Genomic DNA, 144,179 nt, shown 5'->3' with positions numbered 1-144,179 from the left:
TTGTGTTGTACATTACACCCTCTGTACTTATTTATCTTATAACTGGAAGTTTGTACCTTCTGCCCACCTTCATCCAGTTTTTCACCTCCCATCTTTGGCAAACACAAATCTAATCTCTTTTTCTGTGAGTTTGGGTTTTTTTGGTTTTTTGGATTTCACATATAAGTGAGATCATACAGTATTTGTCTTTCTCTGTCTGACTTATTCCACTCAGCATAATGCCCTTAAGGTCATCCATGTTGCAGTATTATCATTTCTTTAGTCAAGTAACTCACAATGTTAATATTTACTTAACTTTTCTGATCCTGAGTTACCTCATTAGTAAAATGGGGATCAAAATGTTTATTTCTCAGTTATAAAGCTGAAAGGGGTATTATATGTAAAGAATGTAGCTTAGTACATAGATATTTAGTACTTGCCAAGTACTTAGTACATAGGCACTGAGGAACTGGTAGCTATTATATTATTACATACTGTAGTTTTGTATGTCTTATCTACCTGTTTCTACTTTGTGAAATATTCTCTTCCTCTTCTCTAGTCTCCCTATCTCCGCATTCCTAAATCCTTCCTATCCTTGAATGTTCTGAAGATGTATTCCTTTGAAACTACCTTTGATTCCCTGCAAACTGGGGGTATAAAATTCACATGATGATTAATATATATGTCTTTCCACCTTGTTTATTTGTGTGTGTATCTTTGCTTCCATAATAGAACATTGTTTGCTTGAGGACAGGAACTCTGTCATTCATTATAGTGCCTTCCCCACACCCCAGTGCTGTGCTTTTAGTCAATGAATATTTGTTAATTTAAAAAATTTTTTTCATTAAAGGGCTCATTTTTTTGGATGTATGAAGTCTCTGAGAACTATGGTACTACATTTGCCAAATATGGTACATTCATGTAGTGAAATATTATGCAGTTGTTTAAAAGAATCAAGTAGATTTTTCCATTTACTGACATGAAAAGATGACCATGACATTCTATTGAGTATTTAAAAAGAAAAAAGGCAAGTATAAGAACTCTACTGAAAAGTATGTATGGGTGTATCTGTATATTCCTTTAAAATAAAAAAAAAGAATGTTTTAAAACTGTATACCTGTTAACAATATTTGTCTTTGTAGTATGGTGTTTATGTAGTTTGTTTGTAGTTGTTTGTAGTAGGCAGGGAATGTAATTACAGAGACCCTTGACTTTCAGATTTTTTCTTTCTGTGTGTGTGGCAAAAAAGAAAAAACACAATATACATAACATTAAATTTACCATCTTAACCATTGTTAAGCGTCAGTTCTATAGTGTTAAGTATGTTCATGTTATTTTGCAACAGATCTCTAGAACTTTTTCATCTTGCAAAACTGAAACTCTATACCCATTAAACACTAATTCCTCTTTTATCCTTCACCCTACCTAAAGCTATGGGCCACCACCTTTCTGCTTTTTGTTTCTATGATTTTGATGACTTTAGATGCTTAATATAAGTGGAATCATACAGTGTGTGTGTGTGTGTGTGTGAGAGAGAGAGAGAGAGAGAGAGACTGATGACTTTGCTTAGCATAATGTCCTCCAGGTCCATTGATGTTGCAACATGGGACAGGATTTCCTTATTTTTAAAGGCTGCATGATATTCCACTGTATGTAAATACCACATTTTCTTTATCCATTCATCTGTCAGTGGACACTTGGGTTGTTTCCACCTCTTGGCTATTGTGAATAATGCTGCAATGAACATGGGTGTATAAATATCTCTTCAAGATCCTGCTTTGAATTCTTTTGTATATATACCCAGAAGTGGGATTGCTTAATCATATAGCAATTCTATTTTTATTTTTTTAAGGAAACTCCATAATGTTTTCCATAATGGCCACACCATTTTACATTTCCCCAACAGTGCACAAGGGTTCCAATTTCTCTGCATCCTTGACAATATTTGTTATTTCTGTTCTTTTGATAATGGCCATCCTAATGGGTGTGGGTGATATCTCATTGTGATTTTGATTTGTATTTTTATGACTGATTATTGATATTGAGCATCTTTTCATATGCTTGTTGGTCATCTGTATATCTTCTTTGGAGGATTATCATTTCAAGTCCTTTGCCCACTTTTTAGTCAAATTATCTGCTTTTTGTTGTTGAGTTACAGAAGTTCCTTATATATTCTGGATATTAGCCCTTTATCAGATATGTGATTTGCAAATATTTTCTCCCATTCTGTAGGTTGCCTTTTCACTCTTGATTATTTCCTTTGGTGTGCAGAATTTTTAAGTTTGATATAGTCCCATTTGTCTATTTTTGCTTTTGTTGCCTGTGCTTTTGATGTTATGTCCAAGAAATCATTGCCAAATCTAATGTCCTGAAGCTTTTCCCCTAGTTTTCTTATAGGAGTTACAGTTTTAGACCTTATGGTTTAGGTCTTTCATCCATTTTGAGTTAATTTTTAATATGGTATAAGGTAAGCTTCCAAATCACTTTTGGCTTGTGGATATCCAGTTTTCCCAACACTGTTGTTGCAGAGACTCTCCTTTTCCTTTTTTCAGTCTTGTACAAATTGTCTGGCCATATACGTGAGGGTTTATTTCTGGGCTCTCTATTCTGATCCATTGGTCTATATATCTGTTTTTATGTCTGTACCCTTGATTGTCTGTAACTTGATTGGTCATCTCATATATTCCTCATAACAACCATGTGAGCTGGGTGTTATTATCCCTATGTTACATAAAAGGTAATTGAGTTCCAGAGAGGTTAAGAAAATGTCCCAAGGTCAAATAGCCAATAAGTGTCAGAAGCAGAATCAAAGCTCAGTCATTTTTAAGGGTATTATTTTATGAATAGTTCTTTATTCTTAACCATAGCTGATATACTGTGGGGCTATTGTGATCACCAATATGAAAATTGGCATTACTATGATTTAACTAGAAGAATATCTGAGTCTATTCGACGGCTTACTTCTGGGCAATGGATTTGCAAGATGAATTAATTGGGCCAAGGCACAGCAGAGCCATTCAGAATAAATACTGAACCCTGGGATCCAAATGATCATGCAGTGATACCAGTGAACTCCTGAAGCAAAAGCTTAACCATTTAATGAATCTATTCATTTCATTCCTGGACCTACTCATTCGTTTCTTCTCCACATGGCATTTCCCTCACAACAGTTCTTATAACAACTTTTTAGTTAGAACGACATGCTGTCATTATACATAGCATTTACTGTGTGAAGCTGTTGTGCTTGCTTCACATGGACAACTTGTTGCTACAGAGTAATTCATTTAAAGTCATTATAGGAGAAGGGACCACTTGGGTGCTGTGTCTTCTTAGAAATGACTTTAGCTCAGTCAAATATGGAGGGGAAAAAGTAGTCAAATCCCTCTAGTTCTGTGCCTTTGTTAAGCATCTCAACTTTTTCATTTATTCAGCAAACACTTATGCAGCTACTATGTGCATACACTACACTAGGTGTAGGGGATACCAGAGGTAGAAACAAAACAAAACAAAACAACCCACCTATCTTCACGAGACCCCAGTCTCATGGGAAGATGGGAAAATAAATGGATGATTTTAATATTGAATACATTGTAATAGAGATATGCATGTGCCCTATGGAAGCCTGTGAGGGAAGAGCTTAACTCGAGAGAAGATCAAGAAGGTTTCCCACAGACACCTTCTTATAATAATACTTTAACTAAATCTACAGAAGTGTGAGCAAGCGTGGATCATAGTTCAGTACAATTGGAACATGAAAAGGGGTCGTGGGAGATTTCTGATTTCATGGTTGAAAGCATTCTAGGTATAGGAAACCATAATTAAGATTCAGGATCTTAAAAAGCCAAAAGCAAGTTTACAATCAAATATAATAACATTGCTTAAAGTAAGGGAATATTATAGGCTCAATTCTTGGATTCTTCTAAGACTTTTAATGACTTAAGTGAACTAGTACTTCTGGCCTTTAGATTAGGCTAGAAAGTGAGCTTTGAAGTCCTGAGGTACTGAGGGGGCTTGTGCAGGGGAATGAAGCCTACAGTGAGCCTTTACACCTGAGATAGAGAAAGAGCCCGCACAGTAAAGAGCTCATCACCTCCTGCTTCTTAAAATGGCTGAAAAATTTTTGCTGCCTACTGAGTCCTGAATATTACCAGAGATAGTCATCTCCTTTAGCAGTCAATTTAATCAAACCCAAGCAGTAGCCAAGTTAATTCTACTATGTTATGCCATCAAAGAGCCAGGTTTTGATCTCCAAATGGTGGATTTTTCCCCTTACTTGCATATCCCACTCACCCCAGTCTCCTCCAGTTCTTAATGAATTACTCAAAAATAATTTTCAAGTATAGTTATTATTAATGTCTCGGTCTAATATGTTTATAATTCAATAGACATTAGACCATTTAGAGCATAAATTAGATTTGATTTAATTACATTGACCAAATTCTCTAATATTTATTTAATTAGATAACCCAGAAAAAAAAGAATTAAATAATCTCTAATTAACATGATAAATGAAAAATTTGAAATAATGGATTAAGTTATATATGTCTGGTATTAATATACAAAATTTATTCTTGAATTCCTTCATATATTCAATATTAAAATGAAAAAAACTTATTTTCAGAGTTTATCCAAATTTCAAGTTAGTTTCTATCAACTGTGTGAGTCTTTCAACAACTCCCTTAGGTTTTTCTTTCTGAAAAATAGCAAAATAATACATTGGAGCTTAATATTTCCTGCAGATTGGAAGGTGTTACTATACATACGTTTTGGAGTCCCACGTTTGAACATAAAAAGAAGAAATGTTTCTCTCTCTTTACATAACTCCATCCTTGGCCCCCATACTTATGCACAGACCACAAACTGACAAAAGTTGTATATCCCAAAACTGGATAAAGAAGAAAGAAGAAGCTTACCTAGAAGTCATGATTCCTTGCTTCTTAGGGTCGCTGAAAATTACCTCATGTCTAAGCACATTCATAGCATCAGATGCTTCACCCAATGGCCAGAAACCATGTAAGCAAGGCATGGTTGCCAGCATTAGTAAGGATTTCTTGAATCTGGACCCAAAGTGGGTTGAAGAGTACAGAAGTGTAGGCACAAGGGCCCTCTTGGCCTCAGAAGTAAAAATTCATAGCCAGTGTGTCATCCTTCCTCCTCCCCCAGCTGTATTAGAGTCTTGTTTGCCAAGTGTTTTTCTCATCTGTTTATAGACACTGCTGTATATGTGTATTGAAAGGTGTGGCTGATTTGGACTTGAATAAACTTTTTCTTGGAATCTTTTAATTGTATGATATAACACCATGAACAACTTCTTTGTTATATGAAAGAAAAGCATGATAACACACTGGTGGCCCCAAATGGAGATTGGCTGCTATTGCAAATTGTTGGGAGAGCAGAAACAAACAAATGTTATATAGATTAAAATATTGTTTTGATTGGCACAGTATAAAATGCTCATGGGGATGAGGACATCTTTAGCAACAAATGAACTGAACATTGACTCTAAAAGGAAAGTGGATATCATATTAATACAGGTAGAATATCAACCATAAACCTTGGTAGAACAGTGGTCCCAACAAAAACCCCAAATGTAGAGTTTTTAAATATATATGTATTCACAAGCAGTATTGGAAAACTTTTGTATCCATTTCTCAGCATCTCAATACTGGGAATATGTAATGTATTTTGGCATAGATTCAAAGAATAGCAATAAAAATATGTGAGACAGATTAATTTAGAAGACATCTAAAGGATTAAATGGAGGTTGGTTATGAAACGGATTGACAAAGAATACCCTGCCCTTATTTCAGTTCTCCTTGTTCCATGAAGGAGGTGAACTGGCCAACCATTTAAATGACTACTTTGTGCCTGGGATATAGCTCATCCCAAATAGCTTTTGCATTGCTAACTCACAAAAGAGAAAAAGAAGAAGGATTCCTCAAGGGTTTCTAGGGGCTGTGGACTAGTTTGAATACACCGTGCTCTCTGTACTTAGTATCCAGCAGAGTTCAGAACACAAATAGGCACTTAATAAATAATGTTGACTTGAATGCATTAACTAGGTTTTTTACTGTAGTTTAAAATCAATCTCTTTTGGGACAAATATCAAATTATCTTTCTTTAAATGTTTCTAATGTTATACTATTTAAATCACAGTGTAAAAGTAAATAATCATAATTTTATTTATTTATTTATGCCTGTGTTGGGTCTTCATTGCTGCACGTGGGCTTTCTCTAGTTGTGGCGAGCGGGGGGCTACTCTTTGTTGTGGTGCGCAGGCTTCTCATTGTGGTGGCTTCTCGTTGCAGAGCACAGGCTCTAGGCACGCGGGCTTCAGTAATTGTGGCACGTGGGCTCAGTAGTTGTGGCACACGGGCTTAGTTGCTCCGCCGCATGTGGGATCTTCCCGGACCAGGGCTTGAACCCCTGTCCCCTGCATTGGCAGGCAGATTCTTAACCACTGCACCACGAGGGAAGTCCACTAATCATAATTTATTAAATGTATGCTATTCAAAAAAAACTTGCTCACTGAAAAGCAAGCTCAGAGGCACCCTTAAACCAACCCTTGCCCTAGATACTAAATTTCACTACATCCGGTAAGAACAGATGAGCCGATATATTCTATTTATAGTTGATTCATATCCTTTTCCATCATTGAATGGGTTCCAGGAGATAAGTGGGATGTTGTCACTTTGTGCAGTAACATTTTATCATTCTCTAATTCATTAGAAGTGCTGATGGGTAATTTCTTCCTCATATTTCTACAAAGCCTGAGTTGCAAGATTTTAAGCTCAATGGTAAAAACACAGCTACATATTATCACCCTTGACATTTGCAGACTGAAGAGAATTCTTTTTTCCACTTGGTTTCTGGCTTCACTCACTGACTCAATAAACAGGACTTATTTATTGGAGAAAGATTTAAAGACCAAACCCAGCATGGTGAAAATGGCAAGAGAATAGATTTTGGAGTAACACAGCCCTAGTCACAAATCCTGACTATTCCCCTTAATAGCTAGATGACCTTGACCTTCTAACATTCCTCATTTGTAAAATGTGGAGAAAAAGATTTGTCCTGGGGACGCTGAGTTTTTGAAGAATAAAATGCATGTGAAGCACTTAGCACAAAGCCTGACAGTTTATAACTGTCAGCTCCTTCCCCTCTCTTTTCTCTTCATGTTGTACAACATAATAATGACTCCAGAAGAAAAGATCCAGCAATACATTTCTCCATCCTTTATTTAGACAAATTAAAGTTTTCCTTCTGCTAATACTCATTATACAATTCTACCAATTAAAATATGAACAATAAATTATGATTAAAATATAATAATGATGATGATATTTTTTACGTACAACACCTTCCAAGTTATTTGCCACATTTTGTAATAAGCTCTAAAGGGCATGGTTGCCTCATATAACAGCTCAGGAGTAGGGCTATCATTAAGCCAGGCTTGATCTAGATGCTCAAAGGATGTCATCAAGAACCTGGTTTTGAAGTTTTTACATAATATACAGGCTAGGTCCTCCCCTAGTGGCCCTGATGATGCGGGAGAGGGAAATTCTTTGAGAGAGATACTGGAGAAGGCAAGAGGGGACGAGCAGAGACATTGAGCAGGTTGCCGGGTGGAAGGACACTCCAGGCAGAGGGAAATCAAATGCAAAATTAATGGCGAAAGGCGTGTATTTGGTATATCTGGAGAAAGAGCAAGGAAGCTAGTGTGCTGAAGCAGAGTGAACTACAGAGTGGTAAGCGATGAAATCAGAGAAGCAGCAAGCAGCCAATTAATCTAGGGCCTCCCAGGCCATTGCACAGATATTGGCTTTTGCTCTGAGTAAGATGCACAGCCATTGGAGGATTTAGAATAAAGGAATGGCACGATCTGACCTACATTTTAAAAGGTTCACTCTGGTTGCTGTGTTGAACTAGGCCAAAGGGAAATAAGAGAAAGCCCGGGAGACAGATCAGCAAATTTTCAATAGAGCAGGTAGAAGATAATAGTACCTTGGACAAGGATATAGTGATGAAATACTGGGAAAGTTTGAATTCTGAATATATTTTGAAGGTAGAACCCCCCGGATTTTCTCATAGTCTAAATGGGGAATATGATAGGAAGCAAGGAGTTAAAGATGTTAGGAAGGTCTACAGGAGCGAGAACTTAAGGGAGAAAAATGGGAAATTTGGTTTTAAACATGTGATGTTTGTGATGCCTAATAGACAGCCAGCATGTTTTTAGCTGATTATATAAAGTACTTACTGTGTTCTAGACAGTTTTAAGTGCCTGTGTGCATTAACTCATTTAATCCTCATTACAACCCCATGAATTGGTGTGTTTTTTTTTGTCTTTTTTAGGCATCCTCGGTTATCAATAGTATTTAAAGCCATGAGTCTGGATGAGACCACCAAGAAAGTAAGTGTAGATACAGCAAAGAAGACCAAAGACTGAGCTCAGTACACTCCAATGTTTAGCATTTAGAGATATGAGGGGAAACCAGCGAAGGAGATTAAGGAAGAGTGGCCCACAGGGGAGAAGGGGGACATTAAAAATGGACGTCCCAGGAACCAAGTGAAGTCAGTCTATTGAAAAAGATGAAATTACCACTGTGTCTACAGCTGCTCATATTTCAGGTAACATGAGGACTGAGAATTGACCACATTTCAGTGGAATAGTGAGGGCAAAACCTTGGTGGGAATAGATCCAAGAGAGATGGGAAGAGGGGAAATAGAGACAGCTAGCGAGTACAGGCAACTCTTTGGAGGAGTTTTTCTCTAAAGGGAGCAGAGAAATAAGGTGGCAGCTGGAAGCAAATGTAGGTCCAGGAAGGTTTTTTTATTTTGTTTTTGTTTTGTTTTGATTTTAAATTGACTTTATTTTTAGAGCAGTTTTAGTGCACAGCAAAATTGAGCAGAGGATAGAGAGGTTTCCCACATGTCTACTGAGCATACATGTATATACAGCCTCGCCCACCATCAAAGTCCCACACAAGAGTGCTGTATTTGTTACAATTGATGAACCTGTATTGACACATCAGTATCACCCAAAGTCCATAGTTTACGTTAGGGTTCACTCTTGGTGTTTTACATTCTTTGGGTTTTGACATATGTATAATAGGTATCCACCACTATAGTATTATACCTAGTAGTTTCACTGCCCTAAAAATCCTGTGTTCCACCTATTCATCCCTCCCTCCCCCAAACCCTAGCACCACTGATCCTTTTACCTTCTCCATAGTTTTGCCTTCTCCAGAACCAAATTCTCTAAAACTCTTCAGTGCTCTGCCTATTCATATCCTCACCCCCACCCCACCCTTGCAACAACTGATCTTTTTATGGTCTCTATAGTTTTGCCTATTCTAGAATGGCATATAGTTAGAATCATACAATATGTAGCCTCTTCAGATTGGCTTCTTTCACTTAGTAATATGCATTTAAGATTCCTCCATGTCTTTTCACGGCTTGATAATTTATTTCTTTTTAGCACTGAATATAGTCAGTTGTCTGAATGTACCACAGTTTATTTATCCATTCACTTACTGAAGGACATCTTGGTTGCTTCCATGTTTTGGCAACTATGAATCAAGCTGCTGTAAACATCTTTATGTGCAAGGTTTTGTGTGGATACAACTCTTCAATTCATTTGAGTAAATACCAAGGAATGCAATTGTTGGATCTTATGGTGAGACATGTTTAGTTTTGACAGAAATTGCCAAACTGTCTGCCAAAGTGGCTGTACCATATTGCATTCCCACCAGCAATGACAGTTCCTATTGCTCCACATCTTCACTAGCATTTGCTGTTGTTAGTGTTTTGGATTTTGGCCCCAACTAATAGGTGTATAGTGGTATCTCATTGTTATTTTAATTTGCACTTCTCTAATGACATATGACATATGATGTTGAGCATCTTTTTATATGCTTATTTGCCATCTGTATGTATTCTTTGATAGAGTATCTGTTCAGGTCTTTGGCTCATTTTTCAATGCAGTTGTTGATTTTCTTATTGTTGAGTTTTAAGAGTTCTTTGTATATTTTGGAAAACCGTCCTTTATAGATATGTCTTTTGGAAATATTTTCTCCCACTCTAAGGCTTGTCTTCTCATTTTCTTGACATTGTCTTTTGCAGAGCAGAAGTTTTTAATTTTAATGAACTCTACCTTATAATTCTTTCTTTCATGGATCATGCCTTTGGTGTTACATCTAAAAAGTAATTGCATATCAGAGGTCATCTAGGTTTTCTGCTATGTTATCTTCTAGGAGTTTTATAATTTTTGTATTTTACATTTCTATATGATACATTTTGAATTAATTTTTGTGAAGGGCATAATTATCCTTAAAATGTTCATGGGATATTTTGTGATGTCCCTTCTTTCAATTCTTTCTTTCTTCTCCTCCTAGTATTCCCATTATGTGTATGTTACCCCTTTTATCATTGTCCCACAGTTCTTGGATATTCTGTTCTGGGTTTTTTTTTGTCTTTTTTTAAAGTCTTCTGTTTCCTTTTCAGTTTGGGAGATTTCTATTAACATATGCTCAAGCACAGAGATCCTTTTCTGAGCTGTGTCCTGTCTACCCATAAGCCCATCAAAGGCACTCCTCATTTCCATTACAGCTTTTTTATCTCTAGTATTTCCTTTTTATTCTTTCTTAGAATTTCCATCTCTCTGCTTACATTGTCCATCTGTTCTTGCATGCTGTCTACTTTATTTGTTAGAGCCCTTAATTAGCATATTAATCATAGTTGTTTTAAATTCCTGGTCTGATTATTCCAACATCCCTGCAATATCTGAGTCTAGTTCTAGTGCTTGCTGTCTCTTCAAACTGCATGTTTTGCCTTTATAACCAGACATAATATATTGGTTAAAAGGCACTGTGGTAAATAGACCTTTAGTAATGTGGTAGTAAGGTGTGGGGGAAGGGAAAGTGTTCTCAGGTCTCAGTCTTTCAGAGAGCCTGTGCCTCTGAACTGTGAACTTCACGAGTGTGTCTCAGTGTTTTCCCCCAGGTGGGACAGAATGGCTAGAGGGAGATGGAGTTAGCTACTTCCCTTCTCTCACATGGAAGGCTAAAAGGAATTGGGATTGGGTATTTCCTTTCTCCCACGTGGAAAGCTAGAATGGGCTAGACTTGGGTATTTCCCTTCTGATAAAATCTCAGTAGTTTAGGCTCTGTAAAATAGTTTCTCTTATGGGCAGGACTTGTTAAGAAAAAAATGCTCTTACGTATTTCAAAATGATTTCTTTTCTCCTCCTCCTTCCAGAAACCCAAGCAAATTTTCCTCTGATATTCACTGCAAGAACCAGGTCAAGCTCCTGGAGATAAAACACAAAATTGTGGGGACCTGCTGATGACTGGGTCCCCCTGGAGTTTTTAACTCTCAGGCTTGTGCACACTGAGCCTCCAGCAATTTGTCAATTACAGTTCAGGTTTTCATATCCCAGCACCGGTTCTCATGAAGGTTTCTGCGCCAGTAAGTTGTGATTCTCTGTATTTACCTGTCTCTCCAGTTTGGGAGGTAGTGGTTTGCCCATGACCTCACTTCTCTGATGGAGCTAAGAAAAATTGTTGATTTTTCGATTTGTTCAGCTTTTTACTTGCTGTCAAGACAGAATGACAATTGCCAAGCTCCTTACAGGCCAGATCAGAAACCAGAAGTCTGTTTTTGTTTTTAAGATAGGAATATTACAGAATATGTGTCTACTGATGGGAAATGACTTATGGGGGTAGGAAAACTGATGATACAGAAGAGAGGGTATATTTGAAAGAGAGAGATCCTGGAGAAGGTGAGGGGATGGGATCCAGTGCTCAATAAGGAGCTACTGGATTTAGATAAGCACACAGACATTCATCCATGGTGAAAGGTCAGGCAGAGTACATGGGGCCCAATGCAAGTAGGTCAGTAGATGTGGTGTGGGGAGTATGTGGAAGTTCTCTTCTGACTGCTTCCATTTTCTCAATGAAATGGGAAACAAGTCATTACAGAGTGAAGACTGGAGAAGTGGCAACAAAAGTTTGAAAAGAGCTAAGAGGTAAAGTAATTAAGAAATGAACTGACTGGGAAAGTAGAGTAGGCTTTCAGGGCTGTGCCAAAGCATGAATCTGAAGGGAGAATAATCAGCATGGTCATTAGTCTTCAGCTATGTTCAGCTTTTTTTTTTTTTTTCCTGGGGTAGATATATTTATTTTGGTAATATACATTAAGCGGCGCTAATTACACAATAACTATAAGGTAACTAACGTGAAACCACAGAACTGTAACTTTGCCACAGCTGCGTGGACTTGGGCCTTTATGGCTGAGCACATTTTCAAAAAACTGGATTGCCACCCAGAGCTATGCCAATGAAATCTGTTAAAATGAGTAAAGCTCTCAAGTGGTGGCTCACCAGAGTACCTTGCAGCTGACAGATGATGGGCAGGACATGTTAGTTATAAAGTAGTTACAGCCTAATTCACAAAAGTTACCAACTGTTTGTCTTTCAGAAAGAAGCAAGAAGTTAGGAAATTCCTTGAATTAGCGCCTATAGCACCTAGTGTGTCAGGTGGGAGTGCAGAGGAGGGCTGTTAGAGCAGTGTCAGAAGGACCCTGGTGGGTCAGGCAGGGAAGTACAGAGTTGAATTTAACCAGAGAGGAGTTTGGCAGCAGTGCATGAAGGCGAAGAGTATACACTCTGGAGTCAGACTGATTAGATTTAAATCATGGTTCGGCCACTTGGAAGCTAGGTGGTCTTGAACAAACTGCTTACTCTCGCTGTGCTTCAGATTCCTCACCTGTAAAATGAGTATAGTCTGTTTCCCATTTACAGAGAAACTAGGAGCATTTAGAGGAGATCTTTTACATGCTTCCACCACCCTGTCTCTCAACCTACCTGCATCTGGGCCCACGTACTCTGCCGTATACTCAGAGGGTGTTGTTGAGTGAATAGATGGACAGTTCTAAGCACTGAAAGAAGAGGAGGCAAGGGGAAGGGTGGGGAGGAGAGGGGAAGGGCACAGAGAAAACACAACAGAAGTACTTTATTATCTTCTAAGAGGGTAAGATGGAGGAATAAAGTAGCAAGAAAGCTGAGGATATATACAACTGAATGATTAAAGTGATGAGTGACGACTGAGGTACTGAAATCTTGCTAGTTTAGATCTCAACAAAAGTGCAGGAAACTCCAGTTAGCTTTAGGGAAACCCCTTCATCCAAAAGAACATTCTGGAATTTGATTTGAGCCTAAATGAAAGTGAGGCAGACTTGAAACACATGATCTCTCATAGAGTTCAATAATGAAAGGAGAAACGTGCCAAGAAAATGACAAATTCTTAATGCAAATCAGAGAAATTCTGCAGCTTTGTTGAAAATGGTCTTTCTTTTTTCTGCTGTAATTACTTTAGTGGTGTAGGATTGACTATAATCCCTGCTCAAAAGCAGCCTTAGAGCAGTTTTTATACTACCAGTTTCAGGAATCTAGAGTTACATGGCGGCTTGCCTCATATCTTAAGTATTTCATGTTCATTGGCCACAAAATGACTTCCATATTCTCATTTGTTGAAGAAAAAGCAGTCTTGGTAGTTGTCCTTATAGAGTTCCACCAGTTTCTTTATTTTCTGTTAATTCAATGACTATATCATGTTTGTCGTGAGGACCTTTGTTTCCTAATATATCATAAGGGAGTCTAGTGGAGAAGAAAGAAGAGAACCATTTTAGGAGGTAGCAAGGCATTGGGTGCTCATACAGATGAGCAAGTGATGTTTAGTGCTTAAGAGTGGCCTCTGAAGACAGACTGCCCAGGATCAGCACCCACCTCTCTTCACTACTATCAGCTGTACATTCTTGGAGATTTCCCTTGGTGTTCTCATTTGTAAAATGGGCATCACAATAGAGTTAGGTGTGAAGATAAACTAATATATAAAATGTTCAGAATAGTATTTGATGCAATATGCACTCAATAGATATTATATATTTCAATTAAATAAATTACACAGGAATGGACTGTAGTTTTCTGTAATTTTCTTCTTAAGTCCCATGCCTTGGGATTGAGCATGTCCAAACCGCATTTGAATACTCCCATCGTTTTTTTGTTTTTTGTTTTCTTTTCTCAAATAACCCCGAGCTTGTCCCTAGCAAAAAAAAAAAATGTCTGCTATCTTAAAGATATATATATATATATATATATATGGAAGAAAAAGGTGAAGCAGAGATTTTCAGGTAGGATCATGAGTTCATATATTCTACCATATACTCATTGGGTTATTGTTGAGTTAGAGTTGAGTTCATATGTGTAAAGTGCTTAAAACAATGCCTAGCTCAAGTGTTTTTTTATCTGCTAGGAGAGAAAGAGGAGGAAGAGAGTAGCAAGGACTCTGAGGGAGAACTAGCTCCAGTGATCCAAATCAATTCTAAATCCTGTCTGTTTTCCCTTAACTACCTTGGGGATACATCCCCTTACTGCCAACTTCCCTGAACACACTGTGCCCCCTGCTGCAGGACCCTGTAGGTGCTAGTTGTTTCTGCCTGGCATGCTCTTACCACAGGCAACCCACCCCTCTTTCACTTTGTCACCCCTCTTCCTCCTTCAGATCTCTGCTCAGGTGTTGGTTCTTCCTGAGAGAAGTGGGTTTTTTTGACTTCGCAGTTAGGTCTTCAGTCCTTTGTTATAAAGAGACTTATCTTCAGCTGTAATCACGCTTGTGATCATTTGGTTAGTCTGTCTACTTGTGGTTAGCAATCTGTAAAAATCTACTGAACAGTGACTGACCGCTGCTCCCATTCTCACACTTTGAAAGTTTTCTCCTTCTTCCTAATTCCTTCACTGTTCATTCTTGGACAGTGACTTAAAGAAATAGCCAGAGGAGAAAGGGGCTGGGGGCTATATCATCTTGTGGCTACATAATTGGGGCAAAGGCAAAAAAAGCATAAAGTTCATTAAAAAGTGTAGAATACAAGAGTTGGGAGTATTCGTAGAGATTTTCTAGTCCAACTTCTTTGGTATTGACAACATAGGGTTAAAACCCTAAAGTCAAGGACTTTAGCCAGTTATCTTCCAGACCACAGCTTCATACACAAATAAAAAATATGTTTTGAACTATAAGAGCTTAAATGTGACTCATCAACATCTGCTTTCTTTAAGTATTTTTTTCCTCAGAGACTAAAAACCGCTTACAAGGATAGAAAAAATTCCCCCAACTTAACACATGGCAAAAGAGAAGTCTTTTATGCCATTTTTCTTTTTTAATTCCCTTGTTTTCCATCTGAAATGACTTTATCACAGGACTCTTTCGTGAGGAATGTTTGAAAGGATTTATTGAATCATAACTGTGGAACTGCTTATTTAAGTTTGCTTTAATTAAGGAAATAATCAAAGTAGCATCTACTTTCAGTGGAAAGTTATCACATTTTGATATTGACCTAGCAAGTAACCCAAATGTTAGAGGACTCTAGCCTAAGGGGAGAAAAAAAAATATCAAGGTTTGTTTTGAGAGTATTTCCCTTTTCGTCTTTCTCTTTTCTTCCTTCCTGAGAAAGAGAAAAGTTGTCTTGAAGCTACCTCCTTGCTACCCGAATCCTTCCATAAAATTTCTTCAAGCACATGAGCCATGCACTGTTTCAAACATTCTTTACTTTCCCTGTACATCTCATTCCCTCTGATAAAAATAAATGGCGGGCTTCCCTGGTGGCGCAGTGGTTGAGCGTCAGCCTGCCGATACAGGAGACACGGGTTCGTGCCCCGGTCCGGGAAGATCCCACATGCCGCGGAGCGGCTAGGCCCGTGAGCCATGGCCGCTGAGCCTGCGCGTCCGGAGCCTGTGCTCCGCAACACGGGAGGCCACAACAGTGAGAGACCCGCGTACTGCAAAAATAAGGCAAAATTTAATCAGAGAGCACAATTATTGTTAATAGGCTAATATCCTGTCTCAACAAGATAATAACATCCTTCACACAGTTAAAATCCAAGTTCCCAGAAAGTCCCTTGGGAATGACTCAGGTGGGAAAATTCAGACATGGCATCAGACTCATGGATTGAAATATATTTGAGCAGTTGAGCCTTTCTCTCCTTATCATTTAAATGACACTGTGTAGACAGCTTCCTGTACTTGACTTTGGGCAGGGTTGACCTGGAGATTAAACAACTGCATAGTTACTGCCAGTAGAACAACCTAAGAACCTTAAGAGTACAAAAAATTTGTGCAAATTAAAAGTTGCTTCCTACAATAGACACCTTAAACAAAGCTAAAAGACAAAAGATAGACATAAATGGCAATCAAAGGATTGTTATATAGTATCTAGACTATATGAGGAATTTCTATAAGTGAAGAAAATATGAACAACCTAATAGAAAAGCAAGCAAAAGTTGTAAACAGGAAACTCATAGAAAATTTAGTGCAAATAATCCAAACATTTGAGAAGCTAGTCAACTTCATTTGTAACCAAGAAAATGCACACTGAAAAAGCAATGTGATAAGTTTTTCATCTGCCAGATTAACAAATATTTAAAAGTTTAATCTTATCAAACTTTGGATAGGAAGTAAGGAAATTTTTTTTTGTACTACTAATTAGTGTGTAAAGTGGTAATGGCATTTGTAAGATTCTGCAACACTTAAATGTTGCCGTCTGTGGAAACAATTTGACATCTCCCTATTCATCCTACAAAATACTTCACATATGCATAATGAGGCATCTACAAGCATGCTCATTGCAGCATCATTTGTGCAACAAAATGTTAAATGGTATTTCTCTGTTGTCTTATTCCCCAAACTGAAATCAATAGGTGCTAGCCCTCTCACACTGTAGAGAGATCCACTAAGGATCCGTCAAACTCAGTGCCTAACGGTACCTGAAGCTTCAGCCATGATATTGGGGCCATGTTGAGAAATAGTCCAAGGGGACAAGCCAACAAGCAGAGAAAGCATCTGGGTCTTTCAAGATATCATTAAGCCAATGGCACTAAACTTTGGAGCAGTTCTACCTGGGGATTTGTTGTTTTGAGGTAGTCAGTATTGTTGAAGGCATTTTTAGTTAGGCTTTCTAACAGTCCTTACCCAATCATCCACTAACCTCTAAAACCTGATACAGTATCTTTTTCACTGACTTTAGTATTCCATCCACAGTCTTCCTCTCCACTTTAAGCTCTGTCATCCTCGCAAGGATAGACACTAAGGTATGATTCATGAAAATACTGAAAGCTAACACTAAATATTAATAAGAGTATGTTCTGAGCCCTTATCAGATGTCAGATGTGAGATACTTTACATATATTATCCCATTTAGTCCTCCCAACAATTCTAAAAGTTGGGAAGCAATATGACCTCCATTTTACAGATGAGAAAAGAGATTTGGAAAGGTTTAGTAACTTGCACGGGGTCACCCAACTGAAGAGTGATAGAGCTGGGGCTTAGAACCCAGACCACTCTGACTGACCCACTGGATCGTATTCCTACACAACCTTTCCTCACTGCTTTCTGGACTTTGGAAGCTGAGCTCCACTCCACGAGGTGACCCCCCTGACACGGCCCCTCTAGACTTCATCTCACTTGGTGTTGCTCCACTTCTAAGATCTTAAAACCCCTGAGAATCTACATTCTAATCTCAACTTCAATTCCTTCCATATCTTCATGATCACCTAACCTGTTTTTAATCCTAGTGGTATCCATATGTGTCTTGAACTCTCTCTTTTCTTCAATATATTCTCTCTGTTCTGGGTTCATTTGTTATGTCAGGTATATACCAAGCCATGTTAGTAACTTACTGTTAATTACCACATGGCATCTCTTGCCATTTTTATGTTCCCTCATTTCTGCCTCAGCATTATCAAGTTTAATATAATGCAAAATATGCTTCCCTACCTTCCTCCTGAAGATTGATCATTTCTAGGGAAAGTCAATAGATTGGGTCTACAGGATATCATTAAACCAATGGCACTAAACTAATTATCTAATTTCAGCTGAGCTCTCTACTGCCCCAGAAATTATTGAATTCAGCTACAGTCAGCTCTGCACAGCAGCCTTTCCATACGGCTTTCCTTGTCCTTCAGTTCCCACCCACTTCTGGCAATCTCTCAGAATACTGTAGTCACTTTCTTGTTTACCAGTAAGATCCAAGATAGCTGATGGAGACCTCTTGAAATTCCATTTGCTCCATCTTAGTATCTCTTGGTAATTTTAATCTGCCTACTCCTTTGCTTTACTCTGGCCTCCAAGAGAGGCTCATGTCTCTGCTTTTATAAAGTTCAACCTAGCCTCTATTCCCATTCTTCCCTGTTTCCTCTGGGTCCCTATTGCACCAAGGACCTCTCTTTTTTTTTTTTTTTGCGGTACGCGGGCCTCTCACTGTTGTGGCCTCTCCCGTTGTGGAGCACAGGCTCCGGACGCACAGGCTCAGCGGCCATGGCTCACCGGGCCAGCCACTCCGTGGCATGTGGGATCCTCCCGGACCGGGGCATGAACCCGCGTCCCCTGCATCGGCAGGCGGACTCTCAACCACTGCGCCACCAGGGAAGCCCTGGATTCTACTCTTGATTCTCTTTCTAAAACTGTTCTCTCAAGGTCACCAATTACCCCATAATTGGCAAAGCCTACAGTTTTTCTCAAGCTTTTATGTACCATTTAGCAATGTTGAACATCCCTGTCCTTCCTGCAGTGTCCTCCTTTCTTGGGACTGTGACGGCTGTCATTCTACTTCTGCATCACTCATCTTATGAATCCCTTCCTGGCCTCTCTTCCTCCTCCCATCTTCAATGAGCAAACACCTGGTAAGGTTCATCAGGCCTCCTTATTCCCTATACTCCCTCAACGTTCTCAATTATTATCTCTATGCATGTATTCTAAAATCCATACCTTAAGGCCCCAAACCCTAAGTTCCCAATAAACAGAGCAAAGTGCCCTCTAGATATCTTCAATTTATATTTTAAAACATCCATCTATCTATCTATTTTCTAAGTAAATTACATATTGAGAAAATTCTTTAAAGAACCCACAATTAATAGAGAAGTAACAACCAAATATCTACCTAATGCAATGTAGTTGTAGTAGTAGCAATGTAATTATAATAATAATACCTAACATTTAGAATCTTGACTGTATGCTGAATACATTCAAGAACTTGTTGAATCTTCACAAGAGCTCTGTCTGGGAGCTACAAGTGCTATCCTCTTAAGAAGTTCTATGCATAGATCATCTCATAAGTCTTTACAACAACCATAGTTGTTGTAGTTATTCTTATTATCCCCCATTTTAAAGATGAGCAAACGAAGGTTTAAAAAGATTAATCACACAGCTAGTAAATGACAGAGCCAGTATTTGGACCTGACTCTGTATGGGTGATGATGATGGTGATCGCTATCGTTTCTTAGCACCAACTACATGTTAGGACCTGTGCAAGGTAGGTACATATGTTATCTAACTTTGGAAGTCTATGACATAGGTTTTCCTTTTGCGATGTTAGGAAACTAAGGCTGAGAAGGATTAAGGTAAAAGCCCTGGGTTACAGGGCTAATACATTGTAAAATTGGTGTAGTACATTCAAGGTGGCAACAAATTCTTTGCAGAATTGGAGGTGGAGTCTATTTCCCTACCAATTGAAGGACAGAATGGAGCCAGAAGTGACTAGAGTTATTCACTTGAATGTCCTAGTAACATCTCAAACTTAGTATCTAAGTCTGAGCTCATTGTTTTATCCTTCTAACACAAATCGTTTTTTATTTGCTTTAATCAGATAAGTCAAGACTTAGAATCATACAAATAGGGAATTGAATCTCAATTCCATCTCAGTTATTCCCATTCCCTTATCTCTGAATTGAAACTGCCTTATGTATCACTGCCTGATTCATCTTCTTTAAAAGCAACTCTAAAGTGAGTACCTTGTTCAAAAATTTTCCATGTGTTTCCACAGTATGGTCAAAGCCTGTCCAGCCTCTTCCCCAACTTACTTATACTCTAAGTTTCAGCCAGAATGAATTACTTGTTGTTTCTCCACAGATACCTCCTTGCCACCCTCCCTCTCCTGACACACATATTCATGCTTTTCTGCCTTTATGGTATTGCTGTGTGTTTAAAATGCTCTCTCCCTCCCCCATTAAATCTGTCAAAGTAATAACCACATTAAATACTATCTCTTCCATGAGTTTTTTTTTTCCTGATGCCTCCAGAAGGAAGTGATTTCTCCCTCCTTTGAATTGCCCACAAAATTTGCTTTTCTTTTTTATTTTATGTATTTATTTATTTATTTTGGGCTGCATTGAGTCTTCGCTGCTGCATGCGAGCTTTCTCTAATTGTGGCAAGTGGGGGCTACTCTTCGTTGCCGTGCGCGGGCTTCTCATTGCAGTGGCTTCTCGTTGCGGATCACGGTCTCTAGGCTTGTGGGCTTCAGTAGTTGTGGCACATGGGCTCAGTAGTTGTGGTGCACGGGCTTAGTTGCTCCGTGGCATGTGGGATCTTCCTGGACCAGGGATCAAACCCGTGTTCCCTGCCATTGGCAGGCGATTCTTAACCACTGCACCACCAGGGAAGTCCCCACAATTTGCTTTTCTTATTTTAATTATTCATCCTGTGTTATAGTTACTTATGAAAAGTTATCATTCTTTTTACTGGATTTCAAGCTCCCCAAGGAAAAGAAGTTACCTTAGACATTAATGTATCACCTACAGAAACCTCTGCGAACCTTACACATAGTAGGTTTTGAGAATTTGGGGACCCAATAAATAAAATATTATTCTCCCTCTGAGTCAAAACCAACTGAGAAAAAGACATCCTAGTCATATGGTGGAGAAATATAAGCTTTGTTACTGCTAAAAAGTAGATTGGAAAATAGGTCCAAATAATGGATATCATAGCTCTAAAATAGTACAGTTATCATCTACCTTGTCATGGAAGACCTAGACAAACTCAAATCTTCCCCACAGGGCCAGGCCTGACTGTTGGTGGAGAGCCACACCAGAATGTATCTGGTCGACACAATGACAGATCCACTGACCACACAGCCCAGGTCCTTCTCCCAAACCCTCTAGGGTGAGAAGTGAGTGACAAGGCAGAAACCTGAGGTATTTGGCAGTTGAAGTCCCTCCACATGACAACTTGAGGATTGGCCTTGATGAAATGATGAAAACTGAAAGGACAGTCTATCTTCAACTAACACCCAACCAGATTAACCAGATTTATGGAATAAGGAATAGAAGAAAAATGATTTAATATAGAGAAACTTAGAGAGGTACATGAAAGTAATAATAATGAGAGGGCTGGGGGGCAATATATGCTGAATTTTACAATGAGTTAGGACATTGTTCCAAGCCTCTAGAAAGAATGTACTAATATTCCTCTAGAAAGAATGTACTAATGTTATCTCCCCTCTACAGACAAAGAAACTGGGATATAGAGAGGTTTAAAAATTCGTCCAAGCTCACACATCCAGTAAGTGGTAAAGCTGGGATTCAAACACAGTCTCCCTCTAGAACCCAACTGTTTATAAGCCGAGAAATATTAACAACGCCTTTCATGTTGCTGTGCTACCTAAACCTCCCCAGCTCATACGCCACTTCCCTACCCCCAGCAATTCCAATAACTCGAAGTTTCTCTTTGTCACAGTTAGGTTATCATTGGTTTGGGAGTCTGCAAATGAAGAATGTCTGTTATTGTGTGATCAGACCGTTAAACGGTTACATCAATAAAGAAACCCCAGATTGGTTTCCAGAATCTAGATGCCCTTCAAGTAGCAAAAGGCATCCTCCAGTCATTCTATTTTTTTACTGCCCTGGTTTTCCATTGTAAAATGTGTCTTTAAGTGATAAAATCTCTTGTCTGGAGATGCCTCCTCTTTACCCTCACTCCCATTCTCCAGCACATGAATGTGTTGGGTTTTTAGAAGTTCAGTTTACTACTAAGATACTTCGCTTAACTAAGAACACGTGATAGAGACTGTATGGCATGTAGGCATTAGCCCGGGAATGAAAAATTCCTTGCTGATTACATGCAGACCTGACAGGCTAGACTGATTGTCTCTTGGGACTTGCTGAGTTAGCACTACTCAAGAGCAATGTGCTATGAAAAGAAGTAGGTATCCACAGCTCCCAGTTATTGAGGTCAGTTGCCTCCTATGCTGCAACCAGTATGAAACTCCAGAAAGACACTGGCACACAAGCCTAACACCAGATAACAAACTGTGCCCAGCATTACTACAAGCAGGGATGTGACTGCCTCCACTTGAGAAGTCCCAGAATACCCTAGGATGCCTGAGTAGGATGGGGTAGGGAGGGGAATCAGGATAAGGTGAAGAGAGCAACACACCTGGACTGATTTTTTTTTTTTTCAGTACGCGGGCCTCTCACTGCTGTGGCCTCTCCCATTGCGGAGCACAGGCTCTGGACGCACAGGCTCAGCGGCCATGGCTCACGGGCCCAGCCGCTCCACGGCATGTGGGATCTTCCCGGACCGGGGCACGAACCCGTGTCCCCTGCATCGGCAGGCGGACTCTCAACCACTGTGCCACCAGGGAAGCCCCTGGACTGATTTTTATAGTGCCACAGTCATTGCATTGCCTTTTGATGGCTGCTTTAATGAAAAGCAAGGTTTAAATTATCTTTGGAACGTAGACAAAAGCTGGGTAGAAACTGATATGCCCCACTGTCTTTGAACAGCCCTTCCTAAACCATAGTCGAGGCCTTGGACACCCCTTAGGAAGAGTGACAGTTTCACTTAGCTGCTTAGGGAATGTCTCAGTATCTGCCCCCGACCTTCCATGCTTTATCCCACTGGCTTTGTTTTCGCATATACAGTGTCATTAGTATTCAATAATATTTATTGAGCAAGGAAGGAAATAAAATAACACAGTCCCTACCTTCGTGAAATCTGTAGTCTAGACTAGAGGGGAATACACATTCCTGTGTAAAGCACTTAGAAAGTCCTTACCTCATAGTCAGTGCTACACTGATATTTATTATTATTATTATTTCCTATTGCTTCTTGCCTATTCAAGCTTCAGAGAATTCAGCTTCTCTGCTTATTCCTCTTAGATTTATATCTTGTTTGGACTCTGATTTTTTTTTTTATTTTTTTTTTTTGGGGTACACGGGCCTCTCACTGTTGTGGCCTCTCCCGTTGCGGAGCACAGGCTCCGGACGCGCAGGCTCAGCAGCCATGGCTCACGGGCCCAGCCGCTCCGCGGCATGTGGGATCCTCCCGGACCGGGGCACGAACCCGTGTCCCCTGCATCGGCAGGCGGACTCTCAACCACTGCGCCACCAGGAAAGCCCCTGGACTCTGATTTTGCTTCCTGGCATTGTCTTGTATCACCCTGACCTCCATGTTTCCCAGACAATTGGTCAATTTCCATATGTCCCTCCATCTCTATCTCTCTGTCTCTCAAATACACACACAGGCTCCTGCCAGAGGATCAGAGCTCAAGTTCAGTGCCTCAGATTTAAATGGATACTTCTCAACCTTTAAATTGATGACTTTACACCTTAGTTCTAATTGAAAGGGAAAAAAATTCTCTGTCCTTCTCTGGAAAAAATTGTCTGTGCCCAAAAGAATAATAGTATGGGCCTATCTGCTAAAAAACAGACTGGTAAATGATTAAAATTAATTACTAGAAATTTTGTTTCTATTTAAAATGGGAGTGGTGAATGAGCAATTGTTCTGTTGAAGGATTGTATACATTTTTCCAGTCAGCAGGATGTTGTTCAAATGTGTTTCTAAAGAACACGAGTTACAATGATTTCACACTTGCCAAAAAGAATTATAATTCCTGTTTTGAAGCCAGTGGAAGCTCAAACTCTTCTGACTGTTTCAGATCTGACTGGAAACAGAGCCCTTAAGTGAATGAATCAGTAAATAAATCATTTATTAATACTGACATTATGTGGGGCAATCAGCTAGACCCCTGCCTTCTAGCAGCTTGTGGGGTAACGGGGAGACAAATGCGTTGATATGAACAACATCATTGACACTAAAAAGTAGTTTGAATTATATCCAATGAGTAGGATCGCTCAGTACTGCTAAGACTCTCTAAACTGGAGTGTGGAACAATTACTAGTGCCCTTTAGCCTCTAAGGAAGTTTCACACTTAATGCCAAAGCAAGGGTATGATTCTCAGGGTTCCCACTGTGTATAATACAGTAGCATTTCAACAGTGCCTACAACACATGGCAAGAGAAAATAATGGGTAGTGTAGTAAACATTTTTTTCTGGCTATGCACATCTATTTACCCTACTTCTGGTAACAGCCCACAATTTATGTTTGGGGATTGACCTCCCCTCCCCGTTCAGTCCATGTGGTTCCTGTGCAGATAATTCCACTTTCAACTCTGGAGGGTGTTACGTGACCCATACTTGGCCTGAGCCAAGTTACTAATTCACAAGCAGGTCAATCATGCTAATGAGACTCCAGGACTTTTGTTGGAGCCATCAAGGTGGCAGACTTCTTTCCTGCTGGACTCCAACCAGAAGCGTTGTGAGACCGGGGCTGCTGCAGCTCTCTTGTCACCAAGGGGAGACTTAGAATGGAGCATGACCATGTCACACATGAATCTTCATATGGAGATTAAAAAGACAGACGCCAAGAGCTTCCTTCTCCTGGGTTTTTCAGTTATGCAAGCCAGTAAACTCCTTTCTTAGTTAGTTTGTGTTTGAGAATATTGTGTTTTGGTTTTACCTAATGCAACTGGCAAGTGTGGTTTATTTTCTCTTAGGCAAACAGTGGCTGATTCAGGAGCTAGTCCTTAAGGAAACTCCCTTTGTCTCAAATCCACTGAGTCAGTGCTGTTTCTTCTCCAGAACCCATGACTCACATGGCTGCAGCCAAGGTCGTTGCTCCCCCTGAGAGGAAATTTCAAGTCAGATTTTCTTTACCACCCACCTGACCTTGGAAGTTCCCCAAGAGCCAGTATAGGTGGGATTCTATCACCTTCTCCCACCTTCCCACCTCATGGTACTGCCCCTTACTTGTTGTGGGACCTTGGAAAACCCTCTCTTTGCCTCCCCCTTCTCCTCTCTCACTGCCACCCCTGCTGGAGTCCTTCCTCTCAGCACTGATAGTTGAGGAACTGTCTTACCTCCCCATGGAAAATGTGAGCATCATCTCCTAACATTCTGTTCTGTGGACAAGTAGTAATTGTTAACATATGTTGAATGCACATTAGAGACCATGACTGCTAAAAGTTTTACATAATCCTTTCAACAACCCTGACCTGTCAGTTTATTATTCCCACTTTACAGGTCGGCAAGTGGCGGCATAGATCAGTTAAATAAATTTTGCAAGGTCACACAACCAGTAAGCATAAAATGGGAAGGAATATCACATCCTCTTGCTGTGCTTTTCTGGACTCCACCCAGATACTGGTAATTCATGTACGTCACAGGACTGGAAGGGGATGTGGAAGAAGGAGCCCAGGGTCAGACAGAGACAAGATGATTCAATTAAGTAGAGATAAAGTAAAAGCATATATGTAAGATCTTTCTGGGGTGGAAAAGAACAGAATAATAATGGAAATAACATTTCAATAATAATGGAATAACTTCCAATTTGTAATTGTTCATAGTAAAGACTATTCTGGAAAGATGTGATGCCTCACAAATTCATGTATCTTTTATCTTTGAAAGGCACCTTTCTGGAAACCTTATCTTGTTATGTGATCTGTCAACATTCTTTTCCTATCACTGTGTCCTTACATATTTATTCCAACTCAGCAAATGTTTGTTGCTTGTTTATTACATACCAGGCACCACACCAGGCATGGGGATACAATCTCTGGCAAAAAAGGGTTAGTGTGCCTGAGTTAATGGAGCTACACTGTCAATCTATATATTATACAAATAGGTGTAAGCTTACGAAAGAGAGACAGATGGTCACATCTACGAGAGCCTAGGATAGGAGATGTGCCCAGTGAAGGAGGCCAAGCAAAAGAGAAAGAAAAAAATAAAAGATATATATTTGGAGGACATTTGTTCAGGCTCTTAGTCCTCACGTTGGTTTCAGTTGAGACACTCCCATTCATTATTTTCTTTCTTATCCTTAACTTCTTTTTTTTTTTTGGTACGTGGGCCTCTCACTATTGTGGCCTCTCCTGTTGCGGAGCACAGGCTCCGGACGCGCAGGCTTAGCGGCCATGGCTCACGGGCCCAGCCGCTCCGCAGGATGTGGGATCTTCCCAGACCGGGGCACGAACCCGTGTCCCCTGCATCGGCAGGCAGACTCTCAACCACTGTGCCACCAGGGAAGCCCATCTTATCCTTAACTTCTTAACATTTTTACATCCTCTGCACTGAATGTCCACACTTTCCCACAACCCCACACTCACAGTGCCTGCCTTTCCATACCCTTTCCCAAGCTCCAAGTCTCCAACCTTGGTCCCAATCAAAATGTATGTCTTTATGTCTTTGTCCCATTCCCCAAGGCTTTTTCTGTTTTAAAATCATGTGGTTATGTTTTAAAATCATTGTACAGATGTGGCAAAGGCTGCCAACTGCCTGGCCAATGTTTGCTGGTGTCTTCTTCTTTAATATTAGAATTTTTACTTTATTTGATTTATTAATGTGCCTACCTGAAAATACTGTATTTCTCAACCTCCCTTGAAGCTAGGTGTGGCCATACGACTAAGTTCTAGCAAAGGAGATATAAGCAGAAAGGTTACATGAAAGCTCCCAGAAGACTTCCTGAAAAGGCAGCAAGTGTAGGCTGTTTTGCCTCTCCTTCTTTCCTATCTCTTTCTCTTTTTTAGCTGGCTAGATTATTGATACAGTAAGTAAAATTTTTGAAAAAACACACTCCTATTACTCTTTCTGTGTCTCTCAACTCTCAATGCTCTACTTAGGAACACTTAACACTTGTAACACCAGATGTGTGGGGTTTCCACATGCCGATCGGTTCTGTGACACCAGCTGTGTGTTCTAAAATATAACTCAGTTCTGACACTACCTGGAGATAGCGTCACATCCCACAGGTTAAGGGTTCAGTCCCACAGACTGCCACTCCCACACCCCCACTGATGCCAGTCGCAAGCCCAGGTTGTCATCTGTGCTTCTGACAGACAGCTATAAATCAGAGGTTCCCACAACCCCCTCCATGCGTTCAATTAATTTTCTAGAGTGACTCACAGAACTCAGACAAACAGTATACTACTAAATTATCAGTTTATTATAAAAGGAAACACTGCAGGAACAGCCAGATGGAAGAGATGCACAGGACAGGTATGTGGGAAGGGGCGAAGAGCTTCCATGCCTTCTCTGGAAAGGCCACTCTCCCAGCACCTAGTCAGGGTTGGTTACCCTGGCAACCAGCTCCCATCGTTATGGGTTTTCCAAAGTCACCTCGTTAATATAAACTCTGATGTAGTTGAAAGGTGCTTGTTATGAATAACCAAAGATACCTTTATCTCTCTGATCACTTAGGAAATTCCAAAGGTTTAGGAGCTCTGTGCCAGAAACCAGGAAGAAGACCAAATATATATATTTCTTATTATGAATCACAATATCACATGGTGGCTGGAGCTTGAGCAGCTATTTTGATCCTTGAGGTGATCTTGGAATGGAAGTTGCTAGGAGATATCCAACAAGAAAAAAAGGAGACTGAATTTTTGAGGGTGTTTTGGATCAGGGTTGCTGTAATGACCTTAGGCTGTGTAGCTCCCTAAGGAAAAAAACTCTGATCATGTTTAAGCCACTGTTGTTATGCACATCTGTTACACTTCTAGGAATACTCCTTAAAAGAGGACATATCGTTAGCATGCAGCTTTTTTGCTCTTCTTCACTTCTACTTCTTGCCTGGAACGTGGACACCAGAGCCAAAGCATTGACAGCTATTTTAGCCAACTCTGAAGATGATAAATAGAAAGAGACAGGGTGCCCGATGACTGGAACTGCCTTGCCAGCTCTGGACTTATTTTCTGTGAGAGGAATACAAAATTCTCTCTTGCTTGAGCACTAGTATTTCAGTTCTTTAGTACTTTAGCAGCTGAATACAATTTATAACATAAAATCTGCAATTCTATAAAGTATCTCCTGTATCCACCTAACACAGCAAAAGCTTTCGTTTCCTTTTTTTTTTATGTCTATTTTTTTTAACTGGGGTATAGTTGCTTATGTTGTGTTAGTTTCTGCTGTACAGCAAAGTGAATCAGCTATGTGTATACATATATCCCCTCTTTTTTGGATTTCCTTCCCATTTAGGTCACCACAGAGCATTAAGTAGAGTTCCCTGTGCTATACAGCAAGTTCTCATCAGTTATCTATTTTATGCATAGTAGTGTATATATGTCAATCCCAATCTCCCAATTCATCCCACCCACCTTTACCCCCTTGGTGTCCATATGTTTGTTCCCTATGTCTGTGTCTCTATTTCTTCCTTGCAAACAGGCTCATCTGTACCATTTTTCTAGATTCCACATGTATGCGTTAATATACGATATTTGTTTTTCTTTTTCTGACTTACTTCACTCTGTATGGCAGTCTCTAGGTCCATCCACATCTCCACAACTGACCCAGTTTTGTTCCTTTTTATGGCTGAGTAATATTCCATTGTATATATGTACCACATCTTCTTTATCCATTCATCTGTTGATGGCCATTTAGGTTGTTTCCATGTCCTGGCTATTGTAAATAGTGCTGCAATGAACATTGGGGTGCACGTGTCTTTTTGAATAATGGTTAAAAGCTTTCTTTTTTGTGGTTTTACAACTTTATTTTATAATCAGCTGTTAGCCCTCATCCACATTGGCTGTAGATCTTTGACAGTAGTGATAGGTACGTAGATAACCAACATATAGAGCTTGCTTGTTTGGTGAATCTTCATCCTCGTTACACTTTCTGGACAACCACACATGGAAACAGTATGGGACATTCCTATTCCTTTGGCCCAGACAGCTTTGTTGAGCCTGGTGTGAAAGTGCACATCTGGAGTTCCCATCTCCTTCATGGCAAATTTCCAGATCTCTCTGAGTGCCTGAGGGCCCCACTTCTTGAAACCCACTTCGTGGATGAGCTGGTGAATGTCAAGGATGTATCTTCTGGTCTCTACCCCCTTGATGGCAGAACCATTCTTCTTTGCCTGAGCCATTCTCCGGGCCCAGGTTGGAAAGGAAGAGAGTGAGGTATTGTGGGAGAGGGAAAACATTTTTAAGTTATTGAAAACTCTTTGTGATTATTGTTGTTAATGCCAGCATCATAGTTCATTGCATAGGTGCAGCATGATTTAAATATACAGGGCCCCATTTTCAGATGTTCACAACTTTTTCTTTCATTTACTTGCCATTCTAATCCATACTTAGAAAAGTATCCTACATTCAAGTATGATTATTACACATGTCATAACCTACCAATACTCACAGTTTTCATGTTTTCAGTTTTGTCACACCAGGCTATTTCATGAAGAAAGTTAAATTGGGTCTGAATAAATGTAGGGCACTGAGAGGCGCCCTCTCCACCTGCTAAGGGATGAGAACTTGGGTACCCTATTAAAAGCAACTGCATTCTACTCCAACAGCCACTCAGTGCACCTCTCTGTGATCTACTACCTGGGTGCTATTTCAAACCTTTTGCTCTAGTATTCCTGATTCCAGACTTTTGCTTGATGACTAGATTTTGTCTATTTGCCAGATCTCTTCTGATGACACCTCATTTGCACTATCTGCCTGGATTTTCATTTTCCTTTAGACGCTGTATCTCTGTCTGCTGCATTTCCTACAGCCTGGGTGCCAGTCTCAGCCCACTCCTGTGTCCAGCATGGGCCATTCCAGGTATAACATCAGGTAATCTCCCTGAGAACTCCTGTAGTATGTTTTACTTACTTGGATGAATTTTGTTCAAGTGTCTCCCATACTTGAATTTTCCAGACTCTCAGGCCTTTGACACCAAGCATGATATTTGGGGGATAGTTTCACTGTTTTCCTATTGGCTGCAGAGCCATATTCTACTTGTTCTGGTTGCTCAAAACTACTTTCCAGGGGCTGGCCTCTTTTCACACTCTGCTTTGCCTTGTTTCCAGATGACATTTCTAGAATATTTGGACTCTGTGTCCTATTTGACCATCATTTATGCTCTGTACTTTGAAAGCTTCTTTCCATTCCCCTAAACTATGACTTTGATTTGGACTTTGCATACCTGAGCTTCATGAGACTGAATTTGCAATATCCAAATTTAGCCTATGATATTTGACCCTTTATCCTGGAAACTGAAAACCTGTCCTAGTTTACCACCAATCTTGCTAGCTTTTTACTAATTCCCCTCCTTCCCTTAGGATTAGCTTCCTTGCTGTCAATTTGCCACCTTTACGGAGGAGAGGTATATTGGTAGACCCCAACCCCTGGGTCTCTCTGGTTTGCTAGGAGCCAACCATGACAACCAAAGCTGCTGTTGCATCTAGCAGGGAGAGAATCACCAAGGTAATTTGGTGATTTGCAGTAGTCCTGTCAAATTGTTGCTGTCATGAAGTGTCAACGGTCATGTCAGAGATCAATCCCAGGTGAATCCTGACAATACCAGTGATAGCATTCAGCCAATAAAGGTTTACATTATTCAGATTCTGCTACAGTCGGCTCTCTTCTTCTCCTCCCTAACTATTCCACCAATCCTGACAAACAGGCGCTTTGTAGATGATTACCCCAAACTGAACAACAATGACAACTGAGAGTTTGCTCAGGTTTATTGCTCTAGAGGACTGTCCATAACCAGATTACGGAAACACTGTTACTCTGTGCCATATCCAGGTCAAGGAGCTAGATTTTTTTATATCAGACTTCTCTTATGAAGTTTGTTGTATTGGACATTTAACAAATACTTCATTGTCTTCCGGTAATACAGTCTCCAGTGTAAGGACCTATAAAGGTTATTGTTAATAAAAACTTATCATTTTGCCCTTCTTGTAGATTAGCATTATTTTGCAGGTATTTTCTCTGCATTCCCAGGATCTCAATGCAGCTATACTCATATTGTTCCTTCCCCACTTTTTGTTATGTCTCATGAAAGCCATCTCATGCATAAAGTGCTTAAAATGTCAGCAAACACAAAGAAGAATAGAATGTGAGAGTTATGTGGTTGATGCCATATGCTAAACTGTAGTGAAATGAACGTGCTATATCTGTCTTTCTAACTAATCCTGATTACAGGGCAAATTGTGTCTCCTCTCTTCCAAATATGCTAGAACCTCTGAAAAGGTGTTTATTAAAATCTGAATTATGCACCTAGGGGTTTAAGTGATCTTACACAGCTAACAAGGACTGGCCTTGCGTTTTCTGCTTTTTGTGTTTTGAGTGTGTGATTTGATTTTACTTTTTGTCAGGGAACCAGACCTGGGAGAGTTAAGGGCACTAGCTTAAGCTGGGCCATCAGCGTGAAGCTGATCACACAGATAAGCAGCTCTGGAAGAATGTCTGAAGTTAGTCATCAACTAGAGAAGGCAGTTTGGTCACCCTTTCAGGCCATAATTACATTCTATTCCAGTGACCAGTGGTAATTAATTGTACTTTGTGCCCAGTGTAAAAATAGACACATACAGGAGAAAGCGCAGTGTCTGGTAAATGCCACGGGCATTCTTGGAATTCAGAATAGTTTCTTTAAATGGTGCAAAGGAAGTGGAAGCCTCGATTTCTTCCAGAATGATATCAAGTTGTAACAGGCAGCTGACCTGTAATAGTGCCCTCCCCCCCACCCCCAAATGAGCCTTTAAGTTAAGTAACCTTTCGTAACAAAAACAGAAGCTTTACAAAATAAAGCATTAACATGGCTTATATTCTCTCAAAAAACATGTGAGTTGTACAGGCTACACAAAGCTTCACCTAGATAAGCACTTTGGAAGAAAGGCAAATAAATGTGCAGACCATTTCAGATACATTGAAGAAAGCTAGAATAAAAGAGCTAGAAGAAACAACTTAATTTGATCTTTTATTTCTTGATGGAGAAACTGAATTCAAGGAAGATATTAGGACCTGCATAAGGTGAGTGGCAGAGGTTGGATCCAACCGGGAGCCTCTGAAAGTGAATCAAGAGCTCTTTCTACAATATAATACACCCTCATAGCATGGAATGAGGAATAATTAATTTTTCCATAGTCTGGAACTCTAGAATCTAGAGCCTAGGGGAATTCAAAAGCAGTTAACATTGTTTTCTTTAGGGTTAGACTTTTCATTTCTTCCTTAATTCAGACATTTTCATGCAGCTAATGGAAATAAGACTGCAGAGTCTTTTTGGTTTTTTTCTTGTTGTTTTGTTTAAAGTATTCTAGACTTTAGCCATCACAGTACTAATGCCATGATTTTTGACATATCTGCATATCAACTCTACTACGTACTTTTTTTTTTTTTTTTTTGCGGTACGCGGGCCTCTCACTGCTGTGGCCTCTCCTGCCGCGGAGCACAGGCTCCGGACGTGCAGGCCCAGTGGCCATGGCTCACGGGCCCAGCCGCTCCGCGGCATGTGGGATCCTCCCGGACTGGGGCACCAACCCGTGTCCCCTGCATCGGCAGGCGGACTCCCAACCACTGCGCCACCAGGGAAGCCCCCTACGTACTTTTTTATAACAGTATTTAAATTTTATTTTAAGAGGATATATATCCCTACCATAAATGGAAAACAAAAGGAAAGAAAACAGAATCACTTGCCATAAGTAGAAGGCAACATTAGAAATGAATACAAAGCAATGTTACTAAATTCTCAGTAGATACTGTTGTCTCCCCTAGTCCAAGGCCTGCCTTCTTTGTTAATAAAGGAAGATTAATGCAAATTAGCACCAACCTGAGACTTAACTTTTGTTACAATCAGAAAGACTGAAAGAAAATTGAAAAGTGAGTAAAATTCTTACTGTGATTCACTTAGCTAACACTTCAAATAACCTCTTTAACCATTGGTTTAGTTTGGAGAAAACTACTACAGTGAATTCATTTACTACCATTAATACTTAAAATTAAGGTCCTTTAGGATTCTATTATTCCCTGCAAGTATCACATAAGAGGCAGTATCACATAGTGGAGTCCCTGGATATATTTAAATACATGGTAGCTAAGGTATATGCAGGGTTTCACCTCTAATTTGATTTGTTTGGCTTCATATCCTGGCTTTACTACCAATTATCTATGTGACCATGGACAAGTCATTGTTCTCTAAGCTTCAGTTTCTTTATCTTTAAAATTGGAGTAGTGATAGTATTTGTTGGGGTGGTTACAAAGCTTTAAAGGTCTAATGCATATAAAAACACATAGTGAGTGCTTAATAAATGTTAGCTTAGTTATTATTATATTGTACAGTGCAATGCTATACTGTGGGCTCCCTAAGAAAATGTATATAAGCCTTTCATGGCAGGAAGAGTAAATTACCATAATTTAGAACAAATACATTTTTAGGTAGCTACTTTGTATGCAGGACAGATCAGGTTAATTTCCTCCTATTCATGGGAGACTTCTGCTGCCTAAGAGCCACTTTCCACCTTTCCCTCCCCAGGCAAAAGTTCTCTGAAAGGGCACACCAAGAACCCACAGTTAAATGTTTGCACAGCAATTTGCCACCCACTTGATAACTGTCTTGTTGTACTTCTTCTGAGCCAACTTTTCATCTTGGCAAATGGGCCCACCCAGGGTCATGGGCATGTGTGGGCTTCTTAAGGTTGTTTCCCAGGGCATGGTGATGACTGCTGGAGCTGGTGAGGGATGCAGGTCAATTAAAGGTCTGTTCACAGATTCTAGAATGTTTGGGCCCAAGGGAAGGAATGGAGCAGAGAAGTGATGGAGGGTGTAAGCTAGGCATGAACAAGAGAAAAGAATACATGATGAATCAAGTGGACCAAAAAAAACCAACAACAACAACAAAAAGCAAAAACAAAAACAAAAAAACCCACCAGGATAAAGTTTTAAAAAGAAAAAAAAAAAATCTTTCAGTAAAAAATTCCGTGTAAGGTACAAGAAACCCAAAAACATTCTTGGAGCTAAACAATACTGCAGAAAAGATCGTGATTTAAGGAAGATGGCATAAAAATTGATGACACTAAAATGACATAATTAGAAGAAAAAAGAGGAGGGTGTTTGGTTAAGAAGCAAGGCTTTTTATAGACATTTCCCACAGCTAACTTTATGTCAGCACCTGTCTGTTTTGTGTAAACATGTGTTATATCCATGCTATATTCTTAGCAGTAGCTTTGAAGGCATGCTTTTATTTTTGTTGACATCTTTGTGTGAAAAACAACAAGAACTTAAAGATTTGATTTTCTTCCCTAAGTCACATTTCCTGACTCTAGCCAAGCCTCACAAAGAGTAATGGACTATAAATTCCAGTTTTTTCCAAGCCAGACTGACTCTGAGGTGGTGGCTGTTTGGTTTCCATTAGAAACATTAAGAGAAATAAATTATTTTGGACTCATGGGAAAATGTGTGTTACAGATATAAAATTTCCAAATTTGGAAAATATTTGGTGATCTAATAGTTAAAATAATAAAATCTGTTGCTCTCCTCGGTTACTTAGAAAGCGTAATTGAAAGTGGACACATTGAAAAGACTGTGGTGACAATCCTTCCACACATCAGTCTCTCAAGATTACAGTTAATGTGTAATAAAGCACCATGTCAATTTAAAACAAAAAAAACTTTGCCTCCCAGGTAGTTGATGATAAACATTAACCAACATCAAAGTGGATGCATCAAAGACAGTGGTTCTCAACACTGGCTGCACACTGGAAGCAACTGAGGAGCTTTAAAAAATACTGACACGTGGCTCCCACCAGCCACAATTCGGATTTAACTTGGATGGGATACAGTTTGGGCATCAAGAGTTTTAAAATCTCCTCAGCTGATTCTAATGTGCAGCAATGTTTGAGAAACACTGAAAACTTTGCCACTGTGGGCCCAGGGACCAGCAGCATTGCTATCATCTGGGAGCTTGTTAGAAATGCAGAACATCAGGCCCACCTCAGGCTGCTGAACTAGAATCTGAATTTTGCCAAGATCCCCACGTGACCTAAATGTACATTAAAGTCTGAGAATCAATGCTCGAAGGAATTCTTGTCTTTGATAATTTTTTGCTTTCTATAATGTTAGACAGTAATTACATGATTAATAAAAGATGAAAGAAAAATGGTTCAACTTTTCTTCTCAAAAACTCAGGAAACAGACTTTCATATCTCTGACATTCTGCAGATAATAAAATGTGGATGATATGAAGTAAGATCCATGTTTGTAGGGTTGCCAGATAAAATATAGGATGCCTAGTTAAACGTGAATTTCAGATAAGCAATGTTTGTTTTTCAAGGGAAAGTGGGTTACGAATATTGCATGGAATATACATATACTAAAAAAAGTATTCATTGTTTATCTGAATTCCAAATTTAACCGGGCATCCTGTATTTTTGTTTGCTAAATCTGGTAACCCTACATATATTCCCAGGAGCGTTTCTTTGCTCTCTAGGCTCTCAGTAATAAAGGGGAAATGATACCATAAATGGCCAAGTGGCTGTCTAGACTGATTGACTGTAATGTTGTTTCTCATCCCGCCCAGACAGCCAGGACTGTGACATCCCTAAACTGGACTGATGACTCACCCAACTGGGAGAGTAATGGGAAATTTACTTGCTGATTCAGGAAGACATAAAACTTGGCAAACTTTTCCTTCAGCCTAAACCAAAAGAAAAAGATTTCCAAAGCAAATGTTAAATACAGTACAATATATAAAACACTTTAACTTGAGGCAGCAGCAAATTCAAGGACTTGTAATAGCATGTTTTCCATTAGTTGACTAAAAGATATTTTCATGGTTTGTTCCACCATTGCACTCAGAGTTTGGTATTTTTCTTTAGAATTACTGCTACTTAAGCGCCCTCAGAGGCCACTCTCCAAGAATACATGTTAGATCCGTTTTCTCAATACTGCATGTAGTTTTCAAATAAAGTAGCACATTTTTGAGCAGAGATGGGGGTGTGGATTTGATGGTTACCCTCCCTTTGTCACTGACTCACAACAGGCTTTGCAACTATAGGCAAAGCTGATATCTCAGTCCTTCCTCCTGGAATGATTATTTAGTTTTACACTCTGTACCTAATTTCTCAGGTTGTCTTTAATCCTTCTCTATTCTGTCCTACAATTTTACTATTTTAAATTAAGACCACTTGTTATCAAAATCACTGAAAGACTAGCTTTGGTAGAAGAGGAAACTAAATTTACGTTAGCCAATTCTGACCTTTTGATTTTTAATTTGGAAAATTTTTGATCAGAAAAGTCTGAATAAAATAGCTGTGAAAAGTATGCAATATTAATGATTTTAAAAAAATAATTCCATAGTTGATTTTGAGTAGGTTGAAAACGTGAGTGTAGATACCAACACTTTTTTTTGACAATCCTAGTTTCAGGACCTGAAAGCAAATCAACTTTTTTCTAGCAAATGCAGGCAGAAACTTTCATTTAAAAGCAAAGCCCACGAATAACATATTCTAGAAGTTTCAATCTCTGCAGACATGATGATGAAGGCTGAAAGTATTAAGTACCTCATATGTACTTAGCAATACACTACGGTGTGTTGGGGAGTATAGCTATAAATGCTTTGCAACTCTTCTGTCAAAAAATGAAATCAATTTCCCATGCTTTGAACCTGGTCTGGCCTTGTAACTTGCTTTGACTAATAGAAGTGGCAGAAATGATGTGCCAGGAAAGCCTAGGCCTCAGGAGAGCTTGCAGCTTCCACTTGTGCCCTCTTGGAACACTGCCTTGAGAATGCCATGTAAAGAAGCCACCCCTAGTTTGAGGAGCCACAGGAAAAGAGAACTGAGGCACCCCACTGACAGCCAGCGCCAACTGACAAATATGTGAGTGAGGCCATTTTGGACCTTCCAGGCTAGAATGATGTTGCATGAGTGAGCCCAGGAGAAACTGCTGGTCAACGCACATAGAATCACGAGAAGTAATAAGTCATTGCTTTAATCCACTATGTTTGGGGGGTAGGGGGAGGATTGCTACTTAACAGTAAGTAACTAAAACTCCCAAAGGAAATTGTTAAAAAGGCACATCCCAGGTCTCCTTTCCAGAAATTCTGATTCAGTAGGCCTGGCTTGGGATTCTGATCACACTTTTCACACGAGGACCCCATGGAGGCGATCCTCAGACCAGCCTTTGAGAGAATGTCCTAGTGAGATTTTCTTCAGCACAGAGCGGGCCTGAGGCAGGTGGCCTCATAATTGTGCATCAGCCCTGCAAATGGTGCTCTTGCATTTGTGCAGTGCACATTTACATCAACACATGCAATGGCCAGGTACAGATAGAAACTTTTTTTTAATGTTTGCATAAAAAGATATACTGTATATATGTGGCTATATATACATAGATTTGTTATATATATATAACATAAAATAGAAATCAAAAATGTTATTTTTAAGCTTCCCCATTTGCCTAATATGGATTGATTGAGGAGGGGGTTGAATAGGGAAGCAGTAATAGCACAGATCTCCTGGGGGAACAAAAATTTAGTGGGAGTTTTTTTTTTTTTTTTTTTTTTTTTTGCGGTACACAGGCCTCCCAATGCCGTGGCCTCTCCCGTTGCGGAGCACAGGCTCCGGACACGCAGACTCAGTGGCCATGGCTCACGGGCCCAGCCGCTCCGCAGCATGTGGGATCTTCCCGGACCGGGGCACGAACCCGTGTCCCCTGCACCGGCAGGTGGACTCTCAACCACTGCGCCACCAGGGAAGCCCAAGTGGGAGATTTTTGAATGAAATTGATATGGGCTAAAGTCTTGAAGTAAAAGAGGGTAGGTATTTTTTAAAAAGCAGCACAATTGAGGCAGAAAGAGAAAAAGAGTGCAGGTTTCTTAGAGCGTCGTGAAAGGAGGAGGCAGGAGAATAGGAAAGACAGATGCTCAGGGAGGTTTATCGGAGTGAGGGAGCAAGACCAACTGCAGGTGAATATCCTGAAGCTGCTCTAGAAAGACAAAGGCAAATCTGCTAGATAGAAACAGCTGAGTCTTTTACTTATGTGTACGTGCCGCGATGGGTGCATCATGAACCCGAGCAGGTGTGAGTCTTTAAAGCCTTAGCTTTATTCGGTTGTGCTGGATGATGGTGATCCTCGGAGCGTCTGGGTCCTGCTTTTATCCGTCTCATACATGTGATTTCTGCTAACGTGCCATTGGAAGAAAGGGTTCCACTGCCAGGAAACATTTGAAAACCGAGGAGTTAAAGCACGAAGGCAATGTTATTTAATTGAAGAGAAAGATGATCAGACCAGTGATATTTTAGTTTCTGACATCACTGCTTCTCAGTGGCAGATATAGTCAAATTCAGTCTTCTTATGATTCTCTTTTGTTCTCAGGAGGTGATGGGAACCCATAAAATCTTCAACAACTGCCATGTCCCCGGGTCCTGTGGTGAGTTCAACCTGCATTTTCTTTGCCACAGTGAAAGTGAAATAACTTGTGGTGAAAACCCCAATTTCTTGTATAGTAACATAACTTCTCCTCAGAAGTCTCCCTTTTTAGGAGCTGTTTGTGAAACTTAAGTGGCTGAAATAGAGTAAGAAAAAAATCATAGATACGTACAGAAAGTTGTCATTGAAGATCCTCCCTGCCTTTTTACGGGCTTGAAGGCTCCTGACACTCACCAAATTATGATTTTTTTCCCCCTTTCTCTTGGGAAAAAAGTAGAATTAGCTGTCACTCTTAGGAAATCACATAAACATACGTGTGTGTTTGCCTAGAACATAAATTATACATATTGTAATAAGGAAAATATATAGTATTTGTGTAATTACAGTGAGAATCTTTTTGTTTATAAAGTATGATAACTTTCAACTTAACACATCTGCATTTATCAGGATTGGCTAGGATATATTTCAGTATCAAATTAACTCAGAAATCTCAGTGACTTAACCCAGCAAAAGCTTGTATTTCACTCTATTGCATGAGACACATTTAGTAAAAATATGATACAAACATCAGGTTTTTTATTTCTTTCTATATACCAAGATAGCATGAGTAGAAAATAACACAAATTATGCTTTCTAGCCAATAAAATGCCTATGAAAATAATGGTAAGTTTTTCTGTCAAGGCTAAAACAAATTGTCTCTAAATATAGTAGCAACCAATGTGTGGTGAGGACAAGAAACAATTTTCAAGCCATCATAGCCACAAAACTAAGATTAACTGAGGAAATGACTTGTTAGATTGACATAGTTTTCACAGTGTCTAAAGACAAATTTGTCATTTATCATATAAAGAAAAAGTTTTAAACCAGCATTGCCTTTGACCACCACAAAAATATTACGCCAATGATCAAGTAATTTTCACATGTAGTTTAAAACTAACAAAACCAGATTTATATAACAATAAGGACTGGGGGAATATTTAAATTTTATAATTGAGATAACTGATTAATATTGGAATTAAAAATTGGGGGCACATGTGGGGATATTTTCCCATATATAAATACTAAGATTTATATGGGACAAACTCCTTGAGGACAAGACTTGTTACTTATCAATCCACAGTGGGCAGATGTATTTATATGCTTGGTTGTATCCCTTTCTTTGCAGAACTACCCTTCCTCCATCCTGAATCATTAGGAACACCCTATCTACTACAGTGCTGTGCCACATCCTTGCTACAGGAGTGATTACGTGACCCAGGCATGGCCGATCCTAATATCTCACTCCTCTGAACACAGTGATTGGTTCAGGGGTAAGTAATTATTATAAACAGAGCCAATAAGAATCATTGCCTGGAGTTGATATACCAGTTTGAGAAGTAGGCAGTATTTTTAGCTAGGATGGGATTGCTAAACTATGACACATAGTCTGAGATCGTGGGTAACTATCTTCCCTCATCAACTGGGGAGCCTGAAGCAGTAGGAGAGGAGAAGACTAAAACAAAGAAGGAAGTAGAGCTGGAAAAGGAAGAGGCAGAAAAAAGGGAGGATGGGGTGCGGGGAAAACACCACATTCCCTGGGAATTGTGTTGTGTTTCCAGCCAGAACCGACCCTGAGCTTCCTGTTATGTGAACCAATCCATTTTCTTTCTGCTTTGGGTCATGTGAGCTGGGTTATTGTCACTTGCAATTGAAATGGTCCTGACAAACACTTCATTTTTAGAAGCCCTGTATGATCTGCCATGTGGCCATGGTATTTTACATACAGTGCTGAGTCAGTAAAGGTTTTAACTCAGTGAAAGCATAGATGAATCTATCTTCCGGCATCATTGAAAGGTGTGGTAGGTGCCATCACATAATTTTGTGAAAATAATTATTGTTGTCTACTTGCTTCTTTAACTCAACTTCAAGAAAAGAAATTATTTTCTTCTTTAAAGTTCCATTTCCTTGGTGTAACATTGGATCCTCACAGTGTAACTGAATTCTTTTTTTTTTTTAATTTTTATTGGAGTATAGTTGATTTACAATGTTGTGTTAGTTTCAGGCGTATGGCAAAGTGCATCAGTTATACATATACATATATCTTGAATTCTTAATTAATGTACCCATGGGAAATAGCATAAGTATGGTCGGTCTCTCTCTCTCTATATATATATGTGTGTGTATGTATATATATATATATATATATATATCAAGCTATTTTCAATCACTTTTAAAATCTGTACAGTTTTCATTTTTATATGATTCCCGCCCCCAGATGTCTGCGTCTGTCATGCCATTTTCTAGTGCTCATGAACTTTTCCAATTGGCGACCACATTGTAAGTGGTTGTGAGATTCTCATACATGTTTATAAAATCTTATTTAACCCATATTGTTTATGGCTATAATTTAATGGAAGGATAAATTCTCAAGAGTTTTGTCTTCTAGTCGCCGTAACACCTTTTATTAATTTTACGACCATGGCCAAGTCTTTTCTGAAACTACTTTATAGTAATATACAGTTATATAGCATATGTAGTTATATGAAAAAGAGAAAATTTTACTTCAAAATGTGGAAGTAGAATCCTTTTTTAGGGTAAGAAGTTTTTTATACTTACTTTTTTATTTGAAATTTTGAGTCTGGCAATATAAGTCCCAAACATCTGAAAAATTAGGGCAAAACAGAGAAGACTGAACTGCTCCGAATGAAAAAATGAGGGAGATTTAGACATGGCCTTGACCCAGAGTGAAGAAATGGGGGTTTGGGAATGAGGCGAAGAGAAGGAAGAGGGCCTGGTGGAGGTGGGTGCGAACATGATGGGAGGTTGGGAATCTGAGAAAGGGACACAGGTAGGAAGAAGCCACAGTAGGAATGCTGATGTCTTTAAAGAACAGGGTTATTTAATGTTCACCTGTAACACAGCCCCTTCCACTATTACCCTCCAACTTTCTACAGAATTCTGCTACATGTAACTACCTTGCATTTAGGTTGCTTTGTGGAATCAATGTAAAAGGGACTGTGTTCCGTGTTTGCGTGTATATGCAGGGTTGAATGAACAGACCAGATGCAGGACTGAGGTACAAGTGAGACTGAGAACTCCATATAGGCTGAAGCTCCTTTGAGAATCCTGGGAAACATTGGGAAAGAGGCTGGCAATAGTAGGAATTACTTATAGCTCACCAGATGCACATCTCACGTGTGCAAGTAATATCATTTTACTTTAAAATCGACTTGAATCTGATTCAGAACGCTTATTTCTCCTGCATGACACCATCAATTCCTGTGGCTTTGCCCCATCCAAGCAGAGAGATCTCTGGTGAATCTGGAAGTTCCAGCATTTAGGTACGGTCTCCACAGCCTGCTACCTAGACATCATATTTGAAGATGAGAGAGGTGTCCCAGAAGGGAAGGGTTATTGAAGGTAGTAAGAGGAAAATCAAGAAGGTTGGAGGGCTTCCCTGGTGGCTCAGTGGTTGAGAGTAGTCTGCCAGGGGATGCAGGTTCGTGCCCCGGTCTGGGAAGATCCCACTTGCTGTGGAGCGGCTGGGTCTGTGAGCCATGGCCGCTGAGCCTGCATGTCCAGAGCCTGTACTCCGCAACGGGAGAGGCCACAGCAGTGAGAGGCCTGCATACCACAAAAAAAAAAAAAAAAAAAAGGTTGGAAATATTAATGCCAGAGCAGATCCAGGTTTTTTTTTTTCACTGCATTTGGCACATTGTAGTTCTGCAATGACTAAATTAATGCCTTGGTTAATTCCAGGTATTAGAAAGAGGGAAATTTCGGTGCAGAATGGAGACGAATACTGAGAAGAAATAAAGTTTAACTGCTCATTTTTGCAGCTATGGCGATATAAAGTTGGAAGGGAGTTTAGAATCCATCAAATTCAATTCTTTCACCTCCATGAATACCATCTATAACTATACTATCCAATTCAGGAGCCATTAGCCCCATGTGACTATTAAAATTAAATAAAATTTGAAATTTAACTTCTCAGTCATACTAGCCACATTTCAAGCGTTCAGTAGTCACATGTGGCTAATGTAAGTATTTGAGGCAGTAGAGGTACAGAATATTTCCATAATTGCAGAAAGGTCGAATATTTCCATAATTGCAGAAAGGTCTATTATATCCCTATCAAATGATCATCCAGCCTTAGCTTAAATTCTTTTTACGAATGTCATTCACTATTGCATTTTGGGTCAGACGTAATTGTTAGGTTGTCCTTGAAGTTTTCTTCCATATATTTATCCTAGATATTTTACACGTATGAAAATATTTATTCTCTATAGGAAGCATTTTATTACAATAACTTCAAAATTTTTGTTAATGCTAAGAATATTCTGAACTGAAATAGAATAACTAACCTGAAATATTTAGAATAAAAAAGTTAACTCAGTTTCTTAAAGAATCTCATTTCTGCTTAAAGAGTAGCATTGTTGTAACTATCTCCATAATAGTAGTTTATTTTTTCGAAACTCAAAAGAAAAACTAACTACGGAAATGCCTTTATGCTTCACAAAAATGCTGAACATGTACCAAAGCTTTTATTTAATTCTTTTATGTTTCTATGAGCTAAACCTAATACAATTATGTGATTAAGAGCTCTGCATCTAACTCCTTTCTGAATGCAATCATTTCCTATTAAATCCAGATATTTAACATTTCATGAAAATCCCCTGGCACATTTCCGTAATGACTGAAAGGTGGAAATCTTTAATTAGTCTTCAAGTTTTTAGAGGAAGTATGAGTGGAGAGTTTAGAAAAACCCTAAATGACTCATTTAAAAGGAACAAAATAGGTGAGGGCACCAGCCTATCTAAAAGAGTATTGCTCACAAGAACTTAATTCATACTTGTTTTATTAATACCAACAGTTGAATGAGCTTCCACAGGGCATACAAAACTCTACGAGGCACTAAAAAAGTGAACCAACCCTGCTTTCTGTAAATAATAATAACCTTGTATCATCAAGAAAGCTGTCAATGCTTTTGTTTTAGTTACTTTAAAAAGTAGGAAGAGTGGTCAATATATCTAGAACAATTTCTGTCAAAATAGGGTAAGAATCCAAATGTTTGGTACTCAAAATTTAAATCTGTTGTTTGAGGAATTAAGGTGGGTATATCAGTTAGGATTAGGTTAATCACAGTATAACTGAAAACCCTTGTAATATCTATTTAAACAAAGATAGAGGCATATTTTTTCTCTCACGTAATACAGAGGTTTACTCTCTAAGACAGAAATGATGGGTCTGTGGTTATCAGAAACCCAGACTTTCTGCTGTAATTCTTAAATCATGACCTTCATTACCAAATATACCTCCTCTTGTTTGCAGTGAGGCTGCTGCAGCTCCAACCAGCACACCCATGTCCCAGGCATCAGCTGTAAAGAAACTGTAGAGGAAAAAGGGCTCCTGATAGTTAAGCTAGCCCTCTTGTAAGAGGTTTCCTAGTAGCCCCACATGACAACTTCTACTGACATCTTCTGGTCATCTATAAGGGAGGTGGGAAATGCAGGTTTTTTTGTCTTTGTTTTTCCCAGTTAGACACATTATTGCCATCACACAACATAGGAGTATTACCAAAGGGGACAATGAATATTTGGTAGGTAGATAGTGGTCTCTGCTGGAGCAGGTGGTTTATCCCTTCCCTGTGCTATACTTCCATTGTTGGATAGGTCACACTTTATCCAATTATTTATATAGGAGACAGTTGTGTTGCAGTAAAGAGCATGGACTGTGACTAGACTGATCCTGTGTCCCAGTTTGCCCTAGATAGTTCTGGTACATAGCTGTTGAACCACTATAATTATTATCACTATCCCCATTACTCTCTAAAAAGTGTCCCTGTTGGACAATAAATTATATGATTACTTTAGCTATAACTGACTGGCTGAAACACCTCTAACACTTCCTAGCTCTGTGACCTTAGCAAATTACATAACTCCTCTAAACTCTGTGTCTTAGTTATCTATTGCTGAGTAACAAATGTATTGGCTCAAAGCAGCAAATATTTATTATCTCACAGTTTCTGTGGGTTAGTAATTATACCACAGCTTAGATGGATAGTTTCTGGCTCAGGGTCTCTCTTCAGGTTAGATGTTGGCAGGGGCTGCTAGCATCTGAAGGACTTGACTGGGAAGAAGCAGCCACTTTGAAGGTTACTCACGCACATGGCTGTTGGGAAGAGGCCTCAGGTTCTCACCATGTGGTCTTCTCCATAGGGTAACTTGTAAGTTCCCACCACAAGGCATCTGGCTTCCCATCTGGAAGAGCAAAAGGACACCCTTTATGACCTAGTCAACAAAGTTGCGTGGTCACTTTTTTTTTTATCCTATTCATTGAAAACAATTCACAAGATTCAGACCACACTCAAGGATGGGGTATTAGGCTCCACCTCCTGAAGGGAAACATACTTTAACATCGCCACACTTGTTTTCCTCTGTAAAATGGGCTAAAATTACCCACATGCAGTAATCGTATTGTTATGAAGAGGTGTAATCCATATAAAACATTTTAATACAGCACTTGGCAAGTTGTGAAATATGTCCCTTAATTGTTAGCTAATTTTATTTACTTGAGTAGTTGCCTAATGAAACTGTAGATTCCTGGCAGGGGGGGTTCATGTCTGTTTTGTTTTGGTAATTCAAACTCCAATTGCAGTGTTGGGCATATAGAGGGCACTTAATAGTAAATATTTGATGAATAAATGAATGATTCACTAGTCTTTAATAAGACTAGTTAAGTGGAATGTTTCTGAAAGTGGAAAGAAAATGCAATAGTCATGTGAATGAATTTATGTTTTATTTGTGTTAAAAATCAGATTTTCACAGCTGTTTATATAATAGAACATGAAAAAGTGCATACTAATGTAGTGTATACTGTTACATAATTTTAATATTATTCACTAATATAAAATGCTATTGTAGTGGGAGTTCCCTGGCAGTCCAGTGGTTAAGACTTGGTGTTTTCACTGCCGTGGGCCCGGGTTCGATCCCTGGTCAGGGAACTAAGATCCCACAAGCTGTGTGGTGTGGCCAAAAAAAAAACATTAAAAAGTTAAAAACAGAAAATGCTATTGTAGGATTACCTTCTTATGTTTTTGATATTAAAGTGTCTTCTTCAAAATTGTGTTATGTAGACATATGTCTAGCTATGTCTTTTAGCGACATGGAGATGATTTTTTTTGGTTTTTTTGGAGATAATTTTTAATAAGAAAATAACAATCATTTAGATGACATTATTAAAAAATAGTAGGATTAAATCATGTATCTAAGGAAAGGAATTTCAGGACCTATACATACATATGTATTATACAAATACCGTGTTTTGTCATTAATGACACATCTTCTTGCCATTTTTTCCAAGAAATAAACATATGCATGACTCTGTAGAGTTTATTTTTTAAAGATCTTCTGATTATGAGTGTTTAAATTTATTATAAATCTGATGGAAAAAAGAATTAGAGGTTTTGGGAATTCCCCGGCAGGCCCTGATTCAATCCCTGGTCGGGGAACCATAATCCCACAAGCTGCATGGCACAGCCCAAAAAAAAAAAAAAAAAAGGAATTAGAGGTTTTGGTTTATAATCTCCAGTAAAAGTTAGGGTACATTTATACTAAATGATTAGTAGGAGGAAAGCATTAGCAATCATCTATCAAGGGCCAAAAACATTTAAACTTATACCATGATTCCTTCTATGACTCATGGCATTAAAAAAAACAGTGATTTATAAAAAATTCTATGGTTTTTATGTATTATTTTTTAAAAATATGTTTGCTAATTCTGAATATACTACAAACACTTTGCTCTCTATATCTAAGCCTCTAATTTGACTTTCCAATGATTGAAGAGTAGCAGACAGCATTACCCTCTTCCACACATGGATTTTTTTTCTTGTATTATATGTGCTGTACTGAGAAGTGTGATCTATTTCTTAGCACACATCAGAGTACACATCAACACTTTAAGCCTTTAAAAAAAAATTAAATCCCCTTAAGTAGTTATAATGTAAGAGGAGTCTGTAATATTTAATTAGTTTAAATGGAATAATATGCATGATCTTCCTTTTACATTTTTACATGTTGATCATTTGAAGGGAAATTCTGAAAACCATCAGGCGTGTCCTTGGAGTAAAGAATGCCTATCATGAAAGTAAAGTGGTTTTTCACAAAGAGATGCAGAGAACCCCAAGAGTGCACAGGATGTTTCTTGCTATTCATGATTAATTTTTATATCCTTCATAAACTCCATATCCTAATCCCAAATTGCAACAAGGAATGGAAAACAGCTACCCTTCTAGATGAAGTTAGTAGCTTAATCCCATTTCCTTGCTACTTACAAAATGAATCTATTAGATATCCTTGGACTTTCCTACTTCTTGAAAAGTACATCATTCATTCATTTATGCAAGACTATTTATTGAGTTGTTACCTTCGTGTGTTCAATTTAAGGTCACAATTCCTTTTTTCCTCACACTTTCATTCATTTATCCTTCAACAAATACTTCTTGGTTTCTTGCTATTCAAAAAGAACTGTGCTGGGCACTGGGCATTTAATGATGGGTAAGATCAACACAGTCATTGCAATTTTATTTGTCAAGTATACCTCAATAAAGCTGGGGGGAAAAGATCAACATGTCCGCTTCTCCCATGGAATTTACAGACAAAATTCATCAACAGGTTCTTTGTGATTTTTTGAAATATAAATTCAGCACTGTATTCAATGTTATGGAAGAATATATAAATTATGAAAACATAGCTATTTTTAAGGAACTGATAATTTCACTAGGAAGAATCTAAGATACCTGAATATATCAAGAATTAATATTAAATAGAATTATATTCAAATACTGTCAAAAACACCAGGAAATTAACACAGGAATAATTAAATGCTAAGTTGTGAGTGGATTAGACTTGGAAATACAAGCCATTTTAAAGAAAAGGGAGACAATGAAGCCATGTAAATCTCCCTGGAGAAGTCTTGCCCTGAATGCTGAAGTTTGGGTGGAATTGCGATAGGAGAGCAGGTGAAAGAATGATATTCCAGGGTAAGAAAAAAGAACCTCAGGAACAGAGGCACAGAGGAAGGGGTGAGTGCGGCATATTTATAAGACTGGAGGAGATCTGCACAGGTGCTTACCGACCGTACTGGTACTGAAGCTTCCTGCCCAAAGTGCTCTGCTCCCTACAGGCACAGAACAAGAGCTTGTTCTGTTCACAGGCATGAAAGTTACCTGTTTTGTGATTTCGATTTTGGTGCTTTGAATCTCAACTTTCTAGGATATCTTCTATCATAGGTTATTCAAACCCTGAAAGTTGTTTGAGAAAGGACTCTTAAGGCAATAGAACCAGGAAAAAGATGCTCAATAAATATGCATTTTCAGGAGGAAATATGGCTGGATATTTTAAATCTAAGTTTGAATCTAATAGAAACCATATGTTTTATGTATAGTTTCTTAATCCATTCACTAACTTTCTCTTCACACTTGAGATTATGTAGTGATGTCATTATTTTCAATTTTGGCATTCATACATGTACATTCTTAGGATTTTTATACAAAAGTAATCAATATGGTCTTTTCAGTTTGACCTTTAAGTCCCATGATATTAAAGAGAAAAGATGAAAATTTAAAAACCAGATTGTATGAGATGAATAAACTAAATGCATGTTGGAGAGAAAAGAAATATATAGATGGTGAAATGTTACCTATTAATCAGGACAGATCTTAATCTTTTGACAATACATGTTTTCTTTGGCTTACCAACATACTCAGTGCTGAGTGGAAAAAATCCAAAGAAGTTTCCTGGATAGTAAATATTTCTATTAAGCAATAGTCCATTAAAGTTAAATCCATTAAAAACAAAAGAGTTTAGAGAAGAGCTGCATTTTTGTTTTTGAAACTTTGAAAGATTAGTTATGCATGTCTTGTTCTTTAAACAAGGGAATGAAGATATTTCCACATTTTTCCCAGCATTTATCTCAGACTTCTCAAGTTTGTAACTAACTTTTCCTAGTACGTGGAAAAAGTGTTCTAAATGCCACAAATAATTGATTTCCTACTGTTATGAAAATATAAATATATTACTTATAGATGAGGATGAAAAACAATTCTCCTCCTTGATATTCATGGATGTGAGCCAATTTCTCCTTAGTGGACATCATTATTCTGCCTAGTGTGGGGGAAGGAGATATGAATGAGACCAGATGACTTTGTTCCATGGGGGCTGTCAACAACCACCCTAGTTACTCTGGGGAGGTCACTGAGGCCCCAGGTTCTCAGGGGTGGGGAGGACCTTGGAGATCATCACCAGTGCCCTTCCTTGACCACAAAGATATGGAGGTCAGAAGATGTGAAGAGATTAGAAGATGGAATATACATACGAAATTGTCTCTTCTCTTTCATATTAACATCACAAAAAATTCACTTACAACTATTTTCTTCATAATAAAACTTTAGTAGGTTAAGACGATTTCTAGTCTTTACTACCATTGTTCAGTTACTCTTTTATAATTTCTTCTTAGACAAACCTTGCCAAGTTAGTGATGAATACAACCAATAATAAAGTTCGATTAAAATATTTTATTGGTAAACATGCTACAGCATGGATTAAGGGTAAAGATAATTTAAGTAAACTTTCAGATCACTTTGAATATATTACTCTTTTATCTTTGTTATCCTTGTATTGTTATATTATGTATCTTTATACCATAAGAGGCAACTTAGTGCTAATGGGTGTGAGCTTGGAGTCTGACCATCATGCATTCCAAATCTGCCTCTGCCACACTACCTTTGTGACCTTGGAAAAATTATTCGATCTAGTAGAGAATCAGTTTCTTCGTCTTTAAATTGAGCATATTAATAGAAACTACCTAACAAATGACTTAATATATACACAAAACACTTAGCACAGTTCCCAGTACACAATGAATATACTTAATAAAAATGTTAGTTATTATTGTCTCTGAACAATGGAATTAATTCCATTGCTGTGCTCAGTGTTGAGCTCAGAGGATACAAAAGCAAAAGGCATGGTTCCTGATAGAAGGCTTCCTAGAGGACATGATGATGCCTGATACACATCTTGAAAGGAGAGTAAGAAATAGCCAGGTAGAGGGCATTGTGTAGGTTTGTATGTCGCAGAAGGATGAAGGCTGATTGAGGAGGAGGGCTAATGTTTTCTAGGAAGATAGAGACCTGTGAACAAAGATGGCATTCTGGGGACACCGTAAATAATTAATTTAATATGTAATTGATTTAATATGGCTAAAAGTACTTTGTGAGGTGGGGAGTGGTAAGGGCATGACTGTGAGTAAGATCATGCTGGGGATGTGTCAGATGAGAAATGCAGTGAATCAAACACAGACACCAGGACAACCCTAACACTGAAGGAGCAGATTAGGAAACAAAGCCCAGAAAGGAGACAAGTTTTCTGCCTTCCTTCTCTTCTCTTCCACACACCCAAGGGCTGGCGGGGATCTTTTGTGATACAGAGAGGAAAAGGCAGCTCTCTGTAGGGTACATAGAAGTAGAAATATAATGCTGTACCCATGAAAGTTATATAATGTAATAAACCAATGTTATCTCAATAAAAATAAATATAAAAAAGAAAGGCAGTACTGGGGGTGATGTGGCCAAGTAAATCTCCCTAATAAATAGCTGGGAGAGGAGAGGCAAGCGAGAGTTGGACAAAAAAGCAATGCAACAAACACTGTAGGGTCTGTTGGGTTTAGTGGATTAAGGGCTGTAGAGAAATGGAGAGTGGAAAAAGGGGATTTCAAAAGGGTTTCTGTGGATTATGAACTGAATCCTCCTTGATGTCAGCTGAAAAATAAAAATTTGAAATTCCTCTTAAATTATTTTATGGTAACTGGACTGAACTCCTTTGATAAGAAAACTGAGGCACATAATGATTGGAGTCATTTGCCTAGGGTCACAAAACTAATTGAACTCAGGCATTTGAATTTATAGAAATCAGTAGAATCAAGATTTTAATCATAGGATAAAGCAGTAGGGGGTAAAATTCAAAGTCAAAATCCTTTTACTATTTTATTTTCTCTGTAAAAAAGTGATTATACTTAATGTCAATATATTATATAGTTGTCTTAAATTGGAAAATTGTTATAATGTAGTTTAAAGAGTGCCATGGGAATGGGGGAGGGGCATAGGTTTTCATCTGTAGCATAAAATACACTCTTTCCCTCTCCTATACATACAGTACCCAGCACATTGTGGATTCTGAATAAGCGCTGGCTGAATTGATATGTACTGTAATAAACTCCCTCAATTTGCAAGGTGCTGGATAGATGACCGCTCAAGCCTGACTACTCTGTTACAAAAATGCCTGCATTTACAACCCTGGGTGCCTTAAGATACTGGCTTATCCTGGTTCACAGTCTCCTCATAGAAATGTGGTCCTCATTCACTCAAGTTTCAGGGGGCACATGCATGTTGCCATGGCTTTGGCTTTTTCCTTTTCCTGGTTTTCTCATTTCTTCCCTCCACACCTCTGGTCTGTTGGACCTCTGTCCTGGATCAGATGTTGAGGAGTGAGAGAGCTTACTGGGTCCAGTCAGCGTTCAAACACTCTTCTGCCCTCCCTATCTGGGTGGATTTCCAAGGGGATTGGTTCTCAGGCTTTTAAGGCATAAATGACCCTTTGGGTTTGTGTGTACATACCTGTGGCCTCTCTGTGTACCACAGAACATGGTGAGGAGAAAGGTACATTTGTATTTATGTGTAAGTATTTGTGTAGGATTGCCTGTCTCACATGGTAATTTCCTTTAGGCAAGTGCTGGACCATATCTTGTAAAACATGCCTGAGGTTTTGCTGCATATCTTTTAGTCACATTTAAAAGTCAAAATATATGATGCAATGAAGTACTATATATTCAAATTAGAGACTTCAATTTACATACATATCCCTTCACAGGATTAAACTCAATTAATGTGCATTGTAATTGAGTGTTAATAGTTACATTCGAAATTACTGTTCTAATACTTGTAAGTTTTTAAGATCCAAAAAGTGCTATTTATACTGTTTTGTTCACCAAATTCTTTAGCACGTGATACAGAATATGGGGAAGTCACTTCTCTGGGCAAAGTTTACTCATCATTTCATCTCCATTCATTCATTCATTCAACATTTTAATGATTGCTTACTGTCTGCCTGGCAAGGTGCTAGGACTTGTGAATATAAAGGAGAAGGTCAAGGTTCCTTCCTCAGTCCCGCTGGCGGGGGCCTGGATGGAAAACACCAGCAGCAAGCAAGCCCCAAGGGACCCCAAGGTGCATATTCCTTCTTCCAACTCTAAAATCGTATTTCTACCCAAATGTCCTAAATCAACCAGTTAGTTATCCGAATCATGCGACTTCCCCTATTAAACTAGGAATAAGGTTTCGACTAATCTGATGTGATTTAAAACGATTTCTGCTGATTCTTTGCCTTGCCCATCCTTTCGTGGACGGCTGAAGTTCAGCTTTAATACAACTTGCCTGGAAGAGGCTGTGCTAGCATTCTGAAAGTTTATAATTAAGTTCAGTGTTTGCGTGTGGGCTCGAGTGGGGAGGAAAACGACCATAATTATAGAGTTTCGGTTGTGAGTGCCTGCGAGGCTTTTAAGTAGCAGAAACACGAGAAACGGATAAAGCTTTCCTCACTTTTAAATAAAAGTCGCACAGGAGTTGCCGGCGGCATTCGGGTGCCCTTGGCGCTCTGTTGGACGCGGGCGGGTTGGGACGCTTAAGCATCTCCCCCCACCCCGCCACCTCCCTCCTCCCGGTCCTGGGTCTGAGGCCCTAGTCCAGGAGTGCTCCCAGAGGGCTCTGAGCGTCTGGGGCCTCGGTACAGGAGCTCTGTTCTCGGGACAGGAGACGACAGCGCGCGCGGAAGTGCGCTCGACTTGTCCCAGGCCGAGGCCGACTCTCTTCCCCCACTTCCTCCTGCGCGTTGGCTCAGCCTCCGGGGCGGTTCCTCCTCCTGCTCTGCCTCCTCCCACTGGCCGCGGCAGCGCTCTGGCTGGGGGTGCGGCGCCCAGACCAGCAGTCCCGAGCCCGAGGCGCGGCGGTGAGCGGCCGAGCGAGAGGGAGGCGAGGGGCCGCCCGCGCTGCTATCCCCGCCCCGCGCGCCCTGCGCCCCACTTCCCGGGCGGCCGCTCGGGAGCTCAGCCCTCCTGCTTCCCCCGGCGCTGTCCGGGACTCGCCGGGAAGCGAGCAGCTGGCAAGTTTCGGCGCGCGCAGGCGGCGGGCCGCGGGCACCGTGCGCTCCGGGCGGGGTGGCCGCGTCTCCGGGCTCGGCGCCCCGCGCGCACTTCGGCGATGGCTTCCCTGCCGCGGCGGCGGCTGCGCCTTCGCCCCCGCCGCCTCCTTCTCCTTCTCCCCGGATTCCTGCTGCCTCTTTGCGGCGCCTTCAATCTAGATGTGGACAGTCCTGCGGAGTACTCTGGCCCCGAGGGAAGTTACTTCGGCTTCGCGGTTGATTTCTTCGTACCCAGCGCGTCTTCGTAAGTGGCCGCACTTGGAAGGGGAGTCGGCCCCCTCCCCCATCGCGCGCACCCACCCTGCGATTTCCCACAGGGAGAGATCTCTGCAAGAGATCCCGGCGCCTTTCTATCCGTTTCCTCTAACCCTCCCTCCCCCCACTGGGCGATTTAGGTTCTGGGTGGATGAAATGCTTGGGGGAGGTGAACCCGCGCACCTCCCACCACCCAGTTCCCCCTTCTCCTCTCCTCAGAGGGAGCGCTTTGAAGCAGACCTGTGCTTGAAATTAGGGGAAAGTCGGAAATCAACAAAGGCTGGTATGGCTGGACACCGCGCCGCCTTTGCCGGTGTCCGGGACTTGGTCAATTTAATTTCCGAACTTCTTTTTCTCCCGTACTAGATAGCCTTCCCTGGAGTCTTTTTGTTTTTTGGCTTCACAGACTTAAACACCCGTGTTTTTCGCTCTTCCTAAACAAGCCCTTCCCAATTCTTTACTCCTCTCGGTCTGATTCTGTTTCTCCTCATCTCCTTTTCCAGACATTCTGATGACTAAAATGACCATTCTGTCGTAGTAAATTCATTGTGTCTTATCTCTGAGACTGTCAAACCTTTGCACATTTGAGGGTGAACAGATGAATTGGATGTGTCATCTGTTCTTTTTATAGTGATTCATTATTTAGGTCATTGTTCAGAAAGAACAAGCATGTTTGCTGAGTTTTCACTCACTAAAGGTCATTTGAATACTGTAGTATTTAAGAATTCAGTTATGTTTCAAATTGCCAGCGTTTCGCGTTGCACAGGATTTGGAACAGTTATTGTCATTATTGGATTAAAAGTTGTCTCTGACCTTACCGAACGCTGACGTCATTCTCACCACCCCACCCCCTTTTTTAGCGTTAGAAATACTGATTTAATGTGTTCCCTGGATGTCTTCTGATGTTTAAATCTTGTTTCCAAGAGGGAGAACTGTTCTTAGAGTTCTTTCTAAGCTCTTAGAAATTGTAACAACGTATTTTTGTTCTTAATTTTTTTCTATAAAGTATGGTTTTTTTGGGGGAAGAGGGAGGATAATTGTAATGGTCATTACTTTTTAGTACTATTTTTCCTATTCATACATGCCTAATTTGAGGATGATCTAAATATTTTTCCATGACTCTTACAACATTCGTCAGGATGTATGCTTTTATAGTGCAGAGGATTTTAGTTGCTTCCAAGGGTGCTGTTTTGGATTTAATTTCTACAGAAATTCTAATAATTTTGAAAATATATATTGTCTTTTGTCAAGAGTTGGTACTTAGAGTAGCCAGAGTTAGCACTTAAATACTTACAAATTGATGGAGTGGTTTGCAAATGTTGCTCTTGATTCGGTGGCAACCCTCTGAGTTCTGTAGTGTAAAGACACATGACAAAATGATAAACTTTAAGTGTTTTTACTATGGAAAATGCAGTAATACTGAACTGTTAGCATATTTCCTATTTTTGGTTGCGAGGCTGGATGGCTAATTGGTGATTAGTCATTGTAGTTGTTGAATATACTATGACCTCACAGGTTTGTTTACATGACCTCCCACGTGGGCCTTTAATGGTAAGGTAAAATTGAACTTGGTTTGGTTTCATATAACATTTTGAAACTTTCTTCAGTGACTTTGTTACTGATAGACTAGTGAGGTCTAGGTATAGCCTAAGATAAAAAATATAAATCAACTTTGAGATTAAAAAACCCCAAAATATATGTAAACAAAGGTTTCTACTTCTGAGCTTTTCAGGTTTAACAAAGATTAATGCAAACTTATGCTTAATTTTGTAAAAGGGTACTTTTAAAGTTAACACGCATTGGAATCCAGGGTGCATGAGGATGCCATTTACAATATTACCAGCTGCATTTATTGTTGTTATTTGGTGTGATAATAAACTTCTAAAGGGAAAAAAAATTCACATAATAGAAAAGTGCTAATTAAAGTTTCCTTTCTTCTAAAGGAAGAGTGCTAGTATTAATGAGGAAGCAAGGGTAATGAGGTCTCCTGCTGCTTCCGGTTTCTATAGGTGTCTAAATACCTCTGGCAAGCTATAGAACTGTTTTCTGTCTCATTTTTCTTGTTTCTTGTTACAGAAAATTGTTATTGAATTATCTCCATATTGTTGTGAAAACTAATGAATCAATGTTAATTAAAAAGAAGGAAAAAGAAAGTACTAAGCAAAAACATTAAGGTGACTCCACAATAAAATTCCTCCAGAAATGAGTCTTAGGTTTGAAGTGAAAAGTCACAAAAATTATGATTTGAAAAATATAGAAAACAAACTTATGGTTACCAAAGAGGAAAGGTGGGGGAGGATAAATTAGGATTTGGAGATTAGAAGATACAAACTACTATATATAAAATAAATAAACAACAAGGATTTACTGTATAGCACAGGAAACTATATTCAATATCCTGTAATAAACTATAATGGAAAAGAATATGAAAAAGAACATATATATTATATGAATATGTGTGTATAACTGAATCACTTTGCTGTACACCAGAAACTAACACAACACTGTAAATTAGCTATACTTAAAAAAGGAAAAAAATTGTGAAAAATAAAACATTAGCACTTCCTATTATTTTTCCTGTATGAATTAATTTATGGTGACTATATTGCCAAACTTAACGTAAAATTTAAATACTGTATACAGGCCAAGAAGTAAAGGCATGTTTTTCTTGTGGAGAATAATTGGAGAAATTAAAAATTACACCCTAGGCTTAGTTATAATAATGATATCTTACATTGCTTGACCTATTTTATAATTTACAAAGCACTTTTACTTGTGATATCTCATTTTACTCTACACCATAGACCACCAGGGGAAATAGGGAAGCAGATAAATTCACTCTTACAGAACAGGAAACTGAAGCCGGAAGAGTTTGCAGCCTTTAGCTGTTTGAGTGGGATGGTGTGGGGTAAGGGAAAAGATGGGAACAAAACGCAGAGGAAATGAAATTCAAATTACATTTAATTTTTTGTATTCAAATTTTAAAATTTTAAGAAGAAAATGAATAATTTTCTTACTTTTAAGATATGTTATACAGTTCTCATTTTACATATATATTTATTTTAAAATAATACTATAGTGAGCAACACCGGATTACAAGACTTGCTTTTTCCCCTGTTAAACACTGTTGGAGCCTTGTTTACAGTTACTTCATGTCCTATGACCCCATAGACAAGGTGTGGGTGAGTGTGCCCTGGTCGCAGAAGGTCCCACAGAACATACAATGGTTCTCAATCCTAACTTCCTATTTGCAACACTTGGAGAGCTTTTAAAACCATACTGCTGCCCTGGCTTCATCTTCGATCTAAAAGCAGAGCTCTAACTTTATATTCAACAGCCTGTGGATCATTTCTTCTTGAGTAGAAAGAATTTTACAAAAAATGAACTCTTTTTCACCAAGTGATGTCAGTTGTACCTCTGTTTCTGTTAATGGTACCATCATTTTCTCTGTCGCCCTGCAAATAATTTCATATTCCTCCCTCTCATTTTCTATTTTTCTTTGTCTCTCCTACTGGACACCCCTAATATTAGTCAGTGATTAGTCACCAGGCAGAAGATCCTAGAAATTCTTCCTTGTTAATGTTTCTTTTTTTTATTATTATTAATTTATTTATTATTTATTTTTGGCTGCATTGGGGCTTTGTTGCTGGGTGCGGCTTTCTCTAGTTGCAGCGAGCGGGGGCTACTCTTCCTTGCGGTGCGCGGGCTTCTCATTGCAGGCTTCAGTAGTTGTGGCTTGTGGGCTCTAGAGGGCAGGCTCAGTAGTTGTGGCGCACGGGCTTAGTTGATCTGCGGCATGTGGGATCTTCCGGACCAGGGCTCGAACCTGTGTCCCCTGCACTGGCAGGCAAATTCTTAACCACTGTGCCACCAGGGAAGCCCTTGTTAATGTTTCTTGCATCCACCTCTGCTTTCCACTTGTAGTTTGGCCAGTCGTTACAAGCGTGGTCTGTGGCACTCAGGTCATCACCCCTCTGCCCATCATTTAGCTCTCAGACCTGCAAAACGTCTTACATGTTTCTAATAGTTTTATCTTTCTGAAGCATCTTTTGATCCTGGTATTCTGCTGCTAAAATTTCCTCGAAAATGTTCTCATGTCCAGAGATAAAGTCCAAACTGCTTAAACTGAATGAAGGCCCCTTTCAGTCTGTCCCAGTCTGCATCTACTTTTAAAAGCTTATGTCCCGTTTCTCTCTTCACCTTTGTAACCATCTTCACAACCCTTTACAAAGCGACACCAGCTTATTTTACTGTGGCTCTGGCTATATTGGTTCTTCTTTCTTTTTTTAAAAAATTTATTTATTTATTTTTGCCTGCGTTGGGTCTTCTTTGCTACGCGCGGGCTTTCTCAAGTTGTGGAGAGCGGGGGCTTCTCTTAGTTGCGGTGCCGGGCTTCTCATTTTGGTGGCTTCTCTTGTTGTGGAGCACAGGGTCAAGGCGCACGGGCTTCAGTAGTTGTGGCTCGTGGGCTCAGTAGTTGTGGCGCACAGGCTTAGTTGCTCCGTGGCATGTGGGTTCTTCCCGGACCAGGGACCAGGGCTCGAACCTGTGTCCCCTGCATTGGCATGCGGATTCTTAACCACCGCACCACCAGGGAAGCCCCTGGTTCTTTTTTCTTATCATAAATAATATATATGCATAGATTCTATCATCATTATATATTTAGAAGGCAAATCCTATGTTGATTTCTCCTGCTTAAGGCCCAAGGTTTATAGGATATTATAGAAGAGAAAGGAAAATGTATAGGATTTATAGTTAATGCATCTGTTTTACATCACATAAATGTTGACTGTAGCTTTTTTTTTTTTTTTAGTGAAAGGTAAATGAGACTGGAATTATAGCTCTTAAGTAACATTCAGTAACACGTTTCTTTCTATATACGTATATGATAATTTTTCAGAAGTTCCTTTTGGTGAAGCCTCACTGGTCAGCCAGAGTCAGCCAAAATATATTAACCATGCTTTATCTTCGAAAAGTCAGTGCTGAAAGCAGCCAAATAACTTAGTTCATTTGGAGAGTTTAAAAAATGTACTTGTCATTGTTTGGCTGGTTGTCTCTCCTTGGTAGTCAAGGTCATGTTCCCTGAAGCAGCTGCCCTTAAAGTACACTTTGGATTGAAAGTGCATCCGAAGGGCATCCTCCTGGTTGGCTTCTCGAATCCTCTCGTCTCTCCCATCCTCTTCCCCTTCCTCTCCCTCTCCGTTACTACCTCCCCTTTCTTCTCTCCTTCTCCCTCCCTTGCCCTTGCTCCGCTACCTCTCCTCCCTCCATCGTTCTGTCCCTCCCTCTCTCCCTTCTCCCCCACTTTCCCTCCCTCCCTCTTTCTTCTTCTCTTACCCCTCTTCCCCCAAACACACATTGCTACTCTTTATCTTTCAGAATTTCTTGGCATGATATTAATGGCTTGCTCATATATGTAAACCTTAATTTTAAAGTCATTTAATGAAAATGATTCGAGTCATTTAAAAAGAATGGTGAGGGGCTTCCCTGGTGGCGCAGTGGTTGAGAGTCCGCCTGCTGATGCAAGGGACACGGGTTCGTGCCCCGGTCCGGGAAGATCCCACGCGCCGCTGAGCGGCTGGGCCCGTGAGCCATGGCCACTGAGCCTGCGCGTCCAGAGCCTGTGCTCCGCAACGGGAGAGGCCACAGCAGTGAGAGGCCCTAGTACCGCAAAAATAAATAAATAAATAAATAATAAAAAGAATGGTGAGGATGGGGATCCTGATACTGTTCTTGGGCAAACTTTTTGGAAGGGAGATGGATTCTGTCAGGAGGAAGTTGCAAGCATATGAAACTAAGTTGCTCAGCTTCAGATTTTTGCTGCTTACCAGAGAAATCTCTGTCAGCCTCAGCTAACTCTGTGTATCTTCCCCAACTCTCCACCATTGTCAGGAAATGTTGCAAGCCAACTATTACCTATCCTTTTTTTTTTCTCTCTTGAGAGCTTGCGTTTGGGTTAATTAATGGCCCTTGAAAACAGATTTTAACTTTTATTCCTACTTTATTAAGGAGTATTTTATTGTTTTTAGTTCTGCTGTCATCATCTTGTATTTTTATGATGCGTTCACATTTTCTAAGTTTACTTTTATCTAAACTATCCACATTCAGGAATTTTCTTTTTTAAGTAATTATAGTGGGCGTTGTTATTTCCATTCAATAGAACAGGAAACTGAGGCTCAGAGATTTAAAGTGACTTTCTCAATTGATTTATATGGTGACTGGAACCTTTAGCCCCAAACTGCCCATTAGACAATGCTGCTTATATTGTGAAATTTTTTGTGGTCTGTCACTTCTTTTACTTTAATTAAGCTGTTGTAGACATTCATTAGACATTCCTAGATGAACTTCAAGTCGTAACGATTTAATATTTTTGTAAGGCGTTTCATTAACAGGCTGTTTTTTGTTATTGTGGCAGAAAGACACAAGACATAAAATTCACCCTCCCGACACATTAACAGGCTTTTGTTTTCTGTAATATGTGTTGCTTTTATAGTCCTTAATTTTCTCATATAGCATCTTTCACCATTCGGTACCCTTTAATCTCTACAAATACTTAATTTTTCTCTCCACACCTCCCTCTTAGGACTTAACATTTGTCTAAGGCAGTCTTACTGTCTTTATCTCTCCATTTTTCTCTTTTAAAACTTTCTATAACACTCTTAAAAGGAACTTAAATATCATGTTGACACTTTGCACAAAGAACTTTATTTCTCAGCTTTTTCCCCTCATTAACCTAGCACTTAGAAACTGAGAATGCTCACACATTCCTTTTATATTATTCTACCATTTCTGTGGCATTTCACCAATGTGCAAGACTGCACATGAAGGTATGCTTAGGAAAACTTGATGAACACCCATATTAGTACATCTAATTACCATCATTTCATGCCTATAATGTGCAAATGGTCTGATGAAAAGCAGCAGTCTTGTTCCTGATCCTATCCAAGGAACTAGAGCTCTGTGCTGCCAATAGTGAGTGCAGTTTCCATTCAGAACTCTCCTCGACGCCCTTTTTTCTGTCTTTGCTGAAGTCTGTGTCCCCTAATAACTTTCCAGCCCTCTCTGTCTTTAGTGCCAAGTAAAGAAAGTATCTGAAATCCAAAATTAAGAAGAGAAACGTTACAGAAAGAAATTATTTTGAGGATAATTTAAATAATCAGATGTTTATTAGAGGATGATTTCTGCATTCTACAGGGGTTGGTGATAGTGGAGATGGCTTTTTATGTATGGCTGTTTTGATTGAGACTTATAACTATCAAATTTACTTGCTACTCAGTTGTCAATTTAAAAAGCTTTTCTTGAGTGCTTGTTATGTGGCAGCACAAAGATGACGGAGGGTCCCCTCCATTCAAGGAAGCAGTTTATCATAAGGTAGGAAGAAGTGCTTTGATAAAAAAGTATTAAAGATTCTGTAGTGTGCCATGTGAGGACAGTCCAGAAATGAGTTTGCTTGTAGGTTTCTAGGCAAATTCTGAGAATCAGCTCCTGCCCTGATCTCCTGGAACTGGCCATTATCCACAATATGAAAATCATACACATACCTGTGCTCGTATTACCCTTATTAGGGCTATTGCAGGAATGAGCCTATGCCTCTTCAGATGTAGACCTGAAAAGTATACTTATCTGAAATATTTTTTTTTGCCTATCATGTACTAAAACATCGTTTAATCCAGATGGGGAGGGGCAGTTTTGTGATTTTGTGGCCAAATTTTTGACCTGTTGAAAAAGGTAAATTTCATATATGTGTGTGTGTGTATAATTTAGCTGTTAACCAGCTCTGCTGTAGAAAAGGAGGGCATAATGATACTTAGCTGCTCTCTTATTCATGGGGGCTGAGGGCTATCTTAGTCAGCTTTATAATATTTCTTGCTGAATGAAAACTAAGTTGGCTGTGAGGAGAAAGAGCCAGCATTGGTGTTTTACTGATGCCAACTATGACTGCATAAAGCTTTATTAAACAGGGTGTGGTTTGGTTGGGAGTTTTGTCTTTATCTTGAGTATGGAGTTTTAAGATAAGTGTACGAAAACAGGGTTCCAGCATTTCATGCAGCCATCTTTTGACTGGTCTAAATATGATTTAGCAGATACATCCAGAAGAAATGAAATTGATAAATAAAAGTTAAAATGAAAGCATTCCATATTTAAGATGTAGGTTTGTTCATAACTTCACAAAAAAGTGAAAAGCAATTATGAGTATTTTCTTTGCCAGAAGAATGTAAGTGGCTTAGTGTTTAACAAGGAAGTGAAATGATAATGGTGACAGCATTTATTGAGGGCCTTCTTTGTCTATCTGTATCCTGTTTTCTTCTCCTATATTTCAGTTAGCTTCTTCTCAGCCTCTTTTACTCTATCCTCTTTCTCTGACTTAAATGTTGTTGCTTCCTCTCTTTCCACTTCTCTCTGAAGCCTCTCCCTGTGTGAACCCATCCGTTCCAAGTTGACATTCTCAACACGTTATCTCTAAGGGCAGAACTCTCCTCAGAGCAACAGACCACCAATTAGGTGTCTCACAGGTATTTCAAGCTAACATGTTAGGAACTGAACTCTTGGTTTTCCTGTAAGTACTTAGTCTGCCTTCTGCTTCCCTACTCTCTGGGCTTTTCTAGCACAGTAAGTGGTTCTCCCATCCCTGCACTCCAGAAAGAAACCTAGGTGACGTGCTTTATTCTAATCTTCCCTTGCTACCACATTCAAGCCTCCAGCTGTTCCCGTTCATTCTACTCCAGATATTTCCCAAATCTGCCCGTCCATCTCCTTCTCCATCTGTCCTCCCAGCCTAGTTTACCGTCACCTCCTCCCTCAGGTGCTCAAAGTCTCTCGCTTTTCTGGTTTCATTTTTGCCCCCCCTCCCCCTTAATACTTTCCCCATAAGGTGCCACATTTCATTTTCTTTATTAGATTATGTCATTCCCTTGCTTTAAAAAACATTCAGAAGCTTCACGTGGACCTTATGATAAAATCCAAAAGTTTTACCTGGCTAAAGGACCTTGTGTGATTTAGCTCTTGCCAAGCTCCGCAGTTTTATCTTGTGCCATTCCCAGCTTGCTCTCCTTTAGCCACACCTCTTTCCTTGTAACTCTTGGAGACTAAGCTCTTTCCTGCCTTGAGTCTTTGTACCTCTGCCTGGGGCCCTCCCATCCACCTCTCCGTCCCACTCACTTAGCCCCTCACTCCCAACACACAGACACTCCTTGGCGACCTTCTTCTAATCCCGTACATCTCAATTTACTTAGAGGTAAATCCCTTTGCTGCTTTATCTGAAAGAGGTCTCTTCTCCCTGTTCTTTAAAGACAACTTCCTTAGACATCCCTTTATCCAAAGGAAGTGTCTCCCCTCCATTCCTTAGAGGTAACTTCCCTTAATCTAAAGAAGGTCTCTTCTCCTTGTTCCCAAATAATACCTCTCAGCCAATTGTTGGTTCTTTCGTAGCACTTGTAACAGTGACTAATTTTCTTGGCAAGTTTCTGGATTTCTTCCCAAAGGGAATGTAAGCTCCACTGAGAGCAGGAACCAAGATTGTCTTATTCATCCTCGTTTCTCTAGTGTCCATATCTGTGCCTTAGTAGAGGAGACACTCAATCCATATTTTTTTTCTGAATGAATAGAAACAACTAAAGAAAAGATCTCTTTTACTTAAAAATCTGACTCCTGATTATTTTGTCTTTTGCTAATTTTATCCTGTTAAGAAATTGAATAGTGCTTCTATTCTTTGACCAGGAATTGATTAGATTAATCCAGTGAAAAAAGACATTCGTTAGTCACTATTAAAAAAAAATTGAAGTATGTAGTTTTAGAACAAGATAAGTTTTCCCAATGGAAAAATGATAATATTTAAAATTACCATACTTTAGAACCATTTATTTAGAATCATTTTTTTTTTTGTTCATTATTCAGGATATGGAAAGTGTACAGAAAATCACACACAAAAAAAACAAAAATCAAGAGAAATGTCCGTGTCTCTAGCCAGCATACATTTTAAACAAATTAATTGAGCTATAATTGACATATAATAAACTGTACCTATTCAAAGTGTACAGTTTGGCCAGCATAAATTTTTAAATGACATATAACCCTGAAGTTGCCTTATAATGTGTTACTAGGATGAGTAAACTATATTGAATAATGTATGTATGTAAAAGAGCACCAAGTGAATAATGAAGGTGGATTATGCTCTCAGTGAGTGTTTTTTAAAGAATATTTGTGGATAAAATCAAGAGAATGATTGCTCTTCCTAAGTCATAAGATATTATTTATGCTTTTGCCACTTAAAGTCTTTGTCTTGCCTTTTCTATTTTAGCAGGATGTTTCTTCTGGTGGGAGCTCCCAAAGCAAACACTACCCAGCCTGGGATCGTGGAAGGGGGGCAAGTCCTCAAGTGTGACTGGTCTTCTCACCGTGGGTGCCAGCCAATTGAATTTGATGCGACAGGTAAGTGTTGATGCCGTGGTCCCTTTTCTTAATTTCTGTTATTTGATATTTTCCACCTACCTTTGCCTTTCCCCATTTGAATAGAATTTTATTTTTTTAATAAACTTATTTATTTATTTATTTTTGGCTGTGTTGGGTCTTCGTTGTGGTGCGGTGCGCGGGCTTCTCATTGCAGTGGCTTCTCTTGTTGTGGAGCACAGGCTCTAGGCTTGTGGGCTTCAGTAGTTGTGGCACGTGGGCTCAGTAGTTGTGGCTCACGGGCTCTAGAGCACAGGCTCAGTAGTTGTGGCGCACGGGCTTAGTCGCTCCGCAGCATGTGGGATCTTCCCAGACCAGGGCTCGAACCCGTGTCCCCTGCATTGGCAGGCAGATTGTTAACCACTGCACCACCAGGGAAGTCCCTCCCCATTTGATATGTTTCAAAATATGATTTAATTTTTGAAAGTACTTGCTTTAGCTTAAATGTAACAATTTAGTGAAATAATATGTATAAGCACTTCAGATCCCCAGAGAAAGTTATATAAAGACAAATGACTTATTATATGATTTTTTTGTACAGTTTTGTGGCATATAAAAGCCTTAAAAATATATTGTGTTTCCACACTGCTTTGGATGTCTTCAACTTCCCTGATAATGTCAATCTGCAGAAGTCTGGGGAAAATCTGTTAAAATGTTTTTGCACCTCTTCTGAGAAAGGCTTTTGTCCTTTCTCTTGTCAGCAAAATTGACTCACTGACTCCTTAATCGTGAAATAATCTAAAGTCTTGGGTTGTGCTGTCAAAACCAGTTGAGGAATATTTTGTATTCAAGTAGATTTGGCTGACTTAAAAAACAAATTCTTATCCAAAATTTATTGGGAAAATAATATGCTATGGTTCTGATAACATTAAATTTTTATCTAACAGAGACAAATTCAAGTGTCAGATTGTGGTGGTAAGGAGGAAAATAGCATAAGGAAGATGACAAATAAGAAATAAGTTATACATTTACATCAGTAAAATAAAATATACATAATCCTGTATACATTTGTATTGATATATTTATCCACATATGTGAAAATTTAGAGACTCCTCAAAGAAATAGTGTGACATTCTTCTGGTATAATAGTTCTGCAAAATTTTTTACCAGTTTTGATTTGCTGGCTTTGACAAAATATTTTAAGATAAGCCTGAAGAAAATTAATATTTTTTTCCATATTGTTATTTCCTGCTGGTTCTAAAACATATTCATTCTGGGAATTATAATACCAGTGAAACAGAAATCATGTTGTGGACTGTTACATTTGATATCATGACCAGTACCAAAATGAGTGTCGTTAAGCCAGTTCTTCATAGGGATTGGGTCACATGTTTGCTTTTTTCCATTTGAAACTATCTACATTAAACTTTGTTGTTTTTTCCATATATGACTGGCATTTGGAAAACCCCAAGAGTATGTAAATAGGCTCAGTTTTACCACAAATGGAGAAATATACCTGGGATTCAGGATATTATGGGTCAGGGCATTTATATCTTCTAACAACATGTGAACACTAATAAAAAAATGTTGAACTGTTCAGATATATTTCTGTATTCAACACCACAGGTTTTGTGCAGTGCCAGATAATTTATTACTGGTCTTTTTTGAAATTTGGCTTTAGTATTATTTTTATTGAAAAAATTTCAGACAGTCCAAGAGGGTAGACAGTGAAAAACTAGGACTTGCTCACATTAGCCTGCTTAGAGGCAATCACTTTAAATAGTTTCTTTGATCTTCCTAGAATTTTCTTATTCCTATATATCTGTATATCCTTAAAAAAAAACAACTCACAAATAGGAATATACTAAATATTACTATTAGCTACCTGACTCAGCCCCCCGCCCCTCCCTGCCCAATATAATCTCTCGTAGACATATATAGATTTACCTCATTCTTTGAAAACCACTGATAGTATTCTGTTTTATAGTATATATAGCCTAAATTATTTAACTCATATTTCCTGTTGATGGACATTTAGATTGTTTCTGTTTTTTTTTGTAATTTTAAACACTGCTATAGTGAAAATCTTATACACAGGTATTTGTGCAAGTGTGTGAATATGTATGATAAAGTCCTAGCAGGATTTTTAGATCAAAGTATATGTATTGTTTTAATACTACAAAGCTACAGTAATCAAAACAGTGTGGTATTGGTACAAAAACAGACATGGATCAATGGAACAGAATAGAGAGCCCAGAAATAAACCCACACACCTACAGTCAATTAATCTTCGACAAAGGTGGCAAGAATGTAAAATGGGAAAAAGACAGTCTCTTCAGCAAGTCGTGCTGAGAAAGTTGGACAGCTGCATGTAAATCAATGAAGTTAAAACACACCCTCAAACCATGCACAAAAATAAACTCAAAATGGCTTAAAGACTTAAACATAAGACATGACACCATAAAACCCCTAGAAGAGAGCATAGGCAAAACATTCTCTTACGTAAATCGTACCAGTGTTTTCTTAGGTCAGTCTCCCAAGGCAATATAGATAAAAACAAAAATAAACAAATGGGACGTAATCAAACTTACAAGCTTTTGCATAGCAAAGGAAACCATAAAAAAAACAAAAAGACAACCTATGGAATGGGAGAGAATATTTGCAAATGATGTGACGACAAGGGCCTAATCTCCAAAATATACAAACGGCTCATACAGCTCAACAACAACAATAAAAACAACCCAATTGAAAAATGGACAGAAGACCTTAATAGACATTTCTCCAGAGAAGATATACAGATGGCCAGTGGGCACATGAAAAGATGCTCAGTATTACTAATTATTAGAGAAATGCAAATCAAAACTGCAATGAGGTACCACCTCACACTGATCAGATTGGCCATCATTAAAAAGTCTACAAATAACAAATGGTGGAGAGGCTGTGGAGAAAAGGGAAACCTCCTACACTGATGGTGGGAATGTAAGTTGGTGCAGCCACTATGGAAAGCAGTGTGGAGGTTCCTCAGAAAACTAAAAATTGAATTACCATATGATCCAGCAATCCCACTCCTGGGCATATACCTGGACAAAACTTTAATTCAAAAAGATACAACCCCCCACGTGCATAGCAGTACTATTCTCAATAGCCAAAACATGGAAACAACCTAAATGTCCATCAACAGATGAATGGATAAAGAAGATGTGGTACATATATGCAATGGAATACTACTCAGCCATGAAAAAGAATGAAATAATAACATTTGCAGCAACATGGATGCAACTAGAGATTATGATACTAAGTGAAGTAAGTCAGAAGGAGAAAGACCAACACCATATGATGTCACTTTTAGGTGGAATTTAAAATATGGCACAAATGAACCTATCTACAAAACAGAAACAGACTCATAGACATAGAGAACAGACTTGTGGTTGCCGAGGGGGCTGGGGGAGGGAAGGACTGGGAGTGTGGGATTAGCAGGTGTAAACTGTTATATATAGGATGTATAAACAACAAGGCCCTACTGTATAACACAGGGAACTGTATTCGTTATCCTGTGATAAACCATAATGGGAAAGAATATAAAAAAAGGAATGTCTACATGTGTAGAACTGAGTCACTTTGCTGTATAGTAGAGATTGGCACAACATTGTAAATCAGCTATACTTCAATGAAAAAAAAGTATATGTATTGTTTTGATAGAAATTGCAAATTATTTTTCACAGAAGTTTACACCCCTCCAGTGTTTTCTGACATCCATGCCAATACCATTTATCACCATATTTTTTAACTTTGTCAATTTTATATTATATATCATATCATTATTCTATGTATTATATATGTATAATTTATATATGTAATATATTATTATATTATTTTATATTAATTTGTATTCCTTTAATTAACAGTAAGACTAATCACCTTTGCATTTGTCTGTAAGCCATAGTATTCCTTTTCCTCTGAGCCACTTTTAATATATTTGCACATATTTTCTGTTGATTAGTGGATTAAAAAAAATGAATCTCAGTTGATGGCACTCCATCCTTTTGGTTAGTTAGGCCAAAATTTGGAGTCATGCTTGACATAAAATCTCAGCAAGTCATAGTCTAACTGCTTCTTTGTCCTTCTGCTGCTAACATCCTAGTTCAAGCCACAATTGTCTTTCACCTGGACTGTTGCCCTGGGCTCCTGAATTAGTAAAGGAAAGAGATGGCACACTTAAATTGGGATAGTTTGAGGAGCTTTTAGTAAGGGGACTATTTACAAAGTAAGTGGGCACTAGTTAAAATTTGGCCTCTAAGCCTGAAGGGAGAAAGGGAAGGGAGCAGTTACCAGAATCCAGGCAGTGGGGCGAGCCACGTGAGGGAACTGTGGCTTTTGTCAGAGGACAGTAGCCAGCCCAAGGTGACTGGAAAGAACACGGGAATAAAACCCTGGCCTCACTCTCCTTCCTCCCTTTCATCTCTGTGCGTGCTCCCCACTGGCTGAATCCAAGTGGGAGCCAGTGTGCCCGGCTGCCCATGAGTTCACACTGGTCAGCGTCGTGGGCAAAGAGCAGGGTGGGGAACGGTGGAGAGGAGACCTGGAGGGGCAGAGGGAAGAGAGCCGGCACCCCCCTCGCAGTTCTCCCCGATTCTGCCCTGGGTACCCCCTGCTGTTTGTTCTCTAGAGCAGCGAGAGTGATTCTTTTAAAATATTCAGATTATGACACTCCCGTTCAGATTCCACTAATGTCTCCCCATCTGTCCTGCAGTAGCCGAGAGGACTGAGTATTCCAGCCCACCATTTCTATCTTTACCTTCATCTTCTAGTGTTCTCCCCTTCTTCATGCTCTTCCAGCCTCACTGGAGCTCCTTGCAATGGCTTGTGAACAGTAGGCACATTTCCACCTCACCTTCCCCTGGACTGTTCCCGCTGCCTGGAGCATTGATGTACACTGGAGGCAGTGTACATTGGGTGCCCCTCCACCACCTCCTGTGGGAATTGCTCAAGTGTTATCTTCTTAGTAATGCTCTGACCAGCTTATTTAAAATGCCAGTTCCCCTTTTCCCACTTTGTGCTTCCATCCACTTTTCAGCTTTATTTTTTTCCTTAGTACTCACATTGCTATAGAAGTTATTTATTTTTAGTTAATGCCTCTTTCTTTCAATTAGGATATGTATTCCACCGGGATAGTTTTTATCTGTTTTGTTCACTGCTGAAATCCCAGGGCCTAGAACAATGCCTGGTGCCTGGCACAAGTGGTACCCAATAAATTGAATAGATGGATGAATGAATCATAAGAGCTTTTTCTATAGTGAGGAAATAACTAAAGTCCTTTCATTATATGTTTACAAATACGGATTTTTTGTTCTATTCTCTTTTTGTCCTTGCTTATGATATTTCTCTTAATCATTTTGTATAACCTCTGAGACTTCTCTTATGAAAAGAATATACAAATTGACTGCATTTTTTACATTGGAATTTTTATCCAAATAGTGTTTGAATTTAAGAAAAAAGGAGAATATAGTTTTCAATAATCTAGTCATGAGCATGTACATATATCTGGACACAGCACCATTAGACTGTGTCTTGACTGTGGAAGAAATGCTTACAACTTACAGAATCCACCTGAACTTTTCTCACACCTCTGTCCCATCTGAGCCCAAACACATAAACATCTCTGCCCCACTGATGCCTTTTATCTTCTCCGTTATCTCGAGGGAGAATAGTGGCTTTTCCCTCTTTCTCTCCCTCGCCCCTGTCTTGTGTTGGGAGACAGTAGCTGAGTGGATAAATGTGGTTTCTGAAGGCAAACTGCCTGGGACTCAAGCCCCAGCCCTGTAGTTTACAGCGGTTTAACTTGCACAAGTTACTAACAGGTTACTACCCTCTCCCTGACTGAGGCATCAACCCTGCTCCATAGGAATGCATTAAATGGAATGAGTTGATTTACATGTGTTAAGACATGTAAAGTGCTTAGTGTAGGGACTGGGCACACTATCATGGCTCACTTAGTATAAGCTGGGGTTTTTTTTGTTTTGTTTCTTGTTTTTTTTTTGCGGTACGCGGACCTCTCACTGCTGCAGCCTCTCCCATTGCGGAGCACAGGCTCCGGATGCGCAGGCCCAGCGGCCATGGCCCATGGGCCCAGCCACTCCGCGGCATATGGGATCTTCCCAGACCGGGGCACGAACCCGTGTCCCCTGCATTGGCAGGCGGACTCTAAACCACTGCGCCACCAGGGAAGCCCAAGCTGTTTTATATTTTTATTACTTCTCCCTTCTCAGGAACCTTCTCATTTAACTCTATGTTCCTGCTCTTCCCCTGCTCCCCTTTTTTTTTTTTTTTTTTGAACTTTCAAACATGGTTAATTTTTTCCTACCTGGAAAACTAATCAAAACAGCTTTCCCTTGAGCATGTGTCTTCTTTTAGCCATTTTCCTTTCTCCTTTTCTTCACAAGCAGGGTATTGAACACGGTGCCTCTCTTCATCACTTCCCATGCTCAGCCATTTCAATCTGGCAGCTCCCTAAGCCCAGCCCAGCAGTGGCCCGAACTGCAATCGCTGGTGGCAGCCTCCTTCAGTGGAGACTTGATCCCTCATCTTATTGAACCTCTCTCTTATAATTCGCCTCACTCTTCATTCCTTCCATATTTAATGTCTCCACTCTTTGCCTGTCTGAAACTATTGATACCTTGTCCCCTTACTCCTCCTAACCTTTTTAAAAAAATTTTATTGAAGTATAGTTGATTTACAATATTGTGTTAATTTCTTCTGTACAGCAAAGTGACCCAGTTATACATATGTATGTATTCTTTTTCATATTCTTTTCCATTATGGTTTGTCACAGGATATTGAATATAGTTCCCTGCCCCCTAACCTTCTTGATACTCTTGTGGAGTTTACCCTTTAACTCTTCTTTCTTCATTCACTCCATCCATATTTGCTATGCATTGTTGTGTCATGAAAAAGAAATAGGCCATGGAGTCACACAGGCCTGGGTTCAAATCCAGACTCTGCCGTTCTTCCAGTGTTACCTTGGGAAAATTACCTACCTTTCCACAGCTGTACTACATTCCCAGGGTGATCATGAAAAGTTTCAATTAGTTAGCTTATTTTCTCTACTTTATTGTGTTTCTGAATCCAGAGGAGACTTTAGTGCTTAAAAGGGCTCCATCCTCATGTTTTTAATATTTGGGAAGTAAAATTTATAAAATTATTTTATTTAAATTATCTCTTACATGATATGGTAGCTATTACAACTGTTCATTAGTATCATATTTCTGGGAATAACCTCGAATTTCGGTAAGCCCCTGTGACTTTTGCTAGCCAATGAAACATGAGCAGAAGTGTGTCATTGATGGGTGGAGGTGTTTAGGAGTTGGGGCATTGTTCTGCTTCTTCTCTTACCAGATGCCATAGTGAGTAGTGATAGTGTAAATAATAGAACCTCCCTCAGCCTGGGTCCCTGAGTGAGGAAGACATAAAGGTTAGACTCTTACTGACCCACAATGTATGTGTATAAAATAATCCTTTGTTATTTTTGACTAATAGTTATTGGGGATGCTTGTTACTATAGTGTAATGCAGCCTAACTGAATAATACACGTAGGGATATTAAAGTTGAGTAAAATTATCAGTAGTCAGCTTTTGGAAAATGGTCATTAAAACTCTTTCCTATTCTGTATGCCAACTCGATCTTCTGTTAAGTTTCTTGTTCTGTTTTACTGGGTCCTGAGTGGCTAAGTGACTAGGTATCATTGCTTATGCTAAGAATAAGCCCCTGGTTGGTATATTGCATTTAGACTGGGAGAAACTGTAAATAGACTAATAAATACCTGATGGGGAAGCCATAGCTTTGGAGTTCCCTGAGTTCAGTGACTCTTACAACTGGCATGTCCTTTGCGGGAACGCTGGAAGCTCTGGCTATGGGGTCATTACAAGAGATACCATTCCAATGGGGCAGGAGGCTTTGAAGCATGGGTAGCTGCTGTACCCACCACATCTAGTTTCTTCATACCTGAGCTGTCTCCTGATGAGGCAAAGAGAAGAGCTCTGGACAGCTGTGTGTACTGCTGCACAGGGAAGTTCATGTAAGGACTCTCATCGGGGAGGTTATGCCTGGTTCTGTACTATAGCCTCTAAATAGATTGGTGCTGTGTGTGGCCTTTGGTAGTTTTGTGAGTCTGAAAGTTTAGCTGAGCCCCGAGAAGACTTCCTGATAGTTGTTGCATCAACATTTGAAGTTTGTAACTGTTTGAAGTACTGCTCTAGGCTCATTTGTTTCTTGGGCTATTTCTCTGTAGAAAAAACAGAATAATGACTTTATCCCTTCCTGTAAAAAGAACAAACTTCAGCTAGCTCCAGGATCACCATAAAATTTTTTAGAGTAAGGTACTTTTTGGAGATACTATAAATGCTTGGCGTTAAATAGTATATTATCAATGTCCTTTCCCATTTCCTTCTTCTTCCTTTTAGATCAGGTTCTGCTATACAGGCTGTCAGTGCACTAAGTACAGCTCTTTTTCTTCATTTAGCTGAAATTTATACTTGTTTTCTTTTCTTTTCTTTTTTTTTCTGGTTATCTTATGATGTGTTTGTTTTCCTGATTAGACTGTAAACTCTCCAGAGAGGGAACAGATGTGTTTCTGCTCACCACTGTGTGCTAGTGTATGGAGAAGTGTCTGGCATATGGTAGGTTGTCTATGTGTGTTTATTGCATGCAGGTGTTGGGTTCTTCGTGCAAAGCAATAAAAATTGACTTTGGCTGAATTTTGCTGAATAGGAATTTATTGGCAGGATATTGGTAACTTGTAGCTTTCTGAAAAATGAGCAAGAGAAGCTAACAGAGGAACCAGTAGTGTAGGGTTTTATTGCTATTGGAATTGCTCTTACTGACTGTGGGGCAACACCATGGGAATAATTTCTTACCCATCCCTGGCTCTCTGCATCACTTGCTAGAGATTCAAAGCTTTTATGGTAGTATCTGACTGAGTCTAAGCCATATGCCTATGAAAGTCAGAAAAAGTCTATCTTATCTGGCACAGCTAAGAAATGATAGATTAGAGCTTGTTTAGAGAACTAAAACTTAGGGTCCTTCAAAAGAAGAAAAAGAATAGTAGTAAGAGAGTACCTTTTTCTCTTTTGGGCTGGAAAAAAAGATACTAGTCAGAAAACATCCTTTACAAATCCAGTGTGTATCTGTTACTGATCAATAATTCATGGACCAATTTTATGTTCTGTTTACCAAAGATGTACCTAGATATTAGACGATGTATAATTTATTAGGCCATTTTATTGTGGGTCGTCACATGCATTAAGACATGTAGTAGTAGCTAAGGAAGAAAGTCTGGATTTTGGTATTAGGATAGTGTAACACTTAGTTTCTTAGCTCTTAAAGAGGAAATATGAATACTTTCAGTGTGCTTTTCTTCTTACTCCAGGCATGATTTTGGGTAGAGGGAGAGGAAGGAAGATTTCAGAAATATGTTTGGAAGACCAATCTAAATTTACTTCATTTTAACTCTGAGAAGTAGACACAAATAGATTTATACCAAAATAAATGAGGCATACCTGGAAAGTATCTAATTCTGCTTGGGGCCTTTGAGGAAGGCTTCCCAGATCGGTTGGTGATATTTTAGGTAGCTAATAAAAGATGAGGTAGAATTCACCAGATGTGGAAGAGGGTTCCAGGCAGAGGAAACAATATATGCATAGATTAGTAAAAGATGTTTATGAAGGAAAATCAACAATTCCATGTGACCCGCGTATATGCATCTATCTATAAGATTTATATGTGCAATGTGAGAGAGTTGAGAGCATGTTGAGAAATGAAGCTGGAAGTAAACTGAGGGAGGATCTAAATGAACTTTAAAAAGATATTCTAAACCAGCAGTCCAATCAAATAAATTCACCATCAAGCCTAACACACACAAGAGCATTGTATTAAAAATAAAAGGATCTAGAGCTCAATGGGTAGATCTTGGTTCCTTGCCATGCTAAGTAGATTTGATGTGACCATTACAGAGAAAGTAACACTTTCAGTACCCATTCTATTAATTTTCTTAGTCATTATTTTTGGTAGAATTATACAAGTTACATGAAATAATGAATATTATCATGTGGATATCTCCAAAATATTGTAGACATGCCTTTTAAAAAATTAAGGGAAAATGTAGGGTTCTGCGATGAACAGTTTAATTTAGCAGAAAATTCAATCCAAGATGGTAAGCTTACTTAGTGCTTTGATTTTTGAATGGTATTTGTGCATTACTGAGTCTGCAGCAATAAAAGGAAACCTCAGTCTAAAATTTCTTATTTCATGGATTTGTGAAACTTAGTTCCCAAACATGCTCTCTGTTTTTTCTTTCAAGCTTTTGACTTTTGCTTGTCTTTTTTGTTTTGTTTTGTTAACTTCTAAACATGAACTTTATTACATTTCTAGTTGTGTCCTTTCGTGTGACTTGTCTTCTTTTTCTTTTTCCTGCTGATTTTCTTGATGTAATATGTAAAGAAAACCACAACTACAGTGTTAAAAAGGAAAACCTAGTGTCTTATTTTACATGCCTGTATGGTGATTGAAATATTATACCTTGCTTCAAAATACTAGTTGTCCACTTGGATTTTTAAACCCCTTCATCTAGTGACTCCACAAAATTTGTAGGGTTTTTTTTTTGTTTTTTTTTTTGCGGTACGTGGGCCTCTCACTGCTGTGGCCTCTCCCACTGCGGAGCACAGGCTCCGGACGCGCAGGCTCAGCGGCTATGGCTCACGGGCCCAGCCGCTCCGCGGCATGTGGGATCCTCCCGGACCGGGGCATGAACCCGTGTCCCCTGCATCGGCAGGCGGACTCTCAACCACTGTGCCACCAGGGAAGCCCAAAATTTGTAGGTTTTAACCAAGGTTTGCATAATGGCTGAAAACTGATTTTCCCCTAAATTGACAGAATAATCTGAACTTGGAAACATTGTTGAATTAGTGAAAATTAAAAGGTCATTTTGGAGTATGATTTGTTTGTTTTGTACTAAGATGATTTTTTTTAAAAAATTAAGGTATAGTTGATTTACAATATTATATACATTTTGGATGTATAACAGTGATTCACAATTTTTAAAGCTCATACTCCATTTATAGTTATTATAAAATATTGGCAATATTCACCGTGCTGTACAGTATATCCTTATAGCTTATTTATTTTATACATAGTAGGTTGTATCTTATTCCCCTACTCCTAAAAAAAAAGATGATTGTCATGTAGAAAACACAATTTATCTGAATGTAGATGTGGAAAAGTAGAACTTAAGCAAATCTGCTTTAGTTTAAGGATTAATGATCTATGTATTTTAGGAAGTAAAAATATTCTAAAACTGTATTATGTTGGTATACAAAACAATATCAAGAATATTTATGTAGCAGGCTAGGGGTAGTCTGTTATCTCAATTTTGTCTTCATGCCTCAATTAGTTTCTTATTGTTGTCATAACAAGTTACTATAATCTTGGAGGCTTAAAAACAACACAAATTTATTATCTTCAGTTCTGAAGGTCAGCTGTCTCATTGGGCCAAAATCAAGATGTCTGCAGTGCTGCATTCCTCTTGGGGGCTCTAGGGAAGAATCTGTTTTCATGCCTTTTCTAACTTCTAGAGGCCACCCACCTTCCTTGGCTTGTAGCCCCTTCCTCCGTTGTTAAAGCCAGCAGTAGCTGGTTGAATCTTTCTCAGGCTACACCACTCTGACACTGACTCTTCTGCCTCCCGGTTGTGACTATATCAGACCTACCGAGAAAATCTGGAGTAACCTTCCATTTCAAGCCCCTTAATTTAATCACACCTGCAATGTCCCTCTTGCCATGTAAGGTCACATATTCAAATGTAAGTTTCCAGGGGTTAGGACTTGGACATCTTTGGGTGGCGGGGTGGGGGGGGGATTATTCTGTTACCACAGTGCCCTTTTAAATATTTTGTTTCATATTGATTATACTATAAGCTACTTTAGGCACAGCCATGCGTATGTAAGTCGGCCTTGTTCCCTCTCTTGTTGTTTTTGCTTTGGTTCTGTGGTTATGGGGAATGCAAACTAGAAGGTGAAGGCTCAGATTCAAGCTCTGACACGCACTAGATGCGACCCTGGGCAAGTGATTTAAGTTTGCCAGCCTCACTTTTTCCCATCTGTCAAATAAGCATAATACCTACCCTTCAAGTTTGTCATGTGCATTTAATGAGATAATGTCTATGAAGGTACTTTATAAGCGATGAAGCAGTGTACAAATGAAGAAAGGATAGTTTACATCATGCCCATACTACAGTTGTGGGGAAGTGAATGATTATGGAAAAGGAAAAAAACTAAAGATAATTGTGGATATTCTTAAATGGATTATATCTTGGTTTGTGTTGTAACCTCTGTTATGGTGGCATTTGGGAAAATCTCCTTGCATCATGCTTTCCATTTTTAGGAAGCAGATGTTACTAACAGACTGACCATTGCCCAGTTTTCTTAATAGTAAGTCTTTTCTCAAAAGATAGACTGATGATGTGCACTGACAGAGGAGAACATGTAGCACCTGGCACGGTCAAAGTCTCTTTGTGTAGAAAGATGGGCTTGCCTGCATGATTGTTAAATACGTCCCTTAATAAAAGGAGAAGCGCCTATGTTTATGTTCCAAATTCAGTGAATGGATGTCACCTCTCACCAACAATATCTGTTCTAGAGAAGGTCAGAAGTCAGATCACTGCCCTGCCACCCAAATGGCTTGCTGGAACACTTATTACCTGTTCCCCTAAGGGCTTGGCCGTAGGCTGGGCAAACCCTGGCCATGTCAATTTTCCAGTCAAGAAAGATGCTGTGGAGTATTTTCTGGATATTACAGCGCTTTGTATTTAATAGAAAATAGAAAACTTAGCTGCTCTCTGGCCTCTCTGCCGTACAGTTGCCAGCTCATTGCAATTAAAACAATCAGGCCATCTCAAAAACAGCCTCCGAAGTTTGCTTTTGTCCTCTAGGTGAATTTTCTGTCTTTCAGAGTGGTGTCTAGATATCTGTCCAGTTGCAACAGTCCTGCAAATTAGAAAGTTAAAGAACACAGAGAAAAATAGTCTCCCTTCCCTTTGTTAATACAAAATAAATTTATACTAAAGAATTATATATATGTGTGTGTTTTTTAATGAAACTGTTTCCCCTGATATAATCTGTTGTTCCCCAGTAGAGAATTATACAATTGGAGAACTGGCAGGCAACCTAGAAATCAATTAATCCAATTCCTTTATTACTAGTTAGTTGTTATTTTAACTCATGCAGTTAGTTGGTATTTTAACATTTTAAATGTTTTACCAAAACTGAGTTCATATATTCCTTTAAACTTATCCTCTTCCTGGCTCATTTTGACCTGACTCACACCCATTATTTTAAGACTTAACATTGACTTGGGTTTTTTTTTTTTTTTTTTTAACTTTAGTAAAGAGTTTTTGTTTTAAAATGTTAGATGCTTTCAGGATCATTTCCTTCTCATCACTAGGAGGAAACAAACCAGCATTGATGGAGCAGTGGGTGTTTTCAAAGGGCCTGTATTCTTTGTGCTTGCTCCATGAGAAGCATCAGAATTGCTCACGGAAGGAGAGGGAGATTTTGATTCTCTGTTCCCCGTGGTGGTAATAATTCAATAAATAAATAAATGCCAGTCCCCAGTGAAATGAGCTTCATCATATTTTTTTCTGGCTCTACTTTTCTGACTCTTCTTGTTTGCTTTTAGAAAACAGTTATATCTAATTTTATATAAAAGATGTTTTTGGATAGCTCTAGGTAAATTAGTATCACTTTCTCATGTTCATAGACTGTGATTTCAGAACTTATTTTTACATTCACAAGTGATTAGTTTTTCAATAGTCTGTGGACCCAAACACTGGATTTAGAGACCTTTATCTCTTGTTATTTTAAGTCAATGCAATTATGCTTCTAGAGACATTTAAAGACACTTTAAAGTTATACAGCAAATCATCATTGCATTAATACTGATACCTAACCACTGCATATTGTCTTTCAGAGTTTCGTAAATTAAGAAACTGTATTTTCTTACTAAGTCAAAGAAGTTATTAACCTCCATTTTGATCTTCAGTAATATCTGGAATTTTGATTTTTTTAATGAATTATTTTTCACAGTATTCTACTCTAGTAGTTTGAGTACTAGGAAGTATAATGCTTACTGAATATAGGAAGAATAATGCTTATAAAAATTGCTAGGAGGAGCTTGCTCAATTTAAATGTTCTTGAATTTCATGAACTAAAACTTTTATGTGTGGGAGATGAAAATGTAAACAAAGTTAATTAAGAGGGGATGTGGAAGCTTGTAACTAAGCTTTTGTATGTGAAGATTATTGGATATGTATCCACACTACTTTTTTTTTTTAACCTTTTAAAACATGGAAATAATGCATATTCATTGACTGAAAAAAATGAGAAAACTTCGAGGGGCCGAAAGGAAATAAAAATCTCCCAAGTCCCATCACCCAGGAAATCAATGGCCATAGGATATATTTGGATGGGTGTGTATAACATGTTTGTGCATGTACCTTGTGGCCTTTGTATATACTGTGTGTGTGTGTGTGTCTGTGTGTATAAATATGTAAAATTATAATTTACTCAATTTATGTCCTGTTGTGTTGGAGATAGATTTTTTTGCTGTTTTTAAAATCTATTATAACAGTGCTTTGAGCATGTTTATTAAGTGTTTGTTCATATTTTAAATTATTAGGATTAATTTCTAAAAATGAAATTTGGAAGTCAAAGGGATGTGTTTTTTAACGTACATTTGATAGATATTTGCGAAGTAGGAAAACATTGATACAACCTATCTCTGAACCAAACTTGATATAATCTTTCTTAGTTTGGTGGGTGAAACATTTATCTTGTTTTAACTTGCATTTCTGATTTCTAATGAGGTTAAGTCTTTTCTCATATGTTTATTAGCTCTTTCTGTGTTTTTGTTTTGTATTGTCTATTTGTATTCTTGGTCTATTTCCCTTCTGAATACATCTGTTTGTTTTTTTTGTTAATTTTGAAAAAGTCTTTATTATATACATGCATTTCTGTCATGTGGCAGCTGCTTTTCTACCTGACAAGTTTGTCATCTTTTAAAAACAGTTTTATTGAGATATAATTTATCATAATATTCACCTGTTTTAAGGGTACATAATTATAGAGTTTTGCAGATATTATTATAATCTAATTTCAGAGCATTTCTATCACTCTCTAAAAAGAAACCTCATGTTCAATGCCAGCCACTGCCCAATTACACCCCCACTGATGTTAAAATGTGCTATTTAGGTACTACTGAAAAATGCTGCTAGTTATAATTATGTTACCATTGACTGTAATACACATTCATATTTCAAAGCTGTTGATATCTGAATATTTGCAGCTCTGAGTCAATGAAATACATTATTTCACAATAGCATTATGTTACAAATACATGATACTAGCTGCTGTCTGACTACTTTTTCATTTTCTCTCATGTTTCTTTTATAGTATTTGTAACTCTGAAAATATTTTATGTAATTCTTTATTATTTCTCTCCCTTGAAAGCAGGGACCTTATCTGTCTCATTTAACTGCTATATTCCATTCATTTAGACATAGGAGTTACCCGTGATTTATTTATTTAACTGAATGATCAAAGAGATTTCTTTCTCTGTCCTGTTAATTTTCACATAAATAAGTAAACCATATTGGGAGATTTTTCTTTCAGGCAAATTTGTTATAGGAAGTGTGACTGAGCAAAAGTGATGTTTGAGGTAAAAAGCTGCTTAAGGAAGACTGCAAATTGTCTATTTTATTAAAGGGTGAATATGGGATGGCATTTTTTTTTTAATTGAGGTATAATTGACATACTAGTTTCAGGTATACAACATCATGATTTGATATTTATATATATTGCAATATGATGAGCACAATAAGTCAATTAACATCTATCACCATTCATAGTTACAAAATATTTTTTTCTTGTGGTGAGAACTTTTGAGATCTGCTCTCTTAGCCACTTTCAAATATGCAGCACAGTATTATTAACTATAGTCACCATGCTGTACATTACATCGTTTTAATAGCCACTTTTTTGGGGCAAAATATAAGCCCTCTGAGGACCTACATCATTATTTGTAAAGTAACAAATGGGAGCTGAATGACTAAATACACAGGTCACTTCCAAATAAAAGTTTACTGTTTTGCTTTTCTAATGTTTTGGCATTCTTCTGGCCTTTGGCCTTTTCAAAAAAGGTGATGTAGTCTTGTTGTTCCGAAGGATATTCTTTAGGCATGAAAAGAAGAAACAAAAAAATGTAGCTTTAGGGTGATAAAGTAACTTTGTCTTAAAAATGAGCATCTCCTGTAATTCTCCAGCAAGTTAAATGTTCGACAGTGTCTTTTCAAACCGTTGGAGGAAATGAGAAAAAAATGAGAGGAGTTGGTTACTAATCAGCGGGCAGAGTCTAAAGCTATGACAGTTTGCATCATCCAATATGCTTCTGTCCTGAAGTCTTCAATCACGGGAGTCTGATAAAGTGCAACTGGCAAGTTTAAAAGCTGACCAAAATAGGTGTTAAATTTTCAAGTCTCTGGTGATGTACTTGCTAATTAACTTTAAGATTCTCTAGCAGCATTTCCTTCTATGAATTTCCGAAAGTGATAGTATGGAGTCCTTTGTTAATTTACATAATACGGGGCAATTTCTTCTCATTTTTGCCATTGTGTGAGACACTCTTTTTCCTTTTAATTTACTTGGGAGATCAGAGCTAATATTTCAAGGTGTTTTACAGAATTATGGACAGAAATCATTGTTCTTTCTCGACTGTTCCCTGAGGAAGCATTTCCTTCAGCACTGGAATTTCTGCAGTTGTCTGTACTCTGTATCCCTTTCAAGGTTGGTGGCATGGTCCAAGCAGCCTGGGGAGTTCCGGCATCACTCGAAATGGTGACTCAGGGCTGTGACTCAAAATATTTACTTCCGTCATGTGCCCTGGATTAGCTGCCAGTTTCAGCCAGGTCATGAATGAACTTCTTGTCAGTGTGTTTGGAGAACAGGCTTTCCTTTTCTTTCTCCCCACCCACCTCTATTCACACTTCCTCTGAGTGAAACTTCTGCCTGAGGTTGAATTGGGTATTTTAAGACTTGGTCTCTGGATAAAAAAGTTCTGATTGGTAAAGAAGAACTTCCCATTGAGCAAACTTCTTAAAAAGATGGTAATTTGAGGTTGTGACCCTGTTGAAGCTGAAGGCGTTCAAAGCAATGGGTGATAACATATTTTTTTGGAAAACTGTTGACCAAGTTTTGGCTGCCAATATATGCCAATGCGTTATAGCCAAATACATTTGACTTCTTGTGTTTGTTAATGTAATTGAAAACACCTTTAATCACTGGATGCTATAAGATACGGCTGTTGTCTTGGTTTTTCAAATATACTTTTTAATCAAAAAGAGCCATATTGCCTGGTGCTTTTTCACCTTTGACTGGTGCTGCTTCATTTTTCTTAAATGCTGTGGGTAAATTGCTTGCCATATTGGAAAGAACTATGGATTTTTGTGTATAAAAATATATATATAAAATATATGTAAAATTTCTACTTATTTTCCAGGACATTTTTTTAGCTCAAGCTAAACCTGATGTCCACAAAGGCAGATAACCATAATCATAATGGTAGGGGATGTTTTTGATGCTTTTTTTAAAAAAACAGGACATAGAACATGGTAGCAATGAGAAGCACATAATACCTGACCATGCATAGCAGCGTCCTATGCCACCACTTACAAATTTAGAGAAAAGTCCATTTGTTTAGGAAAACTAAAATCTATGGAAGCAGTTTTTCAAAGTAGTAGGAAGAGAATGGGATAACATTTTACAGAGGAAACTTCTCTTCCTCCTTTCAGAAACATAATTGAAGAAAAATTGCTTAGCATAGAGGGCAATTCAGAAATGCCATGAAGTCCACTCTTAGCGTGGCATGAAAGCTCTTGACCACTGTTCCCCTCTAGACCCTTTTCTCTAGTCACAGTGAACAACTCACAAGTCTCTAAAAAATCCAAGAATATCCACTCCTTTGTTTCTTTGCGTAGGATCTTCTCTTGGCCCAGAAAGCATTCCCTCACTTGTACTCTGCCACCGTTTTCCCATTACTCTTTACACAGTCCTCTACCATTGCTCCACTGTAATTACTTGTTCCCATGACTGTCCCTTGTATCAGATATTTCCTTCAGGGGCAGACTACCATTTCATCATGCGTTAGGGTCATGGACAGCTACACCTGACTTTTCAGTTACGGTTTGGATCAAACATGGAAGCAATAAGGTTTTCTAGGTCAGAGGCCCTTGGGTACAGAGGCCTACAGGGCTTGTGTAAGGGACTGGGGACTCAGGGTAAGGGAACTCTTACATATAGAAATAAGTTTATCTTGGAACCTTGATTAAAATTTAGCCATTAGAATAATACTCTATATTACATACCATTTTCCAAAAGGTTTATCATCTTCATTTAGCAAAGAGCTCATGCTCAGATAGCTTATAATGAACTTCCGTGTATATTGGAAGAGTAAGTAGATGTGACTTTGAGGGAATATGTAAGTCTCTTAAATCAAAATAGAAATATTCCTAAACTTGAAACTGAAGGAGATACAGGGGGTTGATTAAATAAACTGCTGTACAGCTGTATAATGTTGTACTCAACAACAATGAAAACGGTGCTGTAGGTCTACTCTTATTGACATATTGTTACAGGGAAGAAAGTATATACATTTACATATATAGTAATAGCTTGAATTTTTTTTAATATTGGCTTAATATCTACTTTGCATAAAAGGATATGCATGTATTCCTAAAACAAGTGTTTAAGAATAGACACTAAAATGTGATCAGAGGATATTTCTTTATGGTGGGATGGTGGTATTTAGATTCATCTTTACATATGGCTTTATTTTGTGTTTTATGTTTTCATTTGTTTTGTAATATTTTTAATGATTATTATTAGAGTACATATAATAAAGAGTACAAATAAAGAGAAATAGAAGATATTCTGTTGTTGGCCTTATAGTACATAATATCTGTACTTGCTAACTGCTGTACTTTTATTTTGAAAAATTTTAAACTTACAGAAAATTTGAAACTGTAATACAATGAACAATATACCCTTCACCTAGATTCAAGTATTCTTGCAGACATTGTGAAACTTTACCTCAAAGCACTTCAGCAGGCAGTTCCTCATAACTGGGACTTCCCCTTATATAACCACAGTACTGTCATCATCATCACATACTAGAAATATGTCATTATTACAATACTGTTATGTAGTAAAGTCCATTGTAACTTGAAAAATTTCTTCAGACACAAGATTCAATCAAGGATCACATCTTGCATTGGGTTGCCATAGATTGTTCTCTTTTAATCGTGAATCTTACTTTTTTTGTCTTTCATGACATTGACATTTTTGAGGAAACTTTACCAGGTGTCTTGTAGGCAGGAATATTGTATTGGCAAGAATATAGTGATGTTGGGTCTGCATGTCTTTTTTTTTTTTTTTAAACAAATAAATTTATTTATTTATTTATTTTTGGCTGTGTTGCGTCTTCGTTGCTGTGCACGGGCTTTCTGTAGTTGCGGCAAGCGGGGGCTACTCTTCGTTGTGGTGCATGGGCTTCTGACTGTGGTGGCTTCCCTTGTAGTGGAGCACGGGCTCCAGGTGCGTGGGCTTCAGTAGTTGCAGCATGCGGGCTCAGTAGTTGCGGCACGTGGGCTCTAGAGCACAGGCTCAGTAGTTGTGGCGTATGGGCTTAGTTGCTCCATGGCATGTGGGATCTTCCCAGACCAGGGATCGAACCCGTGTCCCCTGCATTGGCAGGTGGATTCTTAACCACTGCGCCACCAGGGAAGTCCCTACATCTCTCTCTTTTTTTTCTGAATCGAAGTTTTAGAGTATGAGGAAATACATGGAGTCTTAAATTAATTTGAGTACCACCTCTCTAATATGGTACTTTCGTTCATGGAAGATTTCCTCTAATATAGAAAAGTTTTGCTTCTGCTTTAACATCTTTAGGGTCTTGCTGAAAAGGCTGTTTTAAATGAAAGCAGAAGCAGGAGGTAGCAGTTGTGATAATGCTGTACTTTTTGTTCAGATACATTAGATCATAAAGTCAGTTCCCTCAGGCTAAGCTTACCTGAGTTTATCATGATGCTTATGGTCTCAAGGGACAATGAATAGAAGTGAATCCCTCCAAGCACCGACTGTTTCACTGTCATACTGTATTTCTCCTGCTTCATTAATGTAAGGGGGGAAAATGCCTTTATTTCCTTTGTAGAAAAGAATAGAATAGAAATCCAGTAATACAGTGAGAGAACACAGTTAGCTTGCAGTGGAATTTTTTTTAAATTCTATTAAATAACTTGTAAGCATATATTTTATGGCTAAAATCCTTGAAAAAACTATTAATTGAATCCAATTCTTCCAAGGGCTGAGCTTCTTTGTAGTTGTAGGTTAGTCCATTTTGGATATAGCATTTTGTTTTTAGAACATATATTACTCAAACTGTGCTAGGCTATACTGCAGTAGCAACATGGTTTGGTTTTGTTTTTTAATATACAAACAAATCCCAGATCTCAATCACTTAAAAAAGGATAATTTCTTGCTCATGTCATCATCTTGTGTAGGTCATTTGGCTATTCTTGGTGGTTTAGAAACTTGGACTGAGGCTGCTTCCATTAAGGGATTCCACACCATCTATTCTTTCAACCTCATGGCTGGGAGAAAGAAAACATGGAGAATACCTATCCACTGTTTTTGTTTTATTTTGTTTTTTAAAATGAAATGACAATTTGAGATTTCACATATAAGTGATATAATGAAGTGTTTGTCTTTCTGTGTCTGGCTTATTTCACTTATCATAATGTCTTCTAGGTCCATCCATGTTGGTGCACATGGTAGGATTTCTTCTCTTAAGGTTGAATAATATTCCATTTTAATTATATACCACATTTTCTTTTTTTTCATTCACTTGACCATAGACATTTAGGTTGCTTCACACCTTGACTGTTGTGAATAATGCTTCAGTGAACATGGGAGTACAGAGGTCTCTTCAAGGTAGTGGTATCATTTCCTTCAGATATATACCTGGAGTGGGATTGCTGGATCATACAATAGTTCTGTCTGTAATTTCTTGAGTAGCCTCCCTACTGTTTTCCATAATGGCTGCACCAATTTACATTACCAGCCAACAGTGTATCAGGGTTCCCTTTTCTCCACATCTTCTGATAATAGCCGCCTTAATTGATATGAGATGATATCTGATTGTGGTTTTGATTTGCATTTCCTTGATGACTACTGAACTCATATCCACTCTTAACTGACTTGAATTGGAAGGGACACATGCCACTTCTGCTCTTAGCAGAACTCATTTTATTGATAAAAATGAGTTATGCGGCTTTAACCTAACTATGGGAGGATGGGAAATGTAAGAGAGCACGTGAACTGTTAGGTGATCTATAGGTCACTGATGTGTGAGGTCGGCATGTGAACATAGGCTTCAAAGGCAAGCTAGCTACTGTTGGGAAACTTTGATTCATATGGTAAAAGGCATGTACTAGCTAGTTTGTTCCTCCTTCCTCCCTCCCTTTACTAGTAAATGGTGCCTTTGTGACCACTGACAAAAAACAGTGAGTGGTGTTTAGACTACAGATAGAGGACTTTGGAAATTGACACATTAAAATTTTTTTTGCAAAACAATGAAAATGTTCAAAGAATAGTACAACTAATATGTTAACACCTTGCCTAGATGACATCTGGCATTATTGAAATGATCATTAATTATGTATAACTCTTCAATTGGTCTTAAGTCCTCAAAATGGAATTGAATAACCATAAGCACTACCTTAGATGGGTGGGGTTTAGGGAGTAGATTTAACCAAACCTTTTGATGATATTAACATGTTGGCTGGCATTCTTAAAATTGACACTTGTCTGATGTATTTGTCCAATACAGTTATTGAAATATATGTTTATAAGGAATGATTATTATAAACAGATTTTAAGAGGAACAGACTGGACTTTAAAAACAGTCTCTCCTTCCCCAAATACTTTATGCATATATTTCTGTAATTTTTTCATTGACCAGATCAAGAGCTTTCTCATGGAAAAGATTTTTATCTTTATCTTTTTAAATCTACAGTGCTTTACATGAGTGCCTGTTATATCAGGAATAATTTCCTCAATAATGTAGGCTGAAAAATAAGTGTTTGCATGTAGTGTGCCAAATCAAATTCTTTTTCCAACCAGCCAAATCATGTGTTCTGGATTCTGACTCACATTATAATGTCATTGGTAAGATCTTAGTCTTTTACTAAGTGTTACTGTAGTGTTAGCTAAGTGTTTTACTAAGTCTTTAGTCTTTGACTAAGTGTTAGCTAGTGTTCTATAAAGGTGTTTCATAGCCTTCTATTTTTGTAAATATCTTCATGCCACAGAAAGAAGTTCTGGGAGTACAGAAGGTAATCATAAGTGTTTGTTTAATAGTTAATTTTCTTACAATTTAGCAACTGGAAAATTTCACATGCTGTTACTTTTTCACTTCTGCATTATGATAATTGGTAGGATTAATAACAAATCTGCATTGTGATAATTGGTAGGATTAATAACAAATCTGAGACACTTCTAAGTCATCCTGTGTTTTATTTTTTCTAATTAGTTGAAAATCCCCAACGTGTGTAAAGTATATGAGATAAATAGCCAGTGTACTATTTGATTAATCAAAGGCACACTAGTCATAAACCTGGTTGGATTGAAAGAAACTATGTTATACTAAGTAAGAATATTTTGTTTCTCACCTCTCACAGTTTTTTTTTAAAATTATTTTTTAACTTAATTTAATTTTATTTTAGGCAATAGAGATTATGCCAAGGATGATCCGTTGGAGTTTAAGTCTCATCAGTGGTTTGGAGCATCTGTGAGGTCAAAACAGGATAAAATTTTGGTAAGTGTTTTAGATATTTAATAAGTTAACTTTAGTCAATTTATGTGGGAACACAGGAAGTTTTATGCTTGAAAGCTGATAGTAAAATTCAGTGTGCTAAAGGGCAGAGAGTTTAATCAGATCACTTAGCTCTGATCAAAGGCCACCCCTTCTAAGGATACCCTCTCTCTCACCCTTCACAGACTTGGCTTTTGCTACTTTCACCTTCATTCCTACATTGTTCATTTTTTTTGCCCTACTCGATGGTTCCCATCAGTTTGTTTCTATCCAGCCAGGTTTAGGAATAGTGTGCCGTTGATTAATCAAATGCCCTAGTACCTCCTCTCCTTACGAATAAAACACCCCTGCCTTTGCCTCATCGTCCCCTCTGCTACAGTCCCCTTCCTTTGCTCCCCTTTTCAAAGACTTGTTGAAAGTGGTTTCTGTAGTAACCATCTCCACTTCCTCACTTCCCATCCTCTTCCCAACCCCTCCTGTCAGGCTCAGGTAGGCATGGGCAAGGTCATCCTTGACTTGCAGGTCAAGAATACTTTTCTTGCCCCCTCAAAACCATTCAACAAGGTCATTTGACCCATGCTTTTTGAAATACTTTTATTTCCTTGGCTCCTGGGACTCTGTACTTTTCTGGTTTTCCCCTTTACCGCTGGTCGCTCTTTTGCCATCTCCTTTAATAGCTCTACTTCAGCTGAGCTTCTAAATGTTGAGGTGTCTCTGAGCTTTGTTCTGGGCCCTTGTCTTCTTCAACTACACCTTTTACCTAGCTGCTCCTATCCTATCCTGTGGCTCTGAATACAATCTATATATCATAATCCCCAAATCTATAGCTCTAGCTCTTGATTCTCCTTGGATCTTTAGAAGTTGTATTTCCAAACTACCAATTTGACATTTTCATTTGTATATCTCATATATTATTCAAAATGAATGTGGACCAAAATGGAACTGTTACCCTCCATCATAAAGGAAAAACCACAAAAATAAGTATTTCCATATAAACTTCCCCATCTTAGAGGCAGGACTCTCTACCCCATCCACCAGCAAGCCCTGTCAGTTCTGTCTCCAGCTTCCGGAATATATCCCACGGCCCTCAGTAAATCATCATCTCCACTATTCTACCCTGTACCAAGCCACCGTCGTTCCTCACCTGGGTCAGTGCAGTGGCTGTTCTCATCCCTCTGCTTCCTCTCTTGCCCCAGCTACAACCCATTCTTTATAGAAGGACCAGAGTGAACCAGAGCATTTCACCTGCCTGATTCAAACAGTCAAGCAGCTTTTCATCCCTCTCAGGGTAAAAATCTCATGCTCATCCTGGTTTTTATAAGCATCTGCGTAATCCAGTCACCAGCTGCTGACTCTTTGGTATCATCTCACTCCACCTCACATGTGTAGCTATACTAGTCTTTTTATTCCTTCCATACCAAGTCATTTCAGTTAGATCCTTAGTGTTTGTCCCTCTGCCTATCTTATGCTCATCTTACTGCTTTTCACTTGGGCTGGCTCCTTCTCATTCTGATTTCAGCTCTACTTTCATTTCCTCAGAGAGCCCTTCCCTAGTTTAACTACTTGCATAGTATTTATTATTTTCTTCTTTTTTCCATCAGATTGTGGGGCATGAGGGAAGGATTTGTTTAGGAAGTGAAATTTCGGCAGAGCTTCAAAGGATGTGTCAAATTTTAGCAATTGGAGGTGAAAGGAGAGGTTGAGAATGGTGGCATTCTAGGCAGAAGGAGGTACAAAGAAGCAAAAATATGCAGAAGTGGCAAATACTCCACTCTGGAACATCAGGTACATGGAGAGAAGTGGCAGTGATTTCTTACTTTAAGTTTTTAGGGTAAATATAAAATAGCCCAGTGTTATCTGTAGTGTTTGTATTAAAATGTTTTGCTTCAAAGGATATTATAGAAAATTCATTGAATTTTTTCCAGCAAATTAAATTGTTATACTTTGGTAGATTACTATGCTGTTAAAAAACATGCATTCTACCACTTTTACATGGTGTTGAAGTCTATAAATCTGAAAGCAAAAAGGTCATAGTTTATTTGGAAAGTAAATAAAATAAGCACTGCAAATTCTTTTACTCTCTTCTTACTTGATAAATTATTTGCTTTATAACTTAGGGATATATTCTACACACATGAGAGTGTTATTTAGTTAAATATTCATTTGGTCTGTGCCCTTCAGTTTAGCACCTAACGTCAAGAAAGGTGCTACTCAAAATAATGATTTTGCTATTTTGAAAAAAAAAATACCTAGACTCCAAATATGGCCTTTAGAAGCATATGAAAAGAGTACTTTAAAAATCTTTATCCACTACTGTGATAAGGAATTTAAGGTAAAGGATAGGTTTGATTAATTTTTATAAATGCTTATAAAGGTATATTGTAATCTGAGGTAGTATAGATTATATGAAACACTAATTTTTTTCAGAGAATTTTTATGTGTGGACTACCCCCTTTGATTTCAGGCCTGTGCCCCACTGTACCACTGGAGGACTGAAATGAAACAGGAGAGAGAGCCTGTTGGAACATGCTTTCTTCAGGATGGTACAAAGACTGTTGAGTATGCTCCATGCAGATCAAGTATGTATAGGAAATTGACCAGCTTTTACAAAGAGGTTTGGGAAGCCTAGGCTGTTAAAAAAGTGTGTGTGTGTGTTAAAATTTGTAGACATACCGTGCTGTTTGATGACAGCAAAATGAAGGCAATTTTATTAATGTAAAGAAATTTAGAATATGCAGTCAACAGGCTTATCTTTCTCCCTAAGAACTAGTTTTCATCTTCCTTGGTCAGTAATAATTAATATTTGATTTTGGAAATCTGCATTTTTAGTCACTATTAGTCAAAAGGTGCTCCCTTGAGCTTCTCTAACAGAGATGCAGACCCCACAGCTAACGATTCTGATTCAGCAGGTCTGGGTCAGGCCTAGCCACCTTCATTTTTAACAGACTCTACAAGGTAATTCTGATGGATACCAAAATTTGAGAACTGCAGCTGTATATTAATAATGATGTTAAAAGTAAAAAATAATTGTCATAAGGAGCCAGAGTTTTTATAAGAAGGTGAAACATTGGGGTCAGGAGCCGGAGTCTGAATTTCCTTGCTTTTAATCAGTCTCTTTGTCAGTCTGTCGACTAAGCTCACTCCTCTTGATCTAAAAGATCTCACCCTGTTCTCTAATATTATTTGAAATTTCCAATGAAATTTATATTGTGGCTAAAGATGATTTTGAGCACTTGTAATTCTGATTATGCTTTTCCAAACTCTGTATACTTTTTCCTTCTTGGAGGTTGCAGTCCTTTTGCTTCTCCACTATTGTTGAATTGGCCACCACTCCAGATCCTCTTTATATCAGAAACATAAAAATAGCTTCTTGAAATGCAGTGTGGTGTTTATACCTGGACCACTTTTTAGGCCATTACTTTTTCTGTTCCACTGGTCACCAAGTAGTGTAGTAAAGAGAATTAATAACAAAAGTACAACATGTAAGACTCTTATTGCTAGACTTTTTTTCCATGTTAGGTAACTTGTGACACCAAAGTATCTATTTAGTCTTCAAAATGCTAAGCAGTTGAACCTCTGAGAAATTGCAAAATGATTTCATGAAACACTTATTTGTTAGCCCACTGCCCTGGCCCTACTTGTTGTAAGTGGGAGGTAAACATGAAAAGAATGATACATACCCATAACCGCTTTATTAGAGTAGGTCAGAAAGCACACCCTGCGAGAATGGAGGAGGTGGGCAGATGTATCCTCAGTGTCTGACTACACCACCTTCTATTGGTGTTTTGGTCATAGTACTGTTGTCTTTGGTGGCATGTGGAAAATGTGAGGACTAAATTTGTGTTTTTAATTTCTGTATTGCAAAAATGTTCCTATGGTGAGAAGATAATTTCGTAGCTCTGAAGGATGAGCTAACCCTTGTGTGCCAGGCTTGTAACCTATTGTTTATGTGATGGACACACCTGTAAAATCACCTTTATTCTTTTCTGATACATGTGGGAACTGAGATTCAGACAGTTGAAGTCATTTTTTTCCTACATCTTATGGTAGTGAGTGATCTAATGAGGATTTTAACCCAGGTCTGTCTTATTCCAAAGGAATCTTTTCCCTGTATTACTAACAATAGAAAATGTTTTCCATTTCTATTTCCTCTGTATTAAGCACAACTTTTCTACAGAGAATACTGCTTTCAAAAGTGCAGGTTTGGGGCTTCCCTGGTGGTGCAGTGGTTGAGAATCTGCCTGCCAATGCAGGGGACACGGGTTCGAGCCCTGGTCTGGGAAGATCCCACATGCTGCGGAGCAACTGGGCCCTTGAGCCACAACTACTGAGCCTGCGCGTCTGGAGCCTGTGCTCCGCAACAAGAGAGGCCGAGATAGTGAGAGGCCCGCGCACCACAACTAGAGAAAGCCCTCGCACAGAAACGAAGACCCAACACAGACAAAAATAAATAAATAAATTTATTTATTTAAAAAAAAATAATAGTCACAGGACAAGGCAGCTCCCATTCTACCATTTAACAGCTTAGAATACTATTCACATGTCATGAAAATTGCTAAACATTACAAGGGAAACCAAAAAAAAAAAAGTGCAGGTTTGGATAATTCCTGATGTAAGAGGACAAGAACCCTTCTGAAAACAAGCATTCTAACGATGATCCCTTGAGGATATACTGCCATGTTCAGCTAGTATTTTTCATCATTATGCCTCTTCAGTAACGACCAGTTCTCTTCTTAACATGTATTTAAAGGATTAAGACTGCGTGATGTAGCTGCTCATAATGCTTTCACTTATTTGGTTTAAGCACAGACATTTTAACCTTATTTTCTGAAGTATTTAACATCCAAATCAGATCAGCAAATTATGGCTTGTGAGTCTGTTTTTGTAAATAAAGTTTTATTGGAACATAGCCACACCCATTTGTTTACATGTTATCTATAAAGGGAGAGTTGAGTCCTTGCCACAGAGACTGTATAGCCCCTAAGCCTAAAACATTTATTATCTGGCCCTTTACAGAAGATGTTTGCTGATCCCCGATCTCAATAGTAATACCTCAAATATTAGAAAAAGCAGAGAGAACAATCTTAAAAATATCAAAGTGAATGCCTTTCTTCTTAATAAGCTGGCTTTCAATATCTCTTGATCATTGTATGTACTTTAGGGCTCAACCTTTGAAGTATTAAGCTACCTGCAGCCCACAGTGCAAGGGGCAACCTGCCCAGAGAAGAACGCTCAAGAGTGGGAATCTCAGAACTTGGGTTATATTCTTGCACTCTGCCAACAACCTGTATATCTATAGTCATGGGTGATTCATCACTGGTAAAACGCTGATTTAGGCAAAAGACTTCAGAGATGCAGTTTTGTATTTTATACTTCAATAAATTGTGAAGTATGTATTTCATACTTCAATAAATTGTGTAACCCAATGGCTGATTTTACACGAGGCTGCCAGTTTTGTAGGGCTACATTGCCAACTTCTTGATAACTGCTTGTTTTGGTGGTGGTAGTTTGTGGGTTTTGTTGTTTGTTCATTTGTTTGTTGTTTGCTTTCTTTTTTTTAACACCTTTATTGGAGTATAATTGCTTTACAATGGTGTGTTAGGTTCTGCTTTATAACAAAATGAATCAGCTATACATATACATATACATATATCCCCATATCTCCTCCCTCTTGCGTCTCCCTCCCACCCTCCCAATCGCTCTAGGTGGTCACAGAGCACTGAGCTGATCTTCCTGTGCTATGCAGCTGCTTCCCACTAGCTATCTATTTTACATTTAGTAGTATATATAAGTCCATGCCACTCTCTCATTTCGTCTCAGCTTACCCTTAACCCTCCCCGTGTCCTCAAGCCCATTCTCTACGTCTGTGTCTTAATTCCTGTCCTGCCCCTAGGTTCTTCATAACCAATTTTTTTTTTTTAGATTCCATATATATGTGTTAGCATACGATATTTGTTTTTCTCTTTCTGACTTACTTCACTCTGTATGACAGACTCTGGGTCCATCCACCTCATGCTTTTGTTTTTTGTTTTTTTTTTTTTCATGCTTTTGTTTTTAATGTGACCTATATGGATCTGTGGAACGTCACTCTATAAAAGTTTACCTTATTACTGATTATGTTTGCTTTTGGCTTCTCATTACTGTATCTATGACCATTCTTGGCATTATACAATAGGCTAAATGTCTTTCTGTTCTAAAAGTGCCTGAACCACAAATCATATGATTTAAATACTCTTTCATCTCCATGCTCAGACTGAGTCTTTGTTCTTTCTGTCTACTTTCTGATGATAATGTTATTTGCATATAGATTTTTCTCAGTTGTGATTTCTAGTTTGTTTTTTCTTCCCCTTGATGGTTGCTTAGGGAATTATAAATGCACTGCTGGCTTGAGATAGTGCAGCCTAGTGGTGTAGACACTCCTCACCTCAGATCCATGCTCTTTTATTTACTAGGTGGTTTACCATAGTCAAGTTCCTTAATTTCTGTGAGCCTCAGTTTTCTTATATGTAAATTGTGACTAATAATAGTATCTCTCATAGAATTGCTGTATAGATTTTAAAAGATTTTAAATGCTTTAGTACGGTACTGGGCTCACAGAAATTAAGGGCTTGATAAACATTAGCTGCTCTTACTATCATAACCAATAACATTATTTATAATATTGTCAGGCTTAACAAATAGCAGAAATATTAATTGTCCATAGAAATAAAAACAAAAGCCTTCACTGAAATAGATTATAGTCAACATAAAATTCTTTACATTCGCACTGTTTAATAGGTACCTGTTAAAATTTTAAAGGACGGTTATGTTTCTAGCTGGATGTTCTGGGAAACCAAATAAAGTAGATAATTGTACAGTATGATAATCAAAAAAGGATGTCTTTATAAATAGCTTGAAATAGTTCCCCAGATGCAACTTGAATAAAGGAAATAAACGGCTGACTTGAGGTCAGAGCAGAATTCCTTAGTATGATTCACTAGACACTGGAAGCCCCAGCCCTGCATTTTCCCATTGCCTCTTGGTTAGAAAAATTTACATTGGGGTAGCATTATACTCTTGAGGCTATTTTCTAAAAAAAATTCTAAATTTAGATATTAAGTGTGTAATCTTGGGGCAGTTCCCAGGTTTTAAAATGGGTTCAAAATTTTAGATGGGAGTATTTGACAAAAATTCTTGCAAGTTGTCCTCATGACTGAAAGTAGATATTTTTGGTTCCTGTATTTGGGTGGCAAATACAGGAATACTATAGCAAAATTATTTAGATATTGTGACATTGACTACAAGAATTCCTTGATGACTGAAGAGCAGCTGTTTTTCATTGTTGCTTATTATCCTCAAAATAAAACAAGGAAGAGTTTTCAGGCTCACTGTTACTTCTAGGTACAGTATTACTCATGATTAGAGTTAATTTATTATTAATTAGAGTTAATTATTATTGGCCAATTTAATAATTGAGTATAAAGGAGTAAAACAGTTGAGTCTGTTATCATTTGGAGAATACTTAAAAGTGTCATGTTTAAAAAAGTTGACTTTCCAAATGTGTTGTGAGAGTAGGAGTAGTTTTCGTATTTTGCTCATTGCAGAATATTAAATTAGGGTCTGGCCATCTCCCCAGATTCTGAACTACTTTTTTTCAGGTTTGTTGTTGTTGTTGGATATAAGTGTATATATAGGAAATGTATCAGGAATGTAGGTATCTCCTTTAAGTATTCATAATAACTTAGTGAAGACCTAACAACTGTAGGAGAATAATAGTAAGAAATAGAAATTTCAGATTGGAGTTTTTAACTCAAAGATTACAACTCATCATTGTTTTATGAAATCAAAGTATGAGTCATAACCAGTAATTTTTAAAAAATGGAATGAAATATAATGTGTGTATGTTGGGTTGTGTGGGCTATGATATAAACTATAATCTTGTGGGTTGTGGTTAAAAATAAAAAGTTTGAAATCCACCATCTTAGGTGATCTTTCTGTCCCCTGCTGACTGGTCCAGGTACTTTCATCTCTCTCTGTTGCCATTTCTGATTAATGGGTGCTGGTAAACATGCATACTAACTTTGTGTGTGTGTGTGTGGTATGCGGGCCTCTCACCACCGTGGCCTCTCCCGTTGCGGAGCACAGGCTCCAGACGCGCAGGCTCAGCGGCCATGGCTCACGGGTCCAGCCGCTCCGCGGCATGTGGGATCCTCCCGGACCGGGGCACAAACCCGTGTCCCCTGCATCGGCAGACGGACTCCCAAAAACTGCGTCACCAGGGAAGCCCCATACTAACTTGTTTAGAATGTGTTAATAACTCATTAAGTGCCTGAGTGAATGAACACTCTCAGAGACTAGTACATTATCTTACAGTTAGAGTGATATCAGATTTTTCTCATGTTTTGTTTTGTGTTGTTTGTTTTGGGGTTTGTGTATATTTCCAATCTTTTTATTTTAGAAAATATTGATGCTGATGGACAGGGATTTTGTCAAGGAGGATTCAGCATTGATTTTACTAAAGTAAGTTCTCATTTAAGACTGAGTGAGATTCAGATCTACCTTATTATCTAAGCCATGGTTAAAAATTAACTGGTTAATACTTCAGATTCTCTGTAACTATTACCTGTTTTATGAAAACAGCTAATAAAAATGACCCATGCATTTTGATATCCGTTGCTTTATATTATTCTCTCCCTAGGAGACATTGCTTGTTTGAAATAGACATCAAAATGGAATGAAGGACAGTAGAAAATCTCCTGAGTAGAAGATAGATAGCTGTTATGACTTAATATTAATATTACAATTTCCAGTTGGATAAATTGATAGACTATTAAACCTTTCTATTTTTGACTGAAATTGAGTTTTTGTAAAAGCTAGCAATGGGAGCTTTCTTACAAAATCAGAGTTTAGTTACATAAAAGTTGAAAAACATGCTTATTTACCATCTATTATGTGCCTACAGGCAACAAGTAAAGTTGAAGCAATTTAATTATTGTAAGAAATCTCATATACAGGGCTCTATGTATTTTTAGCTAAGCTGATGTGCTCTCTAGAGTTGATAGTTTTTAAGCTATTTTTTAAAAATAAGAATTCCATTTATATTTTCAAAGGAAATTTTTCTTAAGTACTTCTCTTTATGTAATTTTCTTTTGTGTGTGGGTTTTTTTTTTGTGGGATATATGAACATTTTGAATATCAAATTGAGACTATTAATTACTCCTAGAGAAGTCTCAAAAATACATTGCTTGGTTAAAAGTAGAGCTTCCTTAGAAAGCTTAATATGGCTTTCTTAGAAAATGCAAACAGAAGTGCCTTAAATTTATTAAAACAACAGAAACTATAATCATGATTCAGAAAAACTAATAAAGCATTTTCTTATTTTTTTTAATTTGTATTTTATCTGTATTAAAATTTTTTTTCTAGATTAGATACTGGTAATTATAGTTGACTCTCCTTATTAAGTAATTGATTTTAATTCACTCAATTTGAAATTCATAATTCAAAACTTATTCATAATTACTTATAATTTAAAATTTAAGGAAGCAAAACAAAGAGAGATAAAGTATATTAATGCATATTAGGTTTCAACTCATATGATGTGTTTTCAAATAGGTATTGTATTAAAGCAAAAAGTGTCCTTATTTTCTGTACTTATGCCAGTACAACTATAACCCCAGAAATATTCCCATACTATGAACAGTCATTGCTATATTAACTGTTTGCTTTCTTCAACTCATTTCTGAAAAATGGTGTCATTTTAAAGCAGACAACTTAGAAATATCTTTTACATAGCCATGGCCAGAGGTTGTTGAAAGCTTGAAAGGCTATATGTCCATTTGGAGAGAGAAAAATTTTCTCTTAACCTCCAGCAAGAGGAAATTTTAAAAATACTATGTTCAAACACTAACTACCTTGAATTAGATACTTATAATTTGTTACAGATGTAAGAAATGCTAGTCAGGTATAATTTGTATATATAATATACCCTGAAAAATTTACCCTCTAACCTCACTCTTGTTTAGATATGCAAGACAGTAAAATTTTTCCTTTAGCTGAAAAATTTTTAATGATTATTAGAAAGGAAATTTGCCTATGTAGTCACAAAGGTAATATACAGAATTAAGGAGTGACTTTTTTCTAACTGTAACCAATAATACTATGCTGATGGCACGTCATACCACGTGTGTGAAGCAGCCAAGATCTACGAATCTATATGTATATATATGTTTGTATATTTTCACATATTAAGTGAATATATTATAAGTTTCCTTTTTGATATTTATTGCATTGTGTTTTAGAAAAAGTATAGTGAAAATTACTGAATTAGATGAGTTTAAGACTTATGATTTTGTTTGCTTTAATATATACATGTTTAATATATGCATATAATATTTGCATATATATGTCATATATACATATATACTTGTATATGTAGCTTTTATGTTTATTACATTGCTCTCCATTTTTAAAGCTACCTGTTTTAAAATATGTATCTTTTTGTTTGATTTAATCTAGGCTGACAGAGTACTTCTTGGTGGTCCTGGTAGCTTTTATTGGCAAGGTAGGTTAATCTTTCAAAAACTACCCAATAATGACTGTGTTTCAGACTCATCTGGCTTATCATGTGCCTATGAGACCTTTCAAATTATTTTAAACAAAGAAATGGAAAAATAAAATTTAAATGTATAATCGCTATCTTTGTATAAATTGTATAAAAATTGTGTACAATTTTTTTTAAAAAGGACTATAACATCATATAAGGTGTATGTAAAATATATAAATATATAACATAATATATAACGTATATTATATATATTCCTAGTAGAAAATAAACTGAATATTTTTAAAGTAAATTAATAAAATAATTTATTTTTATTGTTTATGATATGTACTTTTTCATCTCTGTACTTCAGAGGAAATGATGTAATTAGGCATTAGAAAGTGTGTGGAACTGATTTGTAATAGGTAAATTGTGGCCTTCCAAAAGCTCATGGTTTTAAACTTAATTTGAATTTGCACATTAAAATATTTAAATGGTTATTTTCTCATTAATCGCTGACATCAAGAATGATTTCTTTGTGTTTGGGGAGTTTTTTAAATAGAGGATCTTATTAAGTTTCAAAAGAATATATTAAACTGGCATTGACGATTGATGTAAAGATAAAACACTACATTCTTTAGTCATTTTCTGAGGACTAATAAAATTACCATTTGAACAAATGTATAACAGATCATTATTTTCTGACAGTTTGAAAATAGGTAACTATATCTGCTTATTTTCTTAGCTTATGATTCATTTATCATTAGAGACACATTTATTTAGTCAATATAGTCACATGTTTATTTTCTGCTAAAAAGTGCCATTTACCAGATTCTGTTATTCAAGCATTGTCAATATTTGGAAGAACTGGAAAATCTATGACTATATTGATTTGCAAGTACTTTCTGATTCTGAATTTTACTTCTGTATTCTGCACTCTGCTTTCTTTACTTGCTTCCTTGTAGGAAAACCTGTGCTTTTGCTTTATAGAAAGGGAAACTAAAAGAGATTTGCTGAAGGAAAACAGGATGGAAGGAAAATAAGAAGGAATGAGAAATGGGAATAAGTGAAAAATTGGAAGGGATGGCAAAGGAGAAAAAGAAAAATCAGGCAAAGAGGATCAGTATGAGAAACATACTAAAACTGAAAAATTTGAATTTCTATGAATTGTACCTCTATTGGAAAATGAAATGATTTAGGAAAATTATACTTGAGTTTTACAGTTTTACAATAAAAATTAAAATAGCAGCTCTGACTCTACGTAAGAAAATAGATATTAATGCTTTCTAATTAGCTATAAAACATGGATTTATTTTTCTTCTTTACTGCTAGGTATGTCATTCAGTGGAAGGGAGGGAAGTGTCTGATGAGCATGTGAGGGAACCAAAGATAGATTTTGTGATTCTCAGTCAGGACTCTTTGTTAACTCTGCCTTTTTAAGAGACACAGCTGTGAACATGTTTAAATGACTTGTTCTTTTAATACCTTGAGCATGCACAATGTATGCATTCCTGTTTATTATAAATTAGGACAGATACTATTAATATTATATTCACTAGAGATTTATTATAAATGGTATATAATATGTAACTGAAAACTCAGTGACTGGACGGAGAATATTTTGTTTTAATAAGATTAAAATCAGCACGTTTCACTGTGAATAGGTAAGATATTAGGATGAATTTTTCTATAGATCTCAGAATTGTCTCTGTAAGAATAGAGAAAATGATAATGGTGTTTTATTCCAAAGACATGATAAATTTTCCTGTGTTCTTTGATTCAAGAAATATTTAATGAATCCCTCCTATGTGTTTGGTACTGTTTAGGCACAGAGGGTAAAGTAGTGACCCAGACAGAAAGTGTTTCTGCCCTACAAACTCAGCTTATGTGACTGGAAAAATTGGAACAAGATTAATATCTTTAGCTATTATGATTTTCTTTCTGAAATAGCAGAAATGAAGAGATTATTTTTCATATGTTATGGAGATGGCATTTGATAAATCAAACAACCTTTCTTGGGGCAGGGAGGCAGTCGATTTTTATGTAGTTGTCTGGATTTCTTGTGTACTTAATAACTTAAGGTTGGGAAGAAAAGTGAACTCACTCATTCAGGCTGCTTTCATAAAAGTGTCCAAATAACTTGTTAAAAAATCAGTTTAACAAATTATTATGAAGGTAAAAGTAATTATTTCAGTAGGTTTTTCAAGTTCTAACTTGAAATTTGGTTTGGAAACAACCTTTGATTTTATGATTCCATTTATTTAACATTGATTTTTTTTTAGTGAATTAAAACTAATTCTGCATTTATAAATTTTTGTTTTTTAGCAGAGACTAATTTTAAGTACTAGCTTGAATAGAAATAATTGTGACTTAAAAAATAATCAAATTTCAGATTTAGTATTATGAAGAAGAGTTATTTAAGGCTAATAATTAGAAAGACATATCTAATCTATTTTCTTTCATGCAGGTGCTATCCATCATCTGTGTCATAAAGTTCCCATTAGAAACTTGTCATTTATTTTATATATTTTTTTCAGGTCCACACATTTCAAATTATAATTTATTTTATGTATTTATTTCAGGTCAGCTCATTTCAGATCAAATAGCAGAAATTGTATCTAAATATGACCCCAAAGTTTATAGCATCAAGTATAATAACCAGTTAGCAACTCGGACTGCACAAGCTATTTTTGATGACAGTTACTTGGGTAGGTAAAATCAAAATATGGATTTATTTTCTGGTGTTGTGGTGGATTTGTCCTGTATTTACATATGCTGCTTTCAGTAGGAAAATCTTTTATGTGAAATAGATTAAGATTTTCTTAAAATATAGGGAACATATTTGTTATGAATACTTAGGTTATATTGTATGTCAGTAACTGAAATTTAAGAGCGTGATTATTAACACAATGATAATAATAATAGATAACCTTTAAGATATGCTTGGCCCATCCTGGGCATTGTTCTAAGTGCTTACTTGTATTAACTCATTTAGTCCTCACAACAGGTCTATGAAAGTGTCCTAATGTTTTACTCCCATTTTATAGATAAAGAAACAGGCACAGAGAGGCAAAATAATTTGCCTAAAGCCCCTCACTTGTAACTTGCTTTTCTGAGATTCCAACCCAGGCAGTCTGACTCCTGAACTTTTATTCACTATGTTAAACTACAGTTTTGGTTTAGGATTTATTAACTTTTGTTCTCTCTCTTTAAATTTCTCATATTCATTAAACCAAATAATACATGACAGAAATAGTATTTTGCTGATTGAGAAAACCTGTTTTCGCTTCTTTATGATGCAGATTTACCCTGTTTTTAACTGACTCCTTTGTAAAGTTGATAAAACAGGTTTATATTTCTAACAGAGATATACTGTTTAAGTATTTAACTCCATTATTTTCTTTAAGATATATTTATCATATACATATGAATCTATTACTCCTAGAGGACAAAATATTACATAATTAAAGGAATTACTTGAAGATATTTTCCAGGAAAGCTTAGTCAGCAAGTACGCTGAAGATAACCAGTCCTGCCCTGATGGTGTCTTACCTTTGGTTCCCCTTTAGGTTACTCAGTGGCCGTCGGAGATTTCAACGGTGATGGCATAGATGGTATGATGCACTTGAACTATATTTAATCCTCTTTAAAAAAATGAGGCTAAGCATTTGAAACAAGTGGCATAGAAAAATTTCAGCAATGAAAGAGTTTTGAAATTGAGCTTGGTCTCTGGTAAACTTTCTCTAGCAGCCAAGGGGGCTGAGGGCCTCAGTGACCTCTTGTCTGCTCCTTTCCAGCCCCCAGCACTTCAGTTATTTCTTCAGCTCCTTCATTCTTGATTTCAGCAGATTCAGTTCTCTTGGAGAGGCATAGTTTAATAGTTTCTTCTTTCTTCAGGCCCGTAATTTGTAACCTTCCAAGCTCTGTCAGTAAGGCTGTTACCCCATCCTCTCTCTGTTCATCTTCAGAGCTCAATCTGGGGATCCTAGGCTCTACCTGATTTTGATCACATTTCTGTGCCACTGCCACCTCTACCCTGTTTCGCTTTGCTCTGAATTATCTTTCATTACTGTATGTTTAGCTTTTCTTCATTCTTAAGCCCTTTGCTCTTGTCTCTTCTCTTTCACAAGACTGTGAATACCTTGAGGGCACACATGCATTTATTTGAGTTCTCAAGAATCTTTCCATGTTTCTTAAAGATTTGATTTTGTGGTTAAAAAATGCTGGGGTCATTTATTATGGAGTACCAAGTTTTTAAAATCTCTTACTCATTGTCTACTGAAATAATACTTAAAGCTTTCTGACATAACCACTTATTCCTGCAGTTGCCAATACTGGCCTTAAAAATGAGTAATTAAGTTTTTTCTTTTCAGACTTTGTTTCAGGAGTTCCAAGAGCAGCAAGGACTTTGGGAATGGTAGGAAAGTTAAAAGGTGTTTTCTAAAAATATCTGGGTTGTTTTATATTTTACTCTATTTCATATGCTTTTGTTTTTCCTGCACAGGTTTATATTTATGATGGGAAAAATATGTCCTCCTTACACAATTTTACTGGTGAACAGGTATGCTTTTAAAGTGTTGTGTTTTGTTTTATTTTTTTTCTCACTTAACATTTTAACACCAGCACTTCCTAATGTCTTTAAAACTTTTCTTAGTAATACTCTGATGGTTTAATATTCAATATATAGTAACTGTTTAATATTTGATATTATAGATATAAAATAAGCTTTAAATATTTCTCCTTTGTTATAACCAAAGTGATTTGTTTAAGTAAAGACTTGTAATTGCCCTAATAGCTTTTTTTTTTTTAAAGGAAATGCAGAATCTAATTGCACACATACAAAACCAAAAAATTCCTTTTTCCTTGCTGATGACATTAAATTATCTTTTAAAAAATGATCTCTGCCTTTTAATTTTATTAGATGTAAAACAAAGCATGGCCCAGATGTGTTTACTATAGATATTACAAGTAAACTTCATTTGTGCTACAAGAAATAAAACATTCTTCAGTTAAAACTTAGTACTAGACATTCTCTACAATTACAGGCGTTTTATAATATTCTGTATTGTATGACTCAAAGATTGAAGTGGTAAGTTAGTACAGACATACCTTGTTTTATTGTGTTTTGTTTTATTATGCTTCATAGATTCTGCGTTTTTTACAAATTGAAGGTTTGTGGCAACCCTGAGTTGTCAGATGATGGTTAGTATTTTTTAGCAATAAAGTATTTTTAAATTAAGATATGTACATTGTTTTTTTTAGACATCATGCTATTGCACACTTAATAGACTATATAGTATAGTGTAAATGTAAATTTTATATGTATGGGAAACCAAAATATTTGTGTGACTCACTTTATTAGGCTATTTGATTTGTTGTGGTGGTCTGGAACTGAACCTGCAATGTCTCCGAGGTACGCCTGTAATGATAAAGGAAAAATTAATCAATAGGTAGAGAAGAAACGTCTCCTAGTTTGCAGATCTGGGATTTAAGCCCACTTCTTGTTCAGTTGACTCTGTTGGGCTTTGTGAGAGGATTGATAGGATGGGAAACTAGACCCGAGGTCCCCAGTAACCTCTTCCCGTTTGTGTGGTGGTCAGGGTTGACACCTGCAGTTGACAGCCATTAGGCTTGTGGCAGGGGTGGCTGTCCCTTTGTGCTGTTGTGACTTCTTCACCTCAAGCAGCTTCTCCTGTCCGATGACCACGTGTGTCTCTGGATCTTGTTGTACTTGATCCTTGATGCTTTCTCTGTTCTTCCTCAGCTCTTTTGTGGGGGAAAGCACGGGCTTTCCATTAGGACAAACGTGGGCTCTCACTACTCACTACTACATTGGGCAGGGTGTTTCCCACTGTAAATCTGGTGGCTCATGTATAAAAATAGGGATACTGGTAACTTGCTCATGGGGTTGTGGTGAGAATCAAAGGAAAATATTTTAGTGATAATACCCAGGCCAGGACTTGTCTCAGTAAATGCCATCCTTTCTTTACAGTTTCAGGCCTGATGCCCTGAGAGACCAAGGCCCAAGAATAGTATTCTGTTAAATTCCAGTCAGCACTTCATCATGGTACCCCAAATACAATGCACTTTATTACCTTGTGATTGAACACAGATTGCACTTTTCATTTTCTCAATTACACTGTATAAATTCAAAATAGATTAACATATTAATCTCCCATATCATTCCCTCCTGATAGCTCAGCTAATCAAATTTTGGAAGCTTTGCTAACTTTACGTTTTTTTGGTTTGTTGACTCATCCTTCATTTTAGTTTGTCTTTAATCTGTCACCTCTCCTAGTTTTGTATGTCGGAGTCTCTTTAGAACTTTCCTTTTTCACATGTATTTCCAGCCAGGCTGCTCTGTCTGTGATGGCCAGCAGTCTCCTGTGGTGGGGAGAGGACATTCTTTCTCCCTCTGCAAAACAAGCCCATGATAAAACCAAGTACATTTGTACTGTGTGTAAGTCAAAAGCAAAACCACTGGCACATAGTTGATTGAGATGTGAAACAAAAATGAATTCCAGTCTCTATCTTTCCGAACAGTAATTTCTTTAGAGTTGTAGTGGTTTCACATAGGAAGAACCATTTATGACCTATTAATAATTATTATTTTTACTGCATAGGCATCATTTATAACTTCTTGGGTTCAGTTGAAACGTCTGTTTGTGACTGTCTCTCTTTCTGGTAGTGTGTTTGTCTGGTGTGCTTTGGGTAAGTGGAGAGGAAGGGAGACAGTAGGTGGGGCCTTGGAAGGAGGCTTGATTGTATTTGGACTTAAATGGCATGTGCTGAAGACACCAAAATGATATACATGTGCTATGTCTTGCCAGTAAATCTAGGAGAGTATGCAAGCCTCATTAACTGATTGTCATTGTTTTGGTAGGATAAACGAAAGAAGAAATTTAGATTGAAGCACTATATGCAGAGAAAAAAATAACCCTTTCTATTTCATAAATATACAACAAATATTAACTGTCTAAGCTAGTTGGATGAAATGTAAACATTTCATTTTCATCTTATTATCCAGATGGCTGCATATTTTGGATTTTCTGTCGCTGCCACTGACATTAATGGGGATGAGTAAGTTTAAAAAAATGTTTCCAGAAACAGTTTTCCTCTGTGTTTATGAACGCTTTACTAAAACTAAACATTTTTTCTTCTGTTTCTCTGTCCCCTTCCTGCTAATCTTTCTATTTAAGGAACCAATTTGAAGCAACCTTAATCACAAATACTAGAAAACCTTTATGTTGTTAATAATTTCTTTCAATAGCTTTTATAATATGAAGGAATAAAGTAACTTTATGAATTACTCATAGTTTCTTAAAAGAGCTGAAGGAAGGCTTGAATTAGAAATGATCATTTCAAATGTGGCTATACGAGCTGTAGAAAGAGGAAGACGTGAGTTTTAATAAGAAAGAAAATGATTATTAGTAGTCACATGGAATTTGATCTTGCTTTTGGTGAAAAAGATTATGTTTTTTAGTTACGCAGACGTATTTATTGGAGCGCCTCTCTTCATGGATCGTGGTTCCGATGGCAAACTGCAGGAGGTGGGGCAGGTCTCAGTGTCTCTGCAAAGAGCTTCGGGAGACTTCCAGACAACCAAACTGAATGGGTTTGAGGTCTTTGCAAGGTTCGGCAGTGCCATAGCCCCTTTGGGAGATCTGGACCAGGACGGCTTCAATGGTAAGGTCAAAGTTTATAACAGCTGTGTGTCCTGATTTTCTGTGTCCACCTGGAAAAGTCCTGTACCCCACCCGTAGAAGTTCACTTGAGCAAACCTCCTTCCTGGAAAGAAGGATTTGAGTGACACACGAGGTTCTATGACAAGTTGCTCGTTTTCCTTAAAAATCAGAGCAAAATTTTCAAAAATTGATTCTCATGAGTTATTATTCATGCAGCCTCAAATTAGAGCGTTAGAGTGCTTAATTTTTTGTTTGTTTGTTTTGTTTTCTTGCGGTACGCGGGCCTCTCACTGTTGTGGCCTCTCCCGTTGCGGAGCACAGGCTCCGGATGCGCAGGCTCAGCGGCCATGGCTCACAGGCCCAGCCGCTCCGCGGCATGTGGGATCTTCCCGGACCGGGGCACAAACCCGTGTCCCCTGCATCGGCAGGCGGACTCTCAACCACTGCGCCACCAGGGAAGCCCTAGAGTGCTTAATGTTAAAAAAGATTTTTATTGGAGTATAGTTGATTTACAGTGTTGTGTTAATTTCTGCTGTACAGCAAAGTGAATCAGTTATACATATATGCATTCTTTTTTAGATCCCGTATAGGTCATTACAGAGTATTGAGTAGAGTTCCCTGTGCTACATAGTAGGTCCTTATTAGTTATCTGTTATATATATAGTAGTGTATATATGTCAATCCCAATCTCCCAGTTTATCAAAGTGGTTCATTTTAGAAAGGAGCTTGCATTCCCAGGGAGCCCAGTGTGAGCTGGTGCTTTTCTGTGTCTCTGTCCTGCTTAGCAGCAGTGCCCTCTGCTGTCCATTTGGATACAAGTGTAAAAAATGCTCCCAGGCATATTGTCAAGGCAATGCTGACCCTAGTGCATCCCTCAAAGGTATTATTTGCCACTAATATTTTATTGTTGTAGCTGTCCAGAATATTCTGAGGGAGGTTATATCTCCCTTCATGGGGACAAGTAAAAAGGTATAAGCTCAGTGTTTTATAATAGTCCCATTTAAAAATTTAATTAATAGCTGTAGATATCTTTAAAAATCAAAGTTGGCATCTACTATAGAGTAAAATATAGATTACAAATTACCAAGTTTTTTTTTTTTAAAAAAAGAATACTGCTAAAAACCTTTCTAGAGGTCACAAAATGAAGAATTGAACTGTTGGTTTGTTTATATAATCAACAATATATAGGGATATGCCCCTGAAAATGTAAAGAAAGTTATAAATTAAGATGAAAGCTTCAAAAATACAGATGACTCTCAAATCTCCCAGTTAGTAGTAGAAAAGGGAAATGTTTGTTTGGCCTCAAGACCCCACGCCTGCCTTGTGGGTAGTTTTATGTCACACTAGAAGTGTCATCTCTCACCCTAGAAGTTTTCATTGTTAGTGAAAAACTACTCAAGGGGACATTTTGCTTCCTAAAATAGTCTTAAAGATTTTTTACCACCAAGAGAACTTAACATAAATCAAATGGAATTCTGGTATAAAGTTCAACATAGAACTGTAAAAGAATACTATAGAACAGACCAAATCATTACTTATTGATAACAAAGACTACCTAGAAAACACAGGGCCAGATTCGAGGTTCTACCTTGAACACACCTGAGTTCTTTGCTATAGCTGGGCCTGTCTCCAGGTGTTTTGGTAGAGCCTGGACGTGTTTGCTGTCATCTTGTCTTGAGGATATTCCACACACTTTAAAGAATGTTTCTTTAATATCAGGATCCAGACAACATCTCATCCTGTTTTCCCTATTTCTATTAAAATGTATTATCTGTGAACACAAAAATTATAAGCAATGACAGCTAAAAAATATCGAGGTTTACAACGATTTTACAAAGAGATTTTACTTTTAGAGATAGATACCATAGAGGATGATTTTATTCTCCCAAAGTGTCTCCTGGGGGTCTTATTGTCCCAAAGAGTAGATTGTGACTGACAGTGTCTTCAGGAGAAAATGATCTGAGCTGTTATTTATGTAACTATATTTATATAGTTTATATGTGTATATATATATGTATTTGTAGTTTATATGTATATATAGTTTATATATACATATAATGAAGGATTAGTTGTAACCTGGATCTTTTCCTTGTTCAGACCTGATGACATTGACTCTTTGTTATGTCTTTGCTGCTGATTTCCTCCCTTTCCACTTACACCCACTGGAAAAACCCTAGGTATCATCAAGAGGGTTGCCGAAAACAAAACAATAAAATTATGTTCCACAATTATGTGGAGTTTTTGTCAATACTTCTCCAGAAAGGCAGAGGGAAAAAACACAGAAAAGAGAAACTAAAATGATCAAAGGAAGAGACTGATGACATGAAAAAGTAGGGCTCTCCAGACTAGACAGATACCAGCCAAGAGAAAAGATGATTAGAATGTACAAAATAATGAAAGGTTTAGAAAAGGTAAGGAGAATTTTTAAAAACCATCTCTCAACAGTAGAGCCATATTCTGTTGGAAAATTGTATTTTAATTAAAACTTTCTTAATGCACGTGTCAATTTAGAAGTTATATTTATCTTTTGAAACTTGAAAAAGATAAGGAAGGACTCTTACATAATTTAAATACTACTTTTTATTTAAGGATAACAAATTCTTAGTTGGTGCTTACTGCAGGCCAAGCACTGTTCTAACTGCTAAAAATGAGAGGATAAATTACAGCCCATCCATGTCCTTAAGGAATTTAGCATCAGTAGGAGCAAGTTTAATGTGAACAAGTAAACACTGGAATGTAGTCATCACAGTGTTTGAGATATTCTTGGGCATGATGGTCTTAAAGAAAAGACGAGTGACCAAGGTGTCTTTGATGTCTCAGGGGTTGCAGCATTGAGGGGGCTGAAAACATTTCAGGTATATTAAGTAAATAGAGTCAGTTCGGAATGGCTGGTACATAGGGGCTATCATAGGCAAGATGGACACATCCTTGCTCTCATGAAATTTATGTTTTGTGGAGGAGCCATAGAGTAAACACTTAAAGGGGAAATTCGGATAGTGATAAAGGCTGTGGGTTTAAACAGAAAAAGGCAAGGTAACGTGATAGAGTACCTAGATGGAGAGGGGAGAGTGCATTGCTCCATAGCATGGCCAGCCTCTCTGACAAGATGACATTTGAACTGTGATTTGGACAAACAGGAGGAGCAAAGCTTGAAAAGCTCTGGAGCAAGAACTGTTAAGGCAGAGGGAACAGCAAGTATAAATCCAGAGATGGGGACTAGCTTGCTGAGTTTAAGAAACAGAGAAAAGGGCCGGGATTGGTAGGAAGAGTGAGTGAGGGTAGACTTGGGGTTGGGAGTGGGGTGATGAATGGACAAACCAGGTAACACGTAAATGCTTTGGGAAATAAGGATTTTAAGAAGGAAGATAACATGATATTAACATTTGGCAGTTTTGAAGAGAATGGATTATAGGGGCAAGAGTAGAAGTAGGAGGCCACTTAGGCTGCTTTAGGGGTCCAGGCAAAGAATGAGAATGGCTTGTCCAGGGTGGGACCAGCAAAGATAGAGGGAAGTGGGCATAGTTATTTGTAATATATTCTAGAGTGAGGAAAGGTCATAGTGACTATTTGGTGTACTGTTTTGTTTTTAAAGCATTTCAAACTTTTTATTGTTTATTTCATTTCAGTATAAGTTGAGCAAGATAGAGATGAAATCATAACTTTCAACTTTCTGAGTCAGGTTGACTTCTCAAAAAACCTGAAAACCATGCCCAACTAAATTAACTAGAATTTTAAGAGCTAGAATGAACCTTAGAGGAATCTTTTTACATGTCCCTTCCCCTCTATTTTAAGGATGAGGCATTTGAGGTCCAGAATGGTTAAGCTATTTGTCCCAGGCCAGACCCGGAATATCTGGTTAAGCGATTTGTCCAAGTGATTAATTAAGCTTGGACAAACCCGGACAGACCTGGAATATCTGGCTCCAAATTAATGTCATTTCCATACAGTTTTGCTTGAATCTCCTTGAATTTGGTTGTTGCTTTTGAATTAAGAGTACCCTACTGCCACCACGCATGGCTGCTTTGCCTGAAGTAGAGAGCCTGGCTGCCCAGAGGACTCATTCCTTCTTCGAGGGCTTCCTACTTTGAGTAGTAGGTTGTTATCTTGGACATCACCACATGAGGGTGCCGTGGGACCACAGCTGCCTCTGCTTCCTGTGCAACTCCCGGCCGCAGGAAGTCTCCTAGGTCCCATGGGGTAGCCCAGCCAAAGGGAGAGGAGAGAATGGCCAGGATGTGTCCTGGAATGGGGAATGGGAAAAGTTCTTTCCCAGAAAGAGAAGAGAATTGTACATGCGATCCCAGTGGAAATAAAGGTTTTATGGCATTGGTTTAAAAAAAAAAAAAAAGAGTACCCTACTGAACTTTGAATCGATAAACATGATACATGGGTTCTAAAGATGTTAAGATCTTTTCCACAGAAATAATGATGAGTACTAAGACTTCCTTCTCTCCATCCTTGCCGTCCTCCCTCCCACTCTCCTTTCCTCCTTTCTTCCTCGCCTTCTCCCCTCCCTCTTTTCCCTCTCCTCCCTCTTCCCCTCTTCCTTTTCCCCCTCAGATATTGCAATTGCTGCTCCATATGGGGGTGAAGATAAAAAAGGAATTGTTTATATTTTCAATGGAAGACCCACAGGCTTGAATGCGATACCATCTCAGATCCTTGAAGGGAAGTGGGCTGCTCGGAGCATGCCACCAAGCTTCGGCTATTCAATGAAAGGAGCCACGGATATAGACAAGAATGGATATCCAGGTGCTTTCCTAGAAATACAAAGAGCATCTTAGATTTTTCGGTCCTAATAGCAAGTAGTATTAGTTACTGCTCTCTTGATTTCTGTTATAAATCATTTAAATTCAGTATTTCAACTACTGTTCAAGCCCTTGCCGTTGCTCAAGGCACTGTTCTCGTTACTGAGGGCATACAAAGCACAGACAGCTGTTTCCTGGGAGCTTCCAATATAAAGCACGTACTTCTTTTATTGTCTTGAAGTCTGTAATGAAATGTCAGAATGTGGAAGCTATAAACAAAAGCTTAGTCTAAGTTTTCAAATGTCAGCCATCTCTTTTTGTTTTTAATGGTCTAGCAGTTTTATGGACTTGACTAATCATCGTGATTTTTATGAAATATATTATCTCAGTAAATTCTCACAATAAGGCTGGTGAGGAATATGAGGTAGCTCAGCTCATTATTATGTCATTTTCTGGATGAGAAAAAGGACTGAGAAAGGTAATTTGCCCAAGCTTGCCCACTGGTTTGTGCCGGTACAAGAAGTGAGGCCTTTTTCTGGCTCTTATATACTTTGGAATATTTTAATGGATCTAGGATCATAACGGATATACTCTTTAAGTGAAATATAATGCGGAAAATTTAATTACTTTGCTGTTCAAACAGTTAATGAGCTCAATATATAATATGTTGAAGTGCTTTTAGAAACAGGACATGAAGTTGATTCTTATCTATGTTACTGTTATTTCAAGAATTTTTTGTTATAAATGTAATATATTTATTATAGAACTTTTAGAGAATATAGCAAAGCATATCATTCAATATGCTTTCTTTTTTCCAGTGCATTCACACAATTTTTTTAACAAAATACAATTATGCACTGTTATTAGCATATTTTATTCACTTAAAGTATTAGATATTTCCCCATGTTATTATTCTTCTGAAGCATGAATTTATGTTTTCCATTCTATCAAATATTTGTATCATATCTTATTTAACTTTATTTTGGGGCATTTGTATCCTTATATATAATTCCGGTGCATTCCTCTGATTATTTCCTTAGGACAAAATTCTAGAATTGCTATGTCAGAGATTAGGCACTTTTTTTTTTAAGGCTGTTGATACACCTTGTCAAATTACAATCCTAATCCCTCTAAAGAAGGGTTTGCAACTTTTTAAAGCACTTACCAGCAGTAAGTGAGTTATTTTCCCACATTTCTGCCCACACTGGTGGTCATCTTTTATTTCTTTTTAAAATAACTTTATATGATAGGTGGAAATGTTATTTTGTTTTAATCTACAGTTTTGGATTATTAGTGAGGGTAATAAGCATTTTTGTTTGCTTGCATATATATATTTACTTTTGTGAATTTCCTTTCTACATCTTTTTTTCTCCATTTCTATTGGAATGTTGTTTTTCTTTTCTTTCACTCATTTTTTTTAAACTTGTGGCTGTTCCTTAAATATCGAGGGTTTTAACTCCTTAACTCTTACATATATTTCTCAGTTTTGTCATGTTTTCTTGGGGGGCATAAAGAAATTCTTAATTTTTATGTAATCCATTGTACCTGTCTTTATGGTTTCTCATGTACTTTTCTGCTTAGAAAGGGCTTCGTCAAATTTAGCTTGGGTATACTGAGAGAGAGTTCTGATTTCATTTTTTCCTAATTGTGAACCAGTGGTACCAGCTACATATAAAAACTAATGCATTCTATTCTTTTTGATTTGGATGCTATCTGCTGTCATTCTAAGCATTCTAAGTACAGTTGACCCTTGAACAACGTGAGTGTTAGGGGTGCCAACCTTCTGCACAGTCAAAAATCCACATATAACTAACTGTACACTCGGCCCTCTGTATCCACAGTTCCACCTCTGCCGATTCAGCCAACCTTAGGTTGTGTAGTGCTATAGTATGTGGAACAAAAAGTGGACTTTTTTCAGTGGAAAAAAAGTCCACTTATAAGTAGACCTGCACCTGCGCAGTTCTAGACCCGCGCAGTTCAGATCTATGTTGTTCAAGGATCAAGTGTATATGTATTGTGCTTTTTTGGTTTTGTTTTGTTTTTGAAACAAAATAAGTAAATGAAAAAGAAATTTTACAATGAAATTGTAAAATCCACAGGCATCTATAAAGCTTTTTCCTTTGGGGATGTGTGTGTGTTTGCGTGGTATACACTTCCTTATTGTTGCTGAATTTTACTACGTATCCATTAAAAAGATTCTTGTCTACCTGGATGGGTGAAAAAATTAGTTTTATGATGAGTGTTTGCCATTGATGATAGCATATTTTAAGTTTTCATATACATTTTAGCCTTTTAGATGTTGTCTTACAACCACTTAATGAAGAATAGTTTTGAGACTATGTCTGTATCTTTATTATATGCGTTGAGAGCTTTATGGAATGATATGTGAATTAAAAAAAATCATTATTAACATATTTTTCTGCTCTCTTTTAAGACTTAATTGTAGGAGCTTTTGGTGTAGATAGAGCTGTGTTATACAGGTAAGCATTTCCATTATCTGGTAATATAGGAATATTATGAATTATATGAAAGTTTTATAGTTAAGCACCAGTGTTTGAATTTCAGTTTAATTTTCTTGAAGTAATGATAAAATTTGTTCTTTCTATTTAAGATTTGCTTCAGGCAAGTAGTAATGATACAAGGAGATCCCAAAGTAGAGAAAGCTATAGATTTTTTTTTTTTTTTTTTGGTGGTACACGGGCCTCTCACTGTTGTGGCCTCTCCCGTTGCGGAGCACAGGCTCCAGACGCGCAGGCTCAGCAGCCATGGCTCACGGGCCTAGCTGCTCCATGGCATGTGGGATCTTCCCGTACCGGGGCACGAACCCGTGTCCCCTGCATCGGCAGACGGACTCTCAACCACTTGTGCCACCAGGGAAGCCCTAGGTTTTTTTATTTAGGAAAGCATTCAGAATTTTCCCTTTTTGTTCTTTAAATTATGTTCAAAGGTGTTCTCCTGTGTTTTAGATTATATGAGTTTAAAATTAGAGGAGTTTACATTTTCCTCTAAGAGACAAGAACTTAACTTGGTGTTTGTGCCATAGCATTCTGTGACCACAAGGGCAGTATGTAATGATTCCCCAAATGAATATTTTTATTAGAGCAATATGTATAAATCCACATATCTCCATTTCCCAGCTTCATACATATTCCCAGTATTTCTCTGAATTTCATCAATTCCTCGTGCCTTACAATATCAACTAGCCTCCCAAGTAGATTAAGATGTTTACTCCTCTATGGACTGTGCTTATACATGGCAGGAAAACTAACACTGGTACTGTGTAGTGGAGGTTGTGATGGGTCAACTTGATTGTGCTTCTCGGGGCAGCTTGTGTCTGTACAGATTCCAGGATTTATCATGATTGAGACAGATACACTGCCTTGAGGCTGCTGTATTTTTGTACAGAGCGTAAACCTGTGCATCTGAACTTTGGAAACTGTATTTTAATTTATTGTTTCAGTTTTTTAAATTGCTATTAACAAAGTAATACATACATGTGGTAAAAATTCAAGCAATGTAAAAAGGGCATACAATAAGAGAAATATACTTCCTCTCACACCAGTTACTAGTTTTATTAGTATATCCTATCAGAAGTATTCTGAGCATTAAAAAATTATGTGTGTGTGTGTGTGTGTATGCATCCTTTGTACATGGTGTTTTTTTCCTCTCATTATGTCTTGGCTATTATCATCCCATATTAGCACAGATGGCTTTACAGCACTCATTTCCCCCACTGTATTGCACTGCATTAGGTAGATATCCCACAACTTGTTTAACCATCTTGCTTTAATGGGCTGCATTCAGATAGGTTGTGACCAGTGGTCCTGCTTTGCCTGGAACTGAGGGGGATTTACCAGGTCATGGGACTTTCACTGATAAAGTCAAGACAGTCCTAGGCAAACTGGAATATTTGGTCATGCTAAGTTTAGGCTGTTTCCATTCTTTTTGCTATTATAAACACTGCTTTAGTGAACATCACACTGTATATGCAATGAATGTGAACCTGAAATGCTTAGATCAATCTAACATTTTAAATAACTTTTTTTTTCTTTTCTTTTCTTTTAAACCAGGGCCAGACCAGTTATCACTGTAAACGCTGGCCTTGAAGTGTATCCTAGCATTTTAAATCAAGACAATAAAACCTGCCCACTGCCTGGGACAGATCTCAAAGTTTCCTGGTAAGGATGTTTGTTTAGTAATAGTTATTATTGTGATTATTGGTTCAGTCATTATAAAAACAATTGAAAATGGAGGGGGAGGCTGAAATATTGCTAAAGCAGTTTCTATGGGTACACTCTATTTTCTTGTCATAGATTGAATTGTAGAAATATTGTTCCAAAGAAGATATGTAGAAGGCTCTAGAAATATGCTATAAACTAGTAGAAAACTAATTTTAAAAAATTATGCATCTCAGTGAATATATTAAAAAATAAAGCCAATAAGATTTCAGAACTCATATTTAATGCTAAACAAGCCTGTGAACATTTTCATTTTAATTTTTAAAAACTAATGATCTTTTTCAGATTTAATATCTGTGACTAGCTGTACGAAAAAAATAGTTTGTTTTAATGTATTGGTCTTCTATTTGTTCTTTTACTAGTTTCTAAAGAAAAATATATTTTTATAAGCTTCATGTCTGAATTCTTCTCTAGTCCAGTATTTCTTAAGTTTGCATTATTTGTATGTTACTTTTCTCTATGTTGTATGATTTTTTTGCTATGTTTTCATTCTGCCTGTATTTATAATTTTCTTAAGGCTTTTTTCTTTAAACTGACTCATGATTTACTTTAAAACATATTAAAATAAAATAGAGAAACCAGTGTCTTTCTCATACATGTCAAAATAAACATAAAATTAATAATGAAACTCACCATGGGGAATTCCCTGGTGGTCCAGTGGTTAGGACTCTGCACTTTCACTGCCACGGGCCCTGGTTCAATCCCTGCTCGGGGAACTAAGATCCCGCAAGCCGCATGGCATGGCCAAAGGAAAAAAAAAAAACCTCACCATGAGTACTCCACTTTGGGAAACACTGTTCACTTCATGTTCCTTGCTCACATAGAAAAATCAGAGAGAACTTACAGAAGAAGGGTAAAATGATTGGAAGCTGGGAAAATTTTCCTTCAGAAGAGCTAATGAAAAGATATTTAAAAAAAAAAAAGAAAAGATATTTTTTCTGATTTTGTTTTTGAATTATGTATTATTGTTATTAAAATCATTTTTCAAAATTTTGTTTATAATAAAATATATTAAATAAATAAACATGTATATAATAAAATTTTTATTTCTTTCATTGGATTGCATTAAAAATTCAGTAATATTTAGTCTTCATTTTCATTGACTGGCAGTGAAGTTGTTCTCAAGATTTTGTAAGTTTTACTGACTTCCATCCCTTCGCTCACCCTTTGTGTCCTGGTGAAGTTGCTGCACATGGCTGATGATGTGCTTATGATTATGGCAACAAGGTGAAGGCTTCGAATACACTAACTAGACCAGTAGCTTTCATATGTTTTCGAATATGACGTGTAGGATGAAATACATTTTACATCATAATCCAGTAAACACATGCATGTAATTAAAACAAAAGTTTCATGAAATCTCACCCTTGATACTTAACTCAATTTTACATATTCATTTTTTTAAGATGCTGGACACACCCATTAAACTGATGTCATAACCTAGTAATAAATTGTGAAAATACTGTTCTAGAGGAGCTTGCTAATTAAAGGGAGCTTTATGGGGCTTTTTCATAAGTGAGACATTTATTTTAAATCTGGACTGTCATTTCCCTCATTTAAATTTATCAACAGATTCTATAAGCTTGACAGGAGGTTAGGAAATTCTTTTCTTTCTCTCTCTTTTTTGTCTCATTCCTTTCCATGAAAGGAAACATGCCTAAATTACTGAAGGATGAATTAGATTGTTCTGTATAGCTTCATGTTTTAAAAATAACATTAAGACATAAAGAAAGATATAAGGCTTCACAATGTGAATTAAGTATTAGAAATATGAGATTTAAAAACAAAGAAATGTGAGATTTGGGTCATAATAAAAAAATGTCTAGCTAAGTAAATATTATCAGTGTAACAAAAGTATAACAACAGCAACAAAAAATAAATATTATCAGTGTAACAAAAGTGTAACGACGACAAAAGTTTTAGAATCGTACAGACTAGAGTTTGTATTCTATTTCTGTTCAATATGTGTTCCATGAAAATGGGAAAATTAATAACATCCAAGCCTCAGTTTTCAATCTGTAATATAGGGATGATAGCTTATCTAATAGATTATTATGAAGAATGAGAGGGTATTAGGTATCCTAAACTGGCATAGTGTAAATATTTAATTTTTTAAGCAATATACTATAATTTCATCTACTTTGTGTATTTTGGGGGGAAAGGGGGAAACTGTTACATGGTAATATCAGATTATGTCACCTATAGTGAGTTTTTCAAATAATAAATAAGAGAATAAGAGAGGCATAGATAATCTCTTTTACTGTCTTTTTATAAAAATTAATTGTAGGCATTGTGACTTTTTGGTATTTTAAAGTTTGAATTGTAATTCCAATTCCAAGATAAATAAATAAACAAATAAGTAATGCTATATAAATGGGAAAAATGTCTAACCTGGATTATGGGATTTGTATTTATTTTTTATTTTTCTACAGTTTTAATGTCAGGTTCTGCTTAAAGGCAGATGGCAAAGGAGCACTTCCCACGAAACTTAGTAAGTGTTCTATGGAAAAATTATATTATTTTAATGATGCTGCATACATAGCACTTAAAAAATGTTTTAGGACATTTGAATAGCTATTCAAATAGTTGTTATTGCTTTTTTATTTGAATGTTTATGCTTAAAGACATTTAATATTGCAACATAATTATTTTGTTTGGCAACTCTTAAGCCAATTCAGAAATAATACATTTATTGACATTGTGAACAGTTAGTGGTAAATATGGCCTTCACAATGTTAAACAGTTATCATTATGAGACAAGTGAACTCTAGGAGAAATAAGTATCATTGTTTATAAGTCAGTGACCTACTGAAAAGTTTATACTTTGTCTTAGAGAAGCCCCAGTCATCTCCAGAGTAGAGGTGGTTTAGAAACAGAGAGAAGGAAAAAAAGTTAGACCACTAAATTTAGCCCACACAGCAAATTCTAACTTGACTCTTCCGGTCCAAAAAATGGTTTATGTGATTCTGAGAGCAAGGTAGGAGAGTTAAGTAACTGTTGTGGAGATTTGTCGGTATATGTGCTAAGGAATAACAGTAAAGCTCTGGATAGAGGACTGAGTCTCTTGGGGGTGTGTTTGTGCGTGAAAGTTCACATAGAGTAGCAAGAACGGTTCTCTCTGGAAGGTAACTTTTCAGTAAAGACCTGAAGGAAATGAAAGAGCTAAGCGATGTCTGGAGGAGTATTTTGCACAGGCAGAATGGCAATTTCAAGAGGCCAGAAGCAGGAGCTTGCTATTTCTCACAGGGTGGGTGGAACAGAACAAGAAGCAAAATGACCCTGGCTTTTCACTCAGATTTGACATGAAGTTCAGCATTTAGAGAAACTTAGAAAGAGACTTGTGGTTTTAAAGATCTGCACTCTCGTCTCCTTTGAAGAAACTATTTAAAGAAGAACTGATTTTAGAAGGCAGTAGTCTAGCAACTGTGCTTCACACTGTTCACTGGCTGCGCATTCATTTTAAGATGATTCTTGACCCAGTCAGCCATATTTGGTTATTTGCTTCACGAGGGACGTATTTACCTGATAGTTTGATACAATAGCTTCATTAGAAGTAGGAGTTGCAAGTGATGCAAACTGCTCATTCATCATAATGGTGAATGTAATGGTATGGGGTATGGGTGCATATTAGTAAACATTTCTTAATCACAGTCAGCAAGAGTCCTGCTACCTGCATTAGTGATAAAAGTCTTAATTCATATATTTTATTTTTGAACTTCCTCCTCTCAGCTTAAATTAAAAGAAAAAATTTCCCCTCTATCTGATAGTTGTTTTATTACCATCATTATCTATTGTCTCAATTTAATAGATGACATTAATTTGGGGATAGTTGGATCAGTTATTTAATTATTAAATATTTATTCAGAATTAATATGTTGTCATCTCATTGCAGTGTATAGACATTTTTAATGAGTTAGAAGCAGATTACTTCTTAAGGGATAAATATCTCTGTTTAAATGAAAACTTGAGATATTTAGGACAGATAGGTGTCCATAAAGATTATGTTGGTTATAAATCCTTTGGTTTGTATAGACTTCCAGGTGGAGCTTCTTTTGGATAAACTCAAGCAAAAAGGAGCAATTCGACGAGCACTATTTCTCCATAACAGGTCCCCGGGTCACTCCAAGAACATGACCATCTCAAGGGGGGGACAGATGCAATGTGAAGAACTAATAGCATATCTGCGGGTAAGAGATTATCCATTATCTCTTCTTTCTACTTATTATTTTTTCTTTTCATCTAAATGATTTTCACTTTCTGTAAATTTTTTTGGTAGTAAATCAAAAAGAAGACAGAAAAATGCATTTGAGGAAATTGGGCTTTTTAAAGAGTCAAACTTGAGTAATGGACTTCTACGCTTGTCAGACTGGATATTGCATGTGGCCTTTCCACAACAATGCTACTGAATAAATTATGACAAACATATTTCTTAAATATTGCTGGACTCTCAAGACAGTAAAAGAAATCCACCCCTCCCCCGCCCCCCACCATAAGCAATCAATGAAAAAACTACATTGGCTAAACCTGACTTACGAGTTGTAAGCAAGTGTGTGAGCCAGGATGGCTAGGGAGGGAGGGATGGAGCCTGGGCGGAGGGTGAGCTGTACTTGCAGACACCAGCACAGGGGTTCAGGCTCGCCTGGGGCCTTCTGCAAACCAGGGGTCTGACCTGAGCCTCCTGCATTAGGTCCAGAGTCTTCCACAAGGCTAAAGTGTTCCCAAAACAAAGATGCGCCCTGACTTCTGCAAGAGTAAATACAAGGTCTCACTGGAGCAATCTAGTATGGGTCCCATAGGTTAAGTTCAATCAAATAGGAATTCATTTCTAAAAAAAGTACTAAACACACCAGGAAATAAGCCATTAGAAGACACAGCAAATAAATCTTAGTCCTGCAAAAGCTTGAGATGTTAGAATTATCAGTTACAAAATATAAGTGTGTATAAAATGTTTAATGAAATAAAGGATGAAATTTTTTTTAAAAGACAAAAACATCAGGACTTCTCTGGTGGTCCAGTGGTTAACATTTCATGCTTCCACTGCATGGGGCACAGGTTCGATCCCTGGTTGGGGAACTAAGATCCTGCATGCCCCATGGTATGGCCAAAAAAAAAGACAAAAACATCAGTAAAGATTTAGAAGACTCAACATAATTAACAAGCTCGATTTAGTAGACCTATATACCTATATAGAACTTGACATCCAACAATTAGAGAATATAAAATTTCCCCATATATACATATAAAGGAAGTCTGAACAGATATGAAACAATTGGAATCATGGAAAATATGCTATTTGATTACAGTGCAATCTTTAGAAATCAATAGCAAAGATAAATTGGGAATTAGGAATTGTGATTTTTAAGTAACTTATGGATCAAAAAAGAGATCATAGTAGGAATTTACTTAGAAGTAAATTATAATGAAAATACTACATATCAAAATGTGTAGGATATCCCAGAAGCAGAATGTAAAGGTAAATGTATAGCTTTAAATGATATTTAATTTAAATGAAAGATTGAGAAAAAGATGAAGGAAAAACAAACCCCCAAAAGCCTCTACAAAAATAGGAATTGAAAAAGGATGTACCTATAGATAATGGAGGAATTAATAAAATATTATGAATAACCTTCTGCTAAGACATAGAAAAACTGAGAGAAAGCAGACATTCTTAGAAAAACACAACACAGCTGTCATTTGAAGAACCCGAACAATTCATTTAACCATATAAGCCATTAAAAAAAATTGAACTGGCAGTTAAAAATCTTTACACAAAGGAATCACAAGACCTAGATGGTTTTATAGGCAATGTCTAACAAACTGTCAAGAATGAGACGTTCCAATGTTAAACTCTTAGAATAGAAAAATAAAATATATTTCCAGCTTATTCTGTGAAGGTAGTGTAACTGATACCCAGACTGACCGAGGCTAGTATAAGCAAGGAGAATTCATGACAGTGTTATACAAAGACATAGATGTAAAGTTACTAACCAAATATAAGCAAACTAAATCCTAGAAGTTTATAAAAAAAGATTAAAAAACAGACCAACTTGGATGTATCCTAGGTTGGGTTAACATTGAAAGTATAGAAATGTAACTTTACACATGAATAGACTGAAAACATGGCCATCTTACTTAAGTGCAGGGAAAGGTTTTTGATGAAATTAAATAACTATTCATGATGTGAGCAAACAAGACAAATACCTCGTTACAATTATGAAGAAATACCATTTTACACTCAAAGTCTGCCAGTACCTATTGCTTGGTCAAGATGTGAGTTAATCAGAATTCTTACACATTGCTCGTGGCAGTGTAAGTTGCCAATATGAAGAATTTGGAAAATAATATTGTATCTTACAGAGCTGACAAATCTCCTTGCCACCATGTAGAACAATACATTACAACATTTTTTTTTGTAATAGCAGAAACAAACCAAAAACCCAAAGCAGTCCAAGTAACCTTTGACAGAAGAATTGATAAATAAATTGTAAATAAATTATTATATGATAAGTATTACTCAACAGTAAAAATTAACCTCGCTACATGTAACAGCATGAATGAATCTTAAAAAGTGTTGAACAGAGAGCAAATGACAGAAGAATACGTATGGTCTCATTTTAAAATAAACAGGAAAAGCAACCTGAAGAACATATTGTTCAAGGATACACACACTAGAGTAAAACTGCTGAAAGCAAACAAGGGAATGGTTACCTCTGGAAGGAAGACAAAGGGATGAAAAGAGAAAAGAGCATGTGGGTAGCTTTAGCAATATAGGTTATGTCCTAGTTATTATTTATATTGGGTGTGTATTTGAGTGCTCATTTTATTAACATACCTCATATATTTTTGTGTGAATCAAGTATTACATTATAAAACAAAGTTGATTAAGTGTTCTCACTGGATAATGATAATCTTCTTTTTGGATATTCTATTCTTATGTAAGTGTAGTTTTTCAAAGAGTTTTTGTAGAATTTGATCAAGGGGTGAGTGAATACAGCTGGCTTTGTATTGTGTACTTATGGATTTCTCCAGATAGCTTGATGTCATAGGTTGATGTCATCATTAATTCAGAGCTTTTCCATTTTTAGGATGAATCTGAATTTAGAGACAAACTCACTCCAATTACTATTTTTATGGAGTATCGGTTGGATTATAGAACAGCTGCTGATGCGACAGGCTTGCAGCCTATTCTTAACCAATTCACTCCTGCCAATATTAGTCGACAGGTACTGTACTTTATTAATATATCATTAATTTTATACTTTTGTCTCTTTAAAGTCTTATAGTTCATATTGTTAAGTAGCATAAGGGATTGCTTTTATAATGTTGGGTTTTAGTCAGAGAAGTCAGGAGAAGGAATCTGGATTTTCAGGTCAAAGACATTTAAAGCCACTCAGAACTTAGAGGTATGCAGAGGAAGACAGGGTCGCATTTCATACACATAAAACAGTAAAATAATTCAAGGAAAACAACAAAATGCCAATTTACTTACATAGTATTTTATATTTTGCTAAACAAGTTTATTTATATTACCTTTGATTTATATTTTAATTGTAAAAAATAGTATATGTACACACATATAAGCATATATAGTACATAAATCATTCTTTTCATAAAACCAAATATAGCAACATAAAATTTTATAAAGACTATATTAAAATATTTTTAGAAAATCCTATGTAAAACCCTTACATTCAAATGTTATTGTATTTATTATTTTTTCCTCTTTTATTACATATTCATATTTTTAGATTAATATTTCTGCTCTCATAGAATGCTTTACCCTAAATTTAGGTTGTTACTTCTTTGTCTAACTTGTTAAGAGCTCATAAACTATTTTTTTTTCGTAATTTGAGAAGACTGTATATACATGACAGCAGCATAAGGCAAATTAAAATTTTTTAAAGTCTTTTGTAATTTTTATATTTTAACAATTTATTTTATATTTCATTTTGCACATGAATAGTATACATGCTAGTTTCTACTACCCATTAATATAGAACTTTAAAACATAGTTCTGTGTTCATATTTCTTACAATTTTTATTTTTAGGGAATATACAATATTATGTTGATTAATAATTTAATAATGAACAGCTGAGCCTCTTAGAGTCTGTCATTCAATTTTACATTTTTTAGAAAAGTTAATCATTGCTTGTCCTTTTACATTATGTGTTTTGTTATAGGAGTTATGATTATTTTCTCTTTATAATTTTTTGGAAACTGTTTATTAGTGTTAACATTACTTTTTAGTTTACTGAGATCACCAATCTCTTTAATACCAATACAGTTTAAAGCCAGCTAATCAAATTGGTTAACTTTTGAAACCACTTTGAGGGAATAATAACTTCAGTAATATTTGGTTTTCTTCCCTGTCCCCACCCCACTTTCTTCATTATTTGAATCTTTGTTTCCTTTGTGTTCTACATTTGTTTCAGCACCGACATTACCTACTCTTAGGCATCTTTTTTTCTGTATATTTACCTTTATTATGTACTCTCATTTCGATGTTAATTACCTATCCCATCATTCTTATTTACTTCTCTCTAAAATGGCCCTTTATTTCACTGGTCATATTACAAACTTTTTTACTGTACTCTCTCTACGAAGTACTGCTGTCTGTTAGAAATATAATGTTAGCCACATTTGTAATTTTAAATATACTGGTCAGTAACGTTAAAAAAAACATAGAAAACTGGTGACATTAATTTTAATAATATATCTGTATTAGTTTACTAGGACTGCCATAACAAAATACTACAGAATGGGTGGCTTAAATAATAGAAATTTATTTTCTCACAATTCTGGAGGCTTAAAGTCTGAGATGAAGGTGTCTGCAGGGTTGGTTTCCTCTGAGGCCTCTCCCATTGGCTTGTAGGTGGTCACCTTCTCCCTGTGTCTTCACATCATTTCCCCTCTGTGTCTATGTCCTGATCTCCTTATAAAGCGCCAGTCATATTGGATTAGGGCCCGCCCTAATGATGTCATTTTAACTTAATTACTTCTTTAAAATCATATTTCCAAATAGTCATATTTTCTGTGAAATTTTTTAAGTTCTGTTTTTTACGGTCTTCAAAATCCAGAGTGTATTATATACTTACAACACATCTCAATTCAGATGCTAAAGCTTCATCAGAAATATTTTTTCTGTATTTAGAACTCATATAATTTATAATTGAAAAAGTAGATTCACATAGCCAAGTTGTTCTAAACATACTAAAAGTTTTTCAGTAGCAGAATCAAGTATCAGTTTTAAATTTAAATTAATTAATATTAAATGAAATATAAAACTCAATTCCCCAGTAGCGTTAGATACATTTCAAGTGCTCAAAAGCCACATGTGGCTCACTAGTGGCTACTATATCAGACAGGGCAGCTTTTGAGTTTCCCTTTCTGTACCCTAATCCTTTGGAGTTAGAGATTTCATGCTTCTGCAGAAAGAGAGTTTTGTTTTTCCTACCCTCCATTTATTCATTCAAATATGTATTAAGTTCTTAATCTGTACAAGATATTAAGTATGTAACCATAGAGATTTAGTTCTCTGTGAATGGAAGACATTGCTTTGTCTTTTCCATCTCTGAAACTATCTTTCCTGACAGCATATTTTAAGGCTATAGCTGCACCAACGCCAGTTTAATCCTCTCTCTTCAATGTAGAATGGTAGTTAGTCAAATATCCCTTTACCATAGTTTATTAATATTTCATAATAAAGGGTAAGCTGGGAGGAAATGAGAGAGTTGTATTGACTTATATACACAAAAGCTCAGTGATTTGTGTTCACCTAGAGGGGTGGGATAGGGAGGGTGGGAGGGAGACACAGAGGGAGGAGATATGGGGATATATGTCTATGTATAGCTGATTCACTTTATTATACAGCAGAAACTAACACACCATTGTAAAGCAATTATACTCCAATAAAGATGTTGAAAAAAATATTTCATAATACTTTTCATTCCAAACTTCAGATACTCATCATTCTAACTGGGACTTTTAATACACACCATATCACATATCATTAAATCCGTTCTTTGTTCATGAACTAAATTAGCAGTGATTGTATTTGGTATCACTTATGGAGTCACCTCAAGTTTCTTCTACTGGTCCTGGCCTTTCCCCCCATCTTCTTGAAGTGCATAGCAGCTGTTTACATCTAGGTCATTGAATTAGTTTACATGTACTGTTGGGTTTCATCCCAATTAAACTGACAGTTAAGATCTCTACCATACAATTCTATTCTGGGGAGCGGTGCCTCCCTTGTGACTTGGAAACATACAGTTTTTTTGTTTTGTTTTGTTTTTTAAGAAAGCCTGTCACTGTTTTTTCCCTTTAAGATCCCTCTTGATCCCTCTAAGGTCACACAACTTGGCTAGCAGCAGCTGAGTAAAGTAGAACCCTCATTTCTTGAATATTACTTTCTCTTCTATACTTCATTCCAAAATCTTAACAGCTTAATTTGAGGTAGAACTAAAAGGTTCCAACTAGTTGTATTATACCCTATAAATCTTTTTCTTCCTTTTCATTCTTACTAGCTAAGACTGACCTATTTAAAAACAGGCAGCCATGATCCCTTTTGAATTCAGGTATTTATACCTGAATGTATAGCGTGTAGAGTGTGTAGAGTGTAGAGTGTAGAGTGTAGAATGTGTAGAGTGTATATAAATATATACATGTGTGCATAAATGTATATTCATATACATCCACACATATATTGGTATACACTGCATATGTGACCTGTGCTGGTATTTATTCATGTAGAGAAAAATAAAATTTTTTTCTAGGCTCATATTCTGCTTGACTGTGGTGAAGACAATGTCTGTAAACCCAAACTGGAAGTTTCTGTAGATAGGTAAGTTTTGCTCCAAATTATAGACTGTATAATAAGAAATTTAAATGAAAGAACACATTTTTCTATTAAAGTAATAGTAATGAGAATTAGTTATGTTGGAGGATAATGCATGGTTTTCAGTAAAGCTATAAATATTGAGCTTTAAAAAAATAGGTGCTATGTTTTCACTGGCTACTTAGGTTAGCAGATCTCTTCCTATTCAGCATGGAGTAGTGTCACAAAGTAACATTATATCCTCTTAAAGATACTCTTAACTAAAGGACTCATTACCATTTTATACGATGTACAAATTATAGCGAATATTGTGAGTATCATGACAAATGATTAATTCAGCCTTTAGAAAAAAAATCAGGGGATTAATAAGTACAAAGAGATATAAAATTACTTCTGTAATACATATGAGTAATAGTGATATGCTAAAGGCATCAGTGTTCTTTTACTGGGAGAAGCATTGGATTTGCACCCAGTGTGCTATTTCCAGTTTTCTGTTGAGCTGTAGAGTAGTCTTAAAAAATCTCGAGACACTGTTGAACATGTCAGTGCTTTGAATAGTCATGCTCTCGCCGTGCAGTCTTTTTTCATTGTCTAGATTTGTATTAACTCGTAGTGATCAAAAGAAGATCTATATTGGGGACGACAACCCTCTGACCTTGATTGTTAAGGCTCAGAATCAGGGGGAAGGTGCCTATGAAGCTGAGCTCATCGTTTCCATCCCACCGCAGGCCGATTTCATCGGGGTGGTCCGCAACAGTGAAGTAAGCAAGCTGCCCCTTTAAAAATTGAAATGCACTCATAGTTCACATTAACATTAATGAGCTGCTCCCCTATTTAGTGTAGTACAAGCTTAGCCTTTCTACCTAAGGCTAAATTGCTAGACAATAGAGTGCCTATCTTACATAATTCCTTTCAAGCCTAATAACTTTGCATAATGCATTGATAGGACATTTACAAAACTGCTAGCTAAGTGCCTGAAACAGGGTCAGATGGATAAAGTGTCTAAGCCTGGCCATCAAATAATTTTTCAGAGGTAATATGGTTATGTATCTATGTCCTCTAGGGATCGTTCAGAAACACTCTGACTTTATATGTGGTACTTGTACACAATTCTGCTTTCCCCTGTACCCCTCATTGCTCAAATAGATGCATTTGCTTTGTAAAGCCAGAAACCTAATCATCCAACTGCATGATATTGTCTAGGAACTTTAAAGTCTTATTATGGCTTCTGCATTTTTTTTGGTCATTAATTTATTTTCCTTTCAATCCTTTTTCTTTGTCTATCAAAGGCTTTAGCAAGACTTTCCTGTGCCTTTAAGACAGAAAACCAAACCCGCCAGGTGGTATGTGACCTTGGAAACCCAATGAAGGCTGGAACTCAAGTAAGGCATTTTAATTAAATGGATTGTTTTTTCTTTTATAGAGAATAGCATATTTTTCTGTGGGTTTGTCCATAGTAATTTTTTTATAAGCATTTCAAAATAGTGTGTAAACTGGCTTTGATTTAGAATGTAATGATTATCAGAGTTTAGTTTTGATTAAGATACTAAAGTAATGGGTTGTGTTATTACCTGTATTCAGTAAGCTGCTCTTCACCTTCAATTTGGTAAATGGATGAGAACATGGTTGAAACTAAGGACTGAGATTGTAACTTTGATATTTTAAACTAACACTTTAATGCATCCTCAAAGCTACTCTGACAAATACCAAGACTGTCATTCTTAAGTGAGTTAGAATGATCTCATTAACTTGAAACCTATATGGTCATCCCAGTAGGATCAAAGAGCACAGTGGTTGGATCAGGCTCCCCTTCAGGGGGTGGAGAAGGGAGCCCAGGAGCTTGAGAAGAAGCACTCAGTGAGTTGCTTCCCAAATCCTCTAAAAAGGAAACAAAAATATACCTTGTAGAATTCCTATTATCAATGAAAAAAAAAAAAAAAACAGCAGTATATTTCATGTTACCTTTTCAATAGAATTTAATTTAATAAGCACATAGATATTGGTAATTTGAAGATCTATGATATTATGGGGCTGAATATTCCATATCTACCCATATAAACAACTTCTCTCCTATTGGATGTTGTTTAAGGGTACAGACTTGCAAGTAAGTCTAAAGCTCTAATGTGCAGCATAGTGATTATAGACAACAGTAACGTATTATAATCATCAAACTTGCAAGAGACTAGGTCTTAATAATTCCAACCAGAAAAAGGAAATGATAATTATGTAATGTGACAGAGGTGCAATTATTGCCACAGTGGCAATCATATAACAGTGTATAAATGTATCAAATCAACCTTAAATTTACAGTGTTATATGTCAAATATATTTCAATAAAAATAAATATTTCATATTTCTTTAAATATATTTTCCATTAAAAGTCATTATTATTTCTAGATATAAGGTCTCTTAGGGAAAAGGGCTTGAACAAAGTACCCAGAGTTGCATTTTTTCACATGTATTTAACACAGTGTTTAACTACAATGTTTCATTAACAAGTGAGCATGCTTTTTATTTTCTTATATTCTCGTTCTCTCTATCTTTCTCACTCACTGCTCACTCAGTATAGATAATTCCAGGTTGATTCTTGTGGCTGGTTCCAAGCTTTGTAAAGTGGGAGGCAGTTTCACAAGGTCCCCTAGAAGGGCCATTTTTAGATGTCATTTATGTGACGCCCCCCAAGAAGGCTGCTTTCCCTTACCTTGTAGCTCAGTTTTTTCTTTAAAATAACAATTTTCCTCCTGCAGAAGCTAAGATGTTTGTTATTGATGGAGTTGTGGGTGACGTGGAGAAATTCTGCTTCTGGCCCTACATCTGTCCTTTCTAGCCAAGTTCTCTCACTCTTGTAAGCCATCTGTTTCTTCCTTCCTGCTCCATTAACACAAGTTCATGTGTTAGCTTCCTGTCACCAAATTATTGTGCATAACTACTATACTGTCATTTGGTGAACAAGCAATTCCTCTTGCATTTTTCAGAAGGTTAATATTAGTTAATATAATAAGGAGATAATTAGTTAATATTATAAGGAGATATAATTATGGTTAATCATTGTTAAACAGGCTCCATTATGGATTGGCCCAAGTATCTGAAATAATAGAGATTTGATAGAAGATCAGACTTAATTACCTTTGCTAGAGTACTTTCAGTTTTATTGTAAGTTCAGAGAAACCCTATTCTTTTTTCTTTGGACGGTGGATTTGGAATTTCACTAACTTGACCCTGTTCTAACTAACATTACCATCTTTCCCGCCTCCTTCAGCTCCTAGCTGGTCTTCGTTTCAGTGTGCACCAGCAATCAGAGATGGATACTTCCGTGAAATTTGACTTACAAATCCAAAGGTATGAAAACAACTTTTTTCCGTTTATAATAACTATGGAGGAAATATTATTTGTTATAAATATATTATGCAGTATACTTAAATATTCTGGAATAGGATAGACTAAAATTTTAGTACTTAATTATAGCATTTTAAAATCAATATTTACATCATAAGAATAATTTATGTTGCTTTTGAGTTTGTAAAACAAAACTAAAAGTTAACTAAAATTCATCTTCTTGGAATTAAATGCTAATGAAAGTAATTATTTTATTTGTAGTTTGTCATTTCTTTACTGCTTTTAATTTGTTTACTTTTAGTTTCACTGCATTTGCCTCTGTATGCTATTGATGACGATTATGCTCTAGTCAGTCCTAAATATATTTTTTTCTTTTTCAGCTCCAATCTTTTTGACAAAGTAAGCCCGGTTGTATCTTACAAAGTTGACCTTGCTGTTTTAGCTGCTGTTGAGATAAGAGGGTCAGTATGATTACCCAGTTGAGTATCTCATTCTCATGATTTAAACTACTTTAAAAGTAGTTACTTCTTAAAAGTAAGTCCTAGGGCCCCTAGCTTCTTTTGGATAGTAGACGCTCCATGTTTCGGTGTCGTTTTACTAGAGCTGTAGTGTCTGTAGAAAGAAGAAGGTCCTGGGTGTATTCCAAAGCCCCAAATATTTATTTGATAATCCTTTGGAAATAAACCAGACATGGCAAAAGTGGCACAAAATAAATTTATTGAACTTTTATGCAAAAGTTCACCTGTTATCAATTCACCTGTTACATTAGATTCAATAAAGAGTGGTTTGTATGTCCATCTGTGCATGTACACATACAAGTATAGTTTTTGTTTTGTCTGTTAAATGTATGGTGTTTTTTTTTAAATTAATTCTGATTTTATTCATTTGGACACTAGGTACTTTTGAAAATGAACTGACCATATCATTTTGATATTCATGGTAGGTTTTCTTTGGTCATTGTTTAGAGTCTCAAGTCCTGATCATATCTTTCTTCCGATTCCAAATTGGGAGCACAAGGAGAACCCTGAGACTGAAGAAGACGTTGGGCCAGTTGTTCAGCACATCTACGAGGTTTGCAGCTGTTGGATTTAACTGATACCTGGTAGACAGCCAACAAAGAGAGGAATAGATAGGCTCTTTTTAAAAAACAAGTCTATTTAACTTTTACGTAAACTCTGCATAGTTTAAGTATGTACCAGAGATTTCTTTGAATTTTTTCCCTATTCTTAAGTTCATTTTTATTAGACAAGTAGCTTCCAGTAGTAAAAGAAAGCTGTTTATACAAATTGTTGTTTAAAACCAATTAGTAAAAAAAATAATAATAAAAATTAACTTAAAAGTAATATTTTATTATTATTATTTTAATAATAAAATAAAACCAGTTAGTTCTACTTGAGTAAAAAGAATAGGTCACTGAGTAAAATTTTGGTTCTGTAGGAAGAAAATTTTCTATGCCACTTATCAGTAACTTTTTCACGTTTTCCTCTTTTGTTTATATATTCATCCTGATTTATACTGCCCTACGCAGAGGCAGATGTTGAGTTTGATTCTTTTGCATAATAATGATCATGTTGTAATATTAGAGTAACTATGGAAACTGTTATTCAAACTGTTATTCAAATCCTGTTGCTTAATGATTCCTAAAGTTGCTGTAGGGGAAGGATTATAGAATAGATTTTTGCCCTAAGTATTTACATTTCCTTCTCCTCATTAGCTGAGAAATAACGGTCCGAGTTCATTCAGCAAGGCAATGCTAAATCTTCAGTGGCCTTACAAATATAACAATAACACTTTGTTGTACATCCTTCAATATGATATTGATGGGCCAATGAACTGCACTTCAGATATGGAGATCAACCCTTTGAGAATTAAGGTAATGTGCTTAATAGCAGCTATTTATTATGATCATATTTTATTGCTTTTCTTTCTAAATCTATAAAAGAAATGCATGAAATAAACAATTGTTTTAATAATAAATCTATTCTGTGAAAATATTTTAGCTCATAACCAGTATACTATGAATTAAATTGTTTATTTGTGTAATGAGTAAGGATGAATTTTGTGAAGTCCTAGTAAACCATTTATTTATGTAGTGTTTAGTGAGCCTCCGGAGATACTCTTTGTTTTTTTTTTTGGCCGTGTCTCGCAGCTTGCGGGTTCTTAGTTCCCTGACCAGGGATTGAACCCACGCTCTCGGCAGTGAAAGTGCGGAGTCCTAACCACTGGACCGCCAGGGAATTCTCATCCGGAGTTATTCTTAAGTGACCCAATTTGACTTTGGTTTTATCGCAGAGTGGTTTATCCACATGTAATATGTGTCAAGGGTGTTTGGATGTTGAAATTTTTGTCTTGGGGATAAGATATAACCTTTTACTCTTGGCTCTTTTGACTTGACCTAGAAAAATGTCATTTTATGGAATTCTATTTGGATATAGTCTTCTCCATCCTAGCACATATGTTTGGATAAGAAGCTATCCACAGGTCAGAGTAAGGAAAGTTAAGAAAACAAAGCAAAAAATGTATACTCATGATTGACATACATCACAGATGTACACTGTGAAATTTCAAGCTGTTTCTAAGTATTTTATCAGTTTCCCCTCTAGCTATGCAAGGGGAGAAAATGATGGCTAGGTAGAGGTAATTTTTTTCCCGCATATTAAGGACTCTAATCTTTATTTCCTTTGCTTAGTTTTAGCCATATATTAAGTGGTGAATTTTCTGTCATACCAAATTTTTAGTCACTATATTTTAATCATGTATAACAGTTTATGCCAAAGTGTCAGTGCAAAATATTTTCCATTGTTATTTACCACCGGTTTATTCATGTAATCCTAGATCTCAAATTCGCAAACAACTGAAAAGAATGACACAATTGGTGGGCAAGGTGACCGGAACCATCTCATCACTAAGCGGGATCTCACCCTCAGTGAAGGAGATGTGCACACTTTGGTAAGTGGCATTTCAACAACAAGCCCTTTAAATATTTTAAAATATGTGATTATAGAACTGATACCAAAGAACATTTCAAAAGTAACAACAGCTGTGCTGGAAAGAACTCCGTATATTTTTATACCATTCACTTCTCTTACTTTCCTTGTTCCTAATTGAATTAATGCCACATTTTCTTCAAATGATCTGTCTTTGTGTAGATTACTAATAAAAATATTTTATGTTCTAACTTATTTCTCTGACTGCACTCCTTTAACTGACCTCTTTCTCAGTCTCACCCTAATCTTTGAAACTTATGTTCAATATTGCAGAAAAAAACAGAAGGGCTCAACAGAAATATAAGAATAATTAGCATTATGATCAACTTTTGTTGAGTCAGCCTATCTAATGACTATAATGTTATAAAGAGGTTTGTCACTTAAGTTTTTAAAATTTAACAGATCTGCAAACCATCAACTAACAGAGAACCTGGTATAGTGTTTATGTTCATTAGTGATCACCAGTTACTTTCACATCTCCAGAGGCCATGGTTCTTCTTAGTTCTCATTCAGTTCAACTGCACAGTGACTTTTTGGCACAGTTAATCACTTCCTCTTTTGTGAAACACTCCTCTCTCACTTCTTGGGCACTACTCTCTTGGTTGTCCACCTACCACAACTGGCTACTTTGTCTCAATCTCCATTTCCAGACCTTTAAGCTCTAGAGAGTATTCCAGGGCTCAGATCTCAGAGTTCTTGTCTGCTCCACCTACAGTCATTCATTAGATCTGTGCAGTTCAGTGTTGTAGACACCAGCTACATTTCAAGTGTTCAGTAGCCACATGTGGCTAGTGGCTACCACTTCGGGAAGCACAGGTATCTCCACACTGATGATTTCTGTCATTGTAGAAGGTTCTATCTGACAGTGCCATATGAGATGATCTTAATCATTCGTATGGCTGGTAAGTACCATTTCTATGTAGATCACTTTGATTAATATTTCCAACCCGGTCCTCTGCATTGAACTCCAGACTCCATTATCCTCTGGAACTCCTCTTAAATATTTTAATAGGAATCTTAAACTTAATTCTAAGAACATATCCTTGAGTTTTCTCAACTCTGATCTTTCTATGGTGTTCCTCATTTTAGTAAATATCAACTCTGTTCTCTGTCCCAAACTTTGGCATGGGGCTTGACTCTCCTCTTTCTCTCAAACTTCATAATCCTATATATCAGCAAATTCTATCATTATCTACTTTCAAAATAGCCAGAATGTGGCCCCTTCTTGCCGTCTCTACCACTGCCACGACCTAACCTAGACCACCTTCCTCTCTCACTTGAACTATTGCCAAACCTCCAGTTGGACTCCATATTCCTGCCCCTGTCACCACGACAGTCTACTTGCCACATAGAAGCCATAATGATCCTTTTAAAAGTAGGTCAGGTCATGTCACTCCAGTGTCTTCCTGTCTAACTCAGAGAGAAAACCAGAGACTGCAAAGCCTGGGGTTTTTTTTGTAGTCATCCTCATCGGAGTGAAGTAGCATCTCATTGTAGTTTTATTTGGATTTCCCTAATGACTAATGATGCTGAGCACCTTTTCGTTTGTATATCTTCTTTCGAAAAATCTCTATTCAAACCTTTTGCCCATATTTAAATTGGGTCGTTTGCCTTTTGTTGTTGAGTCATGAGGAGTTCTTTATATATTCTGGATACTACCCTTATCAGAGCTGTTACTGCACATATTTTCTTTCATTCTGTAAGTTGTCTTTTTTACTTTCTTGATAGTATTTGTTGATGGAAAAAAGGTTTTAAATTTAAAGAAGTCCAAATTTCTTTTCTCAAGTCTATCTCTCCTTGTGTTGCTTATATTTTTACTGTCATATTTTAAAAACCATCGCCTAACCCAAAGTCCTGGAGATTTACACACAAGTTTTCTGTTTTTCTAAGTTGTTGTTGTTCTTTTTTTTAAAAAAATATTTATTTATTTATTTATTTGGCTAGGCCGGGTCTTAGTTGTGCACGCGGGATCTTCGTTGCTGCGTGCGGGATCTTCATTGCTGCATGCAGGATCTTTTACTTGTGCCATGTGGGATCTTTAGTTGTGGCATGCAGGATCTTTAGTTATGGCATGCAGGCTCTAGTTCCCTGACCAGAGATCAAACCCCAGGCTCCCTGTGTTGGGAGCATGGATTCTTAACTACTGGACCACCAGGGAAGTCCCTGGTTTTCTAAGTTTTATACTTTTAGCTCTTACTTTTATATCTCTGATCCATATAGAGTTAATTTTTGTATATGGTGTGAAATAGAGGCCCAGATTCATTCTTTTGCATGTGGTTTTCTAGTTCTCCCTGCATCATTTGTTGGAAAGACCTGTCTCTTCCCTTTAAATGGTCTTGGCTCCCTTGTTGAAAATGAATTGACTGTGAATGTATGAGTTTGTTTCTGGACTCTCAATTCTATTCCATTGATCTATACATGCATCCTAATTTTTTTGATTGTTGTCCTTCTGCAGTAAGTTTTGAAATTGGGGAGTGTGAGCCCTGCAGTGTTTTCATCTTTTTCAAAATTGTTTTGGCTAGTTGGGGTTCCTGGCAATTCCATATGAATTTTAGGATTAGCTTTTCCATTTCTACAAAAATGGTAGTTGGAATTTTTTTTTTGGAATTTTGATAGCAATTTTATTGGATCTGTCTATCATTTTGGTAATATTGCCATCTTAATATTAAGTCTTTCAGTCCTTGAACATGAGCTGTCTTCTGTTTATTTAGGTCTTCTTTAATTTCTTTCAAAAATATTTTGTAGTTTTCAGTGCACAAGTTGTGCACTTCCTTAGTTACATATTTTATTCTTGTTAAATGCTATTTAAAATAGAATTGTTTTATTTAAATTCATTTTCATATTTTTCATTGCTAATGTATAGAAAACCAATTCATATTTGTATACTGATCTTGTATTCTGTACCTTTTCTGTACTTGTTTATTAGCTTTAATAGTTTTATTGTGGATTCTTTAAAGTTTTCTGTAAGTAAGATTCTATCATCTTTGAATAGAGATAGCTTTACTTCTTTCTTTCCAATCTGGATACCGTTTATTTAATTTTTTTCTTGCTTCATTGCACTGGCTAGAACCTTCTGAACAATGTAGAATAGAAGTGTCATGAGTGGGCACTGTTGTCCAGTTCCTGATCTTAGGGGAAAAGCATCCATTCTTTCACCAGTAAGTATGATGTTAGCTGTGGGCTTTTCATAGATGCCCTTTACCAGGTCAAGGGAGTTCACTTCTATTCCTATTCATCAACTGGAGGTGTCACTTACTGGATAACACTGTTGTGAGGTATATGCATATGACATGTCTAATGCAGTTTGACCAGCACGTAGAAGGTGGTGAATATTTATTACTTTTGACTGTCTGCCTTCAGGTTACTGATAAAAACACTCATGCCACTTGATTTCTACAGGTCTGATGTGGAATAGCTATTAAAGATTCACTCTGTTTCTTTTTCTTTTCCACAGGCCTATTGTGATCTGATTTTCATGTCTTACTAAAATCACCATGCTCTGGGTTTGCCTAAAGAATGTTGAGTTCTAGCTATAACAATAAATATTTTAATATTATAGCACTTATCCTTCCATAACAAATCACATTAAAACCAACCCCTTCATAACAAGAAGCATTCATAGATTCAACTGTTAGCCTACTCATTTTAAATGTTACTGCTATTAAGGCAAAAGAATCTAGATCATCTCTTTAGCCTTCACATAAAACAAGTCAATTGTCTGCTTTTCATATGTTGAAGAGATGATAGAATGATCTTTTCTTTTAAGTAAGTAATTTTTTGGCAGGGTTGTGGAATTGCTGAATGCTTGAAGATCGTCTGCCAGGTGGGGCGACTAGACAGAGGAAAGAGTGCAATCCTGTATGTAAAGTCTCTGCTGTGGACTGAGACCTTTATGAATGTAAGTGGGCAGATGCAGCATTCAGCGAACTTATCCATTTTTTCAAAGAAATAAAAAAGGCCTGACATATAGAAAATCATTTTATTGTTATTCCCATATAGAAGGAAAACCAGAATCATTCATATTCTCTGAAGTCGTCTGCTTCATTTAATGTTATAGAGTTTCCATATAAGAACCTTCTAATTGAGGACATCTTCAACTCCACATTGGTAAGTCATTGATTTGGGGAAATGGAATAAATGCACTCAGTTCAATACCATAGATATTTTTATTGTATTTTAAATAATGGCAGTTAATTATTTTGATAATTTAAAGTAACTTGAGTTATTTGAATGGATTATAACCTAGTATAAACTAGTTTAATATTACTATTTTCCTCCCCCCCATCCCAGAATTATTAAAGGTAGACCTTTTACTTTAGCATCTTGTCCTTTGTAAGCTACTTAGCATCAATAAATTTCATGAGGGAAAATTTTGGGAATTTCTCCCCACAGAGTTAGAAAGTTGGAAATTAACTGCAGTTAAGTGAGGGCATTTTATAAATCTTTAATTTGAGGATTAAAATGGGACCAACACATCGTAAACTGGGTTGGATTATTTAAAAATCATTTCAGAGTCAGTCAGAGGTTAACCTGTTGAGAGTTTCGTTTGTGTGTGTGTGTGTGTGTGTGTGTGTGTGTGTGTGTGTGTGTATGCTATTGATACCAAATGTGTAATCATAAATTATCATGTACTAGAAAAGAAAATAATGTGAGTAACATTGACATAAAATATAGTAGACATTCAGATATTTGTTGAATGATTCAGTGAACTATTTTCAAAACTCAAGAACTTTTTCCCCCAACAGGTTACCACTAATGTCACCTGGGGCATTCAGCCAGCACCCATGCCTGTACCTGTGTGGGTGATCATTTTAGCAGTTCTAGCAGGATTGTTGTTACTGGCTGTTTTGGTATTTGTAATGTACAGGGTAAGTGATGGACTTAGGAAGAGAGGGAGGGAGGGGAAGCAGAAGAAAAGGAGAAGGAAGGGAGCAAAAGAAGGGAGGGAAAGAAGAAAGGGACCTTTAATGATGATGCATGATGAGCAGTCCTTATCATTTGAAGGAAGAAAAATTCAACTAAGTGCCATTTAAATTTTCTTGGTCATAATATGGTCACTCAGAATACTTTCAGTATTCTTCAGTGATGTGCAGTAATGTGAGGTGTTTTTTTTTTCAACTGGCAGATGGGCTTCTTTAAACGTGTCCGGCCACCTCAAGAAGAACAAGAAAGGGAACAGCTTCAACCTCATGAAAATGGTGAAGGAAACTCAGAAACTTAACTGTGATTTTTAAGTTGTGCTACATCCTGTCCCATTAGAAGTACCAACTTCAATATAGGTTTTTAAATTTCCTTCATGAGGAATAAAGTTCCAAGACTCTACTGCTGATGGTACCCATTGGTATTAACCACAAAGTGAGAGCAATATTTGTCAACCTTTTCATTATAATTAAGTTCAGACATACATTTAATACACATCCACTGACTTGTATTTTTAGGTATTTAAATAATAACATTTTAAGGATAGATCTTCTTCAATGTACATAAGACAGGTAGTGCCTGAGTTACCACTTTATCTAAAATAGTACCTCCTACAATTATTGTTTCTGATTTTGTATGTTGGATTTTGTTTGTTGTTGTTTTAAAGCAATCCAAATTTGGACCTTAGGATCCACATCTTTTGTAGAGATACTTACTGTTAATACACATTACACTACAGTTGAGTTTTCAAGCTAACTTTATAACTGCATAAACTTGGATTTTAGTATTACTTATATGGTAGAACTTTTAAAAAAGAAAAATGCATGATCCCATCAAAACTCTTTGCTGTGATAGCAAAGGTACAGTTTTTTGTTTTAATCTGAAAATTGAATACATGCTATTAAATTTTTATTTATATTTTTATCCACAGTCCATTTGATTACATTTTATTTTGTATAAGTTTAAGTTCTATTTCAAATCCTTTAAGTCAACTTATACTGAAAATTAGTTTTATAATCAAAAATGCCTCTTTTGTGTAGTCATTTAATTTCTGCTAAACATCATGATGCTTGAAGCCATATGGAGTTGGAAATCATTTCCAAAGTACATTTATTCCATTGCATTAGTCTGGCTATATACAATACAATACAAAAAAAAGAAAAAGGAGCATTTAAATTAAAAGACTATGTTTGTAGTTCTTTGACAGAGTTGCTTATTAATAGTTTGTTCTTAGATTAAAGCAAGAGTTTTTAGTTGGGATTAATTTATTTTCCTCCTATGTATGTATTTTTCCTTCCATTTCCAAAACTGTTACTGAGAATGTGTCAAGATCAATGAGGAATCTTTACAACTTAGAGGAACCTGCACTCAACCTCCCAACCCTGCAAGAAATGCTTGGAATTGAAATTCTTAAAGTAGCTCACTGGTTTACTTCTAGCAATAGCGTAGTACTGCTCAGATGGATATTACCTCAGTTGAAGCCAGGTGTAACATGTAAAACCAGTCTCAGCTATCAAAATGACTTCTTAGAGGTTATTTTATAAGCAATTCAAGTTATTGGAAACCTTTTTAAACTCTTTTAGGTTTTATTAATATAAATTACTTTTCTAGGATTTTTAAATAAAAGCTGCACAGGTGGCAAGTTGTAGTTTTATAAGTCTGTAGGGTGATGAATCTTCTAGAGGAATATGTGAATTATTCACAGTTCCTCCAGGCCTGGGGATGACTATTAGTTATACCTATTTTTGTGCAATTACATCATGTTGTACATTAGAAATTGAGAGTTTGATAGCTTTTTAACTACTGTCTTCATTAGGCAATGATAAATATTTCACTTAAATAACTGAATATTTTTCTATGTTTTAAAAATAATTGAAATTTATCTCGCCATGTCTTGTGTTATAACTCCCTAACAGGTGCCTACGCTAGAATATATTCATAAAACAGAGGCATATGTAGGTGAGTTATACAAGTTAGAACGTTGACAAGACCCTATATTTAGCTTTAGTGATTTTTAAAATTAATAGGTGTTGTAATATAGATTTTATTAGTAGCTCAAAAGATCTTAGTCATATGCAGTAAGTATTTTTATTACCAATAAATTTAAAGTTTTTTAAGAAAAAAATATTTTTATCCTAGGGCCTGCCACCAGACAGTCACTGAATTGGTCTAGAACAATGTTCACCTTACCTGTTTTCCCACCTAATAGCAGTCATTCCTGAAACTATCTTTTGGATAGAAAGTCACTCTTTTAAAAAAATGTTACTGTTTGATTTTGCACAGTCTGTTGCTTTTATGGCCTCTTATCTCAAGGTATAATCTTCTACCAGAGATTGAAGGAGGAGCCAAAATAGCTCAGTTGGGAGAGCCTGAGACTGGAGGAGATTGAAGGGTGTTGTTGTGGAAATTAACATGATGCTTTAAATTGCTCTTATGGAATGTAGTTTAAAGCAATAGTATTTTCTTTAAGAAAAATGAAGATTTACATCTGTACAAAAATATGGTAGGAGTATAATTTAAAAACCTAGTCCTTGAGGAAAATATTTGGGAAATGTTGAGTTTCTTTTTACCCTAAAGTAGCATGTGAATGTTTTAGATAAAATGTCAAAAAATAATCACTGCTGTGTTTGTGATTTATTGAGAATTGAAAGCCATTTTGAGTGTAAAATTCTTATAATCTGATTCAGTTTAAGAAAATACACATGGTTGGGGTTGAGAATATTTAAAACATTTGATATTGGTAAGAAATATTGATGCTGTTGTTGATTCCTTAAATAGGCATTTATTTCAGACTTGATATTTTGAGAAATATTTGTGTGAGGGAGGCGCTTTCCTCTTCTTCCCTTTACCTTTTTCTTGTAATTGGTGATTATTGTAATTCTGATTAAGTTCTTAATACTGAATTGTAAAACAATCAAAATATTAGTGCCACAGTTCTACCTGTTATGAAACTACTTAGTCATAGTCAATTCTCATTGATACTTTATATAAAGAGAAAATTCAAGTATTAGAGACTATACTGGCTTCCTCAAGAGGATGTGAAAGATTTTTCATAGTGAATCATGACCCTAAGAGAGATGTATGTGGCAAAAGTATAGTATATAATAAATAGATCCGCTGGTTTTTTATAAGGCAAACAACTGTAAGTTGATTGATGTTCCTGTGTTACAGAATGTAGTGTTGAGCTTGGCAAAGAATAAGTCATTCGTGGAATACTTGTGTATGACTGTTGCTTATCTCAGTGTCACTGTGTTAGTGCTCTTGGATAGCTTGTATATGTGATAGTTTGATTAATAAGAAAAAAATATAAAATTTGAAAATTGAATATAGGATCCAAAATGGTGAATGAAATGACTTAATACTCAGTGTTTTGGAGAGTATTTCTTTTAACCTGTTGGTAGGCTAGTTTGAACGATGAACCTATGGACATGTAGCATGCATATATGCTTGTATTTCATTGTAATTTCTGATATATAATGAATTTCTTGGGAGAGGTACTGAATCTTTGATTTTTCTTGTCATTCTTCTCAAGTGCAATATAACAATGTAACCAAACCTAGATATTTCAAAGTCATTATTAACTTAGTAAACCTAATCTAAATGGAGATTTATTAGTATTTTTGTTAGCAAGAAGGAATGATTCCGAGATGGATATACGAATGAAGTTATTTACCCCTAAAAGGTCCATTTTACACTTTATTTCAGGCTGGACATGAACTATTCCCCACTAGTTTTGAAACATTTTGCAATATCTTAAAGTAACTTGGAAGCTGTGTATATCAATTAATTTCCTACCTAAGTAACATAGAAAGTAATTTTCTTTATTTAGCTCTCTTGTGATCACCCACATTGGGTGAGACATAAAATGACTGTCTTCTAAAATTTGTCATTTGCTAACTTGATTTGAGTTAGTGAAAACTGGTACAGTGTTCTGCTTATTAGTCTCCAGTGTGTAACTTGTGTCTGTTCAATAAACTTGAGCATATGGTGCCACTTATGTGCAAGGACTTTATGTTTTCCTTCTATTATGTTGTTTTGTTTTTTAATCACATGAGCTAGCAGTAGTGCACTAAAAGGATGACCTCAAAGAGGTGACATACCTCTTTAAAAGTCCACATTCTTAAGAGTGTTAGTTATTTGAAAAAAGGTGTCACAAACAGAGCAAAAGGAAACTAATGTTAAAATACACCAATTACAAATCATAGTATCATAGACATTTAAAATTTTAAAGGGGCTTCCAATTTCAGTAATGGCAAAGTAGCTTGTATCAGATAACAATGAATGAAATGAGGAATAAGAAGCAAAAAAGAAACTTTTAAAGACACTGCAGATACTAAAAGCAGGCAGAAACTGGAGGGAATTGGTCTCAAGGAAGGGAACCACACTTTTCCCTGAGTTTACTCTCTGTTGTGTGGATGGAATGCAAGCAGAAAAGTGCCCCCTCATTTCCTAGAATGATGGGACTGCCTTCATGGCTAGAAATTGAGGGATGGGGGGAGGGAGAAGCCACATTGTGGGAAAGGGGAACATTTTCCCCTCAAAGCCTTGGCTGACCCTGACTCTGCTCTAGTGAGGCCCCAAAAGGAAAACAGCAGATGGAAGTTTGAAAGAACTGAGCAGTTATTCCAGCTACTGTCCAATGCAGGAGAAACAAGAGACTGTAGTTCAAGTCTTACCCAGTGACAGAGCCTTGGAAACACCCCCAGTCTTTCCATTGAAACCCCAGAGGATCTATTCCTTGGGAATAAATACTACATCCCAAGATTGATTGATTCACCCTAGGATAAAGGGTAAAACCAGTGTCCCACCCTAACAAAGCATGAAACCAAGCTTCCACAAGTTTAAGGTGACCCACCTGAAATTTAATTGTCTGCTCATAAAGGGAGTTACTTTCAGAGGAAGGTAACACAACCAAAAGACTGCAGTGTATCATTCATAAGGTCGTGTGTGTGTGTAAATGGGAAGAAAGGAAAATGTGATGCTTGGCTTTGAGAAGAAATAGTCAATAGAAACAGACCCACAAACAATTTAGCAGGTATGACTTTAAATAACTATGATAAATATGTTAAAGAGTCTATAGGAACACATGAACATTATGGATGAAAAGACAGGCATTTCAAGAGAGGTTTGGAAACTAACAAAAGAGACTCAAGTGGAAATCTTTAGACTGAAAAAATATATCTGAAGTCAGAAATTCATTGGAGGGGGATTACAAGTAGATTGGGTAGGACAAAGGAAAGGATCAATGAACTTAGAGATAGATCAATAGGACTTACCCAAACTGAAGCACAGGTGGCAAAAAAACCCAAAAAACAAACAAAAAAACAGTGATCTGTGGGACAAATCTAGGTGCAAAAGGAGTCTTAGGAGAGAGAAAAATGGGACAGACAAAATATTCGAAGCCAAAAAGTTTCCAAATTTCATCAGAAAGAGCAACCTGCAATTCTGGAAGCTCAACAAACCCTAAACAGGACAATTGCAGATAACACCATCTATGCAGGTCATGGTCAGATTGTTAAAAAGCACACGTTGGAAGGAGTTACCTCACTCCCTTCGTACTGTTAACCATGCCCAGAGGGTTCATTACTTGTCTAAAGAAGTTACCGGCAGGATTGGGACTAAAGCTGGCATATTCAAACACCTAGTACGTTATGCATTCTGCTGTGCAACACTGCCTGAACTACTAGTCACAGTTTATAAAATAGATTTGTTACTATCTAGGGGATAGGTTGGGATGCCTGAATATCAATTGATGTACCACCAGTGCTTTTCCGATTACAGTTGACTCTTGAGCAACAGGATTTGAACTGCATGGTTCCACCTATACATGGATATTTTCAATAGTAAATACTGTTGTACTGCCTGATCCTTGGTTAGTTGAATCCCCAAATGTGGAACTTTGGATATGGAGGAACCACAGATACAGAGCACTGACTGTAAATTATACTTGATTTTCGCAGAGAGTCGTAGCCCCTTACCCCTGTGTTCAAGGGTCAACCGGAATATTTTTACTCATTTTCTAAACTGTCCTGAATTGCCTAGAGAGTTATATAGTTAGGTTCGCTTTTACGCTCAGGTTCACTTTCCTTGTCAACCTCACTTCCTGAAGCATAGCAAATACATAAATTGGTGTTGTTTTAATAGAAGGAGGACTTAGATTTTGAACTTCACACAGTAACTTACCTTCATGTTATTAACCTAATTTTTTTTCAAAGTAATTCTCAAAGTTCTTCTACATCATTTCTCAGATATTAGAGTGTTGAAATGGAATCTTTAGGGATTACTTTTTAGTCAATCTTGTAGTCAGAATATTAATTACTTGCTACAAAGTTATTCACAAAAAAGCACTAAGTAATGTACAAATGTAGCAGTATTTAATTTGGAGAATTATGCTCTCCACTTGAGTAATAGAAGTGATTCTTGATTTTGGATAGGGTCATGGTAAGTTTACCATAGAAAGCAAGAAAGTTCTGGTGGCTTATAAATTTTCTCATCTTTCAACAGTGCAGTTAAAGTTCTTTTTTGAGATTGTAAGTGACATAAACCCCTTTAAAATTCAGAAATATCATCACCTGATTGGCAGACAAGTGAATGATTTTGAATTTTTCAGTACACCTTAGTGAGGAAATAAAAGGGAAGAGTTTATTAAAGAATAAGCAAATTTCCTACTTCTTAGTAATGCCAGTTTTGACTTTCTGACGAACCTTTACTACTAAACCAGAGCGAAGCACTTCACTATCATGTGGTACTAAATTACTAGCAAAAATTGAACCTGAAGTTTCTTTTCTCAATCACTACACAGGTAGGTATTCAGTGATTACCAAGTAATAGAGATGACAGAACAGAAACTAATTTTACCATATTCCCACTGAACAGTCCTAGCCTCTCAAGGGAACCCTAAAATAGCGGCAGTATAGGAGTGATTTAATAACAGAGCTGAGAATCTGGTTTACACACTGTACAGAAATAGTTCCCTCTTCTCACCTCTAATTCTCCAAATCCAGTTCTTAACTTTTTTTTTTTTTTTTTTTTTTTGGCGGTACGCGGGACTCTCACTGTTGTGGCCTCTCCCGTTGCGGAGCACAGGCTCCGGACACGCAGGCTCAGCGGCCATGGCTCACAGGCCCAGCCGTTCCGCAGCATGTGGGATCTTCCCGGACCGGGGCATGAACCCGCGTCCCCTGCATTGGCAGGCGGACTCTCAACCACTGCGCCACCAGGGAAGCCCCCAGTTCTTAACTTTATCTACTCCATATCCTTTCCTAGATCCACGCAGACTTGGTCATTGCATGAGGCTGGTGACCTCATGCCTTGGATAGTGAATTAGTTTTAAATTATTGCAGTCTCTTTGCCATGATAGGTAACATATTCATGGAATCCGGCATTAGATCATGAACATCTTTTGGAGGGCATTATTATGTCTACCACGGTCCATGGTCTGGCCCTCAAAGATTCACATCAATCTCACAAGCAAAATACATTCAACCCATTCCTAAAGTCCCCCAAAGTCAAACCACTGCAACATCAACTCAAAGTCCAAAACGACTTCTTAATCTCAGCAGCTCAAATGTCCCAAATCTCATCATCTAAATTATGGGCAAGGCTTGGGTATGATCCATCCAGGGGTACAATTTGTCTCTGTATGTGAACATGTGAAACTAAAGAAACAAGTTTTCTGCTCCCAACATATCACAGTAAGACAAGCATATGATAACAATTATAGACATTCTGGTTTAAAAAAGGGAAGAAATAGAAGGAAAATAAAAGAAGTCACTGGTCCCAAGCAATTCCAAAATCCAGCTGAGCAATCTATATTTGGTTTCAAAGTCTATGAATTTCTGTGGTTTCAAACTATGTGGTTCTCAAACTCTGTGGCTCATGGCTTCACCTTATGAGTCATCGTTTCTCCCCTCATGAAATGTAGCAAATGTTTACAGCTGAGTATTGTTATCATTTTCTTCCTACTGATAAGACTGTGGGTTCAGTATGCTTTTTCATTTTGTACACTATCCCTTTAGACTAAGCTGGCAGTGTTTCTGCTGATATAAAATTCATAGGAACCTTACGGATCGCCTGTGTATGTCAAGGATATTTCACTCCATTAGACTAGAGGCTACTCCACAGAGCTTTCCTAAATAATCTCATCTCTATTTTTGGCTTCTGTTGGGTTGTGTGAGGAGAATCTATGAGTCACACACTTAATCTCTTCAAAGAAAAATTTCTGAGATATTAGCAAATGTTTGTACAGTCTCTGTGTTCTTTCTAGAGCAAACTCTCTAAATATATAAATCTCTTAATTTTAGCATCTTCTGCAATCTGGATATGTTGAAAAGTTCCCAAATCATAAAGTCCTGGCTTCCTGGGTTCTCTTTTTTAAAGATTCATATCTATTTAATGAATTTAGATAGTTAAGGTCAAGACACACAAGAGTGGGGTCAGAGGGCTTGGCACATAGGCCCTCAACAGTCTTGTCCCTGAAACAATCCAAGCTTTTGAAAATCTAGATCTGGTCTTGAAGTAAACTCTGGCTTGAGCCTTTTAATCTAGTTTGAGCTGGCTCCATCACTTCCCTCTACACATTGGGCCATCCTAGCCGTAGTGCCTAATGAACTCTTCTACCGAGCCACCATATTTGGAGCAACCTTGTTGGGGATGAGGGTGGAAAGTACCTGAAATGCCATGGATAAAATTGCACAGCAGGTAATCCATGCATGCTGACCCCAGAGAGTCTTAATGATTTACATGCCTGTACCTGAGAAGGACCTCTAAACCCAGAGTTTAGTGACTATTTGAACCATATGACCCACTTTGG

The 144,179-nt window shown here is 37.2% G+C and overlaps 2 protein-coding genes across 4 annotated transcripts; one reads left to right on the top strand and one right to left on the bottom strand.

Moving 5' to 3' along the window:
* Positions 1–28,629: 28,629 nt before the first annotated feature.
* LOC309825362 (large ribosomal subunit protein eL31-like) lies at positions 28,630–28,995 on the bottom strand (the record flags this gene model as incomplete). The annotated part of the gene is made up of 1 exon (XM_082658914.1): positions 28,630–28,995. One exon carries the CDS (start codon positions 28,993–28,995, stop codon positions 28,630–28,632), a length of 366 nt encoding a protein of 121 aa, XP_082515040.1.
* Positions 28,996–52,552: 23,557 nt separating this feature from the next.
* ITGAV (integrin subunit alpha V) lies at positions 52,553–139,353 on the top strand (the record flags this gene model as incomplete). Of its 3 annotated transcripts, none has more annotated exons than XM_082658058.1 (30): positions 52,553–52,737; positions 63,046–63,176; positions 86,011–86,102; positions 88,564–88,678; positions 94,537–94,598; positions 96,594–96,639; positions 99,201–99,326; positions 100,188–100,232; positions 100,992–101,035; positions 101,123–101,179; positions 103,646–103,698; positions 104,102–104,304; positions 108,864–109,055; positions 111,486–111,531; positions 113,122–113,229; positions 115,722–115,780; positions 117,322–117,476; positions 120,375–120,512; positions 124,063–124,130; positions 124,738–124,885; positions 125,414–125,506; positions 127,384–127,463; positions 127,841–127,921; positions 128,426–128,531; positions 129,175–129,333; positions 130,296–130,409; positions 134,232–134,345; positions 134,447–134,554; positions 135,193–135,315; positions 135,573–139,353. In XM_082658058.1, 30 exons carry the CDS (start codon positions 52,553–52,555, stop codon positions 135,666–135,668), a joined length of 3,147 nt encoding a protein of 1,048 aa, XP_082514184.1. In that variant the 3' UTR covers positions 135,669–139,353. The 3 variants fall into 3 exon arrangements, with proteins under 3 accessions (XP_082514184.1, XP_082514183.1, XP_082514185.1); XM_082658057.1 differs by having other exon boundaries at positions 124,702–124,885; XM_082658059.1 differs by lacking the exons at positions 86,011–86,102; positions 88,564–88,678; positions 94,537–94,598 and having other exon boundaries at positions 52,602–52,737; positions 124,702–124,885.
* Between the last annotated feature and the right edge of the window lie 4,826 nt (positions 139,354–144,179).

Source organism: Grampus griseus (genome assembly GCF_964374135.1).
Source record: "Grampus griseus genome assembly, chromosome: 7".
NCBI classification, from domain to species: domain Eukaryota; kingdom Metazoa; phylum Chordata; class Mammalia; order Artiodactyla; family Delphinidae; genus Grampus; species Grampus griseus.
Note: the sequence above shows the minus strand (reverse complement) of the source record. Positions and strands in the feature narration are given on the sequence as shown.